Raw genomic sequence first — 144,179 nt, 5'->3', positions numbered from 1 at the left:
GAATCCTCTCTTCACTCATATTGTGTTTGTATTTGGCATGTGTGATAGAATTAGTATCTGGCATCATGTGTGATAGAATTAGTCTCTAGTCATGGAGGATCCTCTCACTTCATTCATAATATGTTTGTATTTGTTTGTGGTTCTTGTTATTTGTCATGTGTTGTCACTAATTTTGTTTTCTCTATTGCGATTTTTCTACTTCTCAATTCTGTTGCATCCCTATGCTGGTTTGCACTTCCATTTGAGAAGAAAAAGGACAAGATTTACAACAACAACTCTTTGGCATGTTTCTATTCCTTTGTCATCTAATTGAGACTGTGATTTTGTTGTGTTCACCTCATCATGCTATTATGTAATGCTTAATCATCATCCGCAACTAACTAACATCCTATGCATTGAGTTTCTATTGAACAAGCACAAATACAAAGTTTGCAACTACTATGGATGTATGCATGTGAAGCCTACCAACCTTTGCACCCACAAGATATTTGCACACTTGACACACCCACCCTCATGGATTACTATATCCAATCATCAAAAGCAGGCTTCATCTCTGTTGGTATTATTCTACATTTTCTAATTCTTTTTAGGAGTATTCTTCTACGTCTTCAATTTTTTCAAACCCCTTCTCTTCTGTCTACTCCTCTCCCTAAATCCACCTTCACACTGTTGTCTCTTACCCCCTGTGGTGGACTTTCGACACTAAACGCTTCGACACCGTGTTAGGGGAAGTTTATGCTATCATCAAAGAACATGCAGTTGGAAGCGCTATCAACATCTTCAAGAGCTTGGCTTGAAACCTTCAACCCTTCTCTTATCTCTACCATCTTCGGAGTCTAAGCTCTTAAACCCCCATACATTCTTCTCTTGCCAAACCCTTGTGGAGACCTTCAACCCTATGCGCTGCAACAATGTCATGGATCCTCAAGTATTATTTTTCTTTTTTTAAAATACTAACAAGCCTTTATTCTATGAACATGCAATAGAAGCTGCATGCATCAAATAAGATTTTATTTGGTTCTTGGGTATAATTTCTTTGAGGAATTATTAACCAAAAATTCCAAGAGGTAACTTGGGTCTATACAAGATGAACCTAAACAAGTACGTGGAAGGTACCGTGTCCCTAAAAGATTTAATATATCTGATTTTTGTGTTGATCAAATGAAATATCACCAAGATGCAACAACTCAACACCATTCTCCCTCTCACTATATCTTCTCCCTCATTAAGGGCAATTGATTTGTTGCATGAAGCTAAGAAACCTAGTTATCATTTTGTGGTGAGAGCTCTATGGTGACCCAATGTAGCTTCCTTTAATTTTTAGTATTGTCTTTTTTATGCTTACATTTAACCTTAGCTTCCTTGTAATAAAGGCTATTCATAGTGCTAAATTGCAATTCCTAAATTCCACACTTGCTAACTACAACTATGTTTCTCAACACTAATTTCTTATTCCAAACTATGAACCTCAAAACTACCAAAGAAGACAAAGAGAGGTGCTCAAAGGAGGAACTTCATTCCAGCTCAAAGATGTATTATACCAAGTTCACCACCATTGCAACCTTTGCATATGAGAATTCAATGCTATGAGGCAATAAGCATAGTGGTCACAATTGAGATTACACATGATATGCAAGCACCTTTTCAGCCCAATGTCCAACCCAAAGTGGCCATTGTTATTCAAAGACCCTAGAGGAGAGCTAGGCCTAGATGGACATTGCATGGCTGCTACAATTGAAGCAGTGGAAAGTGAGATGTCTCAAATAGTTGCTTCCTACCATTATGAAATGATCCGATTTGCATTGGATGCATGTTAGAAGGAAGAACTACTAACAAGCACAAAGGACCATCTCACACTTTGTCAAAAGAGGAGAAAGAATCTATAGTGTAATGGTAATTTGAGAAGCAAGATGTTGGTCACAAGGCCACCACTCAAGTCATCATTTTGAAGGTGGCTAAAATCTATCAAACCAAGGTGAAACCCTTCACTGATTGTATTCATAGTTGCAATTGGTTGGATGGGTTTAGGAAGCGCCGTCTCAAGCTAAAGCTTAGAGTGGCTGAACCATTAGAGCACTAACAAGTTATAAATTTGTGATCCAAAGTCATTAAAACATTGTATGACAATCTAAAGCAATTATACCCAATACAATACAACATTTGGAATGCAGATGAAACTAACTACTAAGGGTCTACAGATGGAGGAACAAAGATTTTAGCCAAAAAATGTACTAGGGTGGTGTATGGGATGACACTAGACACTCAAGAATGATTAACCATTGTTAGTTGTGTGGATGTTGAAAGCCAATCATTGTGAGGATAAAACTTAGGAATATAAAGGTGAGATTTGGAACCAAGGGCATTAGGCCTCTCAATTGAGATGCACTCAACTTTGCTCACCTCCCTTGCACACACATGGACATTGTAGCCATCGATGTCACCATAAAACAAAATGTTGTACATTGGATAGTCAAGCATACAACAAGGTGCCCAATACATAGGAGATGGGGAATCAAGGTAAGGCTATTGCTACAGTATTGGCTAATCTCTAGTAGCAACAATAAGCATCAAGTCGCTTGAGTTGGCAAATAGTGTTGTGCCACTTTGTCCAATGTGTAAGCCACTTTGTCTAAAACCCTTCCATGAACATTGGAACTCCTAAATGTGCCATGTAGTGAGGTGAGTGTGCACAGGACCATAGGAGAGGCATTTGTATATTATACCAATCCACTTATATTGATCTCCAATCAATAAACTGATAGCATGAAGGTCAAGACCACAAAGTGAGAAGAAGTAGAGAGATCCAAGAAGAAAAAGAAGTAGCAAGCCCAAAAGAGAGCTAAGCAACATGATGTACTAAAATGATGGACTGGAAGATAAGAAGATAAGAAGACACTGTGAACAATGTATGGTGAGAGAGAGAGAGAGAGAGAGAGAGAGAGAGAGAGAGAGAGAGAGAGAGAGAGAGAGAGAGAGAGAGAGAGAGAGAGAGAGAGAGAGAGAGAGAGAGAGAATGAAAAGTAGAGTGAATTGTGCCATGTAGTGAGGTGAGTGTGCACATGACCATAGGAGAGGCATTTGTATATTATACCAATCCACTTATATTGATCTTCAATCAATAAATTGAGAGCATGAAGGTCAAGACCACAAAGTGAGAAGAAGTGGAAAGATCCAAGAAGAAAGAGGAGTAGCAAGCCCAAAAGAGAGCTAAGCAACATGATGTACTAAAATGATGGACTCGAAGATAAGAAGACACTATGAACAATGTATGGAGAGAGAGAGAGAGAGAGAGAGAGAGAGAGAGAGAGAGAGAGAGAGAGAGAGAGAGAGAGAGAGAGAGAGAGAGAGAGTGTGTGTGTGTGTGTGTGTGTGTGTGTGTGTGTGTGTGTGTGTGTGTGTGTGTGTGTGTGTGTGTGTGTGTGTGTGTGTGTGTGTGTGTGTGTGTGTGAGAGAGAGAGAGAGAGAGAGAGAGAGAGAGAGAGAGAGAGAGAGAAAGAGAGAAAGAAAAGTAGAGTGAATTGCAATTGGTGATTTCATTGCTTGTAGCTCTATATATATATGAATGGGGTAGGTGAGCTCCTTTTTCCTTATATCTGAGATATTTACAATGAGGATCATTTATGGGATCCATTTTTCCACATGTCACATCCTTATCTCTTTGCAAAAATATGTTATCCCACTACACCTATCCTAACATTCCCCCTCAAAGGGATTTCACGATGATTATAAAATAAGAAATACAATTGAAAGAGAATACAACAATGAGTTGATAATGAGGATCACATTAAATAATGATCATTGATACATCCATCCATCTATGCTATGTATACAAAGGATTTGCGTAGCAATTTTATGTTTTAGGTGAAAAACTACTTTGGTAAGAAAGTCAGTAGCATTGTCACAAGAGGGAATATAATCAAGTATAATATGAGAGTTAGTAGCATAGGAAGTGATACTACATGTCAATGTGACGAAGCTTAAGACTTAATTTTGGCTCTTGGGCCACAAAAATGCATGAGTTGTTGTTGATGAAGATAGGTATTGCTTGAGGGTGGTAGCCAAAATTGATATCTTCTAGAAGTTTCTTGATATAGATTACCTCTTGTACTATCATGCTACATGCCATATATTCTGCTTTTCGGTGGTGGTAGAAAGGGCCACTAATTGTTGTTTCTTTGTACTCCAAGAAATGTCCACCTGCTAATGTGCTAATGTGATAACAAATCATGTAAGAGGCCTCCTAGTATTAAGGTCTATATCCCAATTTGCATTTGTATAAGCCTTCATTCAAGGTAAATTCATTATATGCTTCAGTAAAGCATACACCCACATGAGCTATGGCCTTCAGATACCTCAAGACTCTTTTGAGTTTCTTCTAATTCACATATTGATGTATTTCTTTTGAGAGGATATGTCATGAATAACACAAATCTAGTCATGAACAAGTGATTAAGTATCTTAAATCCAAGTGCTTCCATGTATGGGATGGTTCCCATTTCTTTAGCTTGCTTGGTGGAGAGAGGAATGAGATATAGATGGTTTTAGCTAGAGGCTTTGAGCAAGATGGGTTACTATTAGATTACAAATAGTCATAGGTAGACAAGTTGGGGTAGAATTGAAGACTTTGAAATTTTTTCTATTTCGACAAGGATTTATAATGGCCAATGCTTCCAACATGGGATTTTATACCTAAGGAAGAGGCCTACCAAGTTTAGTTGTCATCCAAGTTGGTATGTGAAAGTTATTGGGACACGAATGTCAATGGTTGGCCACGACTACCCACTCATATTTTTCATAGTTAGCAAAAGGTGTAGTATAGATTGTAAGTTATTATTTTTTATTTTTCTAAGATTGATTAAAAAATCAATGAAGATACCTTATTTCCATTGATGTGCATTCACATGCATAAAGTTAAACTCAAATTATGAGTTGAATTATATTGGTTGAATGGAAAATACCGAAAACTCAGTTTAGCTTAATCCTTTTCTAGAAAAGATTGGTTGGTTAATTAGCTTGTTTGATTTTGGTTGGTTTAAATTCTTAGTAATATAGACACACATGTATGAATCTGTGTAAATGAATTTTGTATGTTTGATTTTTGGTTCGTTTTATTGGGTTAGCTCTAATTTTTGTTTTTTTCTTTTTTTATAAGAATTTTGAATTTTTTTCCAATGAAAAATAATAATAATAACTTTTTTATTTTCTTTTTTGAATTTATTTGGTATTTTAGGATTTATTTTTAATTTTTAATGATTTTATGAAAGCTTTTAAGCTTTTTATTTGGTTTTGTAGGGATTTTTAAATTTCAAAATTTGAAGAAAAATGAGTTGATCATTAGTTCAATTTTTTGAGATATTTTATAGTTTTTTGAAAATTTTAAGTGATATTTTGTAATTTTTTTAATATTTTTTTATTTTTGATTTTTTTATTTCAAATTTAAAAATATGTGTTTGTAAAATTGGATATTGATGGGAAAAAGGTGGATACCCGAATGAGTGTGTGTAAATAGTACCTACAAGCTTCATGGTGCACGAGAACAGCAAACAACAATCCATGCGACCACACAAACCACAAAAATCCAAAGCCCGTGGGGAACAAAGGGCAAGAAAAAATCCACGTGATAGTGATGTGTGAAGGGTCCGCAATGGCAAGGCTAAGGCAACAGAAGAGGTGATCGATGATGGTGGCATAGCAACGCAAACCCCACGCAAAAATGGGTGCGAAGAGGGGCTTATAAGGGGTGACAGGTTTGGGGTGGATGGGAGGGTAAAAGGGGCAAAGAGGGACTAATGGGGGTGGTGGTGGTAGAGAGAGAGTAGGAAGGGGGGCTTAGGGAGGGTTACGGGGGTGGGAGGGTTAGAGGGTAGGAAGGGGGGCTTATTGTGGGGGGGGGGGAGGGGTGGTGGTGGTAGTGGTGGCAACACGAGTGGCCAAAGGAGGAAAAGGAGGAGAGGAGGGAAAGAGGAGGAGAAGAAGAGAAGGAGGGGAGGGGAGGAAGGGCAAGTGGGGAGAGAAGGGGAGGGGGTCGGATACGCAAGGAGGAGAAAGAGAAAAAGAAAGAAAGGGAGGGAGAGGGAGGGAGGGGGGAGGGGGAGGTGAGAGAAACAAAGAAAAATAAAAAATAAAATTTATTATTTTTTGTTTTCTTAAAAAAGAAAGAAGAAGAGAAGGAAGAAGATGGAAAAAGGGGGGAGAGAAAAAAGATTTAAAAAATAATGAAATAGATAAATAAATAAAAAGAAAGAGAGAAGTGGATGTGCACCCCCATGTCATGGACACACATGCGGGGCGGAGTTTAAAAAAATTGCAAAGACAAAAGCAAAATGGGGTGTGAGAGCATGAACAGGTAGATACAATGTATCACGAACATGACAACGTTTGGCATGAGGCCAAAAGCGGCATTCACACGAGCACACAAGGAAAACAAATCATATGAAAGTACAAAAACATTAATTTCAAAATATCCAGCTTTTGGATGAAGACACAAAAAAAGAAAAAGTAGACAAGATGATTAGCGGGAACAAGATTGACAACTTGAACGAGCTATCTGGGGTCAAAAAGGGGCATCTACTTGTAAAATAGGCAAAAAAAAGCACACGTACAAGCATGTAAAAATTAATATTAGGAGATTCGTTTACAGGAACAAAGTACCATACAAAAGGAAAATAGCCAAGGGCGATGAGTTGCACACGACTGTCAAGTCAAAACACAGGTTGGTCGTGAAAAGGGTAGGTTCATATGAAAAAAAGTCAAAAAACACACACGTAAAAGGAATTAGAAATTCATTCGAGGGAATCCCTAAGTGGAAATAAAGTGCAATGAAAAGGAAAAATGGTGGGATGGAAGTGTACAATAGGGATGTCTAGTCAAAATGTGGTTCTGGTGGCCAAGGGACACAATCACATGGAAAAATAGTAAAAACATGTAAGAAAACACAATAAAACTTCAATAACAAGAAATCTGTATGCCGGAACGGGGGGTAGGAAAAAGAAAAAAGGTTTGGTTTGATGAGTCGTAGAGGGTTGTCAGGTTAGGAGATAGTTTTGAGGAGAAGAGAGGAAGTTCACATGAAAAAATAGCAAAAACACATAAGAAAAATTCCTCCAAACACATAAGAATTAAGAACATCCAATCCGTGCATCGGAACGATGGATTGTCAAAAGGAAAAATATCCAAGGGAAGCAGAAGGTTGGGATTCTCACATCAAAGTGTTATTTCAATATGAAAAAGGCACGTTCGTATGGAAATATGTATGATTCATATAAATCTTTCAAAAATTAATAACTTATGAACTATTGGTTGAAACATAGAGTTATACAAGGGTTGACAAGCAACCAAGTCAACAAAGGGACAAAGAGGCATGTGACTATAGATTTCAATTCCGATGAGCCTAGAGTGTATTCACCTGAGAAACACACAAAATAAGAAAAGGGAAAAAAGGAAAGGGGGGAATCCTCGAATGCAAGGTATATCATCATGGATGGGTGGAGCAGGGATCCCAATAGGGTTTAGAAAAGAAACATTCTTGTCATGCAAGTGTCAAGGATGTTTACATGGGTTTATGCAAGATGGATACACAAGGACTCTTCCCTATACTAATGACCTTACTAGATTAGGTAAAGACAACATGGAATATGCACTAATAGATGGATGGATTGTGATGTCCCTACAATTAAGACATAACATACACACATATACGTAAGAGTAGGATTAGAAATACTTGGCATGTTTCGCCAGTTGTCAAGAATGATCCTTCATGTGCATCAAGGGGTCGGAGTCAACTATAGGAGGTTCCATGCCTCGGCATAGCACACTCCACTCATGGCAAGGACCATGCAACAACACCCATGGATGTGGCATTGTGGTGCACAGATCGGTCACCGTATGCGCGCGTAGTGAGCGTCAGAAGGTCCCCAAGAACAAAAGAACTCTACTTTTTACACAAAAACCAATGAAGAAAGCTTGCACGACATGAACAAGAGACCAATTGGGTGCAATCTCCCCCCATGCCTTGTGTGAGCGCTCCACAAAGCATGTATTTTATATATTATTCATCTTCTAGCTCAAATAATAGTCCAATTTACAAAATAGTATGCTTTTTCTTTTGAGTTTGCTTTTGTGCCACTAAAGAATTAAAGCTAATGGGCACCCAAAAAGTCAGGCGGTACCCAAATACAATGTCCAATACAAGTATTTAAATCGTGCGCCCATGCGCATACAAAAATAATAAATAAATATCAAGCGCTTTAATAAATAAGCGCGACAAAACATAGGCGCCATGCCTAAGATACGCGCCCATCAAAAATTGATGATAAATTTGAATACATGCTATCCTCCAATGCTTCCCAATGCCACCGCTGCTCGCTCTACACATCAACTGAAGCATTCACAATTGTTAGAAAAATAATACAATTAAACCGACAAAAGTGAATACCTAGCAGTCTTCAGCTACAAAAATAAATTGGTTAGAAATCAATCCTAACCTTAATTTATTACGAATGCGCACTCTAAACTCATAAACGTTTATTAATTTAAATATGTATTTTGCGGAATCACTCGCTATGGAATCACCCACGTACACATAAAATTAACAAAATGCCCGAAAAGGATAGGCGTCCCCATCGACTTTTCGCACAAAGAATCCACTTTGTGTATGAGCCCCGGTAATAATAAAATTTTACAAAATCCACCGCAAAACCTCACGGAATCCACCGTGGAATATGCCTCCTGGCATCATACCCCTGGGGTGGGATAGCAATTGTCCTCAATTGCTATTAGCTCAATGTGGAGCTAACAGATTGGGGAAAGCATTTAGGTCTCTAGCGTGCATCCATTGGGCCTCTTCAACAGGATGATTTTTAAACTTAACCAAATATCTAGAATATCTATGGTCAGTTCTAGTGGTCATAAAGTTAGTATCTATAATAGTTTCAGGCTCAAGGATTTCAGTTTCATCATCTAGCAAAGGAGGGTTTTCATAGACAGGGTGTACAGGTAGTTGGCCTCTAAAAGGTCGTAATAAACTGATATGAAAGGTGTTGTGGATTTTCCAATGTTGTGGTAATTCTAGTTTAAATGCATTGTCATTGATTTTGTGTATGATCTTGAATGGTCCATAAAATCTAGGTGCTAATTTGACAACTGGGTGTTTATCTACACTTTGTAATCTTCGTTTTTCAATTCGTAACCAAACATAATCATCAACTTTAAAATTCATAGCCTGTCTTTTTTTGTTTGCTTGTTTTGTATATGATTGCTGGGCTTTGGCAATCATATCTTTAACTTCATCAAAAATAGTAGCATGCATGTTAGCAATATCATCAGCAGTTTGAATTTTGTTTGATAATGATGCAACAGGTGTAGGCAATCTATATCCATAAATAACTTCAAATTGTGCTTTCTTTGTAGCTGTATGTAGTGTGTTACTATATGCAAACTGAAGTAAATGTAGATGTGTATCCCATGTTTGTGGTTTTGAAATGGTGTAAGCAAGAAAAAGATCTAAAATAGTATTGTTAGTAGCTCCTGTTTAACCGTTTGTTTCAGGATGAAATGCAGATGAAAAATCAATCTTTGTTCCTAAGTTAGCAAACAAAGTAATCCAAAAATTATTGTAGAATCTAGAATCAGGATCAGAAATAATGACTTTTGGTAAACTATGATTAGTGAAAACAGTTTTCAAAAGCAATTGAGCAGCTTGAGATGTAGTTAAAGTTTTCTTGCATTGAATAAAATATGCTTGTTTGCTAAACCTGTCTACAACAATCCAAATCATATCATGGTTAGCTTTACTGTTAGGTAAACCAGTGATAAAATCCATTGAAATCTGTTCCCATGGTCGTGATGGAATAGATAATGGCATTAGTAAACCATATTGTTTACCATGGTGTCTTTTAACTCGTTGACAAATTAAGCATTCAGATACAAAGTTAGATACATCAGTGTCCATATGTGGCCAATAAAAATCTTCAGTCAATGTACGCAAAGTAGATATAATTCCTCTATGACCTTGATATGGAGGACAATGAATTTCATGCAAAACAAATGATCGAAATGAAACAGTCACACATAATCTTTTTTCATAAAACATGAATCCATTAGTGTAAGACAATGAATCAATAGGAATCCAATTATTTGCAACTAATTTATTCCAATCAGCTTGAAAAGTAGGATCCTGATGATAAGTATCTTTCATAGGAATAAGGGAATCAAATGATATTACAGAAATATTTTGAATTGTCAGTCTTCTACTCAAAGCATCAGCTACAACATTCTCTTTTCCAAGTCGATATTGTATAAGGAGATGAAAACTTTGAACAAAAGCGGCCCATTTAATGTGTCAGTCAAATATTTGTGGTTGACTAAGGAGATGTCTAATGCTTTGTTGGTCAGTTTTGATCATAAATTCAGATCCTATTAAATAATATTTCCATTGACGTAAGGCTTGTACTACAGCTAGTAATTCTTTGTCATAGGTAGAATATTTTAGTTCAGATGGTTTGAGTTTGCAACTAGAGTAGGCTATGGGATGAGAATCTTGCATAAGGACTGCTCCTATTCTAGATCCACTAGCATCAGTAACTACTAAAAAGAATGGTCTATTGAAGTAAGGTAATTGTAATACAGGAGCATGAGTTAAAGCATGTTTCAGCAAATCAAAGGACTTTTGTTGATTGTCAGACCAATTATGTATAATACCCTTCTTTAAAAGTTTTGTCAAAGGTAATGCAAGTAATGAGAAATTCCTCACAAATTTTCTGTAGAAGCTAGCAAGACCTAGAAAAGAACGTAATTCATGCACATTTTTGGGTATGGGCCAATTTAAAATTGCTTCTATCTTTTTAGGGTCGACTTTAATACCTTTTGATGAAATAATATGTCCTAGATATTCAATTTCTGTTTGAAAGAATTCACTCTTTTCGGGGTTGGCATATAATTGATTGTCTTTTAACAACTTAAAAACTAAAGACAAATGTTTATAATGCTCATTCTCATTTTTACTGAAAACTAATATGTCATCAAAGAAAACAATGACACAATGCTAATGTTTCAAAAATATGTGATTCATCATACGACTAAATGTGGCTGGTGCATTAGTTAAACCGAAAGGCATAACCAGAAATTCATAGTGTCCAAATTGTGTTCTAAATGCAGTTTTAAATATATCAAATTTATCCAATCTTACTTGATGACATCCAGATTTAAGATCTATCTTATTGAATATGGCAGATCCTTGTAGCTTATCCATAAGATCATCTACCCTAGGAATCGGGTATCTATTCTTAACAGTAATTTTATTTAAGGCACGATAATCAATGCACATGCGATAGGTATTATTTTTCTTCTTCACTAATAAGACAGGTGCACCAAATGGAGAACTACTAGGTCGAATTAATCCCCTGTTAAGCAATTCTTCTATTTGATTTTGAATTTCTTTCTATTCAATTTGGTTATGTCTATATGGTGCTTTACACAGTGGTTGTGTTCCAGGAATTAAATCTATCTTATGATCTTCAGAACGTGAAGGTGGTAATCCAGGTGGTAAATCAACAACAAAACAATCTTGAAATTGGGCAAGAAATTGTATATGCCTAAGATGCATCTATTTTTCTTTAGCTTGAAGTTCATTCACCCATATTAAATAGGATTTGCTACTTTTACGTAATGCACGTTTAGCCTGAGTATGAGTAAGCAATGGAAAATTATTAGAAGCGTGCATACCAATCAATGTGATTTGTTTTTCTTGAAAATAAATTTTAATTAAATGTGTAGAATAATCTATGTCAGGATTGTATTGATGACGCCAAGGCATTCCTAAGATAATATCACTAGACTGCAAATGTACAACTAAAAAATTTCTTCATTCAGTATATTCACCAATTTTAATTTCTAAATTATGCACCTCTTTCTAAGAATAATAATTAATATTGATCAAGCTTTCTTGATTTTATTCTCTTCTTATGATTCATATAGAATTAGGACCCAGAGCGGCTATTGGAATTGGGTCAATAGCAATAGGTGTATCTTCGTATGCCCTCGGAAAAGGGGAACCAAATGATTTAAGTAAATAGAGATTCCTTCAGAAAAGTGCTGTGGTTTCTGCGCTTAACCCAAAAGATTATCTCAAATCATAGAACTTATTAGGTATCGACGTACCATAGTATGGTACCTAATAAGTTTTACCTACTATTGGTAGCCGGAACATTGCAGCCTTGATGCAATAATGTGTAGAAACAGTTTGTAAATTCAATTCTTTGACTAATTTTGCATAAATAAAGTCATGTGTGCTCCCATCATCATGTAAAATAGTCTTTTATTTACCATGCACAAAACATTTCATTGTTAATAAAGAATGGGGAGTTGGCATACCTGACAAAGTATCCGAAGTAGTACCAATGTCGTCGTCATCTTCTGTAAAGTCTGACATTTCCTCACGTTCTTCATCTTCTATTGCTCCCAGATAATTGATATGGACGGATGGCTTTTTGGATTGGCAATTGGCTGCTAGATGTCCGGGTTGATGACATTTATATCAAACTATGGGTTTTGCTTTAGATACATTATTGGTAATGGCATGAAGTTTAGGAATGTTGGGATTTGACTGTGGAGATGGCTTAGGGTTTGGATTTGTGTTTGATGGCAAGGCAGGTGGTCGTGTCCAAGATTTACGGAATGAAGATGGAAGAAAACGACTTTGATTGAATCTTCAAAAATTTGAATTGAATTGTTTGGAACCAAAGTTACCATTAGTTGGAAATTGTTGTGGTCGCTTGTCTCGTCCACGAATTTTGTCTTCAGTGTCATGGGCCAAGGAAATTGCATCTTCAAGTGTTGTTGGCTTGAACATATTGACTTCCGCATAGAAATGTCCAAGTAGGCCAGTCATAAACTTGCGTTTATGAGTTGCTTCAGGTACATCTTCGAGCATACGTAGTTGCAATAGGGCATTCCAGAAACATTCAGTGTATTGGGAAATAGGTTGCGATCTCTTTGTTGTAGAAGATCCCATTGCTTGATGGCTTTTTCGTGGAATTGAGGAGGAATGAAATTCTGCAAAAATTTCTTTTGGAAAGTCTCCCAAGTAGTGGGACAATCAACGCTCTTGCGGACCACAGTCCACCATAAGGATGCTCGGTCAACTAAATGGTTAGTGACACATTCAATTTTGTCTTTCTCAGCATATGTTTCTTCATGGAAGTAATCATCAAATTGACTGATAAAAGCAAGTACAGTCTTTCCATCGCGTGATCCATTGAAAGTACGAAATTTGAAGTTTCTTTTACTTATCTTTGTTTCTTTGCGAATGGATTGGGCTTCAAGTGTTGCATCGATGGTACGTCGTATAAGATCTTCAGGTTGCGATCTATCTAGGTCGGTGGTAGATCATTGCAGATTGGCCAATTGAGCTTGCAAAGCTTGTTGGGCTCTTCCTTCTTCTTCTAGCTGCATCATAATCAAATCCAACTTTTTCTCCATTGTTGGTTCGGGTAAATCACCTTCAGCCATAAGATCGTCCATGTTTTGATCGGTCATCCTGCAAAATTCCAAAAGGCCTCACACACTCAAAATCTTGTTAGCGGAATGAGCGTAGCTCAAAGGCGGGTATACAAGGCTTGTATATTTTGTTTGGCTTTTGTAGTATCTCTCCTTTACGATTGTGGTATTCATTGTCTCAACCGTCTTTCAAGATAATAGTGTTGCGTATAGACTGCGTATAAACTGCATACATTCTGCGTGTGAACTGCTTTTGCTAAAACTGGTTCAGCAAGTCTGCAAGTGTGAACAGGGACTTCCAAGGAGTAGTAGATTGAGTCGTGTGTATTGCTGACTATGAACTGCCTCTTAAATAGTTATTGAAGAAGACTTTAATGATCTTTGTAACTTGGATTGCTTAGAAGACTTGGAGTACTAGGAATCTTTAGTGGTTAAAACTAATCATGATTTTGAGGACCTCACGAGCTTTTCGGTGGAATCGGCGGCAGTCAGTTTATACTGATGCCGCAGGCGAAAAAATTCGTTAAGTTAAGCTTTTTAATAAGCTTATTTTTAAAGCTTTGAAAGCTTTGAGCTATGGAGGATTTCGCATCTGTATATTCCACGACTTGATGAAGAAGCTTTGCCGCCGGTCCTTCGCCCTACAGAGGCTGGTCTCTCGCGATCAAAGGGTACAGAAGGGGGTTCTTGACTGCCAGGAACACGCTGGTATCGACCGTTCGCCACGAGACTGACTGTAGAGCTCGATCGTTCCAGGAGCTCCGCCTTCGCGCGAGATGGTAAGCGATTGGAAGCTCTCGATCTCAGCTTCACTCTGATACCACTGGTGCATAGATCAGTTGCCGTATGTGCGCGTAGTGAGCGTCAAAAGGTCCCCAAGAACAAAAGAACTCTACTTTTACACAAAAACCAATAAAGAAAGCTTGCACGACATAAACAAGAGACCAATTGGGTGCAATCTCCCCCCATGCCTTGTGTGAGCGCTCCACAAAGCATGTATTTTATATATTATTCATCTTCTAGCTCAAATAATAGCCTAATTTACAAAATAGCAAGCATTTTCTTTTGAGTTTGCTTTTGTGCCACTAAAAAATTAAAGCTAATGGACGCCCAAAAAGTCAGGCGGTACCCAAATACAATGTCCAATACAAGTATTTAAATCGTGCGTCCATATGCATACAAAAATAATAAATAAATATCAAGCGCTTTAATAAATAAGCGCGACAAAATATAGGCGCTATGCCTAAGATACGCGCCCATCAAAAATTGATGATAAATTTGAGTACACGCTATCCTCCAATGCTTCCCAATGCCACCACTGCTCACTCTACACATCAACTGAAGCATTCACGATTGTTAGAAAAATAAACCGACAAAAGTGAATACCTAGCAGTCTTCAGCTACAAAAATAAATTGGTTAGAAATCAATCTTAACCTTAATTTATTACGAGTGCGCACTCTAAACTCATAAACGTTTATTAATTTAAATATGTATTTTGCAGAATCACCAGCTATGGAATCACCCACGTACACATAAAATTAACAAAATGCCCGAAAAGGATAGGCATCCCCATCGACTTTCGCACAAAGAATCCACTTTGTGTATGAGCCCCGGTAATAATAAAATTTTATGGAATCCACTGCAAAACCTCACGGAATACACCGTGGAATATGCCTCTTGGCATCACATTGTCGATGATGACCACTAATTTGTTGTTGACAAAGAATATAGCACTCAGCTCAATAGTCTCTAATGTTGGAATGATAGATCGATCACTTGCTTGCAAAGTAGACCGAAGACACAAAAATTATCAAAATTAGACCACAATGAAATCATACTGGTGATTTTGGAATGTGACCATCATGACTCACTGAAAGGTAACAGGGGCGTTACAAAGCCTAAATAGCATCACCCTATAAGCATAGGTCCCCCATTCTATGGTGAAGGTTGTTTTGGACTAGTTTTCTTTTGCAATTTGCAGTTGATTGTATCCATTAAAACCATCGAGGAGAGAATAAAGCTCATGTGTCATGCCATTGTATCTAACACTTGATTGACGAAGAAGATAGGGATATGATATTTCTTTGTTTTGGAATTCAGGTTTCAAAAGTCCACATTGATTCGGAGCTTTCCATTCTTCTTTGATATGACCACTATGAGTGAAACCCAAATTCATTCTTTTGAGTATCACCATAGTGCCATTGTCCTAATAGTACCAACTTTAGAGGGTCTCAATCTTTATTGGGCTTGTTTTAATTTTTGTTTTTTATTTTTTCATGAGAATTTTGATGGATTTTTTATTTTTTATATTTAATTATAAACAAATAAAATATAAAATTATATTTTCTATATTTTAATAAATTTATTTGGTTTCTTTTGATATTTAGTTTTAATTTTTAATTATTTTATGATAGTTTTAAGATTTTTATTTGTTTTTAAAGGGATTTTTAAATTTTTTATGTAATTTTCAAGTTTCAAAATTTGGAGAACAATGAGGTTTGAAATCTAAAAAACGTGTGTTTTCAAACTTACGTATTATTGGAAAAAAGGTGGGTACTCAAATGATTTTGTGTGAACAGTAGCTCCAAGCTCCATATGACACGAGCAAGATGAGACGTACATCATCGCGTGTGAACAACAATCAGGAACCCATGTAGTCATGCGAACCACGAAAATCCAAAGCTCGTGGGGAATGAAGGGTAAGAAAAAATCCACGTAACAATCCTGTGTGAATAGGGGTCAGCAATAGCAGGGCTGAGGCATTCAATGGTGGTAGCCCATGATGGGAGGCCCGAGCGAAAATGGGGCCGGAGAGGGGGAGTGGAAAGGGGGGCTTATAGGGGGTGACAGGGTGGGAGGGTAAAAGGGGGAAGAAGGGGCTAATGGGGGGGCCACAAGGGTGGGGTTGGAGGGTAGGAAGGGGGCTTAGGGAGGGTTACGAGGGTGGGAGGGGTAGAGAGTAGGAATGGGGACTTATGGGGTGGGGGGAAGGGGTGGTGATGGGAGAAGGGAAGGGCTAAAAAGGAGGAGGAGGTGGGGAAAGAAGGTGACTGAGGACTAGGTGAAGGAGAGGAAGGAGGAGTAGAGGAGGAGAAGGGTGGTTGGTAGAGCAGGAGTTGCAACACAGGCAGCCAAAGGAGGAAAAGGAGAAGAGGAGGAGGGAAAGGGAGGAGAACGAGGAGAAGGTGAGAAGGGGGAGAGAGGAGGGAGGGGAGGTGGAAAAAGAAGTGGAGGGGGTCAAGTATGCAAGAGAGAGAGAGAGAGAGAGAGAGAGAGAGAGAGAGAGAGAGAGAGAGAGAGAGAGAGAGAGAGAGAGAGAGTGTGTGTGTGTGTGTGTGTGTGTGTGTGTGTGTGTGTGTGTGTGAAGGGGAGAGAGAGTGAGGGAAAGGTGAGAGAAAAAATAAAAAACTAAAAAATTGATTACTATTTTTGTTTTCTTAAAAAAAAGAAGGGAAGGAAGAAGATGGGGGAAAGGGGAGAGGGAAAAAATAATATTTTAAAAAATAATGAAACAAATAAATAATAAAAAGAAAGAGAGAAGTGGATATGCATCCCTCATCTCATGGACGCGCATATGGAGCAGGGTAAAAAACATTTGTGCTATCAGAGGCAAAATGGGATGCAAGAGCATGGATAGGAAGATGCAATGCATCCTATACATGATAGCATGTAGCATGAGGCAAAAAGCGGCATTCATGCCTGCACACATTTGAATTACGCAAAAGGACAGAAAAAGTAGTTTCAAAAAACTCAGATATTGGATGAAGATGCAAAAAAAGAAAATGTGGACACGGTGATAGTGAGAACAAGACTGATGATCCGAACAAGGTATTTGGTGTCAAAAAGGGGCATTCACATGGAAAATAGACAAAAGAGGTACACACACGAGCACATAAATATTAATATTAGAATATTTGTCTACCGAAACAAAGTGCAGCAAAAAAGAAAAATAGTCAAGATGACAAGTGGCACATGACTGTCTAGTCAAAATATAGGTCGATCATGAAAAGGGTGAGTTCACATGAAATTTTTTAAAAAATACACATGTAAAAGGAATCAAAAATTAATTCAAGAGAATATGTGAGTTGAAACATCGTGCAATGAAAAGGAAAAATAGCAGGGTGGAAGTGTGCGACCGAACTCTTGGATCAAAATGGGGTTGCGGTGGCTGAGGGTGCAGTCACATGAAAAATAGTAAAAATGCCTAAGACAACACAATAAAAAATTTAACAACAAGAAATCCATGTGCCAAAATAGGGGGCATGAAAAAGAAAAAAGATTTAGGTTGATGAACCGTAGAGGGCTATCAAGTTAGAACACAATTTCAAGGAGAAGAGAGGAAGTTCACATGAAAAAATAGCAAAAACACATAAGAAAAATTCCTATAAATATACAAGAATTAAGAATGGTCAATCCATGTATTGGAATGATAGGTTGTCAAAAGGAAAAACATCCAGGGGAAGCAAAAGGTTGGGGATGTCACATCAAAGTGCTATTCTAATACAAGAAAGGTATATTCGCATGGAAATACATCTAATCCACATAAAATCCTTCAAAAAGTAATAACTAATGAATCATTGGTCTAAACAAAGGGCTATAAAAGAGAGAAGTGGCGTCAATGAGATGAACATGACTATGAGAATTAATCGAATTGTTCATTTGTTCAATTTTGACTTAATCGCAAAAAATGAATGCATTATTTAGGAAAAATATTTAATTGGTAATTCGATTTACATATTGATACCATCACAAACTATTACAAGGTTATATGATCAAATGTAGGATTTATTTATTTTTTTAATTATACATAAATTAGTAAAATGATGTATTTTGCCAATCATTATGGTTTCCTTGCGTACATTTGAAGTATTTTAGGTGGAATAAAGATATTTTCAATATTGTTTCTTATCAAAGGGATGATTCCAATCCAGAATAAGCCCCATAAAAATATATTCCCATTAAACCAATTATGAGTATAGTAACTATAGTACCTATACTAGCCACAAGGGAATCCTTCTAATGAAATTGACATTTTCTCTTATCCTCCCCTAGCCATATTCTTAGTCTCATTATCTATTCATGACCGAAGACATGAACAGTCATAAGTGGTTGGTATGTCAGTAATCCCCAATCAATTTTAATAAATCATTTCAATACTTACTTTTAAAAATAACTAGAGAATGAAACAGCAAGTACAAAGATCAACATGAGTCCCCAATAAAGGCTTGTACGATTTAATTCTACGCTTTGTTTGTTTGGATTTGCTTGTGCCATGGATTTGAAGCTCATGTAAGGACATGCTATCGTTGAATGAATTAGATTGATGATATTAAACTCGAGAAGAAAATCGTGGGTATAGCTAATCCGTGAACAACCAACCATCTAATGGTGGAGAGTGGATAGGTTTTGATTTTAGTTTCGGTGAACCTAGGGTGTGTTAACTTGGAAAATACGCAAAATAAAAAATGGCAAAAAGAAAAGAAAATGACCCTTGAGTACAGGGTATAACATCATGGATGGGTGGAGAAGGGATCCCAACAAGGTTTAGAAAAGAAACATCCTTACACAGTCAAGTGTCAAGGATGTTTGCATGGGTTTATGCAAGATGGAAGTGCAAGGGTGCTTCCCCACACTTATGACCTTTACCAGATTAGGTGAAGATGATCAATAGGACCTATCCCACTGATAGACGGTTGGATCATGACATCCCCACACATAATATATAACATACACACATATATGCAAGAGCATGGTTAGAAATACTTGGCCTGTTTCACTAGTTGTTAGAAGCGATCGTTGGCATGCATCGAGGGGTCAGAGTCAACTACATGAGGTACCATGCCTCAGTATAGCATGCTCCAATCATGGCATGGACCATGCAGAAGCACCCAGGGAGGTAGCGTTGTCATTGAGGACCACCAATTTGTCATTGATGAAGAATATAACACTCAGCTCAATGGTCACTCATGTTGAAATGATAGATTAGTCACTTGCATGCGCAAAGTAGACTGAAGACACAAAAATCATCTAAATAGACCTCAATGAAATTATGCTAGTGATTTTGGAATGTAGCATCATGACTGCTAAAAGGTAGCATGGGTATTATGGAGCCTAAACGACATCACCTTATAAGCATAGATCTCCCATTCTGTGGTGAAGGTTGTTTTAAACCAATCTTCTTCTGCAATCTGTACTTGATTGTATCCACTAAAACCATCCAAGAGAGAATAAAGCTTGTGTCCTACCACTGTATCTAACAATTGGTTGGTGAAAGAGATAGGGAAATGATATTTCTTTGTTTTAGAATTCAACTTCTAAAAGTCCACATAGATTCAAAGCTTCCCATTCTTCTTTGGTACAACCATTATGGGTGAAACCCATTCATTGTTGGCTACTAGGTAGATGAACTCAACCTCCAAGAGCTTCAACAACTCTGTCTTGACTAGGGCTGAATAGTTAGAATTTATGTGCCTTTGAGGTTGCCATACTGGCTTAACATTAGGATCTATGTTGATGTGATGTTAAGAAACAATGGAATCAATCCCCTTTAGGTCTTTGTAAGACCAAGCAAAAACATCCAAATTCTCCTTCAACAAGTTATGAAAAGTCAAGAACTCTTCTAGAAGATTGTTGCCCACTTTGAGATATCTTTCAGTGCCATCTGCATCAATAAAAGTCAACTGCTCTTCACTTTCTATCTCTTTGATGAAGGTTTCCTGGACTAGCTCTGAATATAGATATGACTCCTTCAAGGGAGTAGCTTCTTCATCTAATGCTCCAATAGAGCCATCTTTATCTGCTTTCAACTACAACTCTATAGATCCTTCTAGATGCTAAAATGGTATGAGGATTGTCTCTTATGTGAGTTGTGGGATACTCACTTCTTGACTAGAGGACTCATGTTTTGAGGATGTATTCAAGAATGTAACATGACAGAGACCTTCTAAGGTTCTTTGATGCTATGGGGTTGGTGATATTTGTCTCTTCCACTTTTTGTACATCCTTTGCATGTGTTGTAGGTCATTAATGAGCTTGAAAGGGACCATGGTCATTCTGGCCAAGAGTAGAGGCTCTTCATATTTTGAAGCCTCTATCATGTCCTCATGGACATCATCTTCGAATGGAAGGGATTCTTGCTCTTAATTGTTTTCATTAACCTCATCTTTGGATTGATCATCATATTAACTTCATCTTTGGATGGACCATCTTTCACTTTAGGCTCTAAATCTACTTTTGTAGAGGCTCTAAATCTATTTTTGTAGAGGCCATGTAAGAGAAGAACAAGCTCACTGTTTCTGCTTCTACTTTTGTCTCTAACTCTAATGTGGCCATGTAACAAGGAGAGTAGTACATCCATGCCTCTATCTCACTATCAAAGGTAATTTCTAAATTCATTCTTGGTTCCAGTATGAGGTGTTCACCCATCAACAATGACTTTGCATATTTTAGGAGATGGCTTTCAGTGCCCACTGTTAGAGACTATGCTTCTAGTTTTTTTGAGAATATTTGCTTAACAATGTCTTCTTCAACTAATGTTCCATTTGCTGCTTCATTGGAAGAGTCAAATGAGACTTTCATGGCCTTTTTGTGAGCCATAGACCTTCAGCACCACTTTATTGGGTCCCTTACCTAAGGTTAGGGTTCCTTTAAACCAATCTATCCTTATTCTAGCTTCAAACAACCATGGTCTTCTTAGCAATAGGGGGTAAGATGTTCTATAAGAGTTGAGCTTTACCACCAAGTATATCATCTAGTAATCTCTTCTTGCAAATGTGGTCTTGATATAAGGAAAGATGTCTAATAGCTTGATTCTACTTTGATCCACCAAGCTGATAAGCCATTGAATTGGTTGCATGCCTTGCAAGCCTCAACCTTTCATTCGTCACATCAATCATTATATTCATTGAGCAACCTCCATCAATCAATGTACTTTCAATGAAACAGCCATCTATCCAAATGCCAATCTTTGGAGTTCTTTCACAAGCTATGGGGCCTTATTAGACTTAGTTCCAATTGGGGGAGCAATCCTTAACCCATGTCTTCACATCAGGATGCTTTTGAATTTCTTTCGACAATTGAAGAATATCATCAACAATTGGCAGAATGTTAGGTTAGGGTGAAAGGTATCTAGGTCCCTCACTAAGTCATATTTCTTTATGGAATCCATAAGCTTCTCCAACCAGCTACTAGGGAATGGGGAAACACCCACTTTCATTTTTCCTCTTTCTTCTAGATGTGGTAGCATATGAACTTCTATCACTAGTGGTACATCCACTTGTTCTATCTTCTATACCTCTGATTTGTTATCCTAAACAATCTATGTATCCTTCTGTGGCACTGGAGTGCTTTGTATTGTACTAACTTATACTATGCTACTTTGTGGCTTTGTTGGGAGCTTGAACTTGACAACTTTTGTAAGTGAAATATTTTCTTTTAGATAACTATTGGTTCTCTTTTCTTAGCTCGTGTTATTGCATCTACTTACAGTTCTACTAGATTGGATGTAAGCCTACTCCTACTTTCTTGGAACTATCAATTTTCTTTTCTTGGCAGCTACTTCCAATTCTACTAAATTGGCACCTATGTCGCACTTTTGAAAGTGGTGGGGAATGTCGCCTACCAATGCTTGGGGATTCTAGCATTGTTGGCTACACACATGCTACCATGAACTTGGCTACATAAAGATCAAAGTCTTCATTATATTCTCCCTTAAAGATTGGCAATGGGACTACATTTGTTGGCTTGTCATCAACATTTCCAGAACAGATCTAGCTGGGAAGGGGACCTTGATTTGCCATTGGGACTTTTATGAAGAGTGTCACAAGGGTATCAAAGGAAGCTTCTACTACTAGCTTGTTCTCAGCTTTGACTTTGGCCTTCTCTCTTCTCACATACCTTTGGATTCATTCTAGTATTTTGCCAACCTTATAGGAGCTCAATGGTTTATATTGTAAAGAACACTCTATTTACCAACTTCCACTGGGTTGTCAATTGAATAAATAGAAGGTTATTTGTGTACCAAGCATCCCATGTATCTTATTGTTGTGCATCCACAAATAAGTCCCAGCTCTTTTCCTTCTTATCCTTATGAACCTCCATTGACCACGACTCCTAAAGCTTCTTCACAGTCTCCCACTTGATGATATCTGAAAATTCTTCAATGAAAGCCAAATCTTCCATTGATACTAATTGTTTTTGTTTTGCTACTTAGTTTTGTTTTTGTTCCTCTTTAATAGTTCCAATGCTTCCATTTTCAACCACTATTGGTGCTTGTTAATGGCAATATTCTATGGATGCGCATCAAAAACATGGAGCCTGAAGAGAAACACTAAGAAAACAAAGAAAGTACTATAAGAAAATATATCTTGTCACACCAACAAGCTTGTTCTTCATGATTTAATCAACCACAAGAAGAAAAAGAATACCAAGAACAACTAATCTTCATGTGGCATCATATCGTGAATCTCCCATGGATTTATCACAACAAATATTTATCATATTCTTCATAGGGACCAATAAAGAACCAAAGAAACACAAAAGAATGCTCAATTTTGAATGGAATTCATCACATAATATTCATATTTCATCATCTTTGTAGTCTTCATAGTATTTCTCTCAATCTCTCACATGCAGATATGATGTTTCTTCATAGAAATTGGCTATCTCTTATGCACTATCTCTCTCACACATACTCTCTCTTAATAGTACATGAGAATATCAAAGAATCGCACTCAATCATCCTCTCTTGGTCATGGATACACCTTCTAAGAGGTATGTTTGATATGAAGGGTCACAAGAGAGAGAGAGAGAGAGAGAGAGAGTGTGTGTGTGTGTGTGTGTGTGTGTGAGGGTGTGTGTGAGGGAGAGCGATGGAGGGAAGGTGAGATATATATATATTCCTCCATCGTAGGAAGGGTGAGAGTGAGGGAACGATGGAGATATATATATATATGAAGTATATATAGGAAGGGTGAGAGTGAGGGAATGATATATATATATAGGAAGGGCGAGAGTGAGGGAACAATGGAGGAATATATATATTCTTCCATCGTTCCCTCACTCTCGCCCTTCCTATATATATATATATATATATATATATATATATATATATATATATATATATATATATATATATATATATATATATATATATGTACACACACACACACACACACACACACATACATTCCTCCATTGTGTGTGTGTGTGTGTGTGTGTGTGTGTGTGTGTGTGTGTGTGTTCCTCCATCGTTCCCTCACTCTCACCCTTCCTATAAATATATGAGAGTTGGGGAACGATGGAGTAATAGGATGGATCTATGGAGCCATTGATCTATTATCCCATACGCTTATTGTGCCTACAATGTGGAGGGTAAGAGCCATAGATTCCTAGCAAAAATTCACCTTTGAGTACCCGGCTATTTGTGAATTCGACAGGCTCTTTTGTTCTGTAGTATGTTCATAAACGACTAGTTGTACAAACATAGTCTAGTTGAGATCTAGCGAGGCAAGTCAAATCTTTTTTTGTGCAATCACATCATCCAAGGGACTCGTTGTCATGCATGTGCAATCATAGGGATGTGGTTATACTGTAAACAATCCTACAATCCAAAAATGGCAGACCAAGTCTACCATGACCTCTAAGATAGGTACACAAATTTTCATTCAGTAAAGAGGCCTTCATGACTCCTACATAGTTAGGCAATTGTGCAAGTTTACAATCTAGCTAGGAGTAAATCTTCACAAATGGTCACCCAAAGACACCCTTTGTCATCATGTTTGAGCTCAATATAACTTCGATAAATCAGGTGATTGATACGTTAGGGTTGGATTCAAAGGAGGCAGAAGATGAGATGGCTAAGGAAATGGCTTTATGCTTTGATACATAACTTGTTGTGAAATACAACAAACATGATGCAAATGCTTTCATGATGATTGCCAATAGTCATATCCCTTTGGAATCTCTATCACATATGTATGCGTAGGTAGCCAATGTCTCTAATGATTCCCTAAACTTAGATTGGGAACATTTGCTAGAATTTTCTAGCTCTTTATTAGGGGAATATGGTAAACATAATCATAGCAATCTTCCAAATTGTGATGAATAAGACATCATGGATGCTCCTTGACACACAGAAAGTGCTTGGATCCTTCTCAGCATTTTGTGAACATGTGGTCATCCTTTTTTCCATGGGTTGGATCTCGATGATACCTTGGATTCATTGGTAGTTGACTTCTATTTTAAGGTGTGATTGCATTGAAGTGGTTTTTGTAGGCCCAAGGGCTTCTATGAGGTCATCTTACATTAGTCATGAATTAAGATGACATTTTCGGCATACACTCCCTCTTCTTTGATAGACGATTGTTTGGCGCATGTGGTGCTGTGGAGACCCATGGTTAATAATGAATGCTTGCTTAAACAAGAATGTCCATTATGCATTGAGGTGGAAAGCTATCATGCAGTTGATTACCTCTGCTAAGGGATATAATGGTAGCCATTGGTACTATTCTGGTGCCTCCAAGTTAATTGCATTGGTATGTATCCACTATGTTTTTGACATAAATGGGGCAGCTTTGCGAGCCATTCTTTCTCTTGGGGCAAGTTAGGTCACTTCATGGCCAAGTTTTTGGGAAAAAAATGATGGTATGGCTATAATCTGAATACTGATATGATGGTTGATATACCAATCACACTGGGGAATGGACTCTACAAAAAGATTTGGTCTAGGATACACAACATGTGCTATCTTCAGATCTTGAGGATTTTGGATATCCAAGGTTGATATTCAACGTAGAAAGGGTACAAAGATTGAAATTCAATAACATGTGGGTCCATATATACGTAGAAAGGATAAATCTTATGATGTGTTGCATGTGCTTGTCATGGATCCTTCAGTTGAATGTAGGCCACATAGTTGGCATGCCTTGCTTTTGATCGTAAAGGCAAGATGATTACTCGATGGGATCGTATATGCCCCCATTCAACTAGATGAATGGAAGCAACCTTCCTTTTCGAAATCTTCTTGTCTAGGACAAAATGCTTTTGCATGTTTTGGTAGATTTTGTGGATGCTGGGATTTTGGGGGCATTGGTAGAGAAAATTCAAGCAAGGCATGAGTAGCCTCGTTCGTGGTTTTTTGGTTCCACATATGTGGATTGCCACATGCAATCTTTGGGAATTTATTCTCACTTGTGTGCTATTGAGCACAAAAGTCATGATGATGTTAGTCATATTTTGGGTATTGTCATAGATTTCATCTTTTTTTATGCTAGCTACCAGACAAGGTACGACTCAAGTATCCTTATAGTGGTACATGAGAACTTCCAATCGTTGCTTATTACTAATGATGTCCATCAATGCCTTCTAGTGGTTGAAGTTGTCTTTGAAGGATAGATTTTATAAGTGGTTAGCCTTTATGTGTCTAATGACTCATTGCATCATCACACCTTGTGGATTTGTCTTCATGATTCTTTGTCCTTTATGAAGGCTAGGTTTGCTTATGGGAGATGTTAACATGTGTGTTGACATTTCCCAATCTACTTTGGAACACTCTCTAATGGATTACCCTAGAAGGTCGGGTTTGGAATGCTTTTGTGATGGATGTTCTCAAATAGGATGTTTGGTCATGGCTCTCTCCATCAACTTTGGTGTTAATACTTGGCCACATGGTCCTGATTGAACCATATCTATGGTATGCATGGGATTCTTTTAGACTAAAAATATTGGAAATGCAAGTGTTGCAACAATATGTCTTATTTAGCCACTTTCCTTTGTAGCTTGATATGATTAGATCACATGTGGATGCTTTCATGGGTCTCTTAGGTAGACTACACTTGCAATCTAATTGTGATTTAACTCTTTCTTTTTAGTATGGTTGTCTTCAAGGGATACGTGAGCCAGCTCCTTGAAAGATTTCTATGCGACTTTCCACTAAAAGGCTTGGACTCATTTGAAAGAACGATTCTTAATGTCTAGAAGGTGTCAAGTGATATGGAATTTACCATCCTTCACCTTTTGGGAAGTGTTTGCATGCTCTAAAAAACATGCTAGCCTTGATTTGTCTCATGTTGCTTGATTCTTTGCATGATGCTTTCCTGGTGTCATTGTGGAAAGAAGGGGGATTAAGATGATTCCTAAAGTTCCCTCCTCTTCAACACTTACACAATGGAGATTGATTAATTGATGGGCACTATGTATAAGCTCTTTGTGAAGGTGTTGGCAAATTGTCTTTATAAGCACTTATATGGTTTTGTGCATCCTCATTGTCCTCCATAACCCTCAAACACATTAGACATATGCATGCATGCTATTACACATATTTGATTAAACACAGAGCTCAACAAAACATGCTTAAGTTTGATGTAAAGTTTCTTAAATAAAAGAAATCCTTAAAGTATATTCTTACTTATTAGGACATTATCCATGCAAATTGTATAAATTAAACCAAACTTATGTAGCTCATATTATATTTTATTAGTGGTAGCTCATGGATTATGGAACATTCTACAACTAATAGAGGAGAATATGTCACTTCCCCCCTTCTCTCACCATACATTTGAAGTCATAAAGCATATATGTAACTATATGTTTTTGTATTGAGCTGAACTTGGAAAATCAACCCCAAGCATAATCGAGACAATCCACCCTACCAAGTAGATTCTATGGTCTTACAAAATACCTACACCAACTACTAATTCAAAACATTTTATACAATCTCGCTTATCTTGGTCTTAAATTATTTGTCAAACATTGACTAATATTGACACTGTGAAACTTGCATTGGCTTATTTTTGCTTGCATCTACCAAATCACACTCCGGAACACCCATTCAATCATCACTAAAAGTGGAATGAAATTAGCAAAAGTATCATTCAATCCACAAGTTTCATGTCGCAATCATTTTCACCAAAAATGCATTTTTCCATTGGGTAGGTAGTAGGGGTCCATGTCATTGTAGCTTCATCCCTCATCCAAAATAGCATGGAGTACAACATTACCTTCTAAATAGAATGCTTTTAGAAAGAATAGAGATTTAAAGACTATTGTTCATTCTCCTCATCCAAAGGCTCAAACTTGCAAAGACATGGAGCCCCCAAGGGTCTCACACACATGCATATGAAGAGATGTTACTAGAAAGTTGACCACATGGCATAGAATGATGACTTGAACAATATAATGATAATGATAAGTGCATTCTATTATTATTAAGATGAGAGAGAGGGAATGTTCTGTGTACATCATATGTGTACATCATATGCACATTTTAAAGTATGTGGCAAGTTCTCATAATGCTTTAAGGCTATCAAATGCTAGAAACTCCTCTTTCAAGTTGCATGCACAAATATTGGCTCTATCAACAGCTCACAACTCATCATCTAGATACGTGGCTATCATGGCATACATCAAATTACCACTATAGATACATAAGGAATCTTGTCCATCTTGGCCTTCTACTCATCTGATTGGGGATAATTTGCCTAAGTGACCTTCACATAGAACAATAAAGGACAACTAATAGGCTTAACATCCTCTATATGGAAGCACTCAAGGACTTTCTCTATGTGCTTCTTCTATTACAAGTAAAGAAACCCTTGAGAGTGAGCATGTGTGATGTGCATCCCAAGAATATGTGAGGTCTGTCCCATATCCTTAATCTCAAATATTTTCTTGAGCTGAGTTTTCAAAGCATCCAGCTTTATCATGAGTTATTTCAACAATCAATATATCATCCACATAAAGTACCAATATAATAAGGCTGGCATCACGATCCTTCCTCATGTAGAGACACGAATCCATATCATTGTAGAAGTAAAATTGGGATACATAAGTGCATCAAACTTATGATACCATTCCCTAGGTGTCTACTTAAGACCATAAAGACTCTTTCTTAACTTGCACACCAGGTGTATTGTGCCCTTTTCCTAAAATCCCTTAGGCTGTTGCATATAAATTTCATCATGCAAGTCCTATATAAAAAAGACATCTTTATATCCATCTGATAAATATCTAAATCTAACCAAGCAACCAAAGCCAATACCAAGCGTAGGATAGTCATCTTGACTACATGAGAAAAGACCCATCAAAATCAATACCATGCTCCTACTTAAAATCCTTAAGAATCAATGTAGCCCTTATATATTGGCTTGGGGCATCCAAGGTTACTCTTCAACTTGTATACCCACTTGCATGGCAATGCATATTTTCCATTAGGCAAAGGAACCAAATCCATATATGGTTTTTTTTGCAATGAGTCATACTCTAACTACATGGCTCTCTTCCAAGAGTTATTATCACCTCTACGCATGGCTTCCTTGTAAGTAAGGGGCTCACCAAAATTTGTCACCATAACATAGTCTATGGATGGCTCAAACCGATTAAGGCGATGCTTATCTCTAGTAGACCAATATGAGGCATGTATATCCTGCCCAACATTATGATCATGGGCCACTGGAGCATCAGATGGTATAAGCTATCTAAGAGGCTATATAGTAATAGGCCCCTCTTGAAATATCACCTTATGTACCTCAACTATTTGCTCAAGTTGCTTATGCATCTTCTCCTCATTGAAAACAACATCATGGCTACGGATAATCTTCCTAGCTTGCAGATCCCATAAGTGATAGACATCTCACATGCATCCCCATAACCAAGAAAGATGCATTTTTCACTAATTTAGGATCTAGCTTATTGTGTTTGTCATTGGGAATATAGCAAAAAGCCTCACATCCAAATACGTGCAAATGAGCATATGATGGAGATTTTCCAAACCACACCTCCTCTACAACTTGATAACCAATAGCAGTGTATGGGGATTTGTTTATCAAGTGTACGATAATAGTAACTACTTCATCCCAAAAATATTGCATACCATGGACTCTCTCTTAAATCATCATATTCATGCACTTTGCAACACCATTCTGGGGTGGGGTATAAGAAATGGTCAATTAATGGTTAATGCCCCGCTCATCACAAAATTGCATAAGTGCTTTAGAGACACTCACTCCCATTATCTGGAATTAGGCATCTCAACCTATACCCAAAATGTTCTCAATAAGAGCATGCCAATGCTAAAAGGTAGTGAATATATCCTATTTTTACTTTATGGGATATATCCACACCTTATGCAAATAATCATCAATGAAAGTCATAAAGTACTTCGAGCCACCTAGAAATTAGCAAGGCATATAACCACATATGTTAGAGTGAATAAAAGCCATAGGCTCACTTATGCAGGTAACAATGGACTTCTTATGAGAATTGCATGTTTGCATGTCATCAAGATAATGATCACATGAATCAAAACATTTTTACTCAAGAGGCAAAAGATACTACAAACGAGAAAGCATTTTCATTCCTTTTAAGGACTCTCTCTTAAATCATCATATTCATGCACTTTGCAACACCATTCTGGGGTGGGGTATAAGAAATGATCAATTAATGCTTAATGCCCCGCTCATCACAAAATTGCATAAGTGCTTTAGAGACACTCACTCCCATTATCTGGAATTAGGCATCTCAACCTATACCCAAAATGTTCTCAATAAGAGCATGCCAATGCTAAAAGGTAGTGAATATATCCTATTTTTACTTTATGGGATATATCCACACCTTATGCAAATAATCATCAATGAAAGTCATAAAGTACTTCGAGCCACCTAGGAATTAGCAAGGCATATAACCACATATGTTAGAGTGAATAAAAGCCACAGGCTCACTTATGCAGGTAACAATGGACTTCTTATGAGAATTGCATGTTTGCATGTCATCAAGATAATGATCACATGAATCAAAACATTTTTACTCAAGAGGCAAAAGATACTACAAACGAGAAAGCATTTTCATTCCTTTTAAGGACATGTGCCCAAGGTGACGATGCCATAAAGATAAATGCGGTGTGTTAGCCATAGCCAAAACATGGTCAATAGACCTAGATATAAGTGTAAGGGATAGAGGTTACCAACCTTGGCACCTCGAGCAAGGGAAAGATTTCCATGGGTAATCTTCCACGTGAAATCACCAAAATATACATGATATCCTATATCATCTAACTATCCAACAGCCAGTAGAACAAAACAAAAATAGGAGCAAATCACCAAACCAAAACTAGCTGAACTAGACCATGAAGCCCCCCGAGATAAATGACCCAACTTACAGAAGTCGAGAACACGAGAAATTGTGACCTACGGCATAGAGGCAACCTCCAAACCCACTTAGAGCCGAAACCAACTCATAGGCCCCAATTCCACCCTGACCAAGCAAAGAGGAGAAGTAAAGACCCTAGACAATTCTTAGGAGCAGTCATAGAATGCGCTTAGAGCCACATTAGGCTGCGAACGAAAAGGGAAATAGCATGAACTGCATTTTCCATTCTGCATTCGCACCCCACATTGATTTTATCACTTAAAGTGCACTAAAAAGCTGAAAGCCTGATTTCATACAGTGCACGAAAAATAGCACCACACACATTGAGTGAACTTAAATTAAGGATTATCTATAAATAACAAGAAACTCACTTAGACTTAGGAAACTGAACGAACCCGCTAGTAGGAGAAGACTGTGAAACTTGGAAGGGTAATCAAGAACCCCAAGTGGTAGGACTAAGAGGAAGACGTGACACAAGAGCTAGACAAATCAGAGGCCTGACATCATTGCACACGTGAATCTACTTGATTTAATCAGCCTCATCAACACCCTGGTGGAACAAGAGACTGCAAATGTGGCAAAGACTAGCACAAACCACAGATGTGATGAAGAGCTCGATCTGGGGGATTTCCTAGATGAAATCCAACAAATGGTGAGCAAGTATGACTTGCAAACCCGAATGGACCACCACCATAGGCCATCCAAGGATATCATAGCGGACCTCGAAGAGGAGAGGAAACTAGCGAAGAAGCTTTGCAAGGCATAGTGATATACAATCAGGAACAACAAGCCAAAAGCTTGCGACAGAACATTGAAATGTGCAAGGTTTAGCGAGTGCTAGCCCTAGCAAGCAAAAATAGAACAGGACCTGACGTAGAAAGGGAAAGAGCACTGGAAAGTGATCTTACATTGAGCGAGCTTCTTGCAAAGCGACTGTTAGACAATGCGTCAGTAGAGTAGAGCACTGTTGCAATGGCAACCTCGTTGCTTGCAGGATTAGGGGTTAACTAGGGCTCTAAGAGCCAATCAAGAATCCATGTCATGGCTAAGTAGCTAGACAAGTACCATCCAAACGACAACCCATATAGCTTCATAGAGCAAGTCTGCGAGGCCAACGGCCTCACTGATCTTACTTTGCGCTCACAAGCTTTTGGTCTATGCTTAGGAGATAAGGGTAGAACTTGGTACATGAGTCTGGACGTTGCTGAGTGGACTGACTTCAACAACCTCGAGAGTCTCTTCATTAAGAGATTCTCCGAGCTTGGGTACTCCGATAACCTTCTGGTACAACTGATGAATATCAAGCAAAAAGACAAGGACATCAAAGACTACGTCACCTACATTAAGAGCCTCTTTAAGAGAATCCAAACTGGTGAGTGACCTACCGAAAGAGCGGTCTCCACAATCTTCATCAATAGGATACGAAGTGAGGAACTCTACAAGGCCTTGGCAAGCAATTCAACTTGCAGCAGCAAGATGCGCTAGCTAGGGTCTTTAGCAAGGCAATTAGAGTGGACGATCAACTCAAAGAGAGGAGCTCCAAGAGCTCGACCCGAGAGGAGAAAAATGCTAGAAACTATGAGAGAGTTTCAATGTCAAGTGAAAGATCGGGCCCAAGCACTCAAGATAAAGGAAAGGGCATGGATGCAAGTCAGCAGAGCTAGCAGAGATGAAGAAGAAGCTAGCCAAATTACAAGAAATGATAAGATGACCAACACGCCCTCACGTCCAATGCGTGTATTGTGGCGAAAACCACCGGCCAGCCGAGTGTCAGGACGAGCCGAGAACTCGACATTGCGTTGATTGCGATAGGTTCAGTCACGATGTCATGCATTGCGACTACCAAGGAGAAGACTCCCGTACTCGCAACCATAGGAACAGCCTTACCTAGCGAATAGGTCGCAAAACTTCTTTGGAAGGGTAGCCCCATTGGCTCTCCTGGCACCTAATGATGCCAAACCAGCCATTCCTAGGATGGAGATAAACCCCACAGGCATACCTAAACCACTTAGACCCTACGCAACCCATCCATCGTGAGTGATGCTCCAGTCCACTATGTGGAGGAGTCGAATGACGAAGAGCCTTACGTGCACCCCTATGTGTCATATGACGAAGAGAGCAATGCAATCCTTATAGATTATCGACCTATACTAGTGATGGTGCTAGGTAGAGGAAGAGGCAGAGGCTTTGGAGGGCAGACCCAAGAACCAATCTTGTGTTGGAACTACAATCACCCAGGACACATCTCCTCGCGTTGCCCCGAGCAAGCAGGAGTAGACTAATTGGATCTTAGATGCCCAGAGTGTGGAATAACTCACCTATTTGCCGAATGCCCTAGATGAAAGCCACCCCCTAGAGTGACAAATGAGCCATCAGTATCATTGGGGCTGTTTGGAGTTGAGACATTTAACGGAGAGGACACACACATCTCATTGCATGTTATGACCTGCGGTAGACAAAGCAGGCTAGCATATCACTACCTGGACCTAACAACTTGGGTGCAGCCTCCTCAATTGGAAAGAAAAGTCATAGGTGAAGGAGAAAGAAAGTTGATGCAAAGGTCACACTAAAAACCGAGAGTGCCATGATGCTGCTTGCCATAAAAAAGGTGACAGATGCGGAGGCAGAAACATTAGCTCCAAGATAGCCGAGAAGAAGGGGAGTGAAAAGGTCGAGGAGTATCCCAACCCAAGGCGCCAACTCAAGGCTATTGAAAAGGTTAGGGAGTAGGTAAAAGAATCCTAGGAGCACCTAAAGGATGCTGAGCCCATATTGGAAGATGAGATCGACGATATCTCAAGCGTAAGCACACCAATCTTGCCTCCATGACCAAAGTCAAGAGATGCGGATGTGCCACAAGCAATGCCACTTAAACATAGCCTACATGCTACGAGCTAGCAAACCAGTCAAAGCCATTGGCCAAGAAACACAATGTTAGGAGAGAGGTAAGCAGGTAACGACCTCCTCGCCACACTAGTGACCACCCCAGTGACTCTAAGCCTAGGAGATCTGCTTAGGCAGCATCCAACACTATGGAAGGAACTGAAGCAATGGGTTGAAGGACCAATGGAGCAAGGGGTAGTCGATCTACATGATCATGTCGCAATAACTCAAATACCCAGCCTAACACTGCATCCAAAGTCCTTACACATTAATGCTTTTTGGAAAGGCACCAAAATGCATATAGTCTTACTAGTCCTAGCTCTAGGAGACACCACAAAAAAAGAGAATTATGGATATGGGAGCAAGAGTTAGTGTGCTAAGCCATGCAGTACTCCAGGACTAGGGTAACCCACCTATTGAGAATGCTAGGTTCAACATCACCCTAGGTAGCCAATGGAATGAAGGTGCAGCCATTTGGAGTATTAAGGAACTGGCCCTTGAAGATTGCAGGAATCCAATTCTCTATTGACTTTATAGTTATGAAGGGAGTGGACTATGACATCATGTTAGGCCCGACCCTGGATGCGAAATGTAGGGGTCATAGAAGACTAGGGCAATGGTCTGATCTTCTTAGGCAATCGAATGGAGGTAGTAAAAGTAGAGATGGATACATGGAAGACCATACCAACAATCAACCTAGACGCCATCTCCACCATGCTAAAGGGTGATACACAAATTAGAAAATCTTACGGGCCATTGACCAAATATATCCCCTACCCCAAGGATGAGCGAGATTGGATGCACATGCTTACCACGATTGATCTCCCATTCTCAAACTGTGAGGAGTAGGAGAAGGCTGTTAGGATAGCTGATAAGCCTAGAAACACACCCTCAATGCCAATCTGCATGATGGCCAAAAGCTCGAGTGGACAATCCAACCCCATCTAACTCCATGTCCCAAGTAACAAGCGAGAACTCCTAGAGATCCTAGAATATTTGACAAGCAAACTAGATAGCAATCTAGCTGCTAACCTTAAACCTCTCCAAGATCTCTTGAACGAACCTAAGTGGCAAAGCACCCAAGTGCACGACTTAAACTTAACGTACAATTGAGTCCTAGTCTCACTGACGAGAAGGAAAGACCCTATCGAGACCTAGGAGATGATGAGCAATCAGAGGAGGATTGTTCCAACAAAAAATATGAGGATTTTTGTTCCTTCTCAGTAATGGAAGCAAAGGAGAGATGGACACAGTAGAATATGACATTAAGGGAAGGGTTATAGAGCAAATTCAAGCTGACTCCAACCCGCATAGGAAGAATGCTTTTAGAATCGAGAGAGGAGTCATGCGCATGAATTGTGATCGAGCCTGGCTGGAGCACGTAAGGGCAATTGACTATATGACCAAGTAGGCATTACCCAGTCGAGTGCTTCACTAGTGCTTATTAGGACAGAGTCACCATCTGAACTACCACCACCAAGCGAGACTCCCTCTTCTAGTGAAGATGGAGGGTTCGATTCTGAGTCAGATGTAAGTTTAGATAGTGATCTTAAGGTGCCACAACCACCTAAGACCAAATGCACCAAAGAGGACCTACTAGTACATCTCAGGCACCAAAGGTTGAAGGAAGAACAACACAAAAAGCCTAGGGATACACATGCTAAAGAGCAAAGGAAGCCGCAAGACTTGCCAAAGCAATTACTAAGTTTAAGAAGGGCAACACGGTAGTGATCTTGCAAGGAGCCAAACAATAGGGACAAGCAAGCGAACAAATAGAAGGACCAGCCATGGTCAAGGAGGTTGATCTAGCCAAGGAAGGGGAGACACCCCGACTTGTCTTTATTGTCGATGACTTGACCGAGGAAGAGGAGGAAAGTCTCCTTACTCTCTTGTGAGAGCATAGGGATGTCTTTTCTTGGTCCCTCGATGAGCTGAAAGGGGTAGATCTGAGTATCATAACTCATAAAATCCCCATGACCCCCGATGCACGATGTCGGTCAAGCAGCTATCGTACCCTATGAATCCCAAGCATGCTCACACAATCAAGGCAAAATTTGACAAGTTACTAAGGGCAAGTTTCATTTATGAGATTGAGCACACGGACTGGGTCTCGCCCATAGTAATCATATTGAAGAAGAATGGAAAGATCAAAGTGTGTGTCAGCTTACAAGAAAGTAAATGTTGCTACTAAGAGGGACAATTATCCACTGCCATACACCGAACACATGCTCGAGAGAGTAGCGAGCAAAGAGGTCTACAATTTTCTGGATGGCTTCTTAGGATACAATCAGGTGCAAGTGCACCCTGACAACAAGCACGACCGCCTTCGCCACACTAAGTGGGGCGTCTTCGCCTACATAGTCATGCCTTTCGGGTTGACTAACGCACATGCTACTTTCCAGAGGCTCATGTGCGCAATATTCAAGGACATGCTTAGGAAAGAGTTAGAGGTCTTCATTGATGACTCACTCCGACTGGAAGGAATACTTAGACAAACTCTGAGCAATCTTTGAACGATGTAGACTATATCATCTCTCATTAAACCCCTTAAAGTGCTAGTTCTGGGTAAAATACGGATGCATCCTAGGGCACGTGGTGTCCAAAAATGGCATTGCCACCATTGAATTCTTGACAGTCAAGGTCATTGTCGATCTTCCACCACCAATCGATTACAAGGGAGTTCAATTCTTCCTAGGCCATACAGGGTACTATCGATGGTTTGTACTAAACTATGCATTGATTGCTAGACCCCTGTACAAGCTACTGATAATATTCGAGTGGAATGAGGAATGTTGCCACACATACGAGTAATTGAAGAAGGTTCTAACCACCACATCAATTCTAAGAGCCCCAAACTAGAACATAACCTTTCATGTTCATATTGGCACTTCGAAATTCGCAGTAGGAGTTGTGCTGTGCCAGTCTGGTAATCACAATCTAGACTATCAGTGAGCTTTGCTAGTAGGCAGCTCGCGGATATAGAAATGAATTACTCCACAATAGAACGAGAGGGATTGGCCATGGTGTTTGCAGTAAAGAAATTTCGGCATTATCTCCTAGCTATGCCCTTTATTTTCCTTGTTGACCATCAAGCCTTGTTGTATCTAGTAAACAAACCTTGTGCTACAGGTCGCATAGCACGATGGTTACTTTTGCTTCTCAAATTTGACTTCTCTATTGTTGTACGCAAGGGAAAACAACACTATATGGCTGATCATGTGTCTTACATACCCACTAGAAAAGCCACTAGATAGGGCATTGGAGACGAATTACCCGATGCACATCTATTTGCCCTATCTAATGAAAGAGATCTGTTTAGAGCTGACTTGATGCCATACTAGGCAGACGACATAGTCCAAGTGTTGGAGCACGGACTACATAACTGACCCATAGAAAAGGCTCAACTGAGGCAGCTCATTCTCAAAATCAACCCTATCAATTAATAGCAAGCCAACTCTATCGGCTAGGGCAAACGGGTTGCTGCGGAGGTGCGTGTGTGAGCACGAAATGCATGACATACTAATTGAGACGCACAGAGGAATTGCAAGAGGACACTTCAGTGGAGATACGATAGGCCACAAGGTGCTGAAGTCTTAACTATGGTGGCCCACACTTTTCCGAGATGCGGCACAGTTCGTAAAACACTGTGACGAGTGCCAATGGACCAAGGTGCCACTTCGCAAGGACAAAATGGAGCTAAGTCCCATTATAGCACGACAACCATTCGAGAAATGGGGGATCGACTTCATCGGGCCTATCAATCTCGCGGCTCAATATACACAAGCCAAATACATTATCATTGCCACCTATTATCTCATGAAGTGGGCGGAAGCTCGAGCCACTCGAAAGAACGATGCACGAACCACTTTTGAGTTTTTATGGGAGCAAGTAATCTCTTGATTTGGCTACCCCATCAAACTTGTTAGTGATCAAGGCACACATTCATCAACGAGGTGATCACTTATCTTCTATCCACCTTCCTAATCATCCATCGAGAATCCTCACCCTACTACCCTCAGGCGAATGGCCAAGTGAAATTAACAAATAAGATCCTGGAAAATGTCCTGACCAAGGTAGTCTCTACTTCTGCAATGAGACTAGGATAACAAGCTAATGGCAACACTTATGGGCCTATCGAACAACCTATAAAATGGCTATGGGACAGACCCACTTTAGGTTGACCTACAGAATAGAAGCAATTTTACCTATAGAGTTCTTCGTAGGTAGCTTAAGAATCGCCATTCAAGAGAGATGGGAGGGGAAAGAAGCATGGACGGAACATCTAGTTGAGCTAGAATGCTTATCAAAAACTCGGCTTCTGGCCACTCATGCACTGATCTGCAAAATGGCATGATGCAAAAGCTGGTTTGACAAGCACATCAAGCATCAAGATTTCAAACAAGGTGACTTAGTAGTACTGTTGTACTCGGTCAAGGGACATAAGCAAAAAATGAAGTTTAGGGGGTTAGGACCTTTCAAAATTTGCACCATAAGCCAAACTAGTAATGTGGAACTCAAAACCCTGGAAGGTGAGGGCATAGGCTTCTTTAATGGAAGCTGCATAAACAAGTATACCCCCCCCCCCCCCCCCAATACATCCACTTCACGAACCTCCAATGCTAGAAGCCCCTATCAATGTATGCATAGTCACCATTACAAAAAATGAAGCGAAGGATGAGGAAGCAGTAGCTCCGGCTTACCTGCACATGACCATTACAGACAGCCCAACAGACACATGCCATTGATGCATTGATCGATGAAGGCGCTAACTTTATTATCTTTACTTACAATCATTGGACTCAAATCGATAAACCACAGTTACAGCCCACTAATGCCAAACTCAACCCATTTGGCGGCCGATCGTATGCACTTCTGGGAAAGTGCAGAGTTGCAGTCTCTATCGAGTCTGAGAGCTTACCACCCATGACATTTTATGTGGTGCCAAACACAAAAGATGCAGGCATGGAATCACTGTCAGGACGAGAACCTTTAAGAAGCAGGTCCACTGTAATGTCGACTACCAATCACAATGCATCCACCTGGCTATCAGCAATACACGAATTGTCACAACTTTCAGCAAGGGTAGTACGGCCCCATCATAGCCACAGTAAAGCCACCGGTAAAGAAGCCCACCATCGAGCCTAAGGGGGGTTGTAATTCATCATCATGTGCATCAAGCCTCAACACTAGTGAAAAGTCGGCCACAAAGCTAAAACCCTTGAACACCAACTCCAATGGGTGCCAAAACATCCAAAACCACCATCGAAGAGTGTCCAACCACATACTCGCCAAGCTAAAAAGCTTCCCTTGAAACCCAGGAGGCCTAGAAGGAGCTATAAGCATCGACGGACAGTCAAGCCGCGATGGGTTCCCAAGACCTTATTGCAAGCGTAAGGCTATTACGAGGGTAATACCTAGATTTGGGTACCTAAAGCCAAGACGGCCAAGCACACTACGCAAATGTCATCCTCAACCTTGACCACACGAAGCATCAAGACGAATCAAGCATCAACGCCACAAAAGCCCTTGGCTGTAGGGCCCATTGCCCTTCCAAAACCTAAACCCACCGCAACTCAACAAGTCTATCGACCCAAACCACAGCCTACTGCTCCTAAATTGCCTCAACCTCACCCTGCTAGTACCCCAACTGCTGCCCAAGCATCTGGTAGTGTGCCACCCATCACACGAGCCACCCCTAATGCACCAACGCCAGAACCGCAACCAAAGTTACACCCATTAGCTGCTGCTAAATTGTCCAACCCAACCAAACCTCACCCACTTGGCCAGCCTTAGACCCTTTTACCAGCAAAGATCCATTCTAACCTTGGCCGCTGACTTAGTTGAGAATGCAGGCGACAACTTGGTTGCCTGCCTCAAACGCTTGGATGCCACATTTACCATGCTTGTTAAAAGTTACGATTGGCAGACTTAGGTCTTTTAGATGAGTCTTTAGCAATGGAAGTGTGAATGCATTTGTATTTGTCAAAACTTCCCAGAAGGTAGCCCAAGGAACTCATTGCCATCGAGCTCTCCATTGAACAAGCATGAAAACAACACCTAATCACATCTTATGTCAAGAGCAAAGTCCTTGCCATGGACAAGGAAATTGAGAAGTTGAAGCAGCTCGCTGCCAAAACGACTCCTCTTTCTTATGCAAATGGTATACTCTTCGACTTCATCGGGAACAAGAAGGCTGCCAAATCATGACCAATGTTGAGCAATGACGCGCCATTAAGACCTCTGAGTATGATCCCACTTACGTAGCTCCTACCTCTTTTAGGGTATTGGCCATCACTCGCAATCGATCATTGGAAGATCGTTTCATGAGCCACCCTCACCTAGATCGAGTCCTTAAAAGAGCTACACATTGCTAGCAGGATTGACTCTAGTGATCTTATCACTGATATCCTCACCTATATCACACACATAGGCACCAGACCTCACGATATGGACTACCATGCTCAGTTGGAATATAACCCACAATTCTATGCTTGGCTTCTACAAAGGTAATGTCCCACCCAAGCATGCTTAAATGCCCTTAGCCCTTCGCTCTCCAATCCTAGGAAGGATTCAAATCATTCCTTGGGAAGGGAGGGGTTAAGGTGGAAAGGAAACAAGCATAAAAAGAAAACTAGAAAAGAAGAAAAGAAGAAAATGAACATGTCTTAAACATCAATCAATGTCTAAATGACAAGACTTAGAATGTGGGAAAAATTGTCATGGACATTTTTAAATCATGTGGATTGCTTGAAGTGGATATTTTACTCTATATTTAAGCATTTCACATTCTTAAGAGATTTCATGTATGTTTTATCTACCTCCTGGTGGAAGTTGACTCAAGGAAACTAACGGTGAGCCATGATATATGATAGGAACCTAAAATGGCAGGGCAAGATAAAGGTGGCAAGCTCTCGTTCATTGAGGAAGAGCAAGCAAAGTACGGCTTGATGGTAGAAACAAGGGGTTACAGCCACTTCACATCAAGCATGCCCTAAACCTAGAAGACGCCATCATGGAGGATCCAGCCATAAAACAAACTCGTGGACCAATGCAACCTACAGAAGTATGTAGAGAAGGTCGGCGGGCAGGCTATTGATTACAGCAAGTGCACATAATTTCTAAGGAGCTTCAATGCCGAAAGAAACTGTGGCACAGTGACGATAAGAAGAGGAGAAGAAGCCCACCAAGTAGAGGTGGAGTTAAGCCCTGCGATGGTGGAGAAGGCCCTAGGTTTAGCTAGTAGGACTGAGAAATTCCCAAGGAGGGATGTATATAACATGCTAGGGGTGAGCAAGGCTACCGTGCACACAGTGGATGGGATAATCTTGGCGGACATCCCAAACCTTGAAATCAAATTGTAGGCTAAGATGGTTCATGGCCTCTTCTCTAGTCAAAGATACAATGCCCTTATGAACAAAATTAGGGTACCATTGGTGATAAGCATTGCAGTTGGATCCCTAGATGAGGTGGACTGGAACGCCTTCATGCACAATACCATCGAAAACTCAGCAAAAGCCTTGGCCACGGGTGCAACAACAATAAGTAGGAAGTCCCCAGCCTCCACAGTGAGATCAGTCAGAAAAAAGTCCTCCTCCAAGGCATCCACCATCAATTTTGGTGGAGTACTAACAGCCATCATCCAAGAGACCCTGAAGGACGCAGAAGGAGGTGAAGAGGAAGTAGGGGAGACCCTCGACCGATTGCCGCACCCCAAGCAAAAGCAGTCCAATGAGAGGACTATAAGTGATAGGGAAGAGCAAGAGACGCATCTGGCCAGAGAGAGTCCAAGGCACCAAACAAGAGAACCCTGTTGAAGCCACAAAAGGAAATAAAAGAAAAAATGACTAAGGAGAAATGGGCCAAGCTGAAGAGGGCCCAAAGAGAGTCCAAGAGGGCCAAAGAAGAGAGAAAAAGAAAAGCATAGGAAGAGGCAGAAGAGTTGAGGAGAAAGGAAGATGAAGACATGGTTGAGGCCATGAATAAGTCATTGGGGATGAGAATTTTGGCATAGAAGAGCTAGCCGTAATGAGCCCTCGGAGGGAAGGAGAGCCAAGCAGTAGTGCCAAGTCCTTAGAGGCTGAAGCAGTCCCAATAGTATCAGGCAAGGGAAAGGCCCCAATGCACCCCCTCCCATCAATCTTCACGTCCCATGCCATGACCACCTCAACAGCCCAAGACACTGTAGCTGCCATGAACACTAGCAAGTTAATGTCCATGATGTAGTTTTTGGTAACGAAGATGCAGGAGATAGCTCTAGATTTAGGAGTAGGAGTCCCCACTGGAGGAGCTAAAAGACCGATCGTAGCCGATGCCGAGTCAAGGCAAGATCCCAAGAGGCAGAAGTTAGAAGCCTCTACAGCATCTCCCATGATGCCCACGGCCACAACATATGATGAGTATGTCAAAGAGCTTCTAGCACAGCTAGAAAAGGCCAAGGAAGAGAAGAGAGCAGTAGTAGCCAAGTTGGAGACTGAAAGAGAAGCTCTCCCTTTGTTGCAGTCGAGTGTTTCAGCCCTCAGCAGCACTCAAGTTGGAAGCAACCCGCCAGGCAACAAAGCATCAATGAGAAATCCGAGAGCTAAAAGAACAGCTCGAAGCTAAGGAAGGAGAAGAAAGAAAGTGGGAAGCAAGGCTGGCTGAGGAGAAGCAGAACCTTGTGAGCATGCAACGACTTAATGAGGAGCTAGCAAAGTTGTATGAAGAGCTACAAGGAGATATGAACAACATCTTGGATGCCACGAAGGGGCTAGAGGCAACAAGAGAAGAGAGGGCACGTAGATATCAAAAAGAAATAGATTGGCGAATCGATGGGTCGAGGAGCGGAGTATAGTTATCACTCGATGGAGGCGGTAGGTCCCAAACTATTGGTAGGACAAGGTGTACTAGATCCCCAAGATGGTCCAAGGCTATGAAGCACATCCCAAGTGGCAGAAAAGGATATGGGATACAAAGCTTGATGCATGGATGGCATTCTACGGCACACTCCCTGAAGAAATAATTGATCCTATCTAGATGCTCTACCCTCGCAAGCATGGAGTGGATTACAAAAGGGAGGAGCATGGTAGGTATGACTTTCCCAAGGACTACAATGCCAATGCAAAGAATCTTGAGGAGTGCCTAGCCTTCAAGGCAAGAGACATCCGTCCTTCCATAAAGTGCTTCCTCGAGGATTTCTCATCCTTTCCAAACCCCGCTTTCATCACAACTTGTAATTATCTTAGAACTATTAGGTTTCTACTAAAGCAAAAGCTAGTCGAGGAGGCCCACCTCCCGCCACTCTTTTTTTATCTCAACCTAGGAATAGATAGTTGTGCCATGATGAGGGCTACGTTGTTACCCTCTTTTTGCATGAAGGTACTCGAAGACATGAATGATAGCCGGTTTATGAGGTGTGGACACCCTTTTTTGTCAACCACACCTCTAAACGCCAAGGCTAATCTCAAGAGCTACATGCAAAGACGTGCCTTTTTTAGCAAATCCCTTAGGCCACCCCATAATGCATCATCAGAAGAGGATCGAGGTACTACCTAAGAGCACCATGCATCTATGGTGTCGATTGTGTTTATCTATCCAAAAAAAAAAGGGGATAGTTAGCTCCACATGTCATAGTCACTACACCTAGGGGTTCTCAAGTTAGGCACATCCAGTGACTTCAGTTTGGTCGGCTCTGTCTCTAACCCCCTAGCCCGTTTTGATGCCTCACTTCACGCTTACGGCACCTCAAGAGCAAGACTTCTAGAGCTGTCTCCCTAAGTCATGCACTACACCTCCAATGATACACAAACTGGGTCCTCAAGTGTGTGACGACACCCAGGCTAGTTCAACCCAACTCCCAGTTACACTTGCACGGCTATGCACCACACGATAAGGCAAACACACCCCCATGTAGTGCACCTTCTTTTCTCTTCAAGTACAAACCAATGCTGCAACCCACCAACTTCAAAGGCCCCATCATCCATGCAATACGCTCTCGGCCCCCACCACTTCAACTAGTTGATCGATTTCTTTCAAAGACTAATCCCCCCACTACCACATCAGCATCAACTTACACTACCCCTATTGCCCATGTCACCATGCAACCAAAAAAAGCAGAGGAAGACCAAGGAAGACCCAATCAAAAAGTGAATGACAAAGCTCATTAAAAACCGTGGAGGAGATGGCAACCTCAGAAACAACGTGGGAGAGTTTCGACTACTTTGGCGAGGTTCTCTCAAGGATGAGGGAGGTCCTATCAAGGATAAAGGATGCTCTCTCAAGAACGAATGAAAGCATCGAATATTCTAGCAAAGCTCTCTCAAGGATGAGGGAGAATCTCTAAAGGCTCTCGCAAGGGAAGTGCAAGGTGCAATGTAATTCATTTTATGAGATAGACCAGGTTTCCTCCTGTGCAAGTGGGAAAGTCTACAGATGCATAGGTGAAGGGGGAAGGCAACTTGAAGGGAATAAGGAGAAGCCATGCCGTAGCACCCTCGGAAGGCATGAGGAAGCATATGTTCAACACCATTGTCAATTTCAAAAATAGAACCGTCCATCCGCCATTCTCCAAGAAGAATCCGTCCAACACAATGTTCAATTTCAGGGACAAATCCACTCAAGGTCAGCATCCGAGAGACATGCCCCAACTTTATCTTCAATTTCAAAAAATGGATCCCCCTATCGTCAGTGTCTGTGAAGGACCAGGCCCAACACCATCTTCAATTTCAAGGGCCGATCCACTCGACACCATCCCCCACAAGGGCTTGTATACAAACTCAAAACAACCATTTGGCTACACCCATCCCACCTTCCAATCACTTCCCATTAGTGCCATGGGACTGGCACTCAGCTAGGAGGGGGATAATGTTAACCTTAGCACAAGAAAAAGTGGAAAAAGCAGAAAAAATAGAAAGCGCAAGTCGGGAGTTGAAAGTGGTGGCCAAGAAGAAAATCGATCTTGGAAGAGCCCAAAAGTGCATGCATGGCCACCACAAGAAGTCCAAGGTGTAGCCACCGAAGCCCAAAAAGTGCTTGAAAAGAGAAGGTGCACCTTCGAATGTAAAGGCGCAGCCAAAACCCTTGTAAAAGAGCACCAGGCTCCCTCCTGTGCAAATGGTAAAAGTAGATGGGCGGTAGGAAGGAAGCTAGGGGTACTCAATCAAGTATCGAGGTAAGCTCACTACACTCGTAGAGAGAGATAGTGCGTCGGCTATGTGAGAGGTAGCCATTAGTGCTCAGCTTGAAAGGATTGAAACAAGAAGTGATCCGTGGGTCTTGGCGGTCGAGTATGAGCTCCCAACAAAGAGCTCAAGAGGAAGGTTGAGATTGCCAAAGAAGCTCTTAAAACTAGCATTAGGACAATAATGCCTTAATATAAATATAGGTTTTCCAAGGTGGTGTATCCAACAATTGAGGAATGAGGGGTATTCCAAGGATGACATAAAAAAGATGGGGTTCATTAGCCAAGAAGAGGCACTATTGTTACTTCAAATAGTGGCTTAGATGGAAGACCCTAGTATGTACAAGTAAATACTAGGGAGTTTGATCTACATGGCTATTATTAAATTGGATTTGAGTTTTGGACTTTAACTAGTCATTCACCTTATACTAGCCTCATTCAATTTATATTGGCCCAAAGAGACAACACTTGGATGTTGTGAGATACATATTGAGGTCTATCAAGTCCACTTTGCATGATGGACTTTCTTGTTAGGGAGACTAGTAGAGTTACATGCTATATAAATGTTGGTTGAGTCGGTAGCATTTCACATAGAAGATCTACTAATGGTTTTATTTTTCACATGGACTTGAATGGTGTTGTCACATGGAGTAACAAAAACTTAAATTGGTAGTGTTTCACATAGAAGATACATCAAAGGTTTTATTTTTCACTTAGACTTGAATGGTGTTATCATATGGAGCAACACAAAGTAAAAATGGATACTTTATCAAGTACATGGGCAATTTGTAGAGGTGCTACCATATCACTAGTGAGGTGGTCTAGTTATAAAACATATTGGTTGATTTAGATGCAGCAATGGATGTAGTAATTTTCAAATTTTATGACAATATGAAAAGCATGCAATTGACATTGAATCCATTATTTCATATAAGTTACAAACCACATAGAGTTACACTACCACTTTGTGAGGGAGAAGGTCTTAACAATTATCAATGTCACATAGAGTATCAAATATCAAACAAATTTTAATGGCCTTGGGTGCTGACAAACTTTAAAAGATTAGGAGGTTACTTGGGCTTGGTATGTGATAGAGTTAGAGAGTAAGTGTTGAGGTGTCAAGATCAATATGTGAGGAGGATCCACCAAGATGATAGCATTGCACTTATAACACTCGCACATATAATGAGCATTATGGATGTTGTGTGACAATCATTTTCCATTATGGGTATTATCTAATCACACATACTTTACTAAATCGATATTATAGCTTTGGCCTATCTACTATCATTTATATTCACACTTTCTAATTTCATATAGTCTATTGTTATTAAATTTGCATTGTGTGATGAAGGGGGCCAAATTGTTTCCTTCTTTCTTGTTGCTTCTTCATCTCTTTATTCTTGCTCTATCTTCTTATTACGATACACGATGAAGATCGATCACTCGCCATTATTATGAACAACATTGAACTTATTCCACCCTTGAATGTAGGAAAATTGTGCAATGCTTAGGTCACATCCTACATCATTTACTACAAAACAAAAGGCCTTGAGAATGAATAATTTTTGTTATACCTTCCGTTCAAGGACATGGAAAAATCAAGGAAACATGTACATGCCATGAGGCAATTACTATTCATTTCAAATCAATTGCTTGCTCAAGAGAGTGCCTTTACTTCAACAGGAAACCTCCCAATATCCCTAGCAATCTAGTTGATGTTTGTTACAACAAAATTTGGCTCAAGTATGACATTTTCCATTATATTCAAGCCATCAACTACATACAATAAGAACTCCATTGCCATAAAGGACTAGCACGATGAAGCCACAAACAATGCTCTTCCTTAACAACTTGTTAGGAAATGTGTAAATTCCAAAAATCAACATTGATTTAAAGCTATTGTCCATACTCCTCATGATATATATTGGCAAAACTATATTTGAAACCAATGGCATAGCCATCCACTTTGCATTGCGACTACTACTCTTTGTTCAAGGGTGAAATTTGGTAACAAGGAAGAGCTAGAAAAGTTGTAGCTATTATAAAACCTTGGAGCACATTGTAATGCATAAGGCACCCCTTGTTCAAGGGTGCAATTTGGTAACAAGGAAGAGCTAGAAAAGTTGTAGCTAATATAAAACCTTGGAGCGCATTGCAATGCATAAGGTACCCCTTGTCAAGTGGAATCTAATCAAGCTGGTGGACACACATTAATGAGAATAAAACATAGCCATAACAAACCATCTTGTCCTGTATGGCGACTTGTGCCAACCAAGTGTTGATCATGATTCATGAATGTTTAGTGCCAATGACCTAATGAGTGAAAATATTGCAACCCCATATTCGTAGTTGAGGCTCAACTGCTACGAGCTTCCACAAGTCAGGTGCCAAGACAACCCCTTCTTCATATTCATGTGAGCAAAATTTGGATGGGACAACATCCCGAGGTAGACATAACCTAGTTTAAGATAACTTTCCCTCGTCATTTCCTAGTATTCTAAATGTGATTATGCATGTGTATTACACAAACGAGCTAAAACAAATGTTTATGTGTTGACAACCAGAGAGCCTCCTAATTTTAAAGTCAAGGAGAAAAGAAATAAAATGCATGGTAAAAGCATAAAGGCTAGATAACCCAAAATTGAGTAGGGGTTGCATAATCGATTAAAATTCAAGCTTGGCATGCTTATTAAGCTATGCACAAGAATCATTGATATTATTGATTGCCTTGTAAATGGAACTACAATGGCTTGTTCTTAGGTCCCATTCATAGTTCATGGAGTCAACTCTTCTTTGTTGAGGTCTTCACACCCACCATTTGTAAAAGGTGGAACTATGAGAATAAGTCCATACTCAACCAAGGTATCCCTAGCATGTGGGCAAGAATCGCCAAGCCACAATTCAATCTAGCTCACGTAACATCAAATGGCCTTGTCTATATATCACTCTCAAGGGTATGAGACCCATACTACCTATAGTTGCTTGATAAACTTTAATATTCACAAATGAAAACGGGCAATGTAAATGTGCAAAAAGCGGTCGAAGGGATAGAACTAAAGGCACAATGGATACACACAAATAATCATCTCCTAACATTATGACATAACTAAACACTTGTTCAGTCACTCAATATAATCTTACTAGCAATGCAGTTGCAAAATATAACACTCACGTTCTCCAACATATTGTGACTATGAAGAAGCATGCATCCAATGACATGATTACTAGAGCCTCTTGGTCATGAGTCCATTGCAAGCCACCATAATGACCTAGTAAACATACTACAAACAAGCGTAGTAACTCTTCATTATCAAATATTTATCCAATGAGGTGCGGATCCATGTCACAAAATTTGGGGGATTGCATTCTTCAAACACACCATGATGAATTTGTATAGCTTGCCCATCGAATAAACAAATTGATGGTTGCATTGAATTACATGGCTTGCACTATTGTTGAGCATAACTACTTTTACTTCATCATTGAGTGTGACATGAACATAAGCAAACTAATGGATGCATTGAATCCCATGGCTTGCATTAAAAGGTACTTCATTCTCAAGAGTAATATGAATATAAAAGCCAAGTGAGCAACACCAACCTATTTCTCAAGTTTAAGGCAAGCTCAACTTATCCAAGTGCCCATAACAACAAAACACACTGAATTTAGACAATGTCTCCAAGCTTCTCCCTACACAATGGGACAAGCTAGTGTTATTGATATGATCACTCCATTTCATATTTGCATTCCAATAAAATATAATTGCATAAATAATGATCCTTCCCATTTTAGAAACCTTTTATCCATATTGTAATATATATGGGAGCCCGTGGAGGTAAGTGAGACAATGCAACAACATTATAAATAAAATCTCTATTTAGGACATTTAGCACAATGAACATTTTCGGTCAATACATGATGGGCATGATTTTCATTCAACCTTGTGTATCGGAGGTATAAACATTAACATCTAAACGTTTGTTTTTCCTTGTTGTCCTCCTTTTAATGATGTGACTATATATGCCTTTTGACAGAAATTTTGACGAGATATCACTGGAAGTCTGAAGAAGATAGATAGTGCACCGTGGAGCCACATTGTCACACCGGCTTCGATCCGTAGACCTTCTAGAACCCATGCGCCCTCCCGAGAACCAACCAATTGGAATGTCTTTGTTTTCACGTCACGGCTTCACTTCCCAGTTCCCACGATCCGCGTAAATGTTCATCGTAAATTGTATCACACGCCTAAAGATTAGCACGTACGTGGACGCGTTTCAGCACACTTGTTGATAGATGCTTCTTGGATGCCAGTGGCCACTATACGGGAAGCCCGCGAGGCACTGCTCGAATCAAAGACTACCGTGCAGAAAAACAAAGGCATAGAAACAAACGATGGTGTTAACCTGGACCGTTCGGCCTCAAATGTGAAGTAAAATATGAGGCGCTACAAGGAATCAGAAGAGATCCTTCCAACGGTTGACAATACTCGGTATCTAGACATCCAAGGTTTTCCATCTCACAGAGATTCGAAATGTACTCATTTATGAATTCTGATCAAGCCCTAGATTAATCATGTGGTTACTTGCGTCATTATGCTTTGCTATCATAGCTTGCATCTTGGATTTGATGGCATTCCTCCTGTCTCGTCACTTTGGAGACATAAAGACAGAAAGAATGAATCGATTCTCAAACATTGGTTCTTATTAGCTGTATAGAGGAGGATTTGACTCTTTCATTCGGGATGGCAGGCAGGATTGTATCTAGAGGAGCTGTTGCTAGACATTTGGGTTCTTCCATTGGCGTGAGGATTCAATGCGCAGGGGGTTCTTGGATTGGATGTCCATCAGATGATAGATAATATTAAGATTGCCGTTGCATGTTTGCTTCAAGGCCGAGCAGGGTGTGATGATTACGTGCTCCATTGTTACTTTCCAAGGATCCATAAGTCGTTGGATGGACCAGTGCCGCCTATTCTCTTTCTGCTCTGAAAGAAATAGGTAAAGCATCAAAGACGCTTGATTTTAAGAGGCGCGTAACAGCTCCTGGCCTGGCCTTGTTATAGGATGTGGGCACCTTTTTAGCCTCGCCCTGCTGTGTTTCGATTCCAGCTAGCCTTCATCCTGAGCATCCACCTCCACATCAAGAGTTGCATTTTCCCTCCATTTTGACGCAGCAATTGCATTTTCAGCTCTGACCTGCTTTGTGCTGGTGCCATTAGCAATCGTGGTGTTCCGACATTTTCATTTTTCATCCACCAAGGCTCACTGATGGCCACCTTCAATTCTGCATTTTTAGCCCCGGAAGGGGTGGCGCCTTGATGCCCCAAAATTTTGTTTTTTGGTTTTTTGTTTTTGTTTTTGTTTTGTTGCTTTTTGTCCAATTCGATTGGTGGTGGATTCCTGCATTTGTTTTCTTTGTCCTTGAGATCCATGGAAGTACACCCACATGTATCTAGAATGATCATCCACTATAAAAAAGAAGTACAGTACGCCTATTGAGGGAATGGGGTACGGTGATGCTTTCCGAGTTGACAAGCTTTACAGACATTGCAAGCTAGTTTTAGATGGGAAAGGCCCTCAACTAGCTGATGGTGGGATAACTCATAAAGAGAGTCATAACCAATATGCCCTAAGCAAAAGTGCCAAAGGCGCTCATTGTTCGTAGGCTCTCGAGATGTGGCTAATGCAAGCCCTGCATCAGCTCGACAATAGCGGAGGCATTCCTAGCTTTCCATGAGCGGACGACCTTGCATGGAACAAGTGCAGGATCAGATTGGGGTTCTAACCCCTGCACAAGATCCCATAGGTTTTGGGAGTCAAGGACATGTCTCATCAAGTTTGACCAAATGGTAAAGTTTGACCTGTTAAAAGAAGTCTTATCATTGAAAGCATGCTTGGTAGAAGATGAGCGGGAACCATGAGGTGTAGGGAAAGTGAGATAAGGTGGAGTTGGAGGGTAAGATAGTAGTGGTGGGTGTGTCTGATAGGAAGAATGAGGGAGAAAAGGTAGGTAGGCAGAAATAGGTTGGGAGTGTCCAATGAGTGCCGATTGATGCGGAGGCTTGCACTTATGGAAAATCAATTTGGCTGTAAGATTAAGACCCTCCATTCAGACCGAGGGGGGAAATATATGTCTTCATTGTTGAATTCCTTTCTAAAGCAAAAGGTATTGCACATTATTTTACTACTGCATATACTCCACAACAGAATGGGTTTGTAGAAAGGAAGATTGGTCACTCATGGAGATGGCCAGATGTATGCTGAAAGCTAAGAAATTGCTACATGTTTTTTAGTTAGAAGCAGTTGTGTACTTGTCACGTTTTGAATAGGTGCCCTACTAAAGCATTGGAAAATATTACGCCTTTTGAGGCTTGGAATAGCCATAAACCGTTGGTCACTTTCGTATCTTTGGGTGTCTTGCATATGCTCATATTTCCAAGGCATTGAGAAAAAAATTGGACAATAAGGTTGTCAAATGTATATTTTTGGGGTACAATAGTGAAAGCAAAGGGTATAGATTGTGCGATCCTATTTCCAAGAAAGTTTTTGTCAGTAGAGAAGTGATTTTTGATGAAAAAGCAGAATTATCTCTTGCTGGTTACGACACATATCAGGCTGCAAAAGATGTGTTTGAAGGGCTGCTACCCATTTCTTTTGATGATACAGCTGGAGCTCCATTAAATGAACAAAATGTTCAGCCAACTGCTTCATTAAATAATGCAGAAATTCAGCCTATGTCTGATTAGAATATTCAGCAAGATATTGAACAATAGGTTCAATAAGAGCATGCACATAATTAGGAAGCTAGGCACATACCTAGATGGTATTTGCTGATTATGCAAGATAGTCATTTGAATGCTTCTCTTGCTGGTCATACTCGAAGACAAACACGTCTGCATGATTATGCTAATGCTATGGAGTTTGTTATGGCAGCAAACACACATGATGATAGTAAGGCTGATTCTTTTGAGGATGCACAATAGAGTGTGCATTGGATGGTAGCAATGCAAGCTGAATATGATTCTATCATGAAGAATGAAACATGGGATTTAGTTATATTGCCTATTGGGAAGAAAACCATTGGTACTAAATGGGTTTATAAGCTGAAACGAAAAGCAGATGGATCCATTGATAAAGCCAGGCTTGTGGCAAAAGGCTATGCGCAAAAGAAAGGCATTAATTATGAGGAGACATTTGCTCCTACATCTTGTATGACTATTATTAGGTATATGGTTGCATTGACTACCCATTATGGTTGGATTGTGCACTAGCTTGACATTAAAACTGCATTTTTACATGGGGAATTTCAAGAAGACGAAGGAATTGATTAGGCACGGAGATCGAGGCTGACAGTCATTATGCGCAGTGAGAGAGACATAGAGTGTGAGAGAGCAGAGTATAGAGTGAACACGTTTTTCGGTATAATGACGAGAGTACCACTTTAGGTTTTTAGATAGATATATATATATATATGAAAGTACAATGTGCTAAGGGTGTGTTCACACCCGTGCACATATAAAAGGCACGATGGCCCTTTATTCCCAACAACCTCCCACCTAAAGGCAATGTGCCTTAAGAGGAGAAAAGAATCAGCTAAGTCTAGGTATGTACAAAGCTGAAATAAATATATCTATCCAACTCCCATCATCTATCGGCAATGAGCAAACCGCTCTGCTGGAAGATCCTTCGTGAGAAGGTCTACAAGATTATCATCTGTATGCACTTTGACAAGCTTAATGCTTTTGCTGTCAAGTATATCTCTAATGAAGTGATACTTTACTTGTATGTGCTTTGTCTTTGCATGAAAGACAGGATTCCGTGCTAGCATGATAGCACTCTGACTATCACAATGGAGAACAGGTAACTCTGTGATGCCAAGCTCTCCCACCAGATGTGAAAGCCATAAAGCCTCCTTGCATGCCTTAGTGGCAGCTACATACTCTGCCTCTGTAGTAGACAATGCAACATACTTTTGTAGCCTGGAGATTCAAGAGACCGCTCCTCGTGTGAAAGTAAACACATACCCAGAAGTGGACTTCATGCAGTCCGCATGACCAGCATAGTCTGCATCCGTAAAGCCAACAACAGATGCCTTCTGCTTTCCAAAGCTGATGCACAACTCCTTTGTGCCTTTGAGGTATCTCATAATACCTTTCACTGCATCCCAATGCTTCTTGCTAGGGGTTGCCATGTATTTGCTAACCACTCCCATTGCAAAAGCAATGTCAGGACGTGTAGCAACCATAGCATACATCAAAATGTCAACAGCTGAAGCATATGGTATCTTGGCCATTTTAGCCTTCTCATCATTAGATGTAGGGCTGTCTTTTCCACCGAGTTTCACATATGGAGGCAATGGAACCTCAATTGTTTTCCCTCCCTCCATATTGAAACGCTGGAAAACTTTGGAGGTATACTCTTGCTAAGATAGATAGAGTAAGCCTTTAGATCTATCTCTGAGTATTCGCATGCCAAGAATGTGATTTGCATCACCAAGATCCTTCATGTCAAAGCTGCCATGAAGACTTTGCTTCAATGAATCCAAGGCATGAGTATCCCTGCCAGCAATCAGCATGTCATCAACATACAAAACCAAGATAATCAGGCTGCCATCTGCTGCCTTCTTGGTGTACAAGCAGCGATCCACTTGACTTCTATGAAAGCCTTGGGACTGCATGAATGTATCAAACTTATGATACCATTCTCTTGGTGCTTGTTTCAGCCCATACAAACTCATTTTGAGTTTACATACCATTTTTTCCTTCCTTTGTTCAACAAACCCTTCAGGCTGCTGCATATATGTCTTCATGCAGATCACCATGTAAAAACGCAGTCTTTATATCCATCTGTATGAGCTCCATATCCTCAACTGCAACCAAGCCCAAAATGGTTCTCAATGTAGTCATCTTGACTACAGGAGAGAAAATCTCATCAAAGTCAATTCCATGCTCCTGTTTGTATCCCTTTGCAACCAATCTTGCTTTGAACTTTGGTGAGGAACCAGAAGTGACCTTCATTTTGTAAACCCATTGCTGTCACTGCTGCCAGCCATGGTTTTTAGCTCAAAAGTGACCAAAAAACCAGTAAATGCAGGCCCAAATTGTCACCCAAGTGACCAAGGTACAAAGAAGTACCAATCAGCAATAAATGACCACGCAGAAGTACAGATTTCAGATCTGTAATTCAGTTTTCAGAAGCACCAAACCAAGTGCTACAGCATTATCCAACTGATTACAGCTGTTCCAAAGGGCATGTGCATCACATTACATGAGAAATCCCAAAATTTTAGCTGCAATTTCTGTTGTACGTGTACCCACGGGCATAAAATTTGACACGAATGGTCAAAAGCCCCAAAATTTTGTGCTCAAAAGCGTCAAACACACATTTGCATTTCCTCTGTCATGCATAGGACTGTCCAATTTTGCCAAAATAAAGCAATTTCAGCAAAACCCCCAAATTATACCAAGTGTTGATGTCCAAATTGTGCGGAATTCAACCTGCATATACATAAAATGACCAAATGCTACACAAATTTTGCCCAAATCGCAAAAGCCCCAAATTGCACGGGGTCCAATGTGCCTCAATGTTGAGAAATTGGGTTAATTTCAGCCCAATTTGTACATGTACATGAAAAGCCCCAAATGTAGGGGACAAAATGTCACAAATTCTTGCAATTTTTGAGACACATATCACTGTTGCATCTTGCACGCATGAAATTTGGACAAATCCTCAAATTTTCCAAGTCCTGCGTGCACTAATTTCAGTGAAATTGAAAGAATTTTAATAAAAAAGTGAAAAGCCCCAAAATTCCAGGGCAAATGTGCACCGACTTTGCAATTTTTGAGTTAGATTGTTCAATTCTGTGTTGAGATCCCTAGATTTGAGAAAAGCCCCAAATTTCTGAGCCGATTTTGCATAGATCTGAAGTCTTGTGCTTACGCGCGCGAAACCCCGTCAGTGGGTGAAGCAATTTAAAAAAAAAAAGATTGAATTTTGGAAAAATCTGACAGGGACGAGTCCGTTGACCTGCCAAGTGTCGCTTGACCGTCACGCCTGCCGGCTGGTCGCGCTCGTCAGCACTCGATGCAGTCCCGTCGCGTGCAGCTGTCGCCTGTTACGTGTCGCGCAGCAGTCGCTTGCTGAAGCCTGTTACCTCTCCTGCTGAAGCCGTCAACGCCTGTTGAAGCCGACGACTGCTGTCCTCGTCGAACTCCTGCAACACATGAGCCTGCCTGCAACTGCTACTCCTCGATTGCCTCAGCTTGACTGACAATCGTCTGCAGCACCTTACGCTTTGATACTAGTTTGAAGGAATTGATTAGGCACGGAGATCGAGGCAGACAGTCATTATGCGCAGTGAGAGAGACAGAGAGAGTGCGAGAGAGCAGAGTATAGAGTGAACACGTTTTTCGGTACAATGACGAGAGTACCACTTTAGGTTTTTAGATAGATATATATATGAAAGTACAATGTGCTAAGGGTGTGTTCACACCCGTGCACATATGAAAGGCACGATGGCCCTTTATTCCCAACAGAGAAGTGTATGTATAGCATCCCATTGGTTTTGCAGTTAAAGGATCCAAACACTTCATATGTAAGCTGAACAAGGCCTTGTATGGTTTAAAACAAGAAGCTATCTTGGCATGGATTGACATCCATACATATGCTCTGGTAGTTGGTTGTCTCATTTATTTATGCAAAACAAGGCCAGATATTCAATTTGCAGTTCTAGTCTTGAGTAGATATATGCATAGTCCACGCATGTCACATTGGCAAGTTGTGAAGCATATTTTCCATTATTTGCAGGGCACCATGACTCTTGGATTGTTGTATGTCAAGGGGGATTACTACAATTACATGCTTATAGTGACTTAGATTGGGTTGGTGATTTTGATTCTCATTACTCTACCAGTGGCAATTGTTTCTTTCTTGACTCTTCTTGCATTTCTTGGCTTAGCAAGAAACAATTCACTGTTGCCACACTGTCTTGCGAAGTTGAGTACAAGGTAGCTTTCACTACTACAGTTGAATGTGTATGGTTGACGTTTGTTGGCCGATCTTGATGTATTTGTCACATGGAGTCTACTCTTTTGTTTATTGATAGTCAGAGTGCCATTGCAGTGGCATAGAACCCAATGCTTTATGTACGCATGAAACACATTGAGATACAATATCACTTTGTTAGAGAGAGGCTACATGAAGGGGATATTAGCCTTGTCTATTGTCCTACCAACAAGAATGTGGTATACATATTCACCAAAGCTCTTCCTCACAACAAATTTGAAGGGTTCTGCAACGCTTTAAATTCAATCTCCTTTGGTGGATTACCCTTGTATGCTGATCACCTATGACTCTAGGGGGGTTTGTTGGGTTTTACTCACGCTTACGCTTACATAGAAGTGTTAGTGATCCATAAGTAGGACACTAGGATACTTTTTACTCTTCTAAGAGAGGTTTTTTTTCCAAGTCATTTTTATTTTCATGTGTATTTACATTACACATTTTAGTCACTTACCACATAGTACACACATCTAGGTGTGTATGCACTTTAAGTCACTTTCACAACCCTAAAGTCTAAGGGTTGTACTTTGTATTTTGAATTTTGCACTTCACATTCTATTATGCAAACTATCATGTTGTGACCACTCTCTCCATCTATCTATCAGTCGTGTTCACTTCTGCTCCATTGCTATACTTCAGTCTTATAAAACATACAAGAGATTAAAACCAAAATCTGATACATAAAGGATGTTGGCTGAAGAAGTATGCCGATTGGGCAATAGAGGAATGATTCCCACTTCTCATATGGAAATGGAAGAGTTGTCACCAATGGTGATGGATCCTCCTTTGGATCTAATATCTTAAAGCCAATCTTGGCAATAAATCATGTGGAAAGAGGCCCCACTATTTGTGAGCCAAGGCTTCTTCTCCTTAAAAGAAGCAAGAGCCATATTCTCCATGTCAAACAAGTGTACAAAGACGGACTCAATGGTAGTGGGTGTGGCCTTTGAATCCTTGGATCCCCTCCTTGAGCTTCAAATGGGAGTACTTTTGCCAGCACTTCTCCGGATGAGTGCCCTTCCCCTTACACGACCATAATGAATAATTAGAATAATCCAAGTTGTCCTCTTCAGGCAAAGGAAGTGTAGTTGCATTGAGGGTGCCATAGGAGGCATCTTTAGACTATGGTGACGGGTCTTTTGAGAAACATGGAGGGAAGGGGAGGAGATGGCTGCCATACAATCTGACTTGGTGATCTCCATTCTTCTCGATCTTCATGAGAATCATTGCGATAACCTCACCATCTTTCAGAAGAATGATGAGAATGCTTATTCTCTGAATCATCAAAGTTTGCAAACTAGTGATAAAGATGAAGAGTCTTATAGATTGGAGAAAGCCCTTGCTTCGGCTTCTCATTGTGGCTGACTGCCTCGCCCACTTGGCCCGTCTCCGCCTGGCCTGTCTCCGCTTGGTCGCGTCTGTCTGGCCAGTCTCTGCTTGTGATCACGTCCAGTCGTTTGCTGCCTAGCTCGTCTTTGCCTGCCGCTTGGCCCGACTAGCCGCTCGTGCCTAGCTCGCTTCCTCACCAGCTGCGCTTGTGTCTCGCCTGTGGCACCACCTGACTGCATTCTCGTCGGCAGCTGCCTGCTCGACTGCCTGCGCCACCCGAGTGCCTGTCTGCCAGCGCCTGCTTGCCCGTGCCTGTCCTATTCGAGACTGCCCGACTGTGCCCGCATGTGTCGCATCAGGCCCCGTGCTCTGCATCAACAAGCATTGACCTGCTGTGGCGGTTCTGTCCTTTGCCTCACGCACGAAAGACCTCCCTAGTCGACTGGCTCTGGTGCCTCCATCCTATGGTGCACCTTCATGCCACTAGCATTTGTTGCTTTCTTCGTCTGCAGCATTCCCCCCGGCATCATAGCAGCTAGTTTGGTAGCCCCTAGTAGTGACGTGCAATGGAAACCTTTGGTCAGACGTCGGAGCATTTTGCGAGTGCCCCCCAGTCAAACACCTTGCGCGTCTTCTTTTTTGAGGAACAACTCCTTTCCGTCCGTGCCACAGAGCTGGAACTGAAAGAAACAACAATCTATGGACAGGTTGTAGGACACTCTCCATCCAGGGCCCAGCTTCGGGATTGGCTTCACTTCACGCTACGCATTGGCACAATGCAGATTGCGGAGGCAGTTCTCATGGGTCAGGGGATCTTCATGGTTCGACTCACCTCCGTGGATGCAGCCCGCGAGTTAGTGGATAACTCACCTTATGCCTCTACGAAGAGGGTCATTTACATGGTTCCTTGGTATAGTGGCTTCACAATGGAGGAGTTCGTGCTTCACAATAGGTTTCCTAGACACCCGATCACCTTTCTATTCCCCGGATTGGCAGTAGAGTATCGTCGGTTATAGTGGAGGACTTTGGATGACTTTTCGGCATAGTTCTTCCTCCCTTTTTCACGGATGCAGTGACAGCTGCAAGAGTCCCGAAAGTACGGGTGGTTGTAAAAAATACAAAGAATATACCCAAGTTTCTTGAGATTGAGGCAGACAGACACTCTTTTAGGCAGTAGATTATTGGATAGGGCAATTTGGCCAGTGGCTGCGATGCCATGACTTTGGGCATTAAGCATCAGACTGCACGTGTTTCGGAGCCAAGGTGGCTCAGCCAGTAGAACCACAGGTGGATGTTGACGGTTTCACACGGGTCCAGCGATGACAAAGAAGGAGATGGCAGGGGGGGCCTCAACTTGCCCCTCATACACAGCCACGGCAGTAGAGAGCAGGAGGGTAGGCGATGGGCCCCATAGCAGCCCCCCGCTCGTCCCACCCAGTAGGATCACAGGCCTCCACCCCCACCACCCATTGAGGCATCTCAGCTCCCCGCACCCGAGATTCCCCAAAACCCATTTCCCCCTCCCCCCCCCTCCCCCCTCCCCCCACGCCCCCAAATCCATTTACTAGCACCAGTGGATGGACCAAACTATGCTTTCTTCTTTCAGACCTCTTATTCAGGAGACAGGACGATGACACAGATAGAGAAGGAGGTGAGGGGCCAGGTTGCAGACCACATCTCCTAGTGGATGGGAGAAGCAGAACTAGCACTTTTTTCCTAGTAGTGGCCAGGGTGCATGATGGACATTAACTGGTGGGCTAGAGTTGAGGTTCCACATCTGAGCATTATTTTTCGAGCCCCTCCACAGTGGAGTTCACCGACGGATGTGATCGAGTGGCTCCTCGCACAGGCTTCTCACTTCTACCAATGTACAGAGTCACACCTCTCAGCCTGGCTAATTGACGCCCTAGTGGTACTACTTGGAGCATCTATCATCCCCATGGTCCGCCCAAGAGCCACCATGGGGAAATGGAGTTCACCCTCCAAGCTTGCGGCTAAGCACATTTGCATGCCCCATAGCTCTTCCTCTTCATCAGTAGCTTCCACACCGAACAGATGCTTGTTCGGCCAGTCACAGGTTTCGCCATGAGTCTACACCTAGCATCCTGGAATGTGAACAACCTCCACTACAGTGGGGGCACGTGGTTCTAGGAAATTGATTGTTTGGTAGGAGTTGCAGCTTGTCATGCCGGATGGATCAATATCTTACTTCTTTAGGAGCACAAGCTCACCCTCTCCCAGGCCCATTGGGTAGGGAAGGTACTTCTAGGTAGCTCACACACCTACTGGGAGTACTCCATTGGTGTCCATTGCAGGAGTGGAGGCGTATGCACCTCTATTGGCCCAAACCTCACCGCCTGTGTACGAGACCATGGGACAATTGTGGCAGGGAGGGTCTTATGGATCAGACTTGATATAGGGGACTCGTGCCTTGGAGTCCTTAATGTTTATGCTCCTATTGAGGTTAGGGAACGCATGAGGTTCTAGGCGGAGATTGCAGTAGGACTTTTGGAGGTGGACTCTTGGATTGTTGGAGGAGACTTCAACAACCTGGAGGCCTTAGAGGACCAGCAAGGCAAAGGCAGAGATTACTAGGGTATGGCAGGAGAGGATCAAGAGGCATGGGAGGTCTTCCTCCTCGTAGTAGGAGCACATGATGCTTGGCGGGACCCAGCTTTCCATAGGAGGGAGAGGTCGCTGGACTTCTCTTGGGGATACAGGCGGTTGGGTGGAGCTCATCTGGAGCGGTTGGACAAGTTCTATGTGGGAGAGTGGGGGTGCTCTCACAGAGGCCAGGTAGGGTAGTTGACTAGTACCACTTTGTTTGATCACTGCCCGGTTCTCCTCACTCTTTTATTCCGCTTCAGTCCATGGCACGTGATCCTGTTGGATCCCAGACTCGATCTACAGGCGGGAGGGAGGGGAGGAGGCAGATTGAGCAGCTCTGGACTAGGGAGTGGGCCACGGGGGATCGGATCGCAGAGGAGGTTGTAGAGGCCTTAGCCGAGTCAAGCAGGATCTGCTGGGAGGCAGCGCTACAGGCCAGGCAGTAGAGTTGGGAGGAGGAAAGAACACTCCGGCGAGACCTAGCAGCCATGCAGAGACTCCTCTAGGAGGCACCAAGGGATCCCACTCTCCACACGCAGGAGGTGCGCGCACAGGTAGCCCTTACCGGCCTTGAGGACAGGCGCTTTGAGTTCTCCTTTCATACCTCAGCAGCTTTTTGGGTGCGGAAGGGGGGCACGATGCGCAGGGAATTTTTTAGGTACATCAGCCTTGCACCTCAAGAGACCAGATTCGCAGCCTCCGTGATCAGTATGGGAGGATTCACTCTAGCCCAGATGAGGTATTGGAGATTGCAACTGACTTCTATAGACAACTTTTTCAGCAGGAGGCAGTCTTAGCTAGAGTACATCGATGTAGACAGCAGGTCTGGGATTGCATTCCCCCCTGGTCACAGAGGAGTTGGGACACTCCCTCCTAGACCCCTTCACAGAGAAGGAGCTAGTTGAGGCCTTCAATGCACAGGATGGGCAGAAGTGCCCGGGAGAGGATGGTCTTTCTAAGGCCTTCTTCACTACCCGCTGGGAGGTGGTGAAGGACCCCCTACTCGTGGCCTTTCAGGAGATTTTCGGCTCAGGACGGATGCCAGGAAGTTTATCGGCAGGTCTTGTTAGTCTCCTCCCCAAAGGGGGATATCGGTTGGAGTTGTCCCAGTGGAGACTGATCACCTTGTTGTTAGTGGCTAATAAGGCCCTGGCCAAGATGATCGGGAGTCGACTTTGCCCCATGCTTCCAGATATCATTCATGACACCCGGAAAGGTTTTGTCCAGGATAGGAGCATCCTAGACAATGTCTTCACATTTTTCGAGGTGACCAAGTGGGCTCAACATAGTGGTCAGGGATTGGTAGTACTCTTGGACTTCGAGAAGGCCTATGACAAGGTTGACTGGGACTTCTTGGAGGGCACCATGGCGAGGTTGGGTTTCCCCCAGGCATGGATCTGCGGCACTTTACAGATTGGCCACTAGCAGGGTTCTCATTGGTGGCAAGAGGGGGGAGGAGTTTCGGCTAGAGAGATATGTCCGGCAAGGCTGCCCTCTTGCCCCATATTTGTTTCTACTCTTTGTGGAGGCGATGTCCTATTTCCTCCGCTCACAAGTGAGCAAACTATGTGGCCTGCGACTTCCGGTGAGGAAGGAGACTGAGCTGTTGGGCTTAGAGTATGAGATGATACCGCTCTTTATGTAGAGGATAATGAGCTGATGTTGGAGAGAGTGAGACTAGCTCTGGAGGTATTTTGTACTGTAGCTGGAGCGAAAATCAATTGGTGAAAGTCTTTGGTTTTCTTACAGATTCGGACTCCAGTACGGAGTGGGGTGTCCACCTGGGGTTTAGATGGGTGAGCAGGGGACAGACCGTCTGATATCTAGGTTTCTAAGTGGGACTCGACATCACTCCTGCCTAGCACTTTCTTCCAATTCTTGACTCTATTAGGCGGAAGCTGACCTACTGGAGCACTGTCCGCCTTTCTTTAGCGGGCCGAGCCCTAGTGGTCAACCAGGTCCCCCTAGCGACGACTTGGTACATCGCCTCTTGTTGGTGTCTCTCCTCGTCTTGTGTGGTTCAGCTTTGCTGCCTAGTGCGGAATTTTCTCTGGGCTGGCTCAGACGGTTCCAGGGACTCCCGGGCCAAGGTGGCATGGGTGACCATCATCCGACATCGGTCTGAGGGAGGGCTTGGGGTCATTGACCCAGAGTTTCAGATCTTGGTCCTTTTGGGCGACCATCGTCTGACATCGATCTGAGAGGGAGTGCTTGGGATCATTAACCCAGAGTTCCAGAGCTTGGTCCTTTTGGGCAAGCTAGTGGTCCGTGGTCTCACACCAGGTGGGCAAACCTGGAAGGTCCTTTTGCATGAGGGTCTCCAAGAGTGCAGATTGGCGGGGGTTGGAGCCCATCCATGAGATGGATCTTCACGACTGCCTAGATCATGCCACCTAGATCTTCCTTCCTTCCCCGCAGTTTACTTTGAGTGTGGCAGGGCCTTCGCAAGGCCCTAGTTCAGAGGCCCCCAGGATGTCAGGAGGAGATAGACTGCCAGCCAATGGTCTGGAACCCCTAGGTCGGAGATCGGGACGGGATACACATAGGTGAGCGATCCCACATCCAGTGGGCTGGCTGGGAGGCTGGCCCTGCTCGTACTATCAGGACGTGGAGGGAGGTGTACAAGATGGCTGATCAAGAGGTGTTGCAGCGGGCATCAGAATGTTAGCGAGGAGTTGGTTTCCACATCCGATGGCGTCTGATTAGTACAATCTGATGCTAGTACGGTACTAATCGAACTAATAAATCTTGGACCTACGTTCGATGAAAGAAAAAATACATATAATTTTAAAGGGAGAACTTGAAAGGATGAATGAGATGGTGGGGGAGGGGAGATTTTTATAGAAAGGGAGAGTGAATTTGTTAGTTTAAAACTTTAATCTTTAGTCTTTTCTCTTGAGTCTTTGTGTGAGAGAAAGAAAAGATGGAGAGAATGAAAAGAAAGAAAGAAAAGAATAGAGAGAGAAAAGAAGAATAGAGAAGATTCAAGAAAGAAAAGAAAGGTAAGAAAGAAAAGAAAGAATAGAAAAAAATGGTTTATGGGGCTTGAAAATGGTAAAAAAAGTGACCGTTTGTTCGCCGCAAGGCCTAGGCGTATGGGACCCACAGCCCATGTAATGGTTGACCATCGGGAGTTCGAGGTCAGCGGACAGGGCGCAATCAGGCGACTCCGGCGGGGAACGAACCGGATGGGTCTAGACAGGATGTGGCGGATGGGAGTGGACGGGTCGGACGAGTTGACCCATCCATTGGACGTGGACAACCTTGAGTTGACTTGACAAGGAGGGAGATCAACTCAGCAATCCCTTAAGAGTGGCTAGACCCCCCAATGCGAGAGTTGGTGGAGCTTGGGGAGGTGTGGGCTGCTAGATTCTCACCGGCAGGTATCTCCTTACAGGTAGTAGGTAGAGTGGGTGGTGCCCCCTGCGAGACTTTCTTTACCCAGCTATAGGTTCGCAATAGAAACGATGTAGATGTTCCACCTAGAGGAGATTAGTTGTCACATGTACAAAAAAACTGCTGCATTTACACAAAATGCTGGTGTAGACTATTGCAAGCTGTTGTGGACAGTCACTTGTACCATGAACAGTTGTGTTTGCTGAAAAGGCTAATGTGACTGGCTGTGTTTGCAGTTGGGGATGATCGCCTCAGGTTCAAACAGCTTTGCATCTTCTTGTTTGGTGATGATACCATGTTTGTTGAATACAATAGTGTGGACTAATCAATCCTTGCATGCAGCCCCAAGAGTTAGTGAGGGCACCAAATCAGGTTGAGAATGATGATGACAGCAGCATCAAAGAGGAGGAGTATGCCGGAGAGGGAGTGTGCAAATCAACAATGTGCAGAAAAGGAACGAGTTTGCCCAGCCAGCTCAAAAGTTATAGATAGCTGAAAATATGCCAAACTGGCCAACCAGCATCTGGGGCCCAATAATGGGCTGACCTACCAACAAAATCTTGCTGACTGCAGTAAATGCAGTTTGACTCCACCAAAAGACTGCAAAAGTGATGACGTGGCAGTATGAAAGCAAACGTGGTAGTAGGGATATTGACCTTGCAGTCTAAGGCAGTCGCAGTGTGGCAGGGGATAGCAAAATGACTAGAAAACTCAGGAAACACATGGGAAATGCACACTAAACTGTCACAGCTCCACTATCTCTGTCAGGAGCTAACAACTAGGAGCTGACAGACTGATAAACCTTGAAATAGGCAGGCTAATGCTTCCTCTACTACCCCATCTACCTCTCCTTCCCTTTGACCCTTGACAGATCCTTCTTCTTCTACCTCGTCATTGAGTATTTCTACCCACCCCTTCCCTATCTCCTCAAGTTTCTTCTTTGGGGGTGGGGGGGGGGATTGAGTTGTTGGGGGGGGAGTCTTCTTCATCAGATGAGGGGGATTTACCTTTTGTTAGAGAGGGGGAGTCCCTTCCACAAATAGGTGTATTGCTGGTATTGGAGGCTACTCGGTCTACCTCACAACAACATGAGCCTATCACCATTCCTAGGTGGTATTAGCAGCTCATACATGAGTTGGGGATTACTCATTTCCTTAAGACCAAGTATCTTGCAGATGGATCCTTGGACAAGCATAAGGCTAGGCTTGTTGCCAAGGGATTTTCTTAAAGGGTAGGATTTGATTACTTTGAGATTTTTGCACCTATAGCTTGGATGTCCACTATTTGAGCTATCTTGGCTCTTGCAGCCCATCACCACTAGCCTGTTTATCAGATGGATGTGAAGTGGACCTTTCTAAATGGCATCTTGGAGGAGGAGACTTATGTCTCACAGCCTCTTGGTTTTCTTGTGTAGGGGAACGAGGACCATGTTAACAGGTTGTGAAAGGCCTTCTATGGCCTGAAGCAAGCTCCTCGAGCTTGGTACCGGAGGATTGATCGCTTCTTCTTATAGAGTGGCTTTTATTGATCAGATCACGATCCCAACCTTTATTATAAGGTTAAGGGTGATAGGTGTATCTTGGTCATTTTGTATGTTGATGACTTTATTATCACAAGAAGTGACTTGTAGGAGGTTGATCAGACTTTGGAGATCTTGAGACAAGTGTTTTGACATAACGGATCTTGGCATTTTATACTTATCCTTGGTTTGGAGATTTATCAGAAGGTAGAGAGCATCTTCATATCCTAGCACAAGTATATCTTTGAGTTACTTTTAGGGCTTAGCATGGCCGAGTGTCGGTCTATTTCTTGCCCCATGGATCTAGAGTCCAAGCTTTTGGTGATCGGTGATTCTCTTCTAGATGCTACTTAGTATAGGTGCCTTGTTGGCTCATTGATCTGGCTTATTCATCTGCGGTTGGATGTTTTCTTTGTGGTGGCATTATTGTCTTCTTTTATCAAGGCTCCTACTTAGGCTCCCTAGAGAGCCATTTTGCATATTTTTTGCTACTCATAGGGGATTCGATCCTAGGGATCATGTACAAAGAGGGGGTCACTCTTTCTAGATGGAGTGATTCCGATTGAGTAAGTAATGTGGATTCAAACGACTCACTATAGGTTATGCTTTCTCGCTTGGATCAGACGTTATCTCATGGTGCAATAAGAAGCAACGTGTTGATGGATTTAGCTTTTGACATAGCATAAGATGAGTTTGCTAGGATGGGTATATCATCAATATAAAGTCCTAAGATGATGACAATGTTTCCTTGCATAAGAACATAAATGTGTTGGACGCTTGTCTTGTGCTGTCCCACTTTCCTTTTTTCCACTAAGTCTCCCTTTCTCCAATAAAGAGAGCTCATTTCTTTTCATTTTACATCCATTTTCTTGGCCACAAACTCATGTACAATAGCTAAAGTAGCCCAAAGTTGGCCCAATGCTCTCTGTCCTCATCCTCCACTCCATCATCCTCAAATACCTTGATATTCCCTCTTCTTTCGCTATTGTTTTATAGGACAGTACATCTGTAAATTCATTATAATATCTCCTTCTCAAGCTCTTCTGCCGTTGTAAAATCAAGATTGATGTATCTTGATCCACCATACATAGGGGCTGTTTTCTTCTCAATCTTACTCTTAATTTATAAAGAAATTAGTCATCTTAAACCATAGCAAGTGTGTGTATGTGATGCATTTATACATATGTTTTTTGCATGATCTTGTGAGAGAGAAATAATTCTCCTCTCGCTGTTAGGTTGATTGTAACTGAGCTCATCCCTAAGAGACTCAGGTTAAGTAGAAATACATTCGTTCCCGGGAAGGGGGGGGGAGGGGGACTGATTGCCCATCTTCAACGCTCGATTGGTCTCCATTTCTTTTAATCGCTCATGGCTGTAATTTTCTAAATACTTGTCATATTCAGCCTCAAGTATTTGTTCTTTGTATTTTCTGGAATGATTAAGACTAAAAAAAAAACAAATACCATAATGGTGAGCATATTACTTGTTCAGGGTGCTTACAAAAACTTAATTGTCATTAATTTCTTTCCAAGGGTTCTCATGCTCTTACCCTGAAAGCACTAAGTAATGTGGGGATATTGCAGATATGATAGAATTCCATGCTGCATTAAAAGTCCATTTGTATTAGCTATTGAATGATTGCGCTGGACACGTCCTTTGAGTAGTTAATGAGGAAGTTGTTGACGTCTTGTGCTTTTTTTTCATTTCATGTATGAAGATTTTGTACTATGTGTATTTACTTTGATGATGATTATCATTGAACTATTTGCTGATAGAATTTTCTTTTCTTGGAATAAAGATTGGCTCTTCCATGTGTGTCCCCATGTGGCATGCTATTCATCACATGGTTGCCATATGTGAGGTGCCAAAATAGCAGTGTTTGAGTAGTCAGGCGTAATGGCCTACTCCTCATTGTGAACATCCTAATTGTAGTTGTGCAGTCTGTTTCTTCAATAGAACTAGACACTGAAATGATTATGTATACTCTAAATTCTCTCCCTGAACGTTAAGCTTTAGTGTAACTTTCATACTTTCCTAAATCCAGCCCTTTGAGGGAGCACTATTCCATTATCATTCCAAGAGTTGATGGGTCTTTCTCAAGAAAGGTAAATAATGAAATTAACAAGCTGAAACACAAGCATCATTAGGAAAAATCAATGGGAAATCCATCTCAAACTATTGCCATCCCAAGGCAACTTCAACTCAACAAATGCCAAAGAGCAAGCATTCCAATTACTGAATAGGAAAATGAACTCGATTTGGAGAACAATGTCAAGGGAAGATGAAGAAGAAAGGAGATTGCTATATTGCAACAGTCTAGGACGTCATATTGAGTAGTGCGGGAAGCGGCTGAGCAAAGAAAAGAAGAACAAAAGATCAAGTATGTGTGCTTTGTCTGAAGAGCCGTTTCAGCAACATTGGAGAAAGCTAGTTTTGCATCTGATGATTGATGCTTCAAAGTATATAGTTTCTATTCAAAAAGAGAAAATTCCGAATACCACATCAATGACTTTTCTTTCTCTTTGTACTTCGATAGTGCATATTTCATCCATGAAAAGTCTCTTTGAAAGGTTATCAACTCTAATTTAAAAATACATGAAATGCGCTAAATCAAGCTTTCTGATGGACTCTGTGTATCTAAAAATTCTACAGTTAAGGCTGAGAATGAATTTGGGGGAACCATTCAAGTTATCATAATTGACAGATAGGGTTGAGAATGAATCTGGGAGAACCATTAAAGCTCTCATAGTTGACAAGGGAGGTGAATATTTTGGAAAATCCTTTCAGGGTTTTCAAAAAGTGAAGGGGATCTAGCACCAGCACATTACCTTGTGTACCTCTCAGCATAATGGTGTAGCTAAGAGGAAGAACCACATAATTATGCAAATGGTTTGATGCACGATCAATCACACTTATCACTCACAAAGGACAGAGGACAGGATAGAATTGGGGGGCTGGGGGGATATGGGGGACCTAGTAAACATATCTGATGTACCTTTTATTTTTCCAGGGCTCTATATAAATACCCGTGGCTCGACATTTTGTAATGAATCAGTTTGAGGACAATTTGGCAGTTGTTGTGCCTTAGATTTTGTTTCTTTAACCCACAGCGCCCCCCCCTTAGTTGTTAGGGCATTGGATTATGTCCTATAACTTGAACAATTACTTTCTCAAGGCCGTAGCATCGTAAGTACATTTTCTTTTTCAACATGAAGCTTTACCTAGTGCTTGAAATAACATTCATCTCAATTGCAAGTCAGTGTGTGTTTTGAAGCTTTGGCCTCATACATGTGAACATTGAGTAGATGAGTGCTGCTTACTACTTTTAGGGTGACATTTTAGCTTACATTGGGTATATATTTTAAAATTGTAACTGCCACTTTAACTTTGGTACTGACAGTTGATATGCCCTTTGTTTACTTTGTGTTTTCTAGAACAGGAGAATATTGTGCACCTGCTAGAGCTCAGGCAATTAAGGCAAAGTTCCCTTTGGCGGGTTTGTACTACTGTTATTCTGCCAAAAGTACTGTCTGTACAAAACAAACAAATGAATTTTAATCCACAGTTACTGTATTGTTTCTAGCCAGATTTATAAAAATTTTAAGGTTATCTATGGCTTTGTTACATATTTTATAAAAGGATTTAACAGGATTAAATTTAGTCTAGACTTTATATAGTGTTTTAACAACTTTTTCAGTGCCTCAGTGTGCAGAGAACCTTTATTTTCATAATGTCATGTATCTTCCCTCAAGAGCAAGCTTTATGCTTTGATATAATCCCATACATTACATTGATATGATGTAGGTACTTTTGACCTTATCACAAAGCACCAATGTCCTAGGCCAGTGAGCCCCTCTGCAGTATTTTTTCTGCACAGTCAAAGGGACCTGTGAACCACTTACTTTTCTATAGTTGTATTTGTATTGGATAGGGATGAGATGTAAAAATGGCCACATGGCCAGCATGTCGTTTCCAAACTGAGTTTGAGATCTGATTTAACTGGATTATCTAATAATAGTACACAGTTCACCTGATGCTGAATCATGCATGCCTAAGTGACTGTCTGAAAACAACATTCAATGCAAGACCTTTAACACCTGAAGTGCATGTGCTTAAAGATGTTGCCCATTCCAGGCCATTGTTTCAGTTTACCAGAACTTAGGCTTGGACTTTAAAGTCTGTATGATATCCCTTGGTGATGACTCTTAACTTCAATCGAGGACAAGGCATTTGAAACGACATGCAGTCTTTTAAACTATAATCTATGCTTTAATAAAGCATAGATAAGGAATTTTCCCAGCTTGCCCACCTCATTTGCTTTCCTTGTAGTTGTAAGATAGTGCCAAATAATTTATAATCAATCTTGATTACCAAAGTGACATTTTATATGTAGTGCTCCCATACTATCAAGGCATAGTCACAAGCAATGGGGGACAAGGATGGGGATGTAAACAGCCCCAAAACTCAAATTAATTAGTGAATTCAAAATTTTTATTTTAAACAAATGCGGTCTTGGAGAGTTTCAGTGTTCTACATGGAAACCCTAATTTGGGAAGCCCCAGACTTTCTATAAATAGACAGGCTGGCCTCCCATTCAGTAAAATCTTGTTTTCGTAGTTTGCAGGTGCTAGAGCTTTACTACCCACACCCTATTCATGGAGGACATCTTAGGTGAAGTTGCCCACACTGTCTACCATCGTTTGGTGCCTGTTTGCAGCCTTCTTCTAGCTGTTCTATCCTCCTACTGTTGTTGCCAGCTATCCACCATTGCTGAGACTTTGCGCTTACTGCCTGGCATCAGTTTGGAGGATGTGTTTACTGCTCTAGAGGCTCCATCTGCTGTTGGTGACCTTCCGCAAGCTGCATTTGCTGCACAGACACTTTGCCTACTGTTGGCGTTACTCCCCAAGCTGCATTCTGCCTAATCAGCTGCTGCCTGGTGCCTGGAGGACCACTTGGAGGCTATGTTTTGATCTCTATTGCTGCCGCCCTGACTGGTAGACACTATTCAATGCTGCGTTTTCAGATTTTCTCGCTCTTTTGCTTCTTACTGATCCAACTGCCTATAGCTGCATTTGTTGCTGCAAGACACCTATAGAGACTGCCTTGCTACATTCAGATCCCGTTAGGACTACGGCACACTCTCCAGCTCATACTTTCTGCCTCGATTGTAACCAGTCTTCCTCCTCAAAGAAAGTGGTAAAAAACATGATTTAACACTAGCAACAACAAGCAAGACACCTATAAAGACTGCCTTGCTACATTCAGATCCCGTTAGGACTACGGCACACTCTCCAGCTCATACTTTCTGCCTCGATTGTAACCAGTCTTCCTCCTCAAAGAAAGTGGTAAAAAACATGATTTAACACTAGCAACGACAAGCATAAAATTCTCTTAAACTGAAAATGCACACTTTACCACTTAAATTTTGGACAATGGACAGCTTGTTGGCCCAAAAACTTCCTTTTGGTATTTCTTTATCTTGTATTGCAAATGGATGGAGTATAGTTGAGATTTATTGATCTCCTTTACTAATCCAAGTGCCACTTGCTGTTAGTAATGACCCGAAAGCCTTCAAACCAAATATCCCCTTGCTTTGCTTGGGGAGTTGGCCTTCACCTTGGTCCTTGTGGGACAAATTTAGCCCCAAATTAAAATTGACTGGTCGGCCTCTTCAATCTTCTCGAAATTCTTCAATTTCAATTGCTGGGATTGAATTCCTAGGCCTTAAATTCGGAGCACGTATCTTGAGGTGGCTATCAAACCCTAATTTTTATTTGTGAATTAGGGTTTATAGTAGAAATTGATTGAAATCTCGTCCTTTGATATTCAAACTGTTGGAAAGATGATGAGAGGAGTTGAGAAATGGCTGCAAAATGAGAGAGAATGTTGAAGAGAAAGAAAATTAATACTTTCATGTTGAGAAAATGGAAGAAATCAGCTACTGCTCAGTCTAGAGAGTCATGAAAGCTGTCTAGAGTGCTGCCCTATCTAGACAGTCTCCACCATTAAAACACCTCAAATTTGATGTTGCCTGGCTAAAATAGCACTCAAAGTGCTATCATCTACTACTGCAGACTCTTTTGGATATATCTCTAGCTCTTGGAGGGTCTCCTGCTGGTTGGAAATGGCATGTTCTAGCTTGCGCAAGGTTAGAATGACCGCCAAGTGGCAACCTTTTTATCCCATTTTTTAGCTTATTAAATAAAATTTCAGAATATTAATTATGAAAATTAGTTTAATAATTGTTATAGTGCTTTAAAAAAACAATTTCAGCAACCAATAATTAAATTAGCTAGATTAGTTTGTCTCTTAAGTATGCTTGAGTAGTTATTGACCCTTAGATTGGCATTAATTAATTAATTAATGCTTATCTCTAATATTACCATTGACATTAGTGGCAAATAAATTGATTTAGGCTTATATGTAACACTAGATACCACCTAGTACCTTACGGACATGACTTATTACAACTTTTGCCTTTGGCACCAATTGATATTTTGGAGCCCTAGGTCCCACACTATGAAATAATTAATGTGCATCTCACATGTGCAAGACTCAAGTCACGTTGCACATTTGATTAACTTTTAATCAAATGCCAAGGAAAGTAATAAAATTTCATATCCTCATGACAGATCACCCCCTTTAAATATTTGCAATCATCCTCGAATGTGTTGCAATGTGCTTCAACATTGTTTTACCAATAGATGCAAAGTGGATGGAAGAGGTGTGAAGAAGATTGTGGAGTCACTGCTAGGGTTTGCATTGAGGAAACATAGAGTGTACGACCATGACAGAAGCACAAGGAGACAAACTCAGACATAGAAGCAAAACTCAAACCCTAAACGCAAAACTCAAAACTCAAACACAGAAACTCAAACACAAATAGAAGAAGGGAGAGAAATAATACAACTTTGAAGTGAATGAATGCTATAAATGAATGTAAGAGTGTGTAGTGTGCCCAAGGGTAGAGCAGTGTGTCGAAGAGTGACGTCTATTGGAGACAGAACCCAAGTCTGTGACTACGAGTCGGAATGTAGGAAGAAGAGGATGCTGTAAACACAAGTGTCAGTCGATGTTGAACACCTAAAAGCAAGTAGAGTGAGTGTGAAAGAGGGTTGGCAACAGTCAAAGGAACACAGCCAATGAGGAGCTGCCTGATGAGAAGAGGTTGTCGCAAGCCGTGGAATGCTGATGCAAAGCTGTGTATATGGTCGTCAAGATGTGGCAACTCTAAACACAAGCAGAAGAGGGTCAGAAACTTTTGCCAATGCTGATGGAGGAGGGATAGAAAACCATGTGTGTGGGGATTGATGGCTGAAATTTGCACACAAGGGTGAGAAACCCGAACAAAAGGGGATGGGATTGAATGGGGGGAGTCTGTCTATTTATAGATAAGCAATGGATCCTCCCAATTTAGAGTTTCATTGAACTCTCTTGAACCGTGGCTTGTTTTAGGGTTTTCATTAAATTAAGCTTGTTTTGGGGCTGTTTAAGTGGCTAATCAGCACCAAGGCGTGCCATCCCAAAGCAACGAGGGTATTGGACAAAGGGTGCAGAGTGGTTGCCCAATGGCCTACCAAGACTATAGAGGCGATGGCTATCTTACCAAGGGAGTCCAAGTAGTCACCCTAGAGAGAACAAGACATCGAACAAAGGGTGCTCGTCGATTGCCCAATGGCCTACCAAAGGCAAATGGAACTACAATGAACTTTGATTTTTTTGTTTTTTTTTTTGTTTTTAAGGGAGAGAGGGTTGTGGGCGATTGAATAACAGTAGAAAACGGGGAAATGAGAAGGGGCGGCTAGGTCCAATTCATCACAAAATAAACAAGCTATCCATCCACTCGAGGATGTCAAGGACGAGAGAATGGTGATGAAGTAATGGTGGTGTGGTGGACAAATCACCGGTGGAAACAGCTTAGGATCCATCTAGTGGTGCTCTACACAGTGAGTATGCTACATGCTGTGAAATGCTCATGTAGCAGGTGTCACTTGGACAATGTCCCTCGTGGAAAAATTGTTCACTTTTCCAAGCACCCTAGTATAAAGATGATGAAATCATGCATTGCAAAGGGTAAAGGTACAACAAGGGGGAAAGGGCAATGTCGAAGACAAGTGCCGAAACCTGTAGAATACCAAGAAGAGTAGGAACCCCCTCTCAACCTTGAATGTTGATGCCGAAGGAGGAAGAGGAGCCAAATGTCAATCTTTATGTAGTGTCAAGAACCATGATTAGAAGTAGCATCCCAATTGGAAGAGCTAGGTAGAAGTCACCACCATGATAGCATCGAGAGAGATGCTATATGATCCGCCTCGGGAGGGGAAGCCTCTACGTTGGTAGAAAAGCAAAACTCCTAGGAAGATGAAACCATGAATGGAATGGTGTACATCCCATATCTCCAACCCAAGTAGGACTAGACAAACCTGCTTGTTAGCCCTGCACTTAAAACAAATTTCGCAAAAGAGAGTAAGATCTACAATCACAGAGGTCAGTAGTAAGATGCTCGAAAAAACGAAACAAAATTGAAATGGAAAATTAATTGAAGGAACAAGTGTAATAATGCAAATGTTTATGGGTATGTAAATGCAGGGGAAGACTTAAGAATGAAAGGGAAAAAGACAAGACTCCTATGGGCCCAATTCTATAGCCTAAAGTTCTAAGAGTGCGACAATGAGAAAAAGCTAAGAGGGTGGCCACCATCGCATACACCGACTAGCAAGTAATTGCTAGTGAAACGCGGGACGAGGTGGTGGTAGTCCTAGATGAGGGTAACTGCTAGTGAAACGCGTGACGAGGTGGTGGTAGTCCTAGATGCGGCAAATGTGATGTGAATGCATAAAGTGAAATGGGTGCTACTAGACCAATTGGTCAACCCCTCAGGAGTAGAGAAGGATGGTTGTTGAGGTTGTCCATGTGCCACATGTCAAGTAGCTGTGGGGACTGAAGGAGCAGACGGGGTAATAATGGAAGGTGTAGCGCTACTAGATTGTGTAGTCGTACTAGTCGGTTGTGATTTTTGGGTTGTAAACCCTGGGCCTTGGAGCGCCCCTCCTCATCCACATGGCTTGCCCTTTGGACAATGGTTGCAAAATCTATTTTTCTTTGGAATTTGTTATCAAAGGGGTTGTGTTTCTTTGTTTCCGTTGGAGAAAGTGGTGTCACCCTTGTTTTGACTTGACTTCGTATCTTGTGAGTGCTTGCCACTTTTGGTTTTCCCTTCCGAAGAAGAGGCAGCCAACCCTCATACCTTTGAATGGATGTGAGTGGAGGTTGTCGGGCAACTTATTCAAGAAGAATGTGAGTTGTCATCTGACTTGGGGGACATGTAGTAGCAAACTCGGTGAGTAACCACTGAGATTCAGCCAACTTGACTTTCAAATCATCCCTTTCCTTAATGGAAAAGTTCTAAAGCTCAAAATCGAGATTGATATGTCGAGTGTGATCTCGAGCCACATAACGGTCAATGAGATGGCTCCAACACTCAGATGCGAGGGGAAAATGTTGTAACTGAGAGTGGAACAAAAAGCAACCCTCTACATTATCTCAACATTGGTTGTGGCATTGCGGGCTCTCCATTGATGGATGTGATCAAGGTGAGCTAATCGGGGGTCCAACGACGAGTTTCGAAAATCCCTGAGATTCAAACACTTGTTGCATGAAGTTCGATCAAGCGGTGAAATTCAACCTGTTAAAACGAGTCTTATTCGTGAAGGCATTCTTGGCTATTTCAATAGGAGTGGTAGGCTCGAATAAGGTGGATAGGGTGGATATTGTGGTGGAAAGGATTACACTTGGAAATGGGTCCCAGAGTGCCCACCAAGCATATGAGAAGTATGCATGTGAATCCAAATGTTTACATGGGATGACTAGGCATGGGCATGGTCACCGCATGAGTACCCCATGGTGGAGGGATAGGGACATATGGAGTAGAGGATGAAAATCCTTGCATAGGAGTGACCCATAGAAAGTGTGATGATGCACCATAAGCACGCGATGGAAGTCCTTGCATTTGAGAGGTCATGGTGTGTGTGTAGCATGGGGTAGTGAGCCAATCACAACCGTCCTAGTGGAAAAAGATGTGCCTGTAGGAGGAAAGGTAGAGGGAATTGTATTAGAGGGTCCTTGCATTTGAGAGGTCATGGTGACCCATATTGTGGAGGGGCTTGTGGGAAATGGTAGGTGACAATGTTAAGAGGTGGGATATCCCCTAATGAGGCACCTTGATGTGAAGTGGTAGGGAAGTGTGAATATGGAATAGAGAATGAGAATGTGCTAGGAGCGGAGATAGAAGGTCCAACTCCCAGTGTGGTAGAGGTGGATATGGAATGTAAGCCGAGGTTGTGAAATGAGTGTGATATGGCTTCAAGAGAAGAGCGTGGAATGGGAGGGAGAGAAGAAGAGTAATTGACTTGCTCAAATGAAACAGAAGATGTAGGTATACCAAACGATGAATGTCTGTTTTTTGAAACCACTTGATTAAGATTTACATACATTTGACCATCTGGATCTTGCACACCAAAAGGTGAAACAGGAGAGGGTTTTGATTCGAACGACTCAAAAATGTTGTATGAACTTGACATAGGGCTTGGCTAAGATGATGAAGATTGATCGCCAACCGTCCCAAATGTTGTATTGCCTCCATGATTAGAAAGGTGGCTAGCCTCACTAACCGGTCCAAAAGGAGTAGCAAAACTGGAAGAAATGATATCTTTTGGTCCATACTTGTTGCGTAGGTACTCCTCAAACTTCTCTGTGAGGTTAATGAAACTTGGAATATTTGGTATGGATGTAAATATAGAGGGTGATGGTGAGGGTGAATGTGGAGTGTTGTCTTTCTCATGGAGTCCATAATGACTCCTTAGGGCCTCCAGTGATGGAGAAGCCTAATAAGATACCATGGGGTCATGAGAAGAAGGTGTCTATGACATTGTGATTCGGTTACAAGTCATATTGTATGCCTCATGCAAAGACTAGCACTCCATAATATCCGCATGATACTCTTTATAAGAGCATCAACTCTGATGCCATGTGAAGAAGACTGTGGAATCACTGCTATGGTTTGCACTGAGGAAACACAGAGTGTACGACTATGATAAAAGCACAAGGAGATAAACACAGACACAAAAAACAAAACTCAAACCCTAAATGCAAAACTCAAAACTCAAACACAAATAGAAGAAGGGAGAGAAAGAACAAAACTTTGAAGTGAATGAGTGTTGTAAATGAATGTAAGTGTATAGTGTGCCCAAGGGCAAAGTAGTGTGTCGGAGAGTGATGTCCATCGGAGACGGATCCCAAGTCTGTGACCACCAGTCGGAGTGTAGGAAGAAGAGAATGCTATAAACACAAGTGTTAGCTGATGTTGAACATCTAAACGCAAGCAAAGTGAGTGTGAAACAGGCTTGGCGATAGTCAAAGGCTGTAAATGCAGCCAATGAGGAGCCATCTGATGAAAATAAGTTGTCGTCTGATGATGAGAGGCTGCCACAAGTTGTGGAAGTCTGACGCAAAGCTCTGTATGTAGTCGCCAAGATGTGGCATCTCCAAACGCAAGCAGAAGAGGATCGGAAACTGTCGTCAATGTGGGTGGAGGAGCGCTAGATGTAGACGAAGGTGTGGTAGCAATCAATGGGGCTGGACAGCCATATGTGTGGGGACTAATGGTTGAAATCTGCACACAAGGGTGAGAAACCTGCACAAAAGGGATGGGACTGAATGGGGACATCTTGTCTATTTATAGATGAGGATGAACCCTCCCAAATTAGGGTTTCATTAAACTCTCTTGAACCACACTCCGTTTTAGGGTTTTCATTAAATTAAGCTTGTTTTGGGGCTATTTAAGTGGCTAATCAAAATGATGATGTATTTCTTAGCTCAACAAGAGGATGACTTGCAGACCATCCACAGTGGTTGCAACTTTACCTAGATGCCTTTTAGTTAGAGCTAACTTCAGTTCGAGCTCAGTCAGGTTTAGTAGAGCAGGGATCCAGAGTACCTGATGCTCAAGGTAGGGGGAGGTGGCACCTCCACTCCTCTAGTTGTGAATACCTCTCGTATGTAGTGGATCTCGGATGCATTAAACATGCATCCAAGGTATTGTGCTGACAATATGTTTGCCATGGGGGCACTACTCAGTGCACTAGTCACTATGAGATGCATGCAAATGAGTATGGTTGTTACCTCGGCTTTGAGACTATACTTTTGCATCAATTTGGGATTAGTTCATGAAGAGTTGGGCATGAGCTTTTGCCTCAGTTTTGAGACAAATTCTGATCAGATTCAACTCAATTTTTGATCAGTTTGAGAACCGTTTATGGTCACTTTTGGGATCAGTTTTGCATCAGTTTTTGCATTAGTTGTTGATTAATTTTTGCAATCAGATTGTGATTAGTTTGGGATCACATTTGCAGCAATTTGTGGTTAGCTCTCAGATCAGCAAATGATCAGTTTATGATCAGATTATGCTTAGTTTTCGATGGTTTACAGCTGGTCCCATGGACAATAGCATATTAGTAAATTCCATTGATAGTTTCAGCCATGGTTTATGCTGAGAATACTCTTTACTACGGTTGTGAAGTTAGAATAGTTGAGAGACATGAGTTATGGATGCGTCCAATGGGTTTCTAGCAACAGTTCTGTGCTAATTCTCAGTATTATCTAATGTGTATGTTGATTGGAGATTTTTAGCAAGGTTTGGGGCAAATGGTATGGTTGGACAACAGTGGCCAATGTTATGACTATGATACCTTATGGAAATTCTAGTGCAGTATGCTTTTCCTTTGGCACAACAGTGCAATTGAGGATGATTGCAAGGATTTCAAGGCTTGTCACAGGGACATGGCATTAATCAAATGTGCAAGGTTGTCTAGTACATGTGATGGACATGGCAATTATTTCATGGTAATAGGCCGAGTCTCGAGGATGTAGTGTGTGGCTAAGACAAAAGTTGTAATAAGTTATGTCTTACAAGTACTAGGTGGTACCCGGTATCAGATTTGGGCCTAGACTAATTTATTGGCCACTAATGTCAGTGATGATATTAGAGACTAGGTATTACTTAATTAAATAATGTGTTTAAGGGTCAATAACTGCTCAAGGATACTTGGAATATAAATTGGCCTAGCCCTCCAGGAGCAGGTGACAATAGTCCAAGGTCCTTCTAGTGCATGTGATAGTATACAGGAGGGGGCAGTAGTCTTTTTGGCGGTCCTAAGCTATAGGTGAGCTTCCATGGCTGTTTGAGTAGGGTGGTAGTAGTTTTTTAGCATTTCTCATGATGAAACTCTGAAATTTCTCTCTATAACATTCTCTCTCACCCTCAGCCATCTCTTAGGTAATCTTAGCATTTTCCAACAGTTTGAGCCATCAAAAGAAGAGATATCAGTCAATCTTTGATGTAAACCTTGATTGCTGTAAGACAAATGTCATGCACATGGCAGTTATTTCATGGTAACATGCGAAGGACCTTGGGAAAGCAATGGGCGTCAAAGGCAAAATTTGTGATAAGTTATGCTAGTTGGGTTTTGGATGTTAGTTGGTGTTAGTTTTGGTCCTAGGATAGTTAATTGGCCAATAAGTGTCAGTGGTGATACTAGGGACTGGGCATTAATTAATTAATTAATGCCAATCTAGGACCACTTAGGGTTGCAAATGGCCTAGCCAATTAAATTGTGGATGGGCATTTTCAATTTTGGGCAAGGTCAAAAACTTGAAACTAATTTTCAGAATTAATTAATTATAAAAATTAAATAATTGGTTGAAAATTGTTGGAAAATGAGATTAGAAGGTTGCCACTTAGCAAAAGTGCCCATGCAATGGTAGAGAAGGTTGTTTGGGGGTTGGAGAGTCTTATTCGGTTCATTGGTTGGCTATGAGAGAGAAGTTGCTACTGATAAATTTTTAGGACTTGTAAGAGGTCTTTGATTGCAGGCGATAGCTGGCAAGAGATCTCTAAAACTAGGTGACAGTATTTATGGCATTAAGGACAGTAGGTAGAAGCATTTAATGCAGGCGACAATAGGTTTTATGCTTCCAAGCAACAGGCCATTGTATTAACTGGTTGGAGCAAGCAGATGGGAAGCATTTCGCATGAGGAAACTTTGATTTCTCTCTCATCTCAACATTCTCTCATCTTTTCTAGCCTATTCCCTGATGTAATGTACATACGCAGCCATTTAGTGCTCTGTTCACTTTAGAAACATTGGAGGTAGCCCTCAACAAGATGGCTAATGGAAAAGCATGTGATACTTTGCAATTGAATGCGAAGATGTTGAAATGGACAACAAAGGAGATGAGACTGTTTATGTTGCATGTGATACATCATGCTTTTGCATATGGTTTTCCCCAAGAATGGTAGGGAATTTGGATATAACCATTGTATAAGAGAGGATATTGCAATTTACTCACAAACTACTGTACGATTATGGTAAGTTCCGCCATGGCAAAGCAATTCAGCACTATCCTAAAAGGAAATTGAGTAAATGGGCAGAAAATAATGACAAACGAGACAATTGAAGGTGTTCTCAATCAGGTTTGATGGATGGAGTGAGAATTCTACGATCCTGATTTTATGCATAAATTAGGATTTAACAACCACCTTGGGATTTGTGCTAGCAAATAGAGACACTGTACACCAAAATCAACAGCTGAAATTCAATGAATTGTCAAGGATTTTAGATGCTAGCCCATCCCATTTGATTTGGGGGGACATGGAGAAACAAAAACATCAAATTTTGAGAAGGGGGCAACGGAAATGTCGCGTCAATAGAGGGGAGGGGGACCTTAGAGCCTAGGTGCTTAGAAGCTAAAACTTAGAATACAAGTTTCATACTCAAATCAAAGCTTTCTAATTTTCAAGTTTCAAAAGAGTTTTACAAAAGGCGTAAGCTCAAAGGAACTTTTATGATGAATACAAGGATAAGTGCAAAGAAAGAACAATTGCAAAGAAAAAAGAGTTTTGAATTTGCACCCCCAAATGCTTATGGGGCTCAAGGAATATGTGTTGTTTATGCAAAAAAAACTTAAAAGACTATGATGAGGGTGGAAAAGGAGTGAAGTTTGAGTCCTTCATTGATGCACAAGATAGTCTGAAAGCTTTGACTTTCATTTAAAAGTTTGATGTAGCCTATTGAAGGGGAAACTTCATTGAATCCTCTAAGGTTCGGAAGGTAGCCACTTTCTTGAAGGGGAATGCTTTGCAACAGTGGTCCATGCTCTTAATGCAAGGAAGAGCACCATCAACACGGGTACAATTCAAGCAAATGTTTGCATCGAATTGGTTGACAAGTAGTTTTTAGGCGGACATCACGATAGCTAAGAATAAGCTTGATGCAAAGGAATGCGAGAATTTAGAGAAATACAATAAGAAGTTTTGAGAGGTATTGCTGCTCGTAACTTGTTATCGTTCGATACCCCTTCACGAGCAAGTGGAAAATTATATATGTTGGCTGCCTAAAATTGTCACACAGCTTATTGGAAAGCTTCAATTACATATTCAAGGATACGTGGACAACAAAGAGTTCTTTATTGCTCCACTTGAGGGTTGTGACGTCTTGCTTGGTATACTATGGTGCCATCATATGCATGCAGGGTGATTGATTCACATGCCAAAGTGATCAATATTCAGCATAAGAGCAAGACCCATACACTTGATGTAAAGTTGAAAGGGAACTTTGTCCCTGTTGTTTCAGTCGTTGCTATTTCAAAAGTAATGCAAAGTCACATTTCAATGTACTAGGTTTTTACTAAGGATAGTTGATAATGAGCATGTTGAGAATATGCCAAGTTAGAGAAGGATCGCATCTCATTTGTGAAAATGTATGTTGATTGCTTCTCTCAAGTCACTTATAGGGTAGCTACCACTTGAATGGCCTAAAGATCATGGCATAGATCTTATCCTTGGATGTAGGCCACCTAACAAGCCACCCTACAGAGTTGGTGCACTTTAGTATGAGAAGATTATGAGCCAAATGAGTTGTTAGAGAAGGAGCTGATTCATTCCAATTCTTCACCATTTTGTTCTCCAATGCTTTTGGTGCAGAAAAAAGTTGGTTCATGGCATATGCGTATTGAATATTGCGCTTTGAATAAAATCATGATAAAGAATTGGTTCTTGATCCCTTAGATCGATGATGTTATGGATAGATTGCAAGGGGCAGCTATATTCAGCCGTATAGATTTGAAAAGTGGGTATCATCAAATATGCATTAGAGTAGAGGATGTGCCTAAGGCAGCTTTTAGGACATCTTTTAGATTATATGAGTTTCTTATTATGTCTTTTGGACTTACGAATGTTCCAGTTGGTTCTAACCGAATGATGGATCGCATCTTCAAGCCACATAGAGGATTTGTGGGTACTTTTTTGATGACATGATCGTTTATTTAAAAAATGAGACAACATAGAAAGCATTTGGACATTTTGCTCAATGAGCCGCGTAAGCATAGGTTGGTCATTAATGACAAGAAAAATGAATTCTTTTTGCATGAAATCCATGTTTTGGGGCAAATTATATCGGTTGATGGTTTTCGTATAAACCTTGCAAAAGTTGAGGCAATATGCTCATGGCCAACATTGAAGAATATACATGAGATACACAACTTCTTGGATTTATGTTCCTATTATAAGAAGTATGTATACACGTTTGCTGAAATTGCATCTCCATTGCATGCTTTGTAGAAGAAAAATGTGCCATTGAGATGGACAGTAGTCAAAATTTTAGCATTTGAAAAGTTAAAGGGAAGATGACTTCAGATCCTGTACTTGTGTTGCCCGATCTAAGAAGATCATTTGTGGTTCATTGTAATGTTTTTGGAAATAGCATTGGGGCTGTTCTAATGCAAGATAGCCGAGTTGTGGCTTATGAGAGTTGTCTTCTCCACGGTGCAGAGAGGAATTTGTAAGTCTATGAGAAAGAGCTCTTGGTTGTAATTCATGCATTGTCTATGTGGAAACATTATTTGTTAGGGGTTGATTTTACAGTGTAGACAGATCATTGAGGTACTTTCTGATGCAAACAAAGTTATCAGAGAAACACATAAGGTGGGTAAATTTTCCGTCCCTGTTTCATTTTCAGATTGTATACATTAATGTAAAAAGAATGTTGTGGCTAATGTACTGTCATGTAAGCCACAAATTTCAACCGTCAACACGGTCTATCACATTGAGTTGGATGTCATAAAGGAACAATATGCTGCTGATTCGGATTTTTCTAATGTTTATGATTAGCTTTGCAATGGCCAGAGGCATGAGCACTTTGTGCTTAGGGATGGGTTTCTGATAATGTTGTGTATTACAAAGCAATTGAGGTCTAGAGTGATCACTGAAAGTCAGGCTCCTTCGTATGCAAGACATAAAGGTATTGATACCACAGTTAAGGCAATGGAGCATTTTTTTTAATTGGCAAGCTTTGAGGCATGATGTAGAGGAGTTTGTTAGGACATGCATCATATGTGAGAAAGCGAAGTATAATAGGCAAAAGATGTTGGGTTTGTTGCAGCCTTTGCCTATTTCAAATAGGCCTTGGCAGAGCATTGCTATGGACTTTATTTTTTAGCCTCCTAGGACACCTACAGGAAATGATGGGATATAGACTATCATTTGCACGTTCAGCAAACAAGCCCATTTCATTATGGTGAGGAAAAAGATAAAGACTGATCATATGGCATGTTATTTTTGTAATGTGTCTTTAATTATCATGGCATGTCAGAGTCGATCGTCAATAATCGAGATTCTCGGATGGCTAGATTATTTTGGAAGGGATTGTTTGAGAATATGGGTATTATGCTGAAATTCTCATCATCCTTCCATCCATAGACAGAGGGTCAGTTTGAAGAGGAAAATTCCAAAATGTTAGGTCTTTTGAGGTGCTATGTATCAGATCATAAGACATAGTGGGACTAGTATTTACCATTGGTAGAGTTTGCATATAATAATACGGTGCATAGTTCCATTGGCAAAGCTCCATTTGAGGTTGTTGATGATGGCAAGAAGGTACCACCTATCTTGCACACTAAGAATAAGATCTTTGAGGTTGACTGCTATGTGGAAAGCTTGGACGCAACCTATGCAAAGATAAAGTATGCACTTCAGAGATGATAGGAAAAGCAAAAGAAGGCAGTTGATCGCCATAGACGTGCTTTGCAGAGGACGATTATGTATTGTTGCGTTTTGAAAAGGCAAGGATGAAGAAGATGAAAGGAAGAGAAAGATTGTATTCGAAGTTAAGTATGAGATACTGTGGGCCCTTTCAAGTGTTGGAGAGGATTAGTGATATTGCATATTGGCTGAAATCACCTCCACATTGGTGGATACACAATGCCTTTCATATTAGTTTGTTGAGGCATTTTTGTGGTGATGTGCTAGAGGATGTATCTGTTGAAATTTAGCTTGAGGTTGAGAAGCTAGATGAGATCTTTGTACTTGTGTAGATTTTGGCACATGAAGGAAAGAAATGTTAGAGGTAAAATTTCTAGGAGATATTTGGTGAAGTTTCAGAACTGCTCACCAATGGATGCAAAGTGGATGGAAAAGGATGACTTGACAAACCATCCTTAGTTGTTGGAGCTTTACCTAGATGCCTTCCAATTAGACCTGACTCTAGGACTTAATCAAGTTGAGTAGAGCAGGGATCTAGAGTAGTGCTTGATGCTCAAGGTGGAAGCAACACTTCCACTCCTTTGGTTATGGACAGCTCTTGTATGTAATGGATCTCAGATATATTCAGCATGTATCCAAGGTACCGTGCTAACAATATGTCTGCCATGAGGTCACTACTTAGTGTACTAGTCACTGTGAGATGTATGGAGATGTTGATGGTTGTTACTACGGCTCTTCGACTATACATTTGCATCAGTTTATTCATCAGTTTAGGATCAATTTCTGATCAGTATTAGCTCAGTTCATGATCAGTTAGGGATCATTTTATGGTCACTTTTGGATTAGTTATGCATCAATTTCTGATTAGTTTTTGCATTCAACTTGCGATCAACTTGGGATCACATTTGCAGCATTGTTTTTGCTCAATTTTCAGGTCAGCATACAATCAGTTCATGATCAGTTTGTGCTCAGTTTTGAATGGTTTTCAGCTGGTTCTATGGACAACAGCATGTTAGTGAATGCCATTGACAGTTTTAGCCATAGTTTATGCTGATTTTATGCTTTACTATGGTTGTATCGTCTAAATAGTTGAGAAACATGAGTTATGGATGCATCCAATCAGTTAATAGCGACAATTCTGGACTATTTTCAATTTTATGCTGGCTGGAAATTTTCAGCAAGTGTGGGGCATATGGCATGGTTAGACGACAATGGCCAATGTTGTGACTGTGATGCCTTATAGAAATTCTAGTGTAGTTGACAACAATGGCCAATGTTGTGACTGTGATGCCTTACAAAAATTCTAGTGTAGTATATTTTTTCTTGGTACAATTCAGTGCAATTGAGGATGATTGTAGGGATTTCAAGGGAAAGATTTGTCACTGGGACTTGAAATTTTTGAGATCCTTTGCTCTTGCTAGTATCATTTGATTAACTCAATGATCAAATGTACAATGTTGTAAGGCACATGGTGGATACACATAGTACTTTTGACAGGACTCATCTCAACATTCTCTCACCTTCTCCAACCTATTCCTTGAGTATCTCAAGCCTCTCTCAATCAATTGAAGGTGTTCTCAATTAGATGTGGTGGACAGCAGTGAGAATTCTTTTGTAAATCCTAATTCTATGTAGAAATTAGGGTTTAGCAACCACCTTGGGACCCATGTTGGCAAAAGGGGAATCATACATTGAAATCAGTAGTTAAAATTCAAGGAATTGTTAGGGATTTTAGATACTAGCCCATCCCATTTGATTTGGGGTAGGATTTGGCTAGTTTGTGGTTCCATTTGTGCAAGTCTTCAAGGGGGAATTTATTGGAATTGTTTGCTTATTGGTTGTGACAGCAAGGGGCTTTTGGATTAGTAGAGAAGATGGTGAAATCTTGGTTGTACTCCATCTAATAGCATTACAAATTAAAGAAATACCACAAGGGGCGCCAATTTTGGGGCCAATAGTGTGTCCAATGTCCAAGAATGTCATGATAAAGTGTGCACTTCAGTTTATGTTCATTTGTTAATTGCTCTAATTAAGTGCTTGATCAGGTTTTAACCACCCTGTTTGAGAAGAGGATGCAATAGATGAGGGAAAATCAACTTTGATGGTGGGGAAGAAGAGGATCAAGACTAGCTGAGAATTACCAGTGAAAATGACTAGATTTTTGCAAATAGTGGACACTAAAGAGGAGCTGAGGTGTGTTAATGATAAGAGGAATGATTTGGGCCGATCAAGGACTGGCTTTTGTGCTGAGAGTAACCTGATTTATGGCATGAACAATGAGAGGAAAAGGTGGGTTTGATGATGAGTGATGAAAAGGAAGCATAATGGAGCTGAAAATTGATGATAGCAGAAGGTAAAAATGGAGATGGTGAATTGGTAAGGATGATTTTCTTAGATCTCCACAGAGGGCTGATTCAAGTCAAGTTGGAGCTGATCTTGGTGTGGATGGAGGGAGGGACAGATGGTGATGGTCAAGGCTTGAACCTCTCTTACCGTCTTCTTAGTCTCTCTCAAAATTTCAGCATGGAAATGCAAACTTTGTGAGGAGATGATGATGAATGAGAAGAGGTGGCCTCTTTATAGAGTTTTTTTTAAAGGGGGCAGGGGGAGCCACGACTTGCATACATTAAGGTGGTAATGGTACAGGTGCCAAGTGGATGGTGCATGGGGAGGAAGGCTTCTGGGCCACCTATCACTCTCTTCTAACTCTTCACCTCCATCCATCCTCCACACTCCCACTCTCCCTCACTTCTAACTCTTCTCTTCCAACCAAGTGTTAGATTGTGTACAAATTCAACCTTAATTTTTATGTAAAATAATAAATGTTCATTTATTGAGTGGGTGGTTGTTTCCACAGCCTTGCACAAACCCATGAACTGAATGTTTCTACGCAAGATAAGTGTGGTGTTTTTGGGCCGTTTTTGCTTGTGATTGAGCCATTTACACTGGAAATAAAAGTATAAAATGTTCATTTATTGAGTAAGTGGTTGTTTCCACAGCCTTGCACAAACCCATGAACTGAATGTTTCTACGCAAGATAAGTGTGGTGTTTTTGGGCCGTTTTTGCTTGTGATTGAGCCATTTACACTGGAAATAAAAGTATCATTTCCACTCTTGTACAAAATAAATCACAAAAATCAGTTGCCATAGTGCATGCACAAGACCTAAGACTAGGAGTTCCTATGCAGATAATGCTGTTTTTCCTTATCCAGAGGGTCATCAAATTTTTTTTTGGGGGGTATTGATATGATCATAAAGATTATTTGACATCTTAGTCATAGTTAATTTACGAGGGTTGGTTTCCACGGGGATGTCCAATAAAGAGATGTTGCTAAGAAAGTATATGGGAGCGAATAATTGATTAGAGGCAGTACAGTGGTCTTCAGTTCCCTCTTCTCAGAACTTGCTGTTTTCCATTTACGTTTTCATATTTGGTTTCATTTTCATTTTGGAGTTTCCTTCAACTATTTGCTGTATAGATAATAGAAGCAATGCTTACAAAAGTATAATTAAGCACTGTTGTTCAATACATGCCTGCACATAAAAGCATTAAGTTTCATAATTTTGGGAGTACTTCCCTCTTGTGAACTTAAAATGGTTTTAGCTCTTGCACTTTTTATGTTGATACTATATTGATACATCTCATGATGCTGTTTCTGTTCTAGGGAACTTTTTGTGCCTTGACCGGTGCATTTAGCTTTTTTTTTGCGCTTTCAGCATACTGGCAAGCTTCATCGCCATGGGAAACTGTAATGCTCTACTGTCTTATTTTGTGTCAATCACCTTCTCATTGGGTTAATATCACAAAGTAGTTGTGATTGATGTGCTTGCAATCAAATTCAAAACTAAGAGGGCTATTATTTTAACTATCAGAAATACCATTCGTACTTTATGGAGGATGTCAATGCAGTAACTATTGTGATTACAGGTTTTCCCTCTTTCACACACTTAAGCTCATAAAGTTTTTCACTATATAATGATAATAAGGATTCTCTCTCCATTTGTAATGGATAGTTTATTAATTATGAAAAAGAATGATGTATAGAGACTGCTTTGCCTAGTAGAGGCTTTCATGTGAACATGCGAAGTTGAAGAGTGGGCACCACTTTTCATGAAACCCAATGACTTAGAATCGAAAATCAATTGCAGAAGAGGTGAAGTACCAAGATCAAACTCTCCATGTGTGTGTGTGTGTGTGTGTGTGTGTGTGTGTTGGTTGGGGGGGGGGGGTGTAATAGTAATTGCAGCAGCATTCCTGGTAGTAGTGGTGCTGGTGGTGTGCGGATGTCCAAACGCATTTGATACTATGTAGTGGGATTCCATCCTACATGCGATATGGGGAATGGGATTTTAGAATAAATTAGTCAACATTTTTTCTTGGTTTATTCAGAAGCAACTTCTCAATGCATCATTGGGAAGTATTTCTTGATGCCCTGGACAATGGGTGAATCTATAAGATGGGGTTGCCCTCCGAGTGCATTGTTTTATGCTATTGCCACTCATCTGCTGTTGTTGTATGTGGAAAAACTTACAGATGCAGGGATGTTGCATGAGCTGCATTTACCAAGTGCCAAACCTTCCATGCCCCAAGCTATGCCGATGATTTTTTTTAATGCTTAAAAATGACCCTCAAGATGTTGAAATTTTGATGGACATATTATTTGCTTTTGGCTTGGCAGCAGGATGACACACTAATCTTGCTAAAGTCCAAGATTTTGCAATTGAAACAATGTGTTGGCATCCTCTGCTTTGGCTGGGGCAGATTTTGCAGCCATATGAGATTGCTAGGCATCTTGGATATCCAATTAAATGGAATTCAACAATCAAGAAACAGCTGGTATTGGAAGTTCTAAACTGGCCATTGCATTGAGGTTTAGTATAGTTCAAGCCATTGTTGTGGCCTATGTACAATTTTATTTGCTACCCTTGATCCGGACATGGAAGGATGTTGATGACTTTACATTGCAAGCAATGGAGCTTCTTTAGAAGACTCACACAGATTGCAAGGCTTTATGACGGTTGAAGATAGACTTATATGTATTCCCAAGATTCTTGGGGGTTTGAATATACTTAATATTCACTTTCATGTGCTGGCCAAGAAAGCTACACTGCTGCTGAATATCTAAACTGAGGCAGCCGTGTGTGTGAATATGTAAACTGAGGCATATGGGCATTGGATTACTGACCGTTGGGAAGTGGTATTGGGTTACTTCAAGGTGAAAATTCCAGGCTGTCCTTATTCCATTCATTTGAGACAAGATCAGAAGCAACTATTGACTTATGTTCAATGTTCAGGTAGGCCTCATTTATAAGGTATTTCTCTATGAAAAGAGTGCATACATTGGGCTGCTGTGCTTGAAGAACCATTGGCAATTCAAGAGCAGTCAAATTCTATGATCTTCTAAATTTGGGAATCAGATACATTGATGATTTGGTTAATGAGGAGGGCCAGGTATTATCTTTCCTAGTTGCATGTCAGGCCCATGCACTTGATATGCACCATCAACCCATTTGGAGAAAACTCAGCCATATGTTGCATCCTTTTTTGCCCATGCCTATTGTGATTGAAGATGATAGAATGATGTATTGGAATTTAAAACACAATACCTTTGGATGCCATCCAGTCTCTTTGAAACAAATATCCTCCATAAAAGTGTATAGGAGCATCTTGCATCCACCTTGGGTTGATAAGCATAGGAATGAATTGTGACTCATGGATAACCATTGGGTTGGTGGAAATCCAATGTGAGTAAAATTTGGAAAAACAAATTGCCTTTGAAGCAAAGGCTTTTCTTTGGGAGATCCATTGTGGAAGTACTGTTGGACAAAAATTGGCAAAGCATGGTATTGCTTCCTCCTATTGCCACAGATTTTTAGATGCGAATGGGGTGTTACCACATCTATTCCAGTTTTGTTCTCAGAAGACTCTACAGTGAAGTACATGTGCTCAACAGCCTAGGTGGAGCTGATACAAAGTCATAGTGGGATTATATATACAAGCCTCTTAAGGGGGTCTGGGGTGAATGGGGGATAGAAGCCATGGAGGAGGAGAGTAACACCACCTGGGGTTTACCTGCTTGCATCACAAAGAATAGATCATGACCACCCTAGGTATGTAAGAAGTGGTATCGGAGCTCCTCATGAGCTCGAAAGTCACCCTGCATCTGATCCAAGTGACCATGGAGGGAGTGGATGATTGAGGTCCAGAGCTCTGCCAAAGTCTCAGACAAACACTCGCCACCACCCAGAACCAACCAACAACGTGCCTTCTAGATGTGCCAAATTGTGAGGCTCCCATACCTCCGACCGCTCAGCTGTTGGCTCTAGTACCTCTTGGATGGGTAGTGCCTCCAAACTAACCACAACATAGGCACATACCTTGATAAGAAGAATGGTATCATGCATCTCCGCCTCATATAGTATGTGGTGGCCGTGGCTAACTGCCTGCCAGTAGACAGCCCCACAGGATTTAAAACCCAGGCTAGGTGCCACATGACAAAGAATGTGGTATGCTCCTCTCCACACCACCTGTGCTGCCTCACAAGACCAGAGGCAATGCTTTGGGTTCCAAGTGCTGCAGTGGACAGCGCTTGCAGACTCCATCCTATTAGTAACACAATGTGACTATTAGTAAACCTTTGTTTTCATTCAATGAGTAAAAGAAGGAACATGCAATGAAGTAAATTAGTTGAGCATGCAGTAACTGAGAGCATAGCTTTTTCATACGGCAATCATACATCATACGCAGATGGGTTGTTAAGCTAAAATATGCATTACTTGCTGATTAGCCTCTTAAACAACCCCAAAACACACTAAAAATGCTCTTTTAGAGTAAAACCATAAAACGGGGAGCGGTTCGAGAGAGTTCAGTGGAAACCCTAATTTTTGGGGCGCCCTTCCACATCTATAAATAGACCCCCATTCAGCCATCATCCTTGTTTGCAGGTTACGCCAGCCCACACACCCTCTGCTGTTGTTGGCACCCAGTTTCCAGCCTGCAGCCCGCCTCCATCTGCTGTCCAGCCATCATCGACTGTAGCCACATTATCTTCAGCCTGTCCATTGTTGTAGGCGACAGCTCTCACCTGCTGGCGATTGCTCCAGACTGTCCCAGACTGCTGTTCAGCCTGCTGTCCATCATCTCCAGGGTTAGGCAGCCTGCGTTTTTAGCATTGCAGGCCTTGACACTCTCAGACACTGTTTCAGCCTGCTGTTTATAGTAGACTATGCACAGTTTCCAGCCTCCGATCGGTGGTACACTGCTGCGTTTACCAGTTTCCAGACTCCAGACTACTGCGTTTTGGTGACCAGTCTGCTGCCATTCACTATTCAGCACTCCTACACTCTGACTGGTGGTCACAGACTTGGGATCCGTCTTCAGTGGACGTCGCACTTCGACATTGCTCTGCCCTTGAGCACACTGTACACTCTTACATTCATTTACAGCATTCATTCACTTCAGAGTTGTGTTTTCTCTCTCCCTTCTTCTGTTTGTGTTTGAGTTTTGAGTTTTGGGTTTAGGGTTTGAGTTTTTCCCTTTGTGTCTGTGTCTGTCTCTTTGTGTTTCTGTCGTGGTCATACACTCTGTATGTCCTCAGTGCAAACCCTAGCAGTTTCCTTCACATGGTATCAGAGCCGGTGCTCTTGTAAAGAGTATCTTGCGGATATTGTGGAGAGCTAGTCTTTGTGCGAGGCACACAATACGATTCATAACCGAATCACAATGTCCCAGACACCTTCTTCTCCAGTTCTTATGATGTCTTATCAGGCTTCTCCATCATTGGAGGCCTTGAGACGGCATTATGGACTCGGTGAGGAGGACGACACCCCACCTTCACCAGATTTCAGTAACATGACAGAGGACTTTGAGGAGTACTATCGCAACAAGTATGGTGATGTTTACACCCCTCCTATCAGTTTTGCTACCACATCCGGACCGTTTGGTGAGGCTGGCCACCTCTCCGATCATGGAGGACATGCAGCATTCGGAACATTTGGCGATCCATATTCATCATCTCAGCCAGGTTCAATGTTAGGTTCGTACAATTCTTTTGTGTTGCATGAATCAAAACCCTCGCCTGTTTCTTCTTTTGAGGTACAGGATCCGGATGGCTTTGCGTATGTGAACTTCAATAGAAGGGGCTCACGAAGCAGACAAAATTCAGGTACATCTATAGCTTTTGTTTCATTTGAGTATATCACACACACTTCTCACTTCCCTCCCATCCCGCCCTCTTCTATATCACACCTCTCATCATATTTTCAAAACCTTGGATTACACTCCACATCTGCATCACACACCCTAGGGGTTGGATCTTTCATCTCCGCTCCTAGCACCTTTTTCTTCTCCACCCCATTCTCTACCTCTTTGCACCATGGTACTTCGTTAGGGAAAATGCCACCCTTTAACAAAGTGCCTCTCACCTTTCAGCACATGAGCACACCCATAACTCCTGGGATGACTGTGATGGGCATCCCCCTCACTATCCCCAGCTTCACATCTCCCATGATCACTCATACGAAAGGGTTTCCATCCTTAGCTTATGTTGCGTCTTCACACTCTCCTTGGGTTACACCTACACAGGGATTCCCATCTTCTGCTCACCGTGTTCCCGTCCCAGCTCCTTGGGTTCCTCATGTGGCTACCATACCCATGCCTAGTCAACCCATCCCTACCTATGGATCCACCTTGTACAATACACACATGCTTGGTGGGCACTCTGGGGCCCATTCTCAAGTGTACACTCCCCCATCCTATCCACACTACACTTTTTCACACTATCCATCTTCGAGCACTACCACTCCTATTGCAACAGCCAAGAATGCCTTCACGGATAAGATACGTTTTAACGGGTCAAATTTCACCACTTGGTCTAATTTCAAGTAACAAGTGCTTGAGTCTCAAGGTCTTTGGGACCTCGTCATTGGTCTATAGCCTGTGTCGGACCATCAACTAGCTCATCCTGATTACATCTGTCAATGGAGAGCTCGCAATGCCACAGCCAACGTTGAGCTGATGCAAGGATTGCTTCTTGAGTTTCACTCTCAGTTGCAGCACTTCTCGTTCGCGTCAGAGTATTGGAGTCACCTTCTCGACGGCTATGCGGCTTGTGATCGTACTCGGCGTATCAATCTCGACTTTGAGCTTCAAGAGTTCTCTATTAAGGAAGGGGATGATCTGAAAGTCGAGCTGGTTGAATATAGGCGGTTACTTGCCGAGTTCGCCACTACTGGCTCTCCAAAGTCAGATGACGATCAGGTTAGATTCTTCTTCAATAAGTTGCCCGTTCAATTTCATTCAACACATAATCTCGCAACCTAGATTGCCAACCTTCTACAAGTTTGAGTGCCAGTTCTTGCGTTACGCGAGGCTGTATGATCAAGTCCACAAAAAATCCTCATCACAACCTTATTCAGAGCAAAGGGGTTTGGTTGCCTCTTCGTCGGGAGGGACAACCACTAGTGGCAAGAACTTGCTAGATACGGAGGCAAGCTAATCAAAGGGTGACTTCTCTTCCTCAGATGGAACCAAAGAATCTAGACCTCTCTGGCAGCAACTCCCTAAAAAATACCGGTTTTGCACACATTGCTAGAGAGCAGGCCATGTGGATGAGGAGTGTCACTCCAAGGCCCAAGGTCTTCCACCTAAAAAGCCTCTGCAGACCACTGCGACTACACAGTCCAGTGGGGCTATGCCCTCCGCTCCTGCTTTATGTGCTCCTTTAGCACCCGTTGTTGCTGCTGTTGGACATGTGGCTTGAGTACAACCTCAGCGGCCCCTTTCTTTCACTACCCATGAGGGATTGGCTGATTGGTCTATAGGTTCCGATCCCATTGCACTTCATGCATCCATCTCACCTTTTTCTCCACCTCGTCAGGCATTCCCTTGGCAGAGCCCTGCTACTGGATATACGCGATGGTAGCCACCTTCTTTGACTCGCATGCCTCTAGGTCCTTTCGGATACCCTAGGTCAGTCTAGCATTCATTTTTCGCACTCTTAGAGTTGGGCCCATAGGATTCATTATCCTTAGTTTTTCCATTTTTTTGTCTTCCGCTACATTTCCTCACACATATACACATTCATTGCATTTATTTTGAGTTAGATTTTCTTTCTGTTTTGTTTTTCTTTGAAGCATCTCACTACTAACCTCTGTGTTTGCAGATTCTCATCTCTTTTGCAGGGTTTTGTCTTTCAGTGTAGGGCTAACTTGCAAATTGCTTTGGTCCTCCTTGGGCTAGAGACGTGGGGATGTGCACCGTTCCTTTTATGGTTTCATCATCCTAGGAGTGCTTGCTCTTCTTTCAACATGGCGGTTTCCCCTTCCAAGGCGGATCGTGCAGCATCTCTCTCGATGCTATCATGGCGATGACTTCTATCTTGCTTTTCTAGCGGGGTGCTTCATCCACTTTATCCACTTCATCTTCTTTCATTCCTTATGGTTTTTGATACTATATGAAGACCGACATCAGGCTCCTCTTCCTTCTTCGGCATCTACATCCAGGTTGAGAGGGGATTCCTACTCTTCTTGGTATTCTACAGGCTTTAGCACTTTGTCTTCGACATCGGCTTCTTCCCCCTGTTATACCTTACCCTTTGCATTGCATGATTACATTATCCTTGTACTAGGGTGCTTGGGCAAGTGAACAATTTTTCCACGAGGGACATTGTCTAAGTGGCACCTGCTGCATGAGCATTCTTCAGCATGTAGCATACTTTGCATCTCATTATGCAGAGCACTACTTACGCGGATCCTAAGCTGTTTCCATCGGCGGCTGTTGTTTCCACACCACCATCCTTTTTCATCCCATGGATACCTCATCACCTATTTTTCCTCGTCATCGACACCCTCAGTGGATAGTTAGCTTGTACTGTTTTGTGATGCATTGGGTGTACCCTCCCTACTCCCGTCTTCTGGGTCACTTTTACTCAATCGGCATCATTGTCATCCTTCTCCTCATTTTCCTTATCATCACACTTAAAATTTTCAACTAATTTAGCCTTGCTAAAATGTCAATTTCAGCTGTGAAATCAGAAATTTCAGAGATTTTATAGCAAATACTAAAGGGGAAAAGAGTGTCTCAAGAATTTGAGAGTTTATGGCTGAATTTGAGAGTTAAATGGCTGTTAATGTTTGAAATTTATAAAGATTTCAGACTTCAGTCTAAGAAAATTGCAACATAATTAGGCAATCAGACTTGAGAGTCAAGACACATGAGGAAGAGAGAGAAAGAGGGAGGGAGAGAGAGAGAGATGCAGTCTGAAATTTCAGACAGACAAAAACAACACATGTAAAAGATGAGAGAGGAGAAAAATAGTAAGAAAAAGCTTACTCTTCAACTTTGGGGCAGATAATATCGGGGCTGAAGGCTGAATTGACCTGTTGAGCAGTCCATGAGTAGGTTTCCATGTTTTGGGGCAGGGAGAAGGCAGGTGACAGCAAGGTGACACCTTCCTGGTGAAAATCGTCTAGTGTTTGCATGCTTATTGCAAGGCCACAGCCTTTCTGGCAAAATTGTGATGTTATTTGCCTTTTCCAGCCCATTAAAAAAAAAAAAAGTATGTCAGGTATGAAATAGGATCTCATTCTCCTGTTTTCATATGTTTTTTAGATGTCTGCATGGAAAATCAGACACATCTGATAAAAACTGACTGAGAGTAACATTGAGTGTGTTCAGCCCCTGGCTGATCAAGAATGGGAAGCCAAAGGGGCTGAATTTATTGGGAAGATGAAATTGTTTGAGCAACTCAACTTTTAACAAGTTTGGTAGATAGTATGAAAATACATTTGTGGATTTTAATGGAAACATTGAATACCAGGAAAGCACACTTCGTTGAAAAGGGTAGAGAAAAATAAATTCTGGATATTAGGTATTCACCTCCTACATCAAGTATGTTAAAATACATTGTTGGAGTCTAGTCTGTCATTAGAGCCAACAGCATATACTCTACAAGTACCTCTACAAGCATAACTGACAAAGCCCTCTTTTCAGCAAGAGGAAGAGGAAGAGGAAGATCCAACACTCAAAAGTACACCTATGACCTTAGAAGAGGCAATGCAATTATGAAGATAATACCTCTCTTAGGTGCATTTACAATCCCCATTATGTAGAGCCAAGACAAAGGAATTGCACACATTTAGACCCATGGGAAAGTACAAGGGAGAATTGCCTTTCATGAAAGTTAGAAGGCCACAACTACCCTTCGGTAAGAGACAATGCACTAGTCCTATGTTAAGTATATTTCGAGAAAGCCAAAAAAAAAAAGAGTTTTGTTTCTAAAAGAAAGAAACAACTAGAAAAAGTTTCACAAGGGAAACAAAAAAATCAAATGCATGACAGATTTAATGTAAATTTTGGCTAATTCAATGTTGCTTGTCAACATTCATGGGTTGTTAGCAGAGTACATATCTTGGGTGTCAGGGCTCCTAACCAGAGTGCATTTTTGTTATGAGGTGGTACATTTTCGGGCCGCATTTAATGCAGCCAACATGATATTTTTGTTGTATTTAGTTGTCCTATGGCTTCGCTTCTATTACTCCACATTTTTCTGATAGTGGTATCCTTCATTTGGGCCACATAATTTGTTGAAATATATGGATTTAGAGACATGATACATGACTTAACCACTCACACAAGTTTGTAAATTGCATTCTTGTTCAGAAACTTAACCTTCCCCAACAAGCTCGTCTCAGTGATAAAAGGGGAAGATAGAAGAGTATAGGATACTTACATAACTAATTTTGGAAATCGAGATTCAAGGCTATAAAGATAAGTTTGATTTCCAAATATTTATATGAATAGGGCTGATATTGATGAGGTAGAGAATAATTATTTTTAGAGCTGTCGCATAAATTGAGATATAGGTCCCTGGATTTTACAAAAAATGGAAGTATTATTGTAGTTCAAGGATCAAGGTGAAATAATGTGCCAAATTCTCCTTTGATTTATTCCCTTGAACTACAAAAGCCAATGCACAGAGAAAGGCCTGCGATATAGATCTGCTTTAGTATTGATCAACCATACGAACTTATTTGCATTGAAAATAGACAACAACTCTCTCTATTCACACGCATAATGATGAAAATGAGTTAAGTGGATTTAATGACATATGACCTACTGATTCGCCTTCTGGGTTAGCACCTAAACAGGGGGAGATTGACCATCCAATAGAAATTAGTTTGGGGACGCTCATCCTACATCTAAGCCTCACAATAGGCTTAGTAGAGCACAATGTTTAGAAGTAAAAAGGCTAATGGTTATTTAGAAAAGGGGCTTTATTAAACCCAGTGATTCACCACTGGATTCCTTTGGTGATAAAAAAAGATGGTACCTCACCTAAAGAGGAGGCATATTATTAGCTTATGTTTCACATCAAGACATGCATAACAGTGACAAGAGAGCTTCTCGACTCAGGCAATCCTATCCTTCTAATGGCACAGGGTGGTACATGGAGGTAGATTGGTTGGCAAGAGGTCTCCAATCCCTTCATTGTTAGTTAGGTGTGCCATACAGTATCACCATGTTTAATACCACAAAGCTGCTCAAGGAACCAACTTGGATTGTAAAGAAAACTTGACAAAGTATGCACATATTGCATTTTTGAACTATTCAACTTTATTCTAGGGGGAACAAAATCTTGTTTTAGAAGATTCTCATGCTGGTGTCTAATCGGAGTTCCTTTTGGGATTGGTAGATGTTTGTACTTCAGTGGTATATGCTTGCACTGCATGGAATATTGTAAGGGAAAGATCGAGCCACCACTTTTCCCTTTGGGTGACTTTTGTGGCTGGATGTGGATTGGCCATATTTTGGCTTTTTCAAATGCAAAGGTAACAGCATACTGATGATTAATTTGCATGTTAGGTTTGATAAAACGTTGCACTAGTTCATTATCCTTTTGGAGTTCAGGTTATCGAAGATGCATTGGGATGTATTTTGGCTGCCATTTGGCCCTTCTTGGTAAGTTTTTCTTTGCCGCATTGCTTTTTACGCAATGGCGTACTACTATCTTTCCTTAGTAGAATTAACTAATTAATCAGTATACTTTCTCATGATTAAACAAGCTTTGTATTCGCGAAGTGCTTGATGCTTGTGATGTTGGCAGCTGTGCAGCTATGTGCTTGTATGTCGATCATCTGATGCTAGAAACCAAGGAAGAGTTAAAGAAACTTCGAGCTTCAATGTATCATTTCAAAAAGAATTGAGTGTCTTCTTCAAGAATTATGAGCTGCATGCAGCAGGCCATGATTTATCCTCATGTGTGTGATGTTTGGCAGCACTGTGAGTGTGAAAGAGCAACGATAGAAGAGTAATTTCAAAGGTCACATCAATCCTATTAACACCTATGTCATCTTCTTTGATTTTCAATGGCCTGCCACAGTTTGTGACATACAATGTGTCTGGAGTTTTGCTTACATATGTCATGCAAATATATTATGGTAGCACTGCTTAATTTGTACAATCAAGTAACTGCTAAGTCACCTGCCACAGTGTGTGACATACAATGTGTCTGGAGTTTTGCTTACATATGTCATGCAAATATATTATGGTAGCACTGCTTAATTTGTACAATCAAGTAACTGCTAAGTCAGTATGTAGATGTACCAGATTATGTTGACAAACCAAGTTAAATTTCAAAAATAACACAAGGTCAGAGACAAAAAAGAACCTGATAGCTAATCTTGCAGAGCTCTTAACAGCACTATTGTTATAAGGCTTGATAGGAAGTTGGTGGGACTAATAGATACACAACCACCAAGAATGCAACATTCGAATGGGGAACAGCAACATGGAAGTTCACAAAAATAACCACTCTTTTGACACCATGTACACTATGTAGGGACATGGAGTTGTTTGTTGGGTTTTTTTTTGGGGGGGGCTAGTATTAATGACAAGATAAGAGATTATCTAAAATTTGTCACAAAGTGGAATATGTAATGAGCACAACTACACGTGATAGTCAAAACTGTGCTGTTCATGAAACCATCCTATATGGAGAAGGGGAGAACATTTAAAAAAAAAAATGTTGCTGAAGGCGTGGGTGCCAGGAGGCGATTTTGCTATTCATCAACAGGTTGATAAGAGCTGAGCATAATGTTGTCATATACAAGGCCAGCAATAGCCCCACCAATTAGGGGCCCCACCCAATAGATCCAGTGGTTGGACCAATCCCCAGAAACCAAGGCAGGTCCAAAAGAGCGAGCAGGGTTCATGGAACCTCCATCAAAGGCTCCTGCAAATAAGATGTTTGCTGTCACAATCAACCCTATAGCCAAGGGTGCTATAATACCCACATTCCCTTTTCCCCTGCTGTCTACTACTGTTGCGTAAACAGTATACACCAGCCCAAAAGTTATGACCACTTCTAGAATGAGTGCCCCATAGCCTGGCTCCCCTGTTGAAAGAGCATGTGGTGATGTAGTCTGTAGAACAACATGCATAATAGAAGTTTTCAGTTAGAAGAAAAGCTATTGTGCAGTATAAGCACAACTTTGCTTGCCTAAGTATGCTTTAGGATATTTAAGTATTGTAAGGTGTAAATAGGCAGATATTCAAATTAAAACTAATATCCTGTACGCTTGCACTACAGTAAAACAATCCAGCATCCCATGTAATGTGGGGAATCTATAGTCAGGGAATGAAAGATGCATCCTTCATGAAGTACACTTATTGGGGCTTTGAGGCTAGGCAGGCTACAAATGCCCCATTACCAGCAGGGTGGCTGTGCTTCAAAAAATTTCAATTAGTAAGAACATTCTAGACTTGGGGGGAAAAGGATTTTGTCAAAACAAGGTTTACCATTCCATTAGTCACAAACAACAGCAGGCCACATGCTACAGCTGACCCAAGCAATTGTGCAATCCAGTAGAGAATGCCTCGAATGAGATCAATGTGTCCCCCTAGCAGGAGACCGAAGGTTACAGCAGGGTTGACATGGCCTCCAGAAATGTTTGCTGAAACGCTAACAGCCACAAACAAGGCCAACCCATGGCAAACTGCAACCCCCACTAGACCAGCCGGTGTGAGATCAGCTCCACTTGTTAACCTTGCTGCATGTAGCAAACATTTGGCTTAGGAAGTGTTTGCAATTGTAATGCAACAAATACATATGCATACAATGAACAATCTCAAGTTCATGTCTGTTTGTACTTTGAAGCTCAATCCTGTAAACAGCATTCACATTGACTACGAAGTAATCATAAGGCATTGATTTCTGGTATTAATATTAATAGACCATATAATTTAGACTAATGTTATGTGAATGTAGTGAAGTAGGGCCACATGCAGTAGTTCTCATTGTGAGTGGTGTGAAGTTCCAAGAATTAGTGACTGAGTGGGTTGTTTGAGGGAGTATGATACCGTATGCAACCAGTGATCCTTCACCGGAAAAAACTAGTGTCTTGCAAATACAGTGAAGAAGAGCCATATACACTACTTGTGATTGTGAGTGGTGTCAGGTTTACGAGAATTGGTGACTGTTTGAGTGAGTACGATACCATAAGCAACCACCGATCCTTCACCGGCGAAGACGAAGATAAGGGTGGAGATGAACTCAGCAAGGACAAATTTCCATACTGAGGAGTTGGACAAGTCTTGGAAGGAACCAACAGAGATATCCGAGTAAGCCATAGCTGCTCAAACCCAAAGCATGCACTTCTGAGTGCAGGCTCGCTTGCACGCACACTCACTCACTCACGAAGAGTCAGCTGCAGGCCAGAAGAGCTTTTCCTACGAGGATCAACTGCTCTGCTTGTAAGCTTTAAAGGCTGGCAAAATAAAACACCCCGAAGGATCGAAAAAGACTAGCTTGGCTTCACTCTCCCGAAAGGTTTTGGATTCCGATTCTTCTCGCATGTGTAGACGAATTGGCTGGCCGCTGTACTAAGTAGCTTCTGGCAACGTGGATTGCTCGCTCGTCCCCATTCGCCGCCCCACGCCGACCTCACTCAAGAAGGTCCACAAAAGAAAAAGAAAAAACAGGAGAAGAGACAACGCTTATTAAATTATGCATGCACGTCCACGTCAGCTCGTCCAACATGGCTTCAGATATATGTCGCTCGTCAGGGCCCACATGTGTGTATCACACATGTATGTGCCATCGCTAGAGTCTAGTCTAGAAGGGCAGGGGCACTTTTAGTGACACCTCTTTTTTAAAGACGCAATATTACCGTCGTCTTGCCTGGGATAACTTCTGGAAGGGTGAAAATTTTCTTAGCACGGTCTTTCTTGATGGCTGGGGTCCTTTTTTGTCCGTTTCATTCCTAATCTCATTCGCAAGGGTGTTGCAATCCTTACGAGTCCTTTTCCTACTACCCACCCATAAATGGGCAAGGGCCAAAGGGAAGTCATTTCCAAATGTCAATTAAAGGCTAAAGCCAAAAAATGAAGGTTAGTCCTTCCCATATAAGCAAAAAAGAGGAAATTAAAAATGTTTTAAATGTGCTAGAAAAGAGAGGTCTCTATCATTTTAGGATCACTTTGCCAATTCTCTTGCTACCCTCCATCTAGAGTATTCACGACCTCTAATTTGTCCACCTACACAAAAGCATGTCAAAGCCCTGCCTCCATAAGCTACCTAACTAATCACTACATTACTACGAGCCAAAATAGAAAGCGCCTCTTTGCTAGTTCTTACATCTACTCCCTATGTATTGTTCCTCCCCCACTTCACGTGAATTCGTATGCAGGGGGCGGGGGGAACCTTCAGAAAGAAAAGAAGAAAAGAAAATAATGAAGATTTCACCATCACTTAGTCTTAACAATCGTTGCCACCCTTGATCTCATCAACAAACCTTGACCTACCATTGTGCAATTACACAGAGGCTTTCATGCCACCACTTGGGTACTCACATCAATGCTCAGCATCGTAGATGAGAGGAGGAGAAGCGATCAAAGGGATCGACGACCAAAGCTTAAGCCTTAGCCTAAAGCTTGTATAAGCTAGTGATAAGCATTAGTAGAAAGCTAATACCATTTTTCTACACTCCCAGTTGTTGCACAGAGAGAGAGAGAGAGAGAGAGAGAGAGAGAGAGAGAGAGAGAGAGAGAGAGAGAGAGAGAGAGAGAGAGAGAGAGAGAGAGAGAGAGAGAGAAGAAGAAGAAGAAGAAGAAGAAGAAGAAGAAGAAGAAGTGGAAGGAGAAGGAAGGAGGAGAGAGGAAGAAGTGAAAAGAAGGGAGAGGAGAAGAATAAGAAGTGAAAAGGAGGAGAGAAGGGAGAGGAGAGGGGGAAGAAGGTAGGAGCAAGAGTAGAGGAGTGAGAGAGAGGAGAAAAGGAGAGTAGAAGAGGAGTGGGAGAGAGGAGAAAAGGGGAGTAGAAGAGGTGCAGAGAAGAGGAGGAGAAGGAAAGTAGAAGAGGTGAGGAGAAGAAGAGAAGGAAGAGAGTTGAAGAGGTAGAGAAGGATATGGGTAAGGAAGAGTAAAGAGAGAGGGGAATTGAGAACAAAGGACATACCTGAATCACTAGACTAGTACGATAGTTTTGACAAAAGTCCTTTCTCCCTAGTTAGATCACAATTCCACAAGGACCCATAAAATATATCTGGAGCTTAAGGCCACCCAAGTTCCGAGCTAGTACTATGGATGCCTTCCCGCAATGGCCCCCAAGAGGAGATATTCTAGAGCGAGGAGAGTGGGAGCTACTAATACCATCACAAACGTGGTTGACATGCCATCTCACACTCCATAAGATTAGGTTCTTTCGTAAATTAAATGCTCATTCAATACATGGTTAGAAACATGCAAATAAAACATGTAATGACTATTAAGTCAAAATTATATTATTCGGAGCTAGGGTAAATTACATAACATTGCCTTGAACAATTACCTTAAGATCCTTATAAACGAATAGTTGCATCAAGAATAAGTTCTCTTCACATTTATAAATCATGTTAAAAATCACGGAAAGATAAAAGTAGCATTAAGCATAGTTCCCTTATATTTATAAATCATGGAGACATTAAAGTTGCATTAAGAATCGTTTCTTTTTGCATGAAAACATTGAAAAAATAAAATGTTGTATTGAGAGTTTTTTTTTGTGTTTATAAATTATGTAAAATGACCTCCCCTAAGGCTAGTTGTGGGTCCCTTTTCAAGGGGGAAACAAATTGCCGCCTTGGAGAGTTTTTGAACCGACCCCGATGGTGAGAGGTCGCTCTGTAGAGAGTCCTTGTGCAAGAGGAGTTGAGTGTGGTAAGGGACTCTGGCCGGTAAACTCTTAGACTCTTAGGAATCACCCAAGCTTCTATGTGACTTAAGATGGAGTTCCTAAGTTTGTGGCACTAGTTAGGGACAGAAATCTTAGACTCTTAGGAATCAACCAAGCTCCTATGTGACTTAAGATGGGTTTCCTAAGTTCGCGGCACTAGTTAGGGACGGAAATCTTAGACAAATAATGACCTTCATGCCGTTCTTCCATATGGGCGGAAGTGAACACTTGTATACGAAGTTTTATTTAATGAAGAAGTTGTCTTTCAAAGGGTTTATTTTCATTATTTGTGTTGTGATTTTAAATTATGTAAACAAACATTATGATTTAAAGGACTAATTAAGGAAATTGGTTTAATGTATACAACTTAAATATGTTAGATAAGTAGATAACAAAAACTACTCAACCGAGGGAAGCTGGAGAGCGTGATTCTTGACGAATCCACCCTAAGGTAGGGTGGTCTCGATAAGCCGAGAGCTTCTCACAAATTTGCTCCGTCAGATTATAGGAGAAATTGACCCCTTCAGTCAACTAGGATCCTTAATTCCGTATCGTTATAAGGGAATGGGCAAGATGATCCATTGCGAAGTGGGCCCGAGAAAGTCTAGATAGCAAATCTCTTGTTATTCGAAAGAGTGATGACCGAGGAAGAATCATCTCAAAAGACTAAATTGTGCTGCTAAAGGATGCCTCCATGCAAGCACATGACACTGGTATCATAGTAAAAAGAATAAAACTAAGAAAGATTTGTTTGTAACCTTTTTAAAAGAACATTTTGTGCAAGAATGACTCTAATAAATCGGTGGAATCTCTTTTAGAACCATTAAAATTAACCAATTTTTTTGGTATTTTGAGCAGTGTTTATCTTAGCAATGCATTTCCTTGACTTTGGTTGGTTGGATCACATCATGAGGAGCTTGGAGTGTATATACAATCCTTTGCCACTATATCAGGAGTGTTGATGGATGCAAAGCAGGATCTATTGCTTAATCAATGCCGATCAATTTGCCTATATTCAAAACAACCTTAAGATTTCAAATGGATGGACCTTAAACTGGTCAAGCTGTTCATCTTCGAATAATCATGCCTAAATCCCATTCTCAACATGGGCAGAGAATGAGTTCACTAGAACCGTTATCTCTATGACCAAGTGCTCCAAATTCTCTTGACCGAAGAGCGTGTTATGATTTTAGGGCACTCATGGTGTCACAATTATCCCCAAAAGTACATCTTGAAAATATTTAATGAACCCCCAACTTACAAAACCATTGATGTATTTGAATTTCACAATTAGAATCATTGTAACCCAAAAAGTTTCCCTAGCTTGATTATGACTATCTACTCAATGTAATAAAGAGATCCAGCTGGCCTTGTCGCAAATTATGAAAAATAAGAGTCTCAACTTTTCGCAAGATTGTGTACTTCATACTAACCGTATGTTATAAACATAAGATTCATAGGCTCAAGTGTTGAAAAAAAAAAGACCTTAAAGAGAGGCGAGTATCTTAAGCACTCAAAACATGCAACTAATCTTGCAAATGTTAACAAAACCAAGGTATTGCACCTTCGCTGCCTATGCTTACCTCGACTGTAAGTGTAAGAGAAGAAATTTCTTTTCAAACAAATCAAACCACTTGAGTTTGATTGTAAAGGAAAGGATCGTGAATTGAAATCGAAAATTTGGATTGAATCTATGAAGGACTACTTTGTTGTTGTAAGAACTAGTCCTCCAAATCACACAATGATTACGAAGCTAAACAAGGTGCACATATATTTTCAAAGATTGATCTATGATCATGCTATTATTAGATAAAGATCAAGGAAGAGGACATTCCAAAAATTGCATTCAATACAAGGTATGGCCATTACGATTTCATTGTAATGTCTTTTGGATTAACCAATGCACCCGCAACCATCAACATGGTAATGTAAGACATTTTTCAGCCTTATCTTGATGACTTTGTTCTTGTATTCTTCGATGACATCTTGACCTACTTAAAGAAAGATGAAGATCATGAGTCACAACTTTGAGTTTTCCTTGAAACAATGAGGACACACATGCTTAATGCTAAGAAGAAGAAATGTGCCTTCTATAAGAGGTAGATTGAGTATCTCGGGTTTATAGTTTTTGACAAAGGAATTGTCTACCCTACCAAGGTTAAAGATGTACAAGAATGGGCGGGCACCCCCAATGATAGTTAAGGAAGTCCAAAGTTTTCCAAGCTTGATTGGATCGTATTGGATTTTTATTAGGGATTATGCCTTGATTAGCTGCACCCTTGACTAAGCTACTCAAGAAGCAAAATGCCATTGTATGGACTCCCACTGAGTAGTCTAGCTTCGAGAAGTTTAAACAACCATCGCTCCTATCCTAAAACTACTCAAATTAAACCAAGAATTTGAAGTTGTCACTGATGCAAACTCTCTTGCATTAGGTGTTGTACTCACGTAAGAAGGCCATCCAATAGCCTACTCTTCTAGGAAACTAAAGATTCATGAGAAGAACTATGCTACCCATGATATGGAGCTACTTCTTGTAATTCATGCTTTTAAATTATGGGGACACTATTTGCTTGGTAGCAAGTTTATCTTAGTATCACCAACCCCATAAAAGTCTCAAATGGATATTTAGCCAACCTGACATAAACATGAGGCAATAATGATGGATTGAAGTCTTGCAGGAGTATGACTTCATACAAGCTAGGTAAGGAGAATGTAGTTGTGGACGCCTTAAGCTGCAACGCATTCCTCAATGCCTTTATCTCAGAAGAACCCTCCAAAGCAAGATCTCTAACAACAATGGTGTCAATGCCTAGTAACCCAATCCCAGAAATTGCTAAGGAAGAAGCAAGTAAGAACCTAAGATACCAATAGATTATAAAAGAAGTCCTATCCAAAGAGACGGATCATAAATTCAAGTTCAAGCATTTGAACTTCTCTAGGAGGACTCATCTACTTCAAAATAATATTGTGCATTCCAAGAAGTCAATACCTCAAGAAAATGAAACTTTGGGGAGTCCATGATTCTCCCTTTTCAAGACATTCGGGCTATGCAAAGACTCTCAACATAGTAAGAAGAAACTTTCATTGGGAAAAGCTCAAAGGAGATGTGCTTAAATATGTCATTGAATGCTTGAGTTACCAATAGGTCAAGGTTGAGCGCGTCAAAATGCTAGGTAAGCTCCAACCACTTGACATTCTGCAAATGAAGTGGGAATTTATCAATATGAATTTTATAGTTGGCTTACCTTGTGTCCAAGGAGGATTCAATTCAATCTTAGTCATTATGGATATGTTGACTAAGGTTACTCACCTTATACCAATTAAAACCAACTACAAGGCTTCAGATATTGCAAAAATATTTGTGAATGAAATATTTATACTACATGGATTGCCTAAAAGGATAATCAATGATCATGACTCTCTCTTCACTTCTTCGCAACGGCCCCCAAGAGGAGATATTTTGGAACGAGGAGCATGGAAGCTACTAACACAGTCACAAACATGGTCGACATGCCACCTCACACTACACGAGATCAAGCTCCTTCATAAATTAATGCTCATTCAATACATGATTAGAAATTTGCAAATTGTACACGCAAGGACTATTAAGTCAAAATTATATAATTCGGAGCTAGGATAAATTGTATAACATTGCCTTGACCAATTACCTTAAGATCCTTATAAACAAATAGTTGCATTGCATTTATAAATTATATTAAAAATCATGGAAATATGAAAGTAGCATTAAGCTTGGTTCCCTTACATTTATAAATCATGGAGAGATTAAAGTTGCATTAAGAATAGTCTCTGTGCATAAAAACGTTGAAAAAAAAAGTTGTATTGAGAGTAATTTTTTGTGTGTTTATAAATTATGTAAAACATTAGGATAAGAGAAGTTGCATTAATAATAGTTTCTTTACTTTTTACAAATCACAAGAATGAAAAGAATGGTAAAAATCATATCAAGAATATTTCTCTTTACGCTTACAAAATTCCTAAATATCGAAAAAATATTTTCTTAGTATTTATAAACATAAGAAAAATAGCTTTAGCTTGTATTACGGCAAATTAAGAAGGATAAAATAGATGATCAAGATTATTGATTAAGGATACTTCTTAAGGGAGAATAATCATATTATAAAAATAAAAATCCAATAGAAATTTTCCAATTTATGATAATCTCTAAATTCTTGATGGGATTAGTGAGCGATCCCTTAAGGAGAATTATAAATGAGAAGGATCGTACTCAACGATGTATGATAATTTAAAAAAAATGACCAAAAAGAGGAAAATTAATCAAGGATTAAGAGAAAGGAATGCTAGAAAATCAAAGCCAAAGGGAAATTGGAAAATGTTGAGAGTTAAAAGAGAATCAAGTTGAAAAGGGTTGTCTCTAAGTTAAGATCTTGCTAAACCTTTTTTGTTAAAAAATTGCTTGTGCTTGTAAGCAGTGCATACGATTTTGACTTGATGCATTTAGGAAATTGATTGAATAATGGAAACATCCTAATATACTAAGTCTACAATAAGATAAAAAAGGCAAGCATACTAAACGTCCCCCAAGGCTAGTTGCAGGTCCCTTTCCAAGGGGGAAATAGATTGCCATCTCAGAGAGTTTTTTGACCAGCCCCTATGGCGAGAGGTCACTCCATAGGAAGTTGCTGGGCAAGAGGAGTAGAGGGTGTGAAGGGATTCTAGTCGGTAAACTCTTAGACTCCTAGGAAATGCCCAATCTCCTATGTGACTCACGATGGGTTTACTGAGGCCTCGGTACTAGTTAGGGGCAAAAATCCTGGACAAATAATGGCCTTTGCGCCATTCTTCCATATGGGCGGAAGTAAACACTTGTATATAAAGTTTTATTAAATAAAGAAGTTGCCTTTCAAAGGATTAATTTTCATTGTTTGTGTGTTGTGATTTTAAATTAAATAAACGAACATTGTGATTTAAAGGACTAAGTAATAAAATTTTGAATACAACTTAAATGTGTTAGGTAAGTAAATAATTAAAACTACCCAATAGAGGGAAGCAGGATGGCGTGATATCTGATGGATCCACCCTAAGATAGGGTGGTCTCGATAAGCCGAGAGGTTCTCACAAATTCATTGCATTAGATTATAGTTGACTCTATCGTTTTAGGGAAACAGAGTGAGACTTTACCTTATGGGTAGAGGGATTGATGTTTTTATACTCCCCCTTATTTCTCACTCTCCTTGAACCAAGCATGATACGAGTTAGCTCCGACTCGAGTAATGTAGCACAAGCAATTGCTTGAAGACTGATGCTAGTTCATTCCAAATAGGAGACTTTAGTTTACATAGAAAACAAAAATTCAAGTCGATTCTCATGGGAACGACCAAGTGTTGGGGGTAAAGACGCCTCTGCCTAGCCGCCTGTGTATTACTACATTGACACTACCTGTGCCTATACACTGTAGGCAGTGGGTGCCCATCACTATCACTTCATTCTTTATTATTTCAATGATATTTGAATAAAGGGAAGGCCAGTCACACATTGTGATTGTTGGAGTTCCCACATTTGGACTCTCTCTCTCTCTCTCTCTCTCTCTCCTACTCCTTCTACCATAGCTCTTGATCCCATTCTCGTGCTTCCACTTCAGGGCTCGCCTCCCTTAAATTGGTATCCGAGCCTTCTTCCTCAAAAGCTCGAGCTTGGTCTGGAACACTCTCAGCTTCCATTCGAATACCTATAGTAGTCATTTCTTTGTTGACAGCCCATAGCCACTCCATTCAAGCTTCCTATCGATTGCATTATTCTTGGGCACTCTTTGAGCCTTCTCGAGCAAGTTGGAGTAGCCCCCATAGCCCTCACCCTACTGTGTAGCATCACGTTGCATGGAATAGGCCCTTTTTTAGCAGTAGCTCACATTTTTCATCTCCTATATCATATCTTCTTCATTGGACAGCTATACAAGCACTTATACACTTGGTTTTGATGCTTGGCATTGATCCTTCCACTCTTGACATTCGGTTTGAGTGTTAAGCTTCAATTTTGGATTGTTATAACAGTCCACAGACTATCATAAAATAGGGCAGCACTTATCTTTGATGTCTACACTCATTGCCATTGGTTGGATGATGATGCCTGGTTGATGCTTATATATTCAGGGGAGAAGCTATGTCATTGCTTGAAGTTGATTTTGGACTTATTTAACCACTTCATTTACTCTATTTTGGCTGAGGTTTGCTGGTTAGAAATACATGGTAGCACCCTGTTTGATGCTTCTATGGTCAACTTTGTTGGTCTTATGATACCTGATTATGCTCGGGTGATGTTTACATATACATGAATGGTATGCCTGTGTTATGGGTTGGATTTGGAGCTGATTTTGGTACTGAAATATCTTAATTTGATAGTGTATTCATTGTTGTATATAGCAGGGTTGACCTCTTTTAATAGGGATTTTATATGCCTATTGCTGCTGGGTATGATTTGGGTGTTCTATATGCACTACTGATGTGTACCGTTGATGCTAGTACATTGATATATCATATGGCCATGATTTGAGGTGGCTTTGAGCTTTATTTGAGGATTGATTTACTCAGTTTTGATAGTGAATTTATTGCTGTAATTATCAGGGATGAAGCCTATTTGGTCAGTGTATACTCTACCTATTGCTTATACCCGTGCTTCCCGGGTGATTCATTTGACCATATGGATGTATATGGAGGTCGAAAAATGCTTTGTTTTGGTTTTAGAATGCTTTTGAACAATAATTAAGCTTTGTTTTGGTCTACACTAGTTGGGATTGGACTACAGTTGGCATTCTTTATGATAATTTATGCCTATTGTCTATGTATGACATCTAGGCTTCATGCTTTGATGCTTATGTTAGAAATGGATGCTTCTTGGAATGTCTATGTCTGACCGAAATTTGGGGTTTCATATATGATTGCATTTGAGTACTTTGGAGATCTTGGACACACTATTTGGTTTCTAGCTACTTGACTTTGGAAGCTTCAGTGCTTTATGCGTTACATGCTCGAGCTACTTTGGGATTTATGCTTTGAATGTATCCTACTTGGATGTCGGATGTCTGATGATATGTACTTGTTATATTTGAGCAATTCTTGCTCCATTTGCATCTAACTTTCCTTTCAGTGGGAGATTCTAGCCTATAAGGATGTACATAGAGCTTTGTGACTTTGCAGTTGAGCTTGAGTTCATGGGACATTGACATGTATCTGCTCTCTTTGTGCTTCATGTATTCAATTCATGCTTAGAGCTGATCTGACCCTACTCTTGGGTAGGCACCTATCTTTGTCATGGTATTGTCACTTATGTATGCATCTTGAATGGCTTTGTATTGATCTTTACTTACATTGCTCTATTAGTTGTGCTCGTGCTTGGTCTCTTTTGTTACCCCAAAACTTGTTACATGCATGACTTTAATGTCTATGAGATATATCTTATTTGACACCTTACTTAGTTGACAGTTCTTGGTGCCCTTGCTCTTTTTGGCTCATCACTGTTAGATGTGTTTGCTTCCTGGCAGTTGCAGTTGGTCATGTACTAGTGATAGCTCAGCTATTGGCTTCTTTTATCTACAGGTGTGATTTATTACAGTAAGCTGTAAATTGCAGACTATGAGTATTTATTGAGGGCAATCATTACCGTTTGACACCCTTTTCGTTATATTTGGTGGGTAGCCGATCATTTTAGCAGTTTCTATTATTTTCAACTTGTTTTGGCAGTGGTTTTGGCCTATTTACTGCTAATTATAGTAGCCTATTTTTTGAGAGTTTGCCTTTGTTCGACTCATTATAGCTAGTCATCTCAAAGATACAACTTTGTTTAATATTTCCAAGTTGGATGACACCAACTATGGCTATTAGAAGTCTTAAATATCGCAGGTTTTGGTGTAAAAATAATAGATTAAGCCACTAAGAAACAAGGGTATTACACCCAAGAACATGGATGATATTGTATGGGCTGATTTAGATGCACTATGCAAGTCCACTATCATTTTATCACTCCTTGAAGAGGTCCACAATAATGTTGTTGAAGATGAAGATTAGAGTGCATGGAATCTATGGGAAAAGATTCATGAACTTTATGCAAAGCAGAGCCATGCTTCGCAAATGTATTGGCGTAAACAGTTGATGGATCTTCGCATGAAGGAGGGGATCCCATTGTTTGCTCACTTTAGCCAGTTTCATTTTATCATGAAGAATTTGCTTTAACATGGTATTGAGTTTCAAGATAATTTGCATCTTTTGTTTCTACTTGGCACTTTATCACCTAAGTCTTGGGATGTATTTCACACTACAATCTATACCAACAAACTTAAGCTGAAATTAAAAGATGTAGAGATTGCTCATTTGACTAAAGAAATTAACATGAAAAACAATGATGCTTTCTGTAGTTCACATGATTTATCCGTTAGAGGTAGCATAAGTGGCAAGAAAGATAAGGATCATTATGGGAAGGACTCTCAGAAGTCCTGGTCTAAGTCATGTGGATGCAGCAAGTCCCGTGGGACGTAAGTTTGATCTTACATGCCATTATTGTATGATGACAAGCACAAAGAAAAGGGGAAAGAGAAAGTGCAGGAGAAATCCAATGATTGCAATATTATACCTGCAAGGTCCAATATAAAGATTAAGGAGATAAATGTCATGCAGCTTGAGAAGTACAATGGTGACTACATATAACAGTTTCTTCATGCGATGCCTCTCAGCTGCCCAAGGCTCAATCTATGCATACACATTGTTGGCTCTTGGATTTGGGTGTGTCCTTTCATGTGACCCCCTACCATGAGTGGTTTCATACCTATTGTAGTGTATCTGGTTTTGTGTGCTTCGGTGATGATTGGTCTCTTGCTATTGTTGGCATTGGTGATGTCACTCTACATTTTTCCTCTGGTAGCACTTTTGTTATGCATAATGTATGTCATGTACCCACATTGACTAAAAGTCTTATGTCTCTACTAGGCAGCTTGATGATGTAGGTTATCATATATGTTTTGGTGATTCTGAATGGAAGATAACTCATGGTAGACTTGTTCTTGCAAGAGGTGCCAAGTTTGGTAGCCTCCTCTACCCCTTGGTCGTATCTAGTACTATTGACCATGTTTTGTCAGTGGGTTCTATCCCATATGTATCTCTCTAGAATGCTTGTCTTGGGCATATATCGCTTAAGGGAATGCAAATGCTTAGTGCTTTGCAATATCTTTCACCTTTTGACTACTCGCATTTTGAGTTGTGTAATCACTGTTTATATGGCAAGTAGACTAGGAAATTGCATAAAAAGTGTGGTATTCCACGTATGGCTGATCATTAGGGGGTGCGAAGTTCTTTGTTACATTTATTGACGATTATTCACGTAAGGTTTGGGCTTATCCCATAAAGCAAAAATCTGATGTGTTAGCCATCTTTCAGCATTGGGTTGCTCTCGCAGATAATTAGTTTGGGCATAGGATGAAATGCCTAAGGATAGATAATGGGGGTGAGTGCATCTCACATGCCTTTGAGGAGTTTTGTGACGAGCGGGGTATTAAACGTCAATTGACCACCGCTTACACTCCTCCTTAAAATGGTATGGTTGAGCGCATGAATAGGACTATCCATGAGAGGGTCTGCAGCATGCTTAGCCAAGCAAGATTACCACAACATTTTTGGGCTAAGGCAGTCTCTATTGCCGTGCATCTCATTAACAGTTCACCTTGTAGTGGTATTGACTTCAAGGTTGTAGAGGAGGTATTGATAGAAAAGCCTCCCTCATATACTCATTTGCATGTCTCTGGATGTGAGGCCTTCTGCCATATGCCCAAGGACCAATTCCTAAGGACCAATGCAATAAGCTAGATCTGAAAAGTGTAAAATGCATTTTCCTTGGCTATGGAGATGTAGGTGAGATTGGTTTACAGTCTTTGGGATCCGCAAGACGATGGGCAGAAAGTCATCCGTAGCAATGATTTAGTCTTTCGTATGAAGAAAAGATGCATAGGCAGCTTGAGAAAGTGGTTAAGATACACAAGGTTATCTTTTAGGAGGAGCCCCCTACTCCCACACAGCCAACTAGACAGTCTACACCAGTAGCCGATACTCATGGCCAAGATGTTAGACAGGATGTTGGACAGGCAACACAACCTGCCTTGAGGCTTTCTACTAGAGATAGATGACCTTCTGACCATTGTACACCCTCCATGGATTATGTCTTGGTTACAGATGCAGGAGAGCCTCTCACCTATGATGAGGCCTTACGTAGGGGTGATTGTCACTCTTGGGAGAGGGCTATGCAGTCTAAGATTGACTCGTTGCATAAGAATCATATTGGAACCTGGTTTCCTTGCCTAGTGGCAAGAAGGCTTTGCCTTGCAAGTGGGTATACAAGTTGAAAAGTACCCTTGGCCACCCCAAGCCAGCATACAAGGCCAGATTGGTTGCTAAAGGGTTTTAAGTAGCAACATGGTGTTGACTTCGATGAAGTCTTTTCTCTTGTGGTTAAGATGACTACCATGCGCTTAGTCCTGGCTTTGGTTGCCCAACTTGACTTGAATCTTTATTAATTGGATGCCAAGACGGCTTTTTTACATGGGGACTTGCATAATGTGATAAACATGGAGCAGCCTAAGGGTTTTGCAGAGCCTGGTAAGGAACACCTAGTGTGCGGGTCTTTACGGTCTAAAACAGGCACCTAGGGAATGGTACCGCAAGTTCGATGCTTTTATGCAGTCACATGGCTATAGTCATAGTGTTATGGATTTGTGCTTGTACACGAAGAAAGCCCATGATGGTTCATTATTGATTTTGGTATTCTATGTGGATGCCATGCTTTTGGCAGGGAAAACTCATGATGAGCTAGATGCTCTTAAGGCTTAGCTCAAAAAGAGCTTTGAGATGAAAAATCCAAGACATGCCTCTCATATACTTGGTATGCGCATTACATGTGATAGGTCTTGGGGACTACTCTATTTGTCACATAGAAGGAGTATATCCATAAAGTCCTTGAGCACTTCCATATGCAGGATGTGAAGCCTATTGGCTGTCCATTGCCTTTTCATGTGAAGGTATCACAGGCCGATTGTCTACAAATAGATGAGTAGAAGGTCAAGATGATCGAGATTCCCTATGCATTCGTAGTGGGCAGCCTTATGTATTCCATGATAGCCACCCGTCCAAATATTGCTTTTGCAATTGGTATTGTCACATTATATGACTATACTTGGCAAGAGGCATTGGGATGCTATGAAAGGTATCATGAGGTACTTGAAGGGCACTGTGTGCATTTGTTATGGCAGCCAAGATATAGGAGTTGTGGGGTATACTGACTTTGACTATGCAAGACATGCAAATAGTAGGAAGTCCACTTTTGGCTTTGTATTCACTTTTGCTGGAGAGGTGTTGTTTCAAGGATGTTGATGGTGCAAAAATGCACAACCCTCTCCATTACAGAGGCCAACTATGTTGCAACCACTGAGGCTTGCAAGGAGGCCATCTGGTTAGGCCATTTGGTTGTTGACCTTGGTATGACAGATGCTATCCCTACACTGCATTTGGATTCTCTAGTTAGCCAAGAATCCGATACATGTGAAGACAAAACACATTGAGGTGAGGTATTGCTTTACTCGTGAGGTCATTGAGGACATGACTGTTGATCTTATCAAGATCTTGATTGACCAAAATCCTGTAGATTTGTGTAGAAAATTCTCCGAGTGGAGCGTTTTGCCTTCCTTAGGAAGATGATGGGCGTAGGATGAGATGATGTCTTTCCTCATCTTGTTGTATCTATGTACACTTGTAATTTTTTCTTTTTTCCCTCCTCACTAAGGTAGATTCACCTTTAAGTGGGAGGTTGTTGGGGGTAAAGGCACCTCTACCTAGTCACCTATGTATCACTACATTGACAGTACCCGTGCTTGCACACTACAGGTGGTGGGTGTCCATCATTGTAGTGTCATTCTTTATTCTTTCAATGACATGTGAATAAAGGGAAGATCGGTCACACATTGTTACTTAATCCCATATTGATTCTTACCTTCTTAATCCTCATATTAACCATGCACTCTATCCTTATCTCATACTTACACTAGGTCCACACATCCACATTTTAGATATTGTGATTGTGCCATATGCCTACTTAATCACCATCCATAACTAACCAACTAACCAAGATCCTATGCATTAATTTACTATTGGATAAGTAGGGATATAGAGTATGCAATTGTGGAGATGTGCATGTGAAGCTTGCTAGCCTTGCACACAAGATAGTTGCACACTCGACAAGCCCACCCTCAAGAGTTACTGTTGAGATATCGAGCTCCACTCGTGATATGCCAGGGTGACCGTTGTGCATTTATGTCACCGACTTGTTAGCAGTAGATGCGGTTGGTACACCGCCCATGAATAATAGCTAGATGACAACTATCCTTATCTACTCTAGTTCGTGGCTCAGTTAGTATGCCACCTTAGTTAGTTGAGTTTGGTTTGAGACCCATATATAGGGTTCTTCTATTTCTTTGTATTAGAGTTCTTTTGGCTTACACAACTAAGAAGAGGAAAACTGTTTTCAGCCTCCACCTTTGTGTGTATTTCCCCTATTGTGCAAGCAAGAAAGCTACAAGTGAGACTCCTTCCTTCTCTCCCACAATCTTGACATGGTATCAGAGCCTTGTTCATGGTAAGGAGCTCAAGAAAGCAAACCAAGTTTGCGGTGTTCTGGTAAGAGGACCAATGTTGCCTTCATTTTTTTGTTTTGGGAGCAAGTCTCTGCAGGTAGCACAGCCGGAAAGTGCAAGAGTGCATTGTCTCAGATTGAGACGCCCTTCGCGGTGTAGCAAGAGGGCAGTATATGCTACTGGATAAGGGCTTTAGCCCTTAGTTGCTCTATTTTTTTGATTTGAGGCCATTTCGGGGCCTGTTTTGGAGGCGGAAGTTTTCTGCATGCACTCAGGAAAAGGTCCTGTTTTATGCTGTGCGACCACTGTTCTACAGGTCGGTGAAAAGTTACTGTAGAAATTGCATCGTATGCCTGTGCGCACAGACATTGGGAGTTACAGAATCATTCTTGTTGCTTGTTGATGCAAAATCGTCACTGGGAAGTGACTGTGTGGTCAAATACCACTTTCGTCAGTTTTGCAGATTTGCCCTTGTGAGGCTGAAGCTGTGTTCTTTGCAGTGACAGAATTTTTTGCAGTGTTCTGTAATGGCGTTTGATTCTCTTTCACAGATTGTCATTGAAAAGCTTGACAAAAACAACTTCCAAGCATGGAAGTTTAGAATGACGAATTTCCTTATGGGAAAAGGATATTGGGAATTCGTTGCAGGAAATGAAGAAGAACCAGTTCTTCCTGATGTTCCCAATCAACAGCAAATGCAGGCATTTAAAGCATGGCATGAGAGAGCCAGGAAAGTTATGTATTGGCTGTCTATCAGCATTTCAGACTCTATGATTGTGCATATTCAAGATGCAAGTACGCCAAAGGAAGCATGGGATACTTTGTCAAAAATGTATAGCACAAATACGCAAGCCAAGAAAATGCAGCTCAAGCAAGAGTTGCACAATGTGCAAAGAGAAAGTATGAGCATCAATGACTACCACATGAAGGTGAAGAAGATTGTAGATGCACTTGCTTCCATTGGGTCGCCAGTGGAAGATGATGATTTAGTTTCTGTGACCTTGAATGGTCTAGGAAAGGATTATGCGCAGTTCCGAACATCCATTTCCGTCCGTGAAAGATTTCCTGATTTTGAGGAGTTGATTGCTTTTCTAATTTCTGAGGAGCAGAGAAATGGTGGTACATCTTCTTCAGGAGGAACTTCAAAAGAAGCTGTCTTCTACTCAAATGCTGGAAGAGGTAGAGGTAGAGGTAGAGGTAGAGGAGGCCGATCTGGAGGCCGTGGTAGAAATCAGAATATGCAGCAAACTCAAGAAAACCAGTCCTATGGAGGAGGACGTGGTAACTCTAGAGACAGGGGGAGCCAAAGAGGTCGTGGTGGATGGCAAAGAGGCCAAAATGCAAACAACAATGTTGAATGCTACTACTGTGGTAAAATGGGTCATATGGCTAAAGACTACTATAAAAAGCAGAATGACATCATGAATGGAAAATTGCAACAAGGGAATTATGCATCTTTTAGTAGACAGGGTGATGATAGAAATGAGCATTTGTTTATGATGCAGCACATGACCAATTCTGTGACAAGTGCAGAAGAAAAAAACGATATGTGGTATGTTGACTCAGGTGCATCAAACCACATGATAGGTCATGCAGAATGGATGCAGGATGCAAGGAAAATGGAAAAACCAGGATTTGTGGAGACTGGTGATGATATTGCACATTCTATTGTGCAGATTGGAAAAATTCATTTGTCTATGCAGGATGGGAAAAAGAAATACCTGTCGGATGTATTTCATATTCCGAATATCACCAAGAACCTGGTTTCTGTTGGTCAAATGGTTGAGCAGGGCTTGCAGGTCAGATTTAATTCTCATGGATGCTTTGTTGAGGATATGAAAAATAAAGGTCGCTTGATAGCAAAAGGAAAGAAGAAGGGCAGAATGTTTACGTTGGATGCAGACATGCCTGAATTGAGTGCAGCAATGTTTGCACATGGGACCGGTGTAGTTGCAGATATTGATATCTGGCATAAACGCATTGGTCATGTTAATGTATGCGACTTAAATCAATGTAAGCCCAAAATATTGTTGCAGGATTGCCTAAATTCAAGGTTGCAGAAATGCATAAGGTATGTGAAGCCTGTCAATTTGGAAAACAGGCAAGGAAACCATTTCCTAGACATGTTCAAGAGAGTAAGAAGCCATTGGAATTAATCCACTCTGATGTGTGGACTACTAAAGCTGCATCTCTTGGAGGCTGTCATTATTTTGTCACTTTTATTGATGACTATAGCAGAAAAGTTGGGTGTATTTTATGAAAAAGAAAAGTGAAGTTTTTGGGCATTTCAAAACTCTTAAAGCTATGGTAGAAAAAGAAACAGGCCTGCAAATAAAATGCCTAAGATCAAATGGAGGGGGAGAGTACCTCTCAAATGAGTTTGCAAGGTTCCTGCAAGAGCATGGCATAAAGCAGCAATATTCATGCAGTCATACCCCACAACAAAATGGAATTGCAGAAAGAAAAAACATGCATATTGGAGAGGTATCTCGTGCCATGCTCAACGAAAAAGACTTGCCAGATTTTTACTGGGCTGAGGCAATTGCTACAGTAGTCTACATAATGAACAGGACTATCACTGCAGCAATACATGGCATGACTCCAGAGGAGAGGTATACTGGTAGGAAATCAGATATTTCTCATTTGAAAATTTTTTGTTGCATTGCCTATGTTCATGTGCCAGATGAGTTGAGATCCAAGTTGGATCCAAAAGCTGAGAAGTGCATCTTTATTGGCTACTCTCTGTAGCAAAAAGGGTATAGATGCTATAACCCTTCTACTCGTAAGTTTACAGTTAGCAGAGATGTTGTTTTTGATGAGATGAGTAGCTGGTATAAACCAGTAAATGTGATTGATAATGTAGATGCACAAAATGGTAATGCTGCACAGAATTCACAGCAGCAATCAAAGATATTAGTGGACCTGGAGCGTCCTCTAGTAGTGGTTCACATTCTTCGCCATGGACAGGCAGATTGAGATCAAGAGAATCTTCTCAAAGCAATACAGATAGTGGTATGCAGGTATCACGAAAAGGAAAAGAGAAGGTAGATCAGCCCATGTTTGATGTGAATGCAGGTCACTCGTATGTGGATGGTGAATCCAATGGCTCAGAACAGAGCATTGATGATGAGTTGGGTATTCCTTCTATTGTTACACCTGGAGTAAGGAAGACCAGGATGTTTTGAGAGCAGCTGGGAGTGGACCTACTTTGCGCAGGTCTATCAGAGCTAGATATCCTATGGATAGGCTGAAATATAATGGATTTACAGCCATTCACTATGCATATATAGTCAAAGTAATACAGGAACCAGAACCCACTTCTTTTGAGCAAGCCATGGAAAAAGAAAAATGGGAGAAAGCCATGGATGAAGAAATGGATACCTTGGAAGCAAATGCTACATGGGAATTGGTACCTTTGTCTAAAGATAAGAATGCAATTGGTTGTAAGTGGGTTTATAAGGTGAAACACAATGCAGATGGTTCTGTGAATAGATACAAGGCAAGATTAGTAGTCAAGGGGTATGCACAAACATATGGCATTGATTATGAAGAAACATTCAGTCCGGTTGCAAGGATGGAAATTGTAAGAGCAGTCATTGCTATGGCTGCATCAAAGGGATGGTCTTTACATCAGATGGATGTAAAGAATGCCTTCTTGCATGGTGATTTGCAAGAAGAGGTCTATATGGAGCAGCCACCAGGTTATGTGCATGCTATTCATCCTGAGTTTGTTTGCACGTTGAAGAAAGCCTTGTATGGCTTGAAGCAAGCACCTAGAGCATGGTCTGACAAGATAGGACAATATCTTGTCACTATTGTCTTTCAGATTTTCAAGGCAGATTTTTCACTTTATGTGAAAAAAACAGAGAAATGTATTATGCTACTTGTCATTTATGTTGATGATTTGATTATGACAGGTGATAGTGATGAAGATATCCTTCATGTGAAAATGCTATTGAAACAGAAGTTTGAGATGAAGGATTTGGGAGAGCTGCGTTATTTCTTAGTCATTGAGGTGATTAGATCACCAAGTGGGATACGCCTCTTGCAGAGGCAGTCTGGATTGGACATGCTGTCCAAATATGGGATGACAGGCTGTAAGCCTATTTCAGTTCCTTTGGAGCAGAATGTGAAGCTAAGCGCAGATGCATGTGAGCTTTTGGAAGACCCTACTATGTACAAACGCATAGTAGGAAGTTTGATTTATATGACTATTACCAGGCCAGATTTGAGCTATGCTGTTGGATTGGTAAGTCAGTTTATGCAGGCTCCAAGGAAACCGCATTTGGATGCGGCTAGACGCATACTCAGGTATGTGAAGTCCACATTGCAGTATGGACTACTTTATGAGACTGGGGTTCAGATACAGTTGCATGGATACACTGATGCTGATTGGGCTGGTAGTATCTCTGATAGACGATCTACCAGTGGATATGTGTTCTCTTTTGGGAATGCTGCAGTCACTTGGAGCAGCAAGAAACAGCCTACAGTTGCCTTGTCGAACACAGAGGCTGAGTACAAGGACGCAGCAATGGCTGCATGTGAGGTAGCTTGGTTGCATAAGCTACTTTATGATATGCATCAGCCTACAGATGGGCCAGTTGTCATTTATTGTGACAACATGAGTAGTATACACTTGGCAAATAACCCAGTCTATCATGCTAGAACAAAGCACATTGAGGTGCATTATCACTATGTGCGGGAGAGGGTTTTACTAGGTCTTATTGATCTAGTTTATGTCAGCACAGAGGATCAGGTAGCTGACATATTTATGAAGGCATTGGGCGCAGAGAAGCTGCGCAAGTTCAGAGACCTGCTTGGTGTGCAGGAATTGGGATTGAGCTCGAGGGGGAGTGTTGAGATATCGAGCTCCACTCAGGATATGCCAGGGTGACCGTTGTGCATTTATGTCACCGACTTGTTAGCTGCAGATGCGGTTGGTACACCGCCCATGAATAATAGCTAGATGACAGCTATCCTTATCTATTCTAGTTCGTGGCTCAGTTAGTATACCACCTTAGCTAGTTGAGTTTGGTTTGAGACCCATATATAGGGTTCTTCTATTTCTTTGTACTAGAGTTCTTTTGGCTTACACAACTAAGAAGAGGAAAACTGTTTTCAGCCTCCACCTTTGTGTGTATTTCCCCCATTGTGCAAGCAAGAAAGCTACAAGTGAGACTCCTTCCTTCTCTCCCACAATCTTGATAGTTATGACAAGTAATCATTAGAAGTGAAGGGGGCAATAGGTCCACACTTGTAGTGGAAGCTCACGCTCAACTGCCAAGACCCACAGATCGCTTATTGCTTCAAGCGTTTCAAGCGAGTACAAATAGCTATCTCTCACCTAGCCGATGCACCTTTGATCCTATAGGGATGTAGTGAGCTTATCTTGATGCCTGAATGAGTAGCCTACTCCCTCAAGCAAGCCCGGTAGCTCCACGATTTGAGATGCAAGCTCAAGCAACCTCAAGCCTCCTACTTCGAGCTTGATCCTCCATAGCTATGCATGAGACACGAGAAGAGAAGAGAAGAAGAAGAAAAAGAGAGGAGATGATGGATACTCCCTCTCTTAAGCACACACAAGCAAGCAAGAAGGAGAGACCACTTTTGCCACACACCAAAGAATGAGTTCCTCATTTACTTTTCAGGTTTATATATAACCCCTAAATCCCTTAGGTACCCATCCCCTTTTTTACATGACCAGGCATCTTGCCAAGATCCTATTTTCCTATTTCCTTCTAGTTGCCTTATCCCTTCACCTATGTCCGTTTAGACTTTATAACTTGCATAGGAGGGATCTTGACACTCTTATAAAATGAATTACATTACGCCCCACACTTTCCTTGTGAGAGCGCTCAAAGGTTCTCCTTGCTCTCCCACGTTTTTTCTGAGCTTGCCTTCTCCTCCACTTTTCCTGCCTGGGTAGAATGAGCTTCTTCATTTACTTTTTGACTTGGGCTTCCTCTACTTCTTTTTGGTTGCATGGTCCATGTTCGTGAGATGTCTTGTAACATTACCTCCCTCCTAGACAAGTGTCGGTCCCATGTCACTTGCGGGTTTGAGCCGATGAAGACCCGATGATTTGACAGGTGGTCGTATGAGTCGATGATGATGGGGCCTTCGAAGTTGGTGGCTTGCATTGTTTGGAGTTACCTATAAAGAAAGAAGGTGCACTGCCTAGGGGTGTGTCTACCTTATCATGTGGTGCATTGTACTCGTGCTAGTGGAACTAGGAGTTAGGCTTGGGTATTGTCCTACACTTGAGGACCCAGTTTTTGCCTAAGGGGATGCAGTGAGTGTGGCTAAGGGAGACACATCTAAGATTTGACCTCCCTAGTTATGTCTTGCCCTTGATGTGCCCTAAGCATGATGTCAGGAATCAAAATGGGCTAGGGGGTTAGGGATAGAGCCAGCCAACTAAAGCTACCAGACGTTCCTAACTTGAGGACCCCTAGGTGTAGTGACTGTGGCCTACATGTAACGAGATCACTCAATTGATTTCCCTGTGATTTCCTTCTGGTGATCTCTTATTCTTTCACTTTCTTTTTTTTATTTTCTTAATCTTTTCTCTAATTTTCTTTGCTTTTCTTGTTTCTTTCTTTCTTTTATTCCTTTAAATAAATAAATAAATATAAATGGATGAAGGTCTAGTCCTCCTCATCAAAGTCATGAGAGGGGGAGGTTGGAAGCTTAATGGATTTGCTAAGAAATTGTCTACTTTGGATGTATCCCTTTAGACCTATTTGAGCATTAAGAGGAGTGGTATGGTAAGAGGGCAGCACGCATCCTTAGCCTAGCCATTGCATAGCTATCTATGCCGGTATTGAGATAAAAAAAGAATAGTGAGAGGCGGTATTCTTGCGGAGTAGGATCTTGCCTTAATAACATTCTAATAAGGAGCCTCGTCTTGCTGCCCCCTTTCAAAACTTAGTCATGTGTTTTTAGTCGGCCTTTGCCTCTCTTCTCCCCTGTGCTCTTGTGGCTCTACTTCCTTGGGCATTGCAGCTTGTGGTTGGATGTGCAACCCATGTCTTAGAGCCCTGCGGGAGATCTCTAGCTTTCTCCTCCATGATTCAACGACCTCCTCCTCTTCAGATTGCATGGCGTCTAAGAGAGTGTTGAGGAAGGCTCGCACATTGTTGGGCTTCCAGACTTATTTGTGCAGTCTTTGCCCTACTTTCCGCTAACACCTTGTCACCTTCTACAGGGGCTTGCCGGCATGCCAAGTCTGTCACCTTTCTTTGCTCCTGTCCACCCAATCTACTCTTTTCTTCATTTCCTCCAAGCTCTCATTATGCCTTTGGGCTAATGCCCTTAACGTCCTCTCATGTTCCTTAATTTCTCTTTCCAAGTGTTTCTGCTCTTCTAGCTCCGAGGCTATCCTCTTTTCCAAATCCTCTGTATGCTTTTGGTGCCTTTGGCTTCTCTCTCCTTCCACTCTTGCTAGCTGCTCCGTGGCTTCCTGGATATTTTTGTTCTCCTTTTGTAGGTCTTTATACAAGGCTGCTAGATCTTGATAATGGCATTGTAGGCTCATGAGGCTTTGTTTTTCTGCCGCCGTGAGCTTTGCTTGCCGCCTTTCTTCTTCTCTTCCCTTGGCCTTGAGCTCCTCCTTTAGCTCCTTTATCTCTCTTTGATACATGGCCTCTTGAGGGGTTCTTTCTAATTGAGAGACTACCATTGTCTCCTTTTCAGGATTGAGCTTAGCAATGTCTATTTTCTATTCTTCTTTTTTCCGCTCCAGCTGTGACAGGAGTTCTTGAACATAGTCGTTGCAATTTGTAGACAATGGCAATGCGGTGGGGGTAGTGGTTGTAGATGCTTCTATCTTTTGCCTTTTGGGGTCCTATCTTGACTCAGCATCAGCAACTGTATGTCTTTTTACTCCAGTCATTGGGGTCCCTCCACTTGCACCATGGGTTGTCTCTTTATTGACGAGGAACTACACCCAAGCTATAAGGTTGCTGGCATCCACCATGGTAGAAGAGCCTTGGGTGGGTGTAGAGATTGGGGAGGTGGGCACTAGGACAGCTGGGATGGGGTTAATTAGACCCTTACCCTTGCCCTCGGCTATTCGGGGTGGCTTGTTTTTTGGGTGCTTGGGAGCTTGTGCTTGGGCATCCTTCTTCGTGAGGGCTCATGGCTTGCCAACTCTTCTTCCCTAGAAGGCTGCTCCATTGAGAGGCGGATGGCCAGGGCTATGTCTTCTTCTTCCTTCCTCCTTAACTCCTCGGCCTCTCGCTCTACTTTCCTCCTCCTCTCCTCTTCAACTTTTTGGGTTCACTCCTCTTTTATTCTTTTCGCCTCCTCCTTTTCTCTTCTCTTTCTTCTTTCTTCGGCACTTTTGGACTCTATTTGGGCTCTTAATAGATTTGCTCTTTCTTTCTTCCTGCTCTCTTCTTCGGCCTTCTTCTGTGGAGTCTTTTTCTTTGACTTCTTGGCCCCTCCTCGGCTGGATTGTGCTTATCACTCTCCTTCTTCGTTACTCACAGTCCTATCGCTAGATTGCTCTTGTTCTTGGTGCGGAGGGGACCTATTTAGCGTCTTGCTGACTTTCTCATCTTCTTGCACTTCCCCCAAGGCCTCTTTGATGATGGCTGTCACAAGTCCCCTCTAAAGCCAATGGTAGAGGCATTTGACGATGACGACTTCCTAGCTTTGGAGGTCGGGGATTCTCCCCCCGCGGATCTTCCACCTATGACCAATACTTTCACTGATGTTTCTATCGTCTTCCACATGAAGCCATTTAGATTCACCTCATCGAAGGACCCGGTAGAGATGCTTTCCAGTAGGTATGTATTGTATCTTTGGCTGGAGAACAAGACGTGCACCATTTTTTCCTATAATTGGACTTCAAGGTTCGATATGTCAGCTAGGCCGATGCCATCATTGGTGTGGGCCATCACTTTGTCCATTTCCAACATGTTGTACACATCCTTTTTGGCCGTCTTTAAACTTTGTTGGGCAAAGGCCCATGCTCTCTGCACCAACTTGGGACTTAGCTCGATTTCCACTTGGAAAGCTTCATTCTCTTGATGCACCATGACAGTGCCATGGTTCCTTTGAAAGTCCGAATAAATTCCGCGCACTTCTGGTAGTCCATGGCTTGGCCCACCTTCTCCACATACTTTTGTAGCTTACACTGTTCATGATTTGCTTGATGGCTAGCTCCTCTATGACTATGTCTTCCAAATTCATGATATGCTTGAATTTGAATTGGTTGTAGGCCCTTGTCTCCACTAAGAGGCTATACTTTGCGTGCTCTTTCTCTGAGAATGGTAGCTTGCTGGTTTTCTCATGTCCTACCATTGTAGGTGCCTGTCATGAAGCCCTAGCCTAGAATTCTTCAGATAATTTTTGCAGAAAGACGCATAGGAGATAGAAGAAAAGCTTATGAAAATTGAAATGCTTAAATATAGAAATATATTGTTTGTTTAAATAGTCCATGCATTTCACAAAAATTTCTAACACTTGTCCTCAATCATGAGTTGATTTTTGCGCATTCCTGTTTGTTTTTGAACGTTGATTGAGGTTTTAGGGTTTGTTTTTATGTTCCACATCTTTCATCGTTCACACCCTCCCCCCTAGGGATGAGAAGAATCATTCCTAGGATTAGAGGTTGAAGGGTGGAGACCATTCAGTGCATGCTCACTGTGTTTCACCTTCACATGAGCCAATCGTAGAATTTTGGATTGTACTCCATTTGAGCATAATGGTCCATGTCCAAGTCACTTATGTGGGTGAGATAAGTGTGCACATCCTTGAGGAAATCACCGGAGTCCATTCAGCTAGCAATGTGTAGCTCCTCCTCGATCAACATGCGATCTAAGTAGGGGTGAGTCATGATGTGCTCTCTGAGGGGCCGGTTGCGGATGGTGGTCAACACTCTATAGGAGGTTGGGGCTACATAAGTTGGGTCATATTCCGAGGTCTTGATTGCATGTCTCTGCTCAGCGTTGGTCATGATTTGGTAGCCTTCTTACTCCCATTGGAGTTTGAGAGCATACCATTGGCACAAGAAAGAGGACTTGTTATAGCAGCCAATGTTTCAGCTTTGTAATTTTTTGGTTGGTGTGGCAAGGATTGTGCCCTTGGCCTAAGATGTAATGAGGCATTGCTTGCGTGCTTGTTTACAGGAAATCTTGGTGTCTATGAGTTTCTCAGCTGCCTGGGGAGCCTTGATGAATACAAATATCTCCACTGAGAATCATCAAGAACTTCCAAAATATAATCAATATCATCCAAAACACTCTCAAATACTTCCTTTATTATCAACCATATATCACCCTAAATCCATAAAAAATCAATCATTCAGACCTCAAAAACATCAAAAATCAGTCAAAAATTCAGTCTTTTTCCACTCTCAACATATCCCCACACTTAGAAAGGAAGCGTCCTCGTGACCTAAGGAAAAGAAGAATATCAGTTCATTAAAGAGCTCAATTTTTTTATTCTTCAGTATCTTCAATAGTCTCACCAAACCACAACCCCAACTTATCACCTGTATCTGATAGAAAAATACTACTAAAGGAAAACTTCGTTATTCATTAACTCATCTGATTAATCATTTAAAAATCATAACAAATTTGTAAAGGATATGAGAGGTTCTCTTCAGCTTTGCACCATAGGCTTTTCATCCACCATCAATCATTTGAAAAGAGCTCTCGAACAAATTATTCTCAATCAGCACGAACTCATCACATACAATTATTACAATACACACACATAAACACTAACACAACCATCTGAATGACACCTCCAAAAACAGGTATATATATCATTAAGAATCATCCAAAATACATTGCAAAGGTATCAATGAAGATGATCCCTTTTGAAGGCTTGGTGGTTTCGAAAAGATCCATTAGAAGGATTCATCTATAAATGTCTTTGGAGGATTTTGAAAGAACTGCAGGCAGCACATCCTTTCTAGCAAAACAAGGTATCTACTAGGTAGATATAGGGCTTGAAAATACAAGACATCCAACTGGTGGGAGTCAATGTTCACATTGACATTCATACAAAATTTTGGAATGGCCTTTTGATCATTATGGGAATGCCTATGCATGTATGCTAGATACCAAGCAAAATGAGCTGTCAATCTCATTGAAGGATCTAGAGATTGTGAATATTGGTGAGCAAAATGAAGGTAGTTCTAGTATGGTTGACTGGCAGTTGTCCAATCCCCTGGAATTATTGGCCAGTTTATTTGAGGTCCTATAAGATAATCAGTCGAGCTCCATCCTCTTCTTCTTGGAATCTGTTGATCAAACCCTTCGTATTCACTAACCAACTGAGGGGGTTGAGAAATAGAAGTGGTAGGAGATGGAAGTGAAATAAGTAAAAGAGGATGAAGAGATGGGTAGGAAAAATCATAAAAGGAGGAATAAGTTAAAGAAGGAGTGGCTGAAAATTTTAGGGAATCAGTTAGGAAAGGTGTTAATTGATAAACATGAAAAGTAGAAGGTATATGTATAGATGGTGAAGGGCATGGTGGAGAAGGGGAAAATACTCTATCTTCGATAAAAGAGCAATAGGTAAATATAGGAATTTGAGGAAAAGATTGAGGTTGGAAAAGAAGAGGTAAGATTACTATTGAATTGGTTTGATAAAGGGAAAGATAGGTATCATAGCGATGAGCCATTTGTTGATACACAGACAATCACAAAGAATGCCTGCAAAACAACCAAAGGGCTATCAAAAATAGATCAATCGAAAGAAGGACACATATATAGAGGTAACTAACCCATTTACCACCCCAAATAACCCACATCCTAGAAAAAATTCGGCATGACCTCTACACATATGCGATCGAAAACTTCATGCGATGCAACAAACAGGCACCCAAAACCCCATATCAGGCAAGAAAGAAAGAAAACTACAAACCGTACCTGCAATCGTAGCACATAGACAAACCATAATACCATAAAAATGTACATCAGGACCTGACCATAACCTTGACCAACAATTTCAACTAAGAGGACTTTACGCGCCCATCTCACGAAGCGTGTTTATTAAAAGGGGAAAAAAAGTGCAGTGAGGAGGAAATTATTTTAATGAAGGATTCATTTTAAGAAATTATTAACAATGGGTGAAATTTTATTAGGTTATAAATCTTAATAAGAAAACAATGGTTCCTTCTTAAAATTTTAATTACAATTTATTAGGGTGAAACGGTGCTTTATCGAAACCCGGACTACGATTCTCAAACTGGGTCTCTAAATGTAAATTCATTAATTAAAAATTAATAGTGATGTGGAGCGCTTTTTTGCCAGCGCGTGCTTTTTTGTGACGATTGGTTCATTTTTATTTTAAAAATTAAGGTGCCTCTTAAGCGCATGTAGCGCGTGCAAAGTAAACGGCTGGTTGATTTTTATTATTAGAAACTGTGTGTTTAGCGCGAATGCGCGTGGAAAAGTGGGTGAATATAGTTCATTTTAGCAATTAATTATGGTTAAGGGGTAATCAAAATACATGAAGCTCAAAAAATATATACCTGGTAGGGGTGTGTATGGAATAAACTGAAGGCGCATAGAATAGTTCCCCAAAATGCAATGAATCCAGCCAAACAAAAACAAACACCACTGACTGAAAAAACTAAAGCACCTTAGTGTTTTTGTTGATTTTTATTTTTTAAATTATTTTTTTAATTTGTGGTTTTTTTTTCTTCATCTTTGAATTTTAGGTGTGCTTATATTTTGTATATTATTGGGTTTGGTTTATTTGTTTTGTTATTTTTATTTTTTTTCTATTTTTTATTTTAAAATTTAATAAATCGGGATATATGATACATGAATATGCTATGAAGTGTAAGAGTGGAATTTTCAACCATTTAGCAAGTGTTAACAATGTATGTTAATTCATCCATGACTTTACAATTGATTTTTTTAAAAATTTAAAATGAATTTTTATAAAGTGAAGTATTAAATTTAGGGTTTTTTTGCTTCAAATAATTTTTTTGCCTTTTATGGAATAGACTAACTAGTGTGAAGTTAGGTTAACTAGGGGTTAGATTAATTAATTGTGGGTTAGTCAATCTAACTAAGGTTAGTTAATTTAACCAAGGGTGAGTCAGCTAACTAGGGTTAATGTAGACTAACTAAGGGTGAGTTAGGCTAATTAGGGTTAGGGGTCAATTAACTAGGGTTAATGGGGGACTAACTAGGGTTAGTTAGCTAGGGTTAGTGGAAATTAACTAGGGTTAATTAGCTAGGGTTAGTGGGAACTAACTAGGGTTAGTTTAGTTGCTAACTAGTGTGAGGTTAGTTACTAACTAGTGTTAGGTTAATTATTTTAACTAGGGTTAGAAACTAACCAGAGGGGGTAGGGTGGTTGGAGGAGGAGGAAGAGGAGGAGGTGGAGGGTGGTGGTGGTGGTGGTGGAGGGGGAGGGGGAGGGGGAGGAGGAGGAGGAGGAGGAAGGTGGGGGTGCGGCGTTCCAGGGGGTGGGCGGCGTCGAGCAGCGGTGGGCGCGGCGGTACAGGGCAGCGAACGGCGGCAGCAGCACAGGGCGAGGGGGGAAGAGAAGAAGGGGAAGAGGAAGAAGAAGGGGAGGAGGAAGAAGAAGGGGGAGAAGAAGGTTGGAGGTGGGAGGCGAAAGGAGATGGCGGAGGAGGAAGGAGAAAAGGGTAGAGAAGAGGAGGGGAGAGGGAGATAAGCAGGAGGAAATGGAGGAAAGAAGAAGGGAAAGGGAGAAGGAGAGGAGGAAGGAGAAGGGAGAAGGGGAAGAGGAAGAGGCAGGGACGCATGGACGACAACGGCAAACATGTATGCTTTTTTTTTCTTTTTCTTTTTCTTTGTTTCTTTCTTCTTCTTCTTCTTTTCTTTCTCTTTTTTTCTTTCTTTTTGCCCAACTCCGGGCCAATCAGTTATTTGTCAAGCCAGAAAAGTGCGACGAGTTTTCTATACAAGAGATTGAATTTTTGGGCTATCTGGTCAAAGAAAATGGTATTATCATAGATCCTAAGAAAGTAAAAGCAGTGAAGAACTGGGAGGCTCCCCGCAAAGTGAGTCAAGTGATGGAGTTTTTGGGATTTACAGTCTTTTGCCAGAGGTTTATTCAGGGATACAGCAAGATTACAGCCCCACTGACAGATCTGACCTCTAACTCAACCACGTTCCAGTGGACGGAGCGAGAACAGTAGGCCTTTGAGTAGTTGAAGAGCATGATGGTTCAAGCCCCAATATTGAAGATGACTGATTTCTCCCGCCCGTTTGAGGTCCACACGGATGCGTCAAGTTATGCCATAGGTGGTGTGCTCATGCAAGATGGACATCCGGTATGCTATGAATCAAAGAAGCTAGACTCAACTGAGAGCAGGTGGGCGACTCACGAGAAAGAGATGTATGCAATGGTACATTGTTTGAGGAAGTGGAGGCATTATGTCCAAGATAAGCCAACCAAAGTCTATACAGACAACATTTCTCTCAAGTATTTTCAAACACAGCCCAAGTTATCACCAAAGCAGGCCCGATGGCAAGACTTTTTAGCAGAATTTGACATAGACATTATTCGCAAACCCGACTGCTCCAACAAAATGCCGGATGCTTTAAGTCGACAAGCCGAACTTCAAGCCATCACAATAGCAGAAGGCAGATTTGGGGCCCAAGTGCGGGAGAAAATGGATGGAAATGAAGAAGCTCAGCAACTCCTGAAGGAGATTGAAGCAGGAACTACACCATGGGGAATGTATGAAGTCAGGAATGGGCTCATTTACTACCAAGGAGCCATGTATGTACCAAAGAATGATGAACTAAGAAATCAGATATTATGGGAATGTCATGATAGTCCCATTGGGGGGCATTCTGGTAAGATAAGGACCTTTGATCGCTTAAAGAGATTTTTCTACTGGCCCAAGATGTGGGAGGATGTCACCGAATATGTCCGCACCTGCCCGACTTGTCAAATGGTGAAGGCACAAAGGATGAAGCCAGCAGGAGAACTCCAACAGATGCCGATTCCATCCCGACCATGGGATGTGGTAAGTATGGATTTCATCATAGATTTGCCTAAGTCTCATGGATGCACGGCGATCTTCATGGTGGTGGACTACCTCTCCAAAGAGGCTCACTTCATTGCTACCGAGCCGCCGATTACTGCACCAAAGGTGGCCAAGTTATTCTTTTCCAGGGTCTTCAAGTATCATGGGCTGCCTCTAGTCATTGTATCCGATCGCGATCCCTACTTCCTTAGCAACATGTGGCGAGAGCTCTTCAAGTTAATGGATACTCAGCTTCGTTTCTCTTCGGCTTTCCATCCTCAGACAGATGGCCAAACAGAGAGACTCAACCAAGGCATTGAAGACTACATCCGCAGTTATGTCAGAGCAGATCAGAAAGATTGGGCGCAGTATCTCGACATCCTGGAGTTTCACTATAATGCCACCTTACACAGTTCCACTGGTTTCACCCCCTTTGAGGTAGCAACAGGTAAAGAAGTGATCACCCCTCTGGCCTTAGCAGTAGGTAAACAGTATGTAGAAGACCTAGATGCTGAAGAATTCCTGCTCAAATGGAAACAACGAATGCTGGTGGCCCAAGAAAGTCTCCGCAACAACAAGCTCCTCATAGCAAAGAGATACAACGCCAAAAGAAAAAAGCATGTGGAATTCTTCCCCGGCGATTTGGTGCTGATCAGCTCCAAGAACATCGACTTACCCAAAAAACTCACCCCTAAATTCAACAACGGGTACTATGGGCCATACAAAGTCATCACCCGGCTCAACGATGTCACTTACAAGATCCAGTTGCCGCCGAATGTATTAATCCATGATGCATTCCATGTTCAACTACTCCAGCGATTCCATGCAGATACCCGGTTCAGGCGACAACGACCGCTTCTAGCACAACTTGCTCAGCTTCCCTTCGAGCCGGAGATCATTGTGGAGATGCGCTTCATCGGCAAACACCCGGAGTTTCACATCAAATGGAAGAATCGACCTATGAAAGAAGCTTCATGGGTGGCAGAACCACTGGTCATTGAGCATGCTTGCGAGCTTCTACTCCAATTCTACAACGAGCGAGAAAACCCTGATTTGTATCATCCGCCTTTACCCCAGGAGTGATTATCTACCTCACAAATTGTAAGTGAGAAGTGGGCAGACAAAGTGTTGAATCTTCATCAAAAGTCCTTGGCTCCACATTTGTAATCCAGTCAGTGGGCCAGACAAATTTAGGTCTAGGAATGTCTAGTTTCTGTTCAAATAAACAAAGACCTTATTTCACACTTGTATTGAGCCCATGGATAAGGCACTTAGCGGGTTTAGACACTGCTCTACTCACTAGGAGTGGAGTAAGACCCCCAAATTTTGAGTCAACAAGTCCCAGTCCCGCTCAATGAGGACATTGAGCTTCCTCGTGGGGGTGTGTATGAGGGGGGATAAGCGCACAAACATTGTAATCAACTTTTTCATATCGCATTGCCTGGGTGTTCCCCCTCCACTTGGGCCTTGCGCCAACATAACATGAGTGTTATATCTTGCAATCGCAAAGCTTTCTTGCAATCTACTTTCTTTCTAAGCAAAGTGCCTTCTTGTAAGCTAAAGGTGGGGAAAGACCGCGGGGGATCACAGTGAGAACCGTGGGTGATGAATGCAAAGAGGAAAGTTGCACGCTATGCACGCCTCGTGCGTCACACTTGGTATCAGAGCTCAACTCACGCGAGGGTGTTCACATGGGAAAAACACAAAAAACAAACCCGAAAACACATATGGGTATTAATATCAAAAAATCCGCGCATTGGAACAAAGTGTGGAAAGAAGGAAAAGTGTGCAGAACAAGGTGTCCAACAACTGTATCATGTTAAAACACAGTTTCGAGAGAGATAGGATACAGTTACATGGGAAAAACCCCAAAAATGGACCTGAAAATGAACTCGAAAATTAGTACGGGAAGAATCGTGAATCGGAATAGAGGACAATAAAAAGGAAAAATGTCTGGAAGAAAGCAATTCACAGGGTCAGCACATCAAAACTCAGTTTGGGGGAAGTTAGGAGGGGTTCACGTGGAAAAAACACAAAAAGCACACCAAAAAACACTCGAAAAAATTAATAACGAAAAATCCGACAGTCGAAAGAGGGGGAGGAAAAAGGAAAAAGTGGGGGGAAGGCTGGCGGGACACGGGTGTCAAATTAAACTGGAATTTTGGTGAAAATAGGGTAGGTTCACATGGAAAAATGTGAAAAATAGGCACGAAAAGGTCCCGAAAACCCGAAAAAATTAATAATGGATGAACCGTGCATCGAAATGATAGGGAGTAAGAAAGAAAAATGTCAGGGGGAAGGGGTAGGATAGGGTTGGTACATCAGATCAGGGTTTCGAAGTAATAAAGACGCGTTCACATGGAAAACTGTCCATTTTACGGGAATTGCTTCAAAAATTAATAACTTGAGAACCATCTGTCTGAACAGGAGTCGGTAAAAAGGAAAAATAGGCACCCCATCAGCATAAAATGAAGTCACAGCATAGATGCATAATCAAAACAAGGTATATGCATGGAGGTATGCAACATAGACGCGCAGGGATGCGTCCCCACACTTAAAACCTTAGCAGGAAGGGTAAACCAAACATCAAGGACTTGGTACCTCACATCAAACCAACCACGAACATCCCCACACTTAAGACATGACCGTCACTGAGAAACAAAAGGTGTAGGGTTAGAAAAACTTGGTCCATATTGCCGAGGAGAAATGTCGACTATCAAGGTTGCGTCTGGTGTCGTTGTCGACTGTAGGAGGTGGTAACAAGGTGTCTTCACAACACTCGTCCAACGTCCTTTGTGGCAGGGACTACGGGGTAGCACCCAGGGAGGTAGCTGGTTGAAGGAATCACAAGAAATTCATCGATGGCGAGGGATATGGCACTCAACTCACGATCACTCAAATGGATTGAAAGAGTAGTCACTCACCCCATTACTAACATCACTCAAAGAAAATAATGATGAAAACCCAGAGCTCACACCGGTTTATAAATCGACAAAGGAATGGTGCAGAGGGAGTATGCCAAGGTGCACAATTGATGGTGCATCAGTGCATCCAATCCCGTTTGGCATAGGTGCAAGGAGGAAGGCCAGGGAGCCTTGCAGTGCAGTGTACAGAACAGAATGACGTGTCCCGTGCTTATGAGAGAGACCCAACCCATGGGTGCATAGGGGAACGGGGACTCCAAGGGTCGTAACATCCCTCAATCCTCACCTCTCAATAATCAATTGAAGAAACACCAGTCACACTCAGCCCACACTCTATCTCACGCTCTGTTGATAGATACAAAGGGCAGCCCATTCCTGAAACCGGTTGATGTAATAATCACGGTCACTTGTGCAGAGGTTGTATGCCTTGTGCGCAATTGATGGTGCAACTATGCATCCCACCCTGTGCTGGCATACAGTGCAAGAAGGAAGGCCAGGGAGTCTTATGGTGTAGTGCACAAGAACAAATCATGCATTGTGCATTGAGAGACCCATCCCATGCGTGCAACACTCCGGTCACACATCTCACCTCTCATTTTATTTAAAAGGAAAGACTGGTCACTCACCCCACTCTCCGTCTCACTCTCTGATAGATACAGAGGGCAGCCCATACTCACGTCCCCATCTTGTTAGGATGAAAGCTCACGTCACTCAAGGGGTTGGTGATGAAGATCATGTCGGCTGTTGTTGTCATCAAGATCTTGAGGAGGAGGTATACCCAGGGAGGTTGCCAAGGGAGGTTTCGAATTACTTACTGAAGAGGTTCTGCTGCTGATGAATCAGCTATCCTGAACTACGGAGTGTTACCACCTTTTCCACAGTTAGCTTCTCGCCCAAGGGTGTTTCTAGGAACGAGGCCTGTTATGACAGGGAATTTCTTCCTTTTCTCCCATAACAGTTTCGTTTATTTTTTTTTCTTTTTGTTTTTGTTGTTTTTTTTCTTTTCTTTTTTATTTTTTTCTCTCTTTTTTTTCAATGAAAAAGAGAATGGTAGAAATACCATATGTCAGGACCAACCTCGTCACCGTTGTTGGATCAGACAAGAAGAGAAAAAGGTCGGATTGAGAGGTTTCTGCGAGGGGTTAGCAGAACGAGACTGTCTCATGAGGAGAATCATAAGGGCTATCAGAAGCACGATGAGAAGGATAGTGCGACACCCAAAAGGGAAAGGGTAGGTCGATTGTGATCGTCAAGATCCCCAAGGAGGGAAGTACATCTTCAGGTGATAGCCATTGATGAGGAAAGGATCATCAAAGGCATAAACAGTCTGTACCTGAACAGAGCCGTTAGGATTGACAGCAAGTACCTTGTATGGGCCCATCCACTGTTGTTGAAGCTTGCCAGGAAACTTGCCAAATCTCGAATCATAGGCTAGAACAAGATCACCTTCTTTGAACTCCTTGTGCTTGATGAAATTGTCATGATAGGCCTTGCGTCGCGCTTGAGTGGTTTCCATGCACTGTAGGGCCATCCGCCATATCTCATCCAAGTATTCCAAGTGCAGGAGATGGCATTGTAGTGACTCATTATCTCCCAAGCGTTCTTTAACTGCCACTCACAAAGAGGGCAATTCCAGCTCAACAGGGAAGACGGCTTCTGTCCCATACACTAGTGGGAAAGGGGTCTGTCATATAGCTGCCTTATGAGAGGTTCTATATGCCCAGAGGGCCTCTGTAAGTCGATTGTCCCAGTCGCGATGATGTGGGCAATCGTTCTTGTCAGAATCGAGCAAAGGATACGATTGGTGACTTCAACTTGGCCGTTGGCTCTAGGGTAATAGGGAGTGGACTTACGATGGCGGATCTTATACAGCTCTGTCAACTCCTCCATGATTTTGTTAAGGAAATGAGTACCTCGGTCACTTACCAGCTCGAGGAGACTGCCAAAATGGGTGATAATATTCTCATACATGAACATGGCTACACTATTACCATCGTCTCGCTTCAGGGCTTTAGCTTCACACCACTTTGTGACATAATCTGTACATACTAGGATGTATCTTTTCTGCTTCCGTCTGGTGGGTGGATCAATGGGACCCACAAAATCAATTCTCCACTTCTCGAACGACTTTAGGGGAAGAATGGGTTGCACTGGCATGGCACTTGTTTTGGTGGGCTTCCCCATTCACTGACAAGCATCACATCTTTTGCAGTAGTCATATGCATCCTTGTGGAGGCTCGGCCACCAGTATCGTGCTAACAGAGCCTTCTTGGCCGTCACTTCTCTTGTGAAGTGTCCACCACATGGTTCGTCATGGCATGCTTTCAATACTATCCTGATGTCATCCCCTGGAACACATCTTCGCAGCACTTCATCTTTGCCTCTTTTGTACAATGCACCACCTAGCAAAGTGTAGGGGGCTGATTCTAACAGAAGATTCTTCTTCTCAAGGCTTGAGATGCCAGGAGGATACTGTTGAGTTGCTAGGAGATTGGCTATGTCTGCATACTAGGGAGTAACTGTTTCAACTAGAAACAAGGAAGCATCAGGAAGGTCTGGATCATCTTGTTCCTCATCTTCTGTTTGAGGAATCCGTGATAGATGATCGGCTAGGACATGGGAATAGCCAGGCTTAGTGACCACTTCAAAATCGAACTCCTGGAAGAGGAGAAACCATCTCATCAGTCATCCTTTAACATCTGCTTTGTTCATTAGGAAGGACTGGGCTTCATGATCCACGTAGAACTTGAAATACATTGACAATAAATAGTGTCGAAACTTCTCCAGTGCAAACACCATTGCTAAGCACTCAAGCTCTGTCACTGTATAGTTCCGTTCCCTATCAGTGACCTTTTGGCTTGCATAATATATCGGTTGATCTAATTTAGAAGGGTCCATTTGACATAGGACAGCACCTAGCCCTTCAACTAATGCATCTATGTGCACATGGAACTCCTTTGTCCAGTCAGGAGGCTATAAGATAGTTGCTTGGATAAGGCACTGTTTTAGGGTATTAAAGGCTTCTTCACAGGCATCAGTCCAAAGGAAATCCACATCTTTCCTTAAGAGTTTGTGCAGAGGGGTTGACTTGGTTGCAAAATGTGCAATAAATCTCCTATAGTAGCCCACATGGCCAAGAAATCCTCTTAATTGCTTGAGGTTTGTTGGTGCTGTTAAGGCGACAATCTTGTCAATCTTTGCAGGGTCTGTTGCAATCCCTTGTGCAAAGACAATGTGGCCCAAAAGAACTCCTGAGGAGAAGCCAAAGACACATTTGTCGGGGTTGAGAGAAATCCCATACTCACAGCATCTATCAAAACATTGCTCTAGGTGTCCCCAGTGCTCTCTCGAATCAAACTATAGACACAAAAGTCATCAAGTTACACCTCAATGAAATCATGAAGATGATTCTGGAAGGCAGCCATCATTACTCGTTGGAAGGTGGCTGGAGCATTGCAGAGCCCAAATGGCATCACTCTATAGGCATAGGTCCCCCATTCTATGGTGAAGGTTGTTTTAGCTTGGTCCTCTTCTGCAATTTGGACTTGGTTATATCCGCTGAATCTATCCAAGAGGGAATATAACCAACGGTTGGTCAGTAAAAGGGATAGAGAAATGATCCTTCTTCGTCTTCGAATTCAGCTTTCGAAAGTCGACACATATTTGAAGTTTCCCGTTCTTATTGGGTACTATCACAATGGGCGAAACCCATTCACTGTTAGCCACATGATAAATGAACTCTGCTTCAAGAAGTTTCAATAATTCAACCTTCACTAGAGCAGAGTAATTAGGATTCATACGCCTTTGTCTTTGCCTTACAGGTTTGGCATCAGGCTCTAGGTCAATGTGATGCTGGCATACTGTGGGATCAATCCCCTTTAGATCTTTGTATGACCAAGCAAACACATCTAAGTTCTCTTTAAGTAGGTCTCGCAGGACCACTAGTTCTCCCTCTGGAAGATTGAGACCCACTTTTAGGTGACATTTGGTACCGTCAGTATCCAAGAATGTTACTTGTCTTTCACCTTCCACTTCATGGATAAATGTCACACGGATTGCTTCTGGGTAGAGGTCTGACTCTTTCAAGGGAGTAGTATCCTCATCTGATGTTCTGCTAGAGCCAGTGTCCTCCTTCTGAACATATGACTCATTTGTCTGTTGAGGTTGTTGGAAGGGTATCAGAGCTTTGTCTGCTTCTGTTTGAGTGGTGATTTCTTCTGGACTTAGGGATTCATCTTTAGAGGATGAGTCCAGGAATGTCACATAGCACGGACCTTCTAGAGGCCGTGGCTCTGAGGGCTTTGGCTTCTGTTGACAAGGGGCATCATCATCATCTTTTCTCTGGACTGAATAGTTAGGGCGATAGAAGCCACTGGTGAACTTAATTTTTATGCTTTTAATCCATTGCTTATACAGATTTTGCATACTTTGTGGTCCATGGATCAACCCAAATGGAACCATGGTCATTCCATCCAGCACCCTGAGATCTTCGGCCTCTGAGGTCTCTGTAGGGATATCAACAAGATCATCCTCTATTAGAGGAAATTCTTCATCTGCACTTTCATAACCCGCTTCATTTTCTTCCTTATCATTTTCATCCTCTTCCTCTTGAGGCTCTGTCTTTGCTTCTGTAGAGGCTCTATAAGAGAAGAATAGATCTTCTGCCTTTGCCTCTGCTTTTGCTTCTGTCACGGCTTCTGAATCTGCTTCTGGCTCTGGCTCTGGCTCTAGCTCTGGCTCTGTGTCTGTTATTGTCTCTGTGACTGTCTCTGTATCCGCACTGTCTCTGTTTTGCCTCTGCTCTGTAACTATACTGTCTCTGTAGTATTGTCTCTGCTCTGTCTCTGCGACTGTCATGTAACAGGGAGAACAGTACATCCCTGCTTCTATTTCACTGTCAGAGGTGATTTTAGAAGTTAATTCTAGTTGAGGCAGGAGATATTCTCCCATGGACAAGGATTTTACTTCCCTTGGCAGTTGGCTTGCAGTGCCCACTGTTAGGGATTGTGCCTATGTTTTCTTAGGAAAGATCTGCTTAACATCCTCTTCATCTCCTGATGTACCATCTGTTACCTTGTTGGAGGAGTCAGTTATGACTTCGATGGATGTGGATCCATTGCCTTTTTGCGATCCATACAGCTTTAACACCACTTTGTTGGGTCCTCTGCCTAGGGTTAGGGTTCCTTTGAACCAGTCCGTCCTGGCTCTTGCCTCAAAAAGCCAAGGTCTTCCCAACAGCAGAGGGTATGAGGTCCCATAAGAATTTGGTTTGACCACCAAAAATGTTAGCCAATAATCTCTTCTTGCAAGGGTTGTTTTTACGTATGGGAGGATGCCCAACGGTTTGATTCTGCTTTGGTCTACGAATCTGATAAGCCACTGTGTAGGTTGAATTCCTTGCAACCCTAAGTCCTTCATTGTCACATCCGTCATTATGTTTACTGATGATTCTTCATCAATCAATGCATCTGAAATAAAGCATCATTCTATCCATACACTAATCTCTGGGGTTCCATGATCTAGGAAGGCGTTAGCCACATTGACTTCCTTTACAGGCTCCGGGGCCTTATTGGTCTTGGTCGCTGTTGAAGGAGTGATCCTTAGTCCACGTCTTCTTGTCAAGATGCTTTTGAATTTCTTTAGGCAGCTAGAAGACATCATTAGCAACTGCCAGAATATTAAGTTTGGTTTAAAAGTGTCTAGGTCTTTGACCAAGTCATAATCTTTGATAGGATCCACATGCTTCTCCAGCCGGCTGGGGAATGGGGATATACCCATTTTCATCTTTCCTTTTTATTCTAATAATTGCAGCATCGACACTTCTTCTATTTCTGGAGGTGCTTCTGTTTCATCTATCTCCTGGGCCTCTGGTCCTGTCTCTGGGACTGTCTCTGTAACTCTCTGTAGCACTACAGTGCTCTGTACTGCATTGTTCTGTCCTGTATCGCTCTGTCCCTCTGTTGGCAGGTTGAACTTCACAGTCTTAGCAGGAGAGTTATTTTCATTCTGAACAACTGGTTCCTTCTTCTTGGTACGCGTAATAGCGGCAACTTCCAACTCTACCAAATTGGAGGTAGTCTCTTGTACCTTCTGTTGGCTATAAGTGGCATTGGCCTTTACAGGGGCTGGGCTTGGACAGTCCTTTGCAGTGTAGCCTTCTCCTTTGCATCGGCTGCATAAGGGCTTGTAATCCACAGATCATTTAGGGTTTGGACAATTTGGGGAGGTATGACCCTTTTCTCCACACCTATAACATTCCACCTCTGATCTCTGACCACCGCCAGATTGTCATACTCTATAACTTTGAGAGGGAGACCTCGTTGGACCAAAATTAGGACCAAATTCTCTAGGCTTTGGTCCAATATCTTGTGTTGTCATTTTGGATTCCAGTAAGTTGAATCTTTGCATTTTCATCCTTTTGTCTTCGTTCATGCATCTCTTTCAGAGAGAAAATATCCTCTGTATGGTTCTTCCGCAAATAGTAGGAACAGAAGGCTCCATGAATGGTTGGTTTTCGGGTACATTCAGTGGCTAAATGTCCCGCTTGATGACACTTTCCGCACCATGTATTAGAGCGCATCACATCTCTTCCAGCTCCCACAGGAGTGGATATATTGGCGGTATTCACCTTCAGCATCTGTAGCTGCTCTGTAATCACATCCAAAAGCTCTTTCTTAATACTTGCAATTGAATTGAATAAGTAGTCCTTCAGATTTTCACCTCCTGAAGTGCTTGTAGTAGGGTTTTGGAAAGCTTTGGTAATTACTGCATACACTGGTTGGGTCGATCCAGAAGGTCCTCTGTTCTGGCTCTGATTCAGAGCTCTTGTTGAGACTTGGGGTTGTTGATTCCAGTTGGTAGGATTCCACTGTTGTTGAGTCGCCATTGGAGGAACTATTTGAGGCCACTGTTGTTGTGGTTGAACCATCATTTGAGGCACTATCGTTTGTGGTGACCACAATGGGTTAGGTGCATTATACTGTGGTATTGTTTGCATCTGGGGATAGGGGTAGGGAACTGTCTCTGGGATTGCATTTGGTGGGTATACCATTCTTGGCATGGGAGGAGGTAAGACTCCTCTTCCTGGAGTCATTGACAGCCTTGCTTCAACTTCGTCATACAATCTTGCACCTTCCACTGCAGCTTGCAGATTGACTGGTCTTCTCAATTCCACAAACTTGCGAACTTCTGGTTGTAGGCCCCTGAGAAACACTCCTTTCTGAATTCCTTCGTCCAAATGATGGTTAGTCCATCTCTTCAGGATGGATTCCATTCGCAAGCCATAAGCTTCTACTCTTTCTCCAGAGGACTGGCTTAGGTTCATGAACTGCTCTCGCATCCGCTCTTTAAAACCTTTACACCTGAATTTAGTGAGGAAGGCCAACTTCAGGTCATCCCATGTGCCAAAAGTTCCTGCTGCTTGTCTCTCATAGCACTGAAACGCCGCGCCCTTGAAAGTGGCGGGGAATATTGCTAACCAATGCTCAGGGGTTCTGGCATTGTTAGCCACACATGCTACCATAAATTCTGCCAGATTAGGGTCTTCATTGTACTCTCCCTTAAAAACTGGCAATGGGACTACATTTGCTGGCCTGTCATCAATGTTTCCAAGATGAATCTGACTAGGAAGGGGACCTTGAGTCGCCATGGGGACTTATGTAAAGAGTGCTTTTAGGGCATCAAAGGAGGCTTCTGCTACGAGCTCATTCTCAGCTTTGATTTTTGCCTTCTCTCTTCTCATGTACCTCTGGACTCATTCTAACGCTTGCCTCTTTATTGCGTCATTCATCAGGGGGTTGGCTCCAACCAATTGGTCTGTACTCAACAGGATAGTATTAGAGGGGGTTTCAGTCTCTGGAGGATTCTCTGGCCAACATCTCCTCTACTTCCTTCTTTTCAGCATCTCTGAATTCAGCTTTCAAACCACTATAGAGGGAAAGATATTCCATTCTGAAAGTATCAAAACTCATTCTTCTTAGGATCGTTGTTGTGTCATTATAATAATGCTAGCTTTTGAGGGTTTCAATAGTGTATGTTGTGAAAAACATTCTGTCTACCAACTTCCAGTGGGTTGCTAATTGGACAAACAGAAGATTGTCAGTGCACCAAGCATCCCACGTATCTTGTTGTTGAGCATCCACGAACAAATTCCAACTCTTTTCCTTCTTGTCTTCGTGAACCTCCATAGACCACGACTCCTGAAGCTTCTTCATGATCTCCCACTTGATGATGTCTGGAAACTTCTCAATGAATGACAAATCTTCCATGGATGGTCATTCTCTCTGTTTCTGCTCTTCATTTTGTTCCCAAACAGTTTGCCACCAAGATGCAAGTTTTTGCTGCTTCAACATGAAGAGGAAACAGTCCACCACATAAAGCATGCATCATGATGGTAATATGTTTCCGCCATTGTGGGATGAACTTCTTGTGGAAAGTGGCTTTGATAATAAGAATCTCCAACTCTTTAGTGGAAGAAGGAACTTTGCAAACATCCATTGAATTCTCCTCTTCTTGGCAATGCCATTTCCTTAATTTTTAGCCTCTTCTGGTGCTTGGTCGATGGCAAGTTTCCCAAACTGCACACCAAAAACATAGAGCCCCAAGAGGAACACCATGGAAAAGGGGATTCTACTGCAAGAAAATCTATCTTATAACATCAAAAATCTTTTATTTCATTCTTTTGACCATCAAAACAAAGGAAACAGCAATTCTTCACGCAGCATCATAGTAGATATCTTCCACAGATTTGATAGAATCAATCATAATCATCAACATCTTCATAGAATCCACCAATATAACAAAGAACATAAAATAATACACCATCTTTGAATGGAAATCAATCATATAATATTCATCTTCAATGTCTTTATAGTTCTCTCTCTCAATCTCTCATATACAGTTATACTGTTTTGATAGAATTGACTATCTCTGGCTCTCTCTCTCTCTCAATAGTACATCATATCCTCACTACAATACTCTCATCATAACTTTCAATAATCCTTCTTAGGTCGTGGATGCACCTCCCAAGAGGTATGTCTGATATGAAGAGTCACCAGAGCCACTACAGTGTCTTTTCACAGTTCACTACTGTCACTATCACTTAGTCTTCTCTTCAGTCTTCAGCAGCTGCTTCTTCCACTTGTTTTAGCTCTTTTGATCTTAGATTCATCCTTTCCAAAAGTTAGAAAACTTTTTCAAAGTCACACATACATTCTACAGAACACTTACACAAGGTCTACAGAATAGTTACAGTACAGTACCAGAGCAGCTACAGTACAGTTATAGTACAGAGACAGAGCAGAGATAGAGGCTCTACAGAAGGTCTATAGAGGGTTACAAAAGGTCATCAGAACCTCATAAATCATACTCAAACCATTCCAAACTATCAAAAACTATTCAATAAGCTTCCAAAATATCTCAATTTTCATCAATCATCAATCCATGCTTCATACAGAAGAAAATCAGAACAAAACAGAAGCTATACAGAAGGTATACAGAACCAATCAGAACCTCAATAGAACATCATAGAGCTTCATATCTCCACTAAGAATCATCATGAACTTTCAAAACATAATCAATATCATCCAAAATACTCTCAAATACTTCCTTTATCAACCATACATCACTCTAAATCCATCAAAAATCAATCATTCAGACCTCAAAAACATAAAAAATCAATAAAAAATTCAGTCTTTTTCCATTGTCAACACTTAGCAGTGGGTTATCATGAACGACTTCATGTTGACCCTCGAAGACAAGAACACCAATGATCAATGGTCACCACCAAGTGGTAGAGGCTGCCCCATGGCAAATGGGATGTGAAGAACCACTTTGTGGTGATCCTCAAAGAGAAGAACATTGAGTGAGGGTCACAATCAATCAAATATCAGAGACCTTAACCGAGATTGTCATTGGTGAAGAGGGGAGGGGGGACACAAGATTTTATAGCATGTGATAGTTTGAGATCGCCATACGATTCATAAGTCTATCATATTGGAGCTATAACTAGTGCAATTTGTGTAAATCTCTAGGCATAGTCATCATCTCGTGACATGGGCTATAAGAAAATACATGTCTTCAAAAAATTCAACGATGGAATCTTCGGCAACCCCCTAGAGTGTGAGGACCAGCGAGATGGTCTATTGCATGTCTATGGTCAAGTGATCACAAATTTTCTAAACCAATATTTTGAAGGGCAAGCATGGTATTGCAAGATGCATTTGAAACTTTATCTTATGTAGCTTACTATGTGATGAGCGTGATATCTTATGTGCCTTTTGCAAGAGGGACCCCCTACCATGAACCCCGAAACATAGATCATAGAGAGTCACCACCAAGTAATAGAGGCTACTCTCTTACACTTATGAACTGCAAACTGCTTGGTGGTGATCCTCAAAGACAAGAACATTCGAGGAGGGTCACCACAAAAAGAAATAGAGGCTACCTCATGGCAATGAGTACCCTCCATCACTTGGTTGTAATCTTCAAATAGAGGACAAAGGCAATGAATGAGAATCACCACCAAGAGATAGAGGTTGTCCCATGGCAATGGATTTTCACAAATGCCTTGGTGGTGACCCTCAAAGACAAGGACATTGGACGAGGGTGACCACCAAGTGATAGAGGTTGTCCCTTGGCAATGGTTTCCTGAATTGCTTGTTAGTGACCTTGAAGGCAAGAATATTGAAGGAGGATAACCCCTAAGAAATAGATGCTACCTCTTGGCAATGGGTTTCCATGAACCGCTTCATGTTGACCCTCAAAGACAAGGACATCGATGAGTGACAGTCACGAGCAAGTGATAGAGGCTATTCTATTGCAATGGGTTGCCAAGAACTACCTGTGGTGATTTTGAAAGAGAATAACAATTGACTGAGGGTCACAATCAATAGGAGATTGGGGATCTCAGCCTTTTTTATCATCATCTGTGAAAAGAGGGGTGGAAGAATTTATTGGCATGTGATAGTTTGGAGCTCTCCATAGGATTCAGAAGTCCGTCACATTGGGGTTGCAAGTGGCACAAGCTATGGAAATCTCTAGGCATAGTCGTCATACTATGGAAATGGGCTAAAATAATATATGTCTCTTAAAAAATTTTGAGGACACAATCCTTGGCAATCTCCTAAAGTGTGAGGACCCCAGAGAGAGTCCATCGTGATTTTATGGCCTAGTGACCATAGGTTTTTTGAGCCAATATTTCGAAGAGCAAGCATGCTATTGCAAGCTGCATTTGAAACTTGATCTTGTATAGCTTGCTATGTGGTGAGCTTGATATCTATGTGCCTACCACATTAGGGAGCCCCTGCCATGAACCCTAAAACATAGATCATAGAGAGTCACCACCAAGTAACAGAGGCTATTCTATTACACTTATGAACTACAAACGGCTTGGGGGTGACCCTCGAAGATAAGAACATTAGACGAGGGTCACCACCAAGTGATAGAGTCTGCATTATGGCAATGGGTAGCCTCTATCCCTTCATCATAATCCTCAAAGATAAGACAAGGACACTAAACAAAGTTCACCACCAAGAGATAGAGGCTGCCCTATGGCAATGGGTTGCCATAACTTCTTGGTGGTGACCCTCGAAGACAAGGACACTGGACAAGGGTGACCAGTAAGTGATAGAGGTTACCCCTTAACAATGGGTTTCTTGAATTTCTTGTTAGTGACCTCAAGGCAAGAAAGTAGAACAAGGGCCACTGCTAAGAAATAGAGGCTAGAAAATTTTTCGAATACACAT

At 41.4% G+C, this 144,179-nt stretch overlaps 2 protein-coding genes across 5 annotated transcripts; one reads left to right on the top strand and one right to left on the bottom strand.

The window, feature by feature from the left end:
• The first annotated feature begins 48,755 nt into the window (after window positions 1-48,755).
• On the top strand, window positions 48,756-97,581 carry LOC148038136 (histone-lysine N-methyltransferase). Of its 4 annotated transcripts, none has more exons than XM_087669340.1 (7): window positions 48,780-49,184; window positions 68,024-68,112; window positions 86,352-86,435; window positions 86,560-86,614; window positions 96,381-96,516; window positions 96,596-96,646; window positions 96,792-97,581. In XM_087669340.1, the coding sequence occupies exons 1-7, from the start codon at window positions 49,115-49,117 to the stop codon at window positions 96,889-96,891; spliced, it is 585 nt and encodes a 194-aa protein (XP_087525466.1). In that variant the 5' UTR covers window positions 48,780-49,114; the 3' UTR covers window positions 96,892-97,581. The 4 variants fall into 4 exon arrangements, with proteins under 4 accessions (XP_087525483.1, XP_087525491.1, XP_087525466.1 ...); XM_087669349.1 differs by having other exon boundaries at window positions 48,790-49,184; window positions 68,024-68,085; XM_087669357.1 differs by lacking the exon at window positions 96,381-96,516 and having other exon boundaries at window positions 48,756-49,184; window positions 96,551-96,646.
• A 64-nt stretch (window positions 97,582-97,645) lies between these two features.
• LOC148038135 (aquaporin TIP2-1-like) lies at window positions 97,646-99,530 on the bottom strand. The gene is made up of 3 exons (XM_087669330.1): window positions 99,184-99,530; window positions 98,486-98,736; window positions 97,646-98,109 (listed from the first exon to the last, which is right to left on the bottom strand). Exons 1-3 carry the CDS (start codon window positions 99,314-99,316, stop codon window positions 97,747-97,749), a joined length of 747 nt encoding a protein of 248 aa, XP_087525456.1. The 5' UTR covers window positions 99,317-99,530; the 3' UTR covers window positions 97,646-97,746.
• Window positions 99,531-144,179: the final 44,649 nt, after the last annotated feature.

The sequence above is a fragment of the Lygodium microphyllum genome, chromosome 3, assembly GCF_053477565.2.
Source record: "Lygodium microphyllum isolate KBCC chromosome 3, Lygodium_microphyllum_v1.1.10, whole genome shotgun sequence".
Classification (NCBI taxonomy): domain Eukaryota; kingdom Viridiplantae; phylum Streptophyta; class Polypodiopsida; order Schizaeales; family Lygodiaceae; genus Lygodium; species Lygodium microphyllum.
The sequence above is the reverse complement of the archived record's forward strand: the minus strand, read 5'-3'. Positions and strand labels throughout refer to the sequence as shown.

Coding starts and splice junctions, on each gene's coding strand:
- LOC148038136 (XM_087669340.1), top strand. CDS start 49,115: ATGAGGCGCTACAAGGAATCAGAAGAGATCCTTCCAACGGTTGACAAT. Junction 86,436..86,559: donor CTTCATCGCCATGGGAAACT/GTAATGCTCTAC, acceptor TTTAACTATCAG/AAATACCATTCGTACTTTAT. Junction 96,647..96,791: donor CTGCCATTTGGCCCTTCTTG/GTAAGTTTTTCT, acceptor TGATGTTGGCAG/CTGTGCAGCTATGTGCTTGT.
- LOC148038135 (XM_087669330.1), bottom strand. CDS start 99,316: ATGGCTTACTCGGATATCTCTGTTGGTTCCTTCCAAGACTTGTCCAAC. Junction 98,737..99,183: donor AGGATCGGTGGTTGCTTATG/GTATCGTACTCA, acceptor TGCTACATGCAG/CAAGGTTAACAAGTGGAGCT. Junction 98,110..98,485: donor TGTTTGTGACTAATGGAATG/GTAAACCTTGTT, acceptor GTTGTTCTACAG/ACTACATCACCACATGCTCT.